The sequence below is a fragment of the Hydra viridissima genome, unplaced genomic scaffold (assembly GCF_058129835.1).
Source record: "Hydra viridissima isolate aposymbiotic clone 2 unplaced genomic scaffold, HvirCarnegie_v1 scaffold_1, whole genome shotgun sequence".
Lineage (NCBI taxonomy): Eukaryota > Metazoa > Cnidaria > Hydrozoa > Anthoathecata > Hydridae > Hydra > Hydra viridissima.
Window position 1 is genome coordinate 2,958,547 of NW_028324300.1, and position 142,836 is coordinate 3,101,382.

The 142,836-nt window shown below is 27.9% G+C and overlaps 13 protein-coding genes, 2 long non-coding RNA genes, 1 other non-coding gene and 1 pseudogene across 38 annotated transcripts in view; 5 read left to right on the forward strand and 12 right to left on the reverse strand.

Annotated features, from left to right (window-relative positions):
• The first annotated feature begins 8,175 nt into the window (after positions 1–8,175).
• Positions 8,176–29,274, forward strand: LOC145187530 (IQ domain-containing protein H-like). Of its 2 annotated transcripts, none has more exons than XM_090098892.1 (29): positions 8,176–8,707; positions 8,954–9,070; positions 9,149–9,249; positions 9,642–9,741; positions 10,346–10,429; positions 10,846–10,996; positions 12,065–12,123; positions 12,463–12,653; positions 15,900–15,951; positions 16,074–16,130; positions 16,481–16,534; positions 16,693–16,759; positions 17,357–17,463; positions 17,578–17,644; positions 17,762–17,845; positions 20,071–20,237; positions 22,477–22,532; positions 22,608–22,693; positions 23,033–23,163; positions 23,453–23,546; positions 25,064–25,176; positions 25,291–25,390; positions 25,676–25,782; positions 25,875–26,045; positions 26,238–26,426; positions 27,563–27,688; positions 27,778–27,839; positions 28,790–28,898; positions 29,051–29,274. In XM_090098892.1, exons 1-29 carry the CDS (start codon positions 8,570–8,572, stop codon positions 29,162–29,164), a joined length of 3,054 nt encoding a protein of 1,017 aa, XP_089955018.1. In that variant the 5' UTR covers positions 8,176–8,569; the 3' UTR covers positions 29,165–29,274. The 2 variants fall into 2 exon arrangements, with proteins under 2 accessions (XP_089955018.1, XP_089955027.1); XM_090098901.1 differs by having other exon boundaries at positions 8,183–8,707; positions 16,481–16,565.
• LOC149892905 (uncharacterized) lies at positions 14,357–15,884 on the reverse strand (annotated as a pseudogene).
• Positions 29,275–30,511: 1,237 nt separating the features above from the next.
• Positions 30,512–35,405, reverse strand: LOC145187949 (uncharacterized). Of its 3 annotated transcripts, XM_090089342.1 has the most exons (12): positions 35,267–35,403; positions 34,433–34,541; positions 33,991–34,153; positions 33,794–33,908; positions 33,362–33,546; positions 33,108–33,263; positions 32,690–32,767; positions 32,428–32,511; positions 32,193–32,351; positions 32,010–32,040; positions 30,998–31,134; positions 30,512–30,900 (listed from the first exon to the last, which is right to left on the reverse strand). In XM_090089342.1, the coding sequence occupies exons 1-12, from the start codon at positions 35,310–35,312 to the stop codon at positions 30,661–30,663; spliced, it is 1,503 nt and encodes a 500-aa protein (XP_089945468.1). In that variant the 5' UTR covers positions 35,313–35,403; the 3' UTR covers positions 30,512–30,660. The 3 variants fall into 3 exon arrangements, 2 of the variants coding, with proteins under 2 accessions (XP_089945468.1, XP_089945472.1); XR_016453054.1 differs by lacking the exons at positions 30,512–30,900; positions 30,998–31,134; positions 32,010–32,040; positions 35,267–35,403 and having other exon boundaries at positions 32,690–32,861; positions 34,433–34,739; XM_090089346.1 differs by lacking the exons at positions 30,512–30,900; positions 30,998–31,134; positions 32,010–32,040; positions 32,193–32,351; positions 32,428–32,511 and having other exon boundaries at positions 32,719–32,861; positions 35,267–35,405.
• On the forward strand, positions 35,007–44,804 carry LOC145187360 (U3 small nucleolar ribonucleoprotein MPP10-like). Of its 3 annotated transcripts, none has more exons than XM_090089329.1 (9): positions 35,007–35,153; positions 37,389–37,527; positions 37,895–38,718; positions 41,929–42,178; positions 42,434–42,575; positions 43,290–43,357; positions 43,701–43,838; positions 44,084–44,194; positions 44,271–44,804. In XM_090089329.1, the coding sequence occupies exons 3-9, from the start codon at positions 38,045–38,047 to the stop codon at positions 44,739–44,741; spliced, it is 1,854 nt and encodes a 617-aa protein (XP_089945455.1). In that variant the 5' UTR covers positions 35,007–35,153; positions 37,389–37,527; positions 37,895–38,044; the 3' UTR covers positions 44,742–44,804. The 3 variants fall into 3 exon arrangements, with proteins under 3 accessions (XP_089945455.1, XP_089945459.1, XP_089945450.1); XM_090089333.1 differs by having other exon boundaries at positions 35,046–35,153; positions 37,899–38,718; XM_090089324.1 differs by lacking the exon at positions 35,007–35,153 and having other exon boundaries at positions 36,880–37,527.
• Trnav-cac (transfer RNA valine (anticodon CAC)) lies at positions 35,558–35,630 on the reverse strand. Its single transcript has one exon. It is a non-coding gene; the product is annotated as a tRNA-Val (tRNA).
• A 9,297-nt stretch (positions 44,805–54,101) lies between the features above and the next one.
• On the reverse strand, positions 54,102–68,439 carry LOC145187325 (death-associated protein kinase 2-like). 8 transcript variants are annotated; one of them, XM_090076032.1, is made up of 13 exons: positions 67,512–68,439; positions 66,217–66,386; positions 64,345–64,450; positions 64,025–64,246; positions 63,603–63,741; positions 63,143–63,315; positions 62,228–62,254; positions 61,916–62,068; positions 61,631–61,682; positions 61,227–61,307; positions 60,984–61,058; positions 54,994–55,759; positions 54,102–54,742 (listed from the first exon to the last, which is right to left on the reverse strand). In XM_090076032.1, the coding sequence occupies exons 3-13, from the start codon at positions 64,413–64,415 to the stop codon at positions 54,540–54,542; spliced, it is 1,962 nt and encodes a 653-aa protein (XP_089932158.1). In that variant the 5' UTR covers positions 64,416–64,450; positions 66,217–66,386; positions 67,512–68,439; the 3' UTR covers positions 54,102–54,539. The 8 variants fall into 8 exon arrangements, with proteins under 8 accessions (XP_089932158.1, XP_089932154.1, XP_089932189.1 ...); XM_090076028.1 differs by lacking the exon at positions 67,512–68,439 and adding an exon at positions 67,139–67,318; XM_090076063.1 differs by lacking the exon at positions 66,217–66,386 and having other exon boundaries at positions 64,345–64,423; positions 67,454–67,554.
• Positions 68,440–69,830: 1,391 nt separating this feature from the next.
• LOC145188209 (death-associated protein kinase 2-like) lies at positions 69,831–78,335 on the reverse strand. Of its 4 annotated transcripts, none has more exons than XM_090076121.1 (11): positions 78,274–78,335; positions 75,469–75,575; positions 75,122–75,343; positions 72,150–72,288; positions 71,638–71,810; positions 71,248–71,274; positions 70,951–71,103; positions 70,674–70,725; positions 70,465–70,542; positions 70,245–70,295; positions 69,831–69,974 (listed from the first exon to the last, which is right to left on the reverse strand). In XM_090076121.1, the coding sequence occupies exons 2-11, from the start codon at positions 75,558–75,560 to the stop codon at positions 69,906–69,908; spliced, it is 1,056 nt and encodes a 351-aa protein (XP_089932247.1). In that variant the 5' UTR covers positions 75,561–75,575; positions 78,274–78,335; the 3' UTR covers positions 69,831–69,905. The 4 variants fall into 4 exon arrangements, with proteins under 4 accessions (XP_089932247.1, XP_089932254.1, XP_089932237.1 ...); XM_090076128.1 differs by lacking the exon at positions 78,274–78,335 and adding an exon at positions 76,427–76,450; XM_090076111.1 differs by lacking the exon at positions 78,274–78,335 and adding an exon at positions 76,048–76,166.
• A 1,101-nt stretch (positions 78,336–79,436) lies between these two features.
• On the reverse strand, positions 79,437–94,968 carry LOC145188208 (COP9 signalosome complex subunit 2-like). 2 transcript variants are annotated; one of them, XR_016448990.1, is made up of 20 exons: positions 94,865–94,968; positions 94,678–94,791; positions 94,435–94,512; positions 93,426–93,479; positions 93,121–93,282; positions 92,898–92,975; positions 92,723–92,806; positions 92,308–92,328; positions 92,115–92,184; positions 91,918–91,982; positions 91,734–91,785; positions 91,515–91,593; positions 91,355–91,407; positions 90,960–91,013; positions 81,031–81,074; positions 80,872–80,917; positions 80,386–80,422; positions 80,196–80,254; positions 79,950–80,021; positions 79,437–79,840 (listed from the first exon to the last, which is right to left on the reverse strand). XR_016448990.1 is itself a non-coding variant. In XM_090076084.1 (20 exons), exons 1-20 carry the CDS (start codon positions 94,907–94,909, stop codon positions 79,768–79,770), a joined length of 1,323 nt encoding a protein of 440 aa, XP_089932210.1. In that variant the 5' UTR covers positions 94,910–94,968; the 3' UTR covers positions 79,437–79,767. The 2 variants fall into 2 exon arrangements, 1 of the variants encoding a protein (XP_089932210.1); XM_090076084.1 differs by having other exon boundaries at positions 91,734–91,768.
• Positions 94,969–95,687: 719 nt separating this feature from the next.
• Positions 95,688–102,196, reverse strand: LOC149892906 (snRNA-activating protein complex subunit 3-like). Of its 4 annotated transcripts, none has more exons than XR_016448999.1 (10): positions 101,861–102,196; positions 100,754–100,842; positions 100,364–100,424; positions 99,697–99,792; positions 99,465–99,503; positions 99,239–99,340; positions 98,897–98,948; positions 98,602–98,767; positions 96,098–96,205; positions 95,688–95,919 (listed from the first exon to the last, which is right to left on the reverse strand). XR_016448999.1 is itself a non-coding variant. In XM_090076097.1 (10 exons), exons 1-10 carry the CDS (start codon positions 102,089–102,091, stop codon positions 95,778–95,780), a joined length of 1,128 nt encoding a protein of 375 aa, XP_089932223.1. In that variant the 5' UTR covers positions 102,092–102,194; the 3' UTR covers positions 95,688–95,777. The 4 variants fall into 4 exon arrangements, 1 of the variants encoding a protein (XP_089932223.1); XR_016448995.1 differs by having other exon boundaries at positions 98,602–98,778; XR_016448994.1 differs by having other exon boundaries at positions 98,897–98,979; positions 101,861–102,195.
• Positions 102,197–104,000: 1,804 nt separating this feature from the next.
• LOC145187485 (BTB/POZ domain-containing protein 2-like) lies at positions 104,001–106,138 on the reverse strand. Its single transcript, XM_080063889.2, has 2 exons — positions 104,874–106,138; positions 104,001–104,784 (listed from the first exon to the last, which is right to left on the reverse strand). The coding sequence occupies exons 1-2, from the start codon at positions 105,701–105,703 to the stop codon at positions 104,130–104,132; spliced, it is 1,485 nt and encodes a 494-aa protein (XP_079920015.2). The 5' UTR covers positions 105,704–106,138; the 3' UTR covers positions 104,001–104,129.
• A 116-nt stretch (positions 106,139–106,254) lies between these two features.
• On the forward strand, positions 106,255–112,821 carry LOC149892907 (uncharacterized). 2 transcript variants are annotated; one of them, XM_090072890.1, is made up of 3 exons: positions 106,255–106,362; positions 107,021–107,069; positions 110,571–112,821. In XM_090072890.1, exon 3 carries the CDS (start codon positions 111,938–111,940, stop codon positions 112,274–112,276), a length of 339 nt encoding a protein of 112 aa, XP_089929016.1. In that variant the 5' UTR covers positions 106,255–106,362; positions 107,021–107,069; positions 110,571–111,937; the 3' UTR covers positions 112,277–112,821. The 2 variants fall into 2 exon arrangements, with proteins under 2 accessions (XP_089929016.1, XP_089929006.1); XM_090072880.1 differs by lacking the exon at positions 106,255–106,362 and having other exon boundaries at positions 106,886–107,069.
• Positions 107,754–110,358, reverse strand: LOC149892908 (uncharacterized). The gene has a single exon (XM_090076925.1). The coding sequence runs from the start codon at positions 109,555–109,557 to the stop codon at positions 107,881–107,883; it is 1,677 nt and encodes a 558-aa protein (XP_089933051.1). The 5' UTR covers positions 109,558–110,358; the 3' UTR covers positions 107,754–107,880.
• Positions 112,822–122,249: 9,428 nt separating the features above from the next.
• Positions 122,250–134,081, forward strand: LOC149892909 (galactose-3-O-sulfotransferase 3-like). Of its 3 annotated transcripts, XM_090080860.1 has the most exons (4): positions 122,250–122,484; positions 130,013–131,855; positions 131,929–132,173; positions 132,331–134,081. In XM_090080860.1, the coding sequence occupies exon 4, from the start codon at positions 132,413–132,415 to the stop codon at positions 133,355–133,357; it is 945 nt and encodes a 314-aa protein (XP_089936986.1). In that variant the 5' UTR covers positions 122,250–122,484; positions 130,013–131,855; positions 131,929–132,173; positions 132,331–132,412; the 3' UTR covers positions 133,358–134,081. The 3 variants fall into 3 exon arrangements, with proteins under 3 accessions (XP_089936986.1, XP_089936977.1, XP_089936990.1); XM_090080851.1 differs by having other exon boundaries at positions 130,013–132,173; XM_090080864.1 differs by lacking the exon at positions 122,250–122,484 and having other exon boundaries at positions 131,662–131,707; positions 132,087–132,173.
• Positions 123,346–126,165, reverse strand: LOC145185523 (uncharacterized). The gene has a single exon (XM_090099692.1). It carries the CDS (start codon positions 126,013–126,015, stop codon positions 123,496–123,498), a length of 2,520 nt encoding a protein of 839 aa, XP_089955818.1. The 5' UTR covers positions 126,016–126,165; the 3' UTR covers positions 123,346–123,495.
• Positions 133,518–136,808, reverse strand: LOC149892910 (uncharacterized). The gene is made up of 2 exons (XR_016450444.1): positions 136,492–136,808; positions 133,518–134,170 (listed from the first exon to the last, which is right to left on the reverse strand). It is a non-coding gene; the product is annotated as an uncharacterized LOC149892910 (long non-coding RNA).
• Positions 136,809–138,941: 2,133 nt separating this feature from the next.
• LOC145187536 (galactose-3-O-sulfotransferase 3-like) lies at positions 138,942–142,197 on the forward strand. Its single transcript, XM_090080884.1, has 3 exons — positions 138,942–139,734; positions 140,126–140,212; positions 140,452–142,197. Exons 1-3 carry the CDS (start codon positions 139,640–139,642, stop codon positions 141,476–141,478), a joined length of 1,209 nt encoding a protein of 402 aa, XP_089937010.1. The 5' UTR covers positions 138,942–139,639; the 3' UTR covers positions 141,479–142,197.
• Positions 141,572–142,836, reverse strand: part of LOC149892911 (uncharacterized) — a 3,060-nt gene continuing 1,795 nt past the window's right edge. The window contains exons 2-3 of the long non-coding RNA XR_016450446.1: positions 141,815–141,917; positions 141,572–141,682 (exon numbers count right to left, since the gene is read on the reverse strand). This is a non-coding gene — a long non-coding RNA (uncharacterized LOC149892911). The remainder of the gene's footprint in view (positions 141,683–141,814; positions 141,918–142,836) is intronic.

Here is a 142,836-nt window from a genome sequence, read left to right on the forward strand (position 1 = left end):
ATTTGTCTTTGTTCTAGACTAGTGTCAAGATCCATTTTTTTGCAAAGAATCATTTTGAGTTGGATTAAGTTTCTACTTGGTTTATTTCTAGCCTAATTCTTTCAGCTGTCGAGTGATAATATTCGCTTTATATAAATTTGACATTTCTAATTGGATTCAGAATCTGCTTGGTTTATTTCTAGCCTAGTGTCAATACTCGTTTTTTAAGAATTGACATTTCTAATTGGAAAAAGATTATACTCGGTATGATTCTGAACATGATTTTCATTTCACAATAAGAAAAATCATGTTCTAGAAATCTCGTTCACAATCGGAGGTTTGTATAAACCTCCAATATTATATTATTTATCCACATCACAATTGTGATGTGGATAAATAATGTTTCTTAAAGTGGGCGATATTCAGGATTTGCAGAAACACGTAAAATTTATTTTAAAAATATGAGTTATATATTGAATACGTGGTATTTTAAGGTATTTGAAATCAAGGAATTCAAATTTTTTACTTAAATTATCATTTGCGCGCATAACTGGCACTGAAACGCGTACGCGCGAGTAACACGCGTCTTAGCTACGCGTAAAAAATTTTTCTTATAACAAATTTAAATTTTCAACCAAAAAATACTAGTATTGATGTATCTAATGTTTATAATTGATGGTTTTATAATTATTGTCGTTTTTTTACCTTTTAGACTCATGTGAGCACGCCTGCCCTGAGAGCCTTAAAACATAAAAGTCATGCTCAAAAAATAAAACCAATTGCGTCTGGTAGCCCATACATCCATGTTTCAAAAACCAAAAAAATTGAAATCATCTGCCGACGTCCAAGGAAAAAAAATGACTTTGATTTTTTGGATTTTTTTGTTCCTTGCTTTATCGCCCGGAGAGCCTCAAACCACAAAAGACACACTCAAAAATAAGAAATAGATAATAAAACTGACATTACTATTATTGATATGCATAGTCTATACATAGAGGCTTTAAAAATAAAAAAATTAAGCCATCAGTCAATGTGCAGGAAATCATTTTTACTTTGAAGTTGTCAATCATTTTGACCTTACTTTTAAAGGAAAAGATTTCTTTAATCACCATTTTTACTTTGAACTTGTCAGTCATTTTGACCTTACTTTTAACGGAAAGATTTCTTTAATCACCATTTTTTCTTTGAACTTGAATCATTTCTAAACTTGAAACACTGTCGCAAAATAAAAAAACTATTAAAATAGTGTCTATAATTAAACTTTAGCAAAGGCTATTTCAAAATTCTAAATATTATAGGTTTTATTTACTGTGGGTTTTTTTTTTTTTTACAAATAATTACATACAGGTTAAACAAATAAATATTTAAAAAGATTTAATCTCATAAATAAATTTTTGAATCAGTTTAAATAAATCCGTAGGTATTTTCTCAGTTTATTTTTTTTGTCACAAACACTCTAAAGTAGCAAGGTTTCAATGTTCAAAGATGCAACAGACATATTTCACTAAATGTGCTTGCTATTGTATTCAACGACACATTTTTCAAGCCAATTTCTATATTGTGGATGTAGATTTGAATGTTTGTATCTTTGCCACTGAACAGAAAAATCGTGATGAAAAGCTTTTAAAAATTGTTCACTGAAAGGACCAAGGGATTTTTTTTTCATTCTGATAAAATCATCAATGTGAAAAAAAACGATGTGCACTTTAGGGGTCACACTTACAAATCCTAGACTTAAAAAAGATGTCAGAAATTCTTCGATTTTTTTTTCGTATTCCTTGTCAAGGACGTTTCCAAAGCAAGCTCTAACAACGCACTGAATTTTTTGAATGCATCAATGATGGCCAAAACTGATGAATCTAGCTTCTCAAAGAGCTGATCTATCACTTCAATATTTTTCAGGAGTTTTTGGCAATCATTGACAGCATATTTTCCGCCATGATATGGTTGGATTTTGATGTTGAGTCTTTTCGGCCCCTCATCTGCTTCTGGCAATGCTTCTTTTAGTACTTTGAAAAAGTGATTTACCATCCCAATAACCAGATGAAGTTCCATAGGGGGAATTAGTTCGAAAATGAATTTGTTTGGATCAGCTTTTAAAGCGGTTTATGGACAACGTTGTTGAAAAACTTTGCCCTACTAATGTCACCACCTTATGAAAGAAAGTCTGTGTAACAATTTTGAAGATCAGACAGCGTCCTGAGCGCACCTTTTTCAGCTAAGTTCTTTGCTTTACTATCACAGTATAGGTATGGATGTGAGCTAGAGTGACATTGCAAACCACATAAAATGTTAGCAACTTTCAAGTCGCAAGAAACCACAAAGTCTACGATTTCAGGTTAAACAATAAAGTTTTTGATGTAGCCGTAATTCTCATGTAGATCCTCTGCAACTGCAATTAGAAATTGTTTTTTAACTCCACTGTCTTTTAGAGATTTTTGCAGTGAACAACTGTGTACTCTTTGTGTGGGATTTTTTGCCTGATGATGCATTTGTAGTTTTTGTAAAAAAATTTGCAAGTTGCAACCCTGCTTCATGAATATTTGCTCGACAGTTTGGCTTAAAAAGAGGCAATTTGGAAACCAACTTTAGTGTTGTTGCAAGTTTTTTGACTCCAATATTAGACATGCCTGTAGCTTGCTGAATTTGCACCAGGTCTTGGGCACTTAACTTTTCTGCAGTTGTTGATTTTGAACATGATGCTTCTAAAGACAAATTTTAAAAAACCTTGTTATGAAATGTAATCTTAGAACAGACAAAATGGGACCATTAAAAACAGGAAAGATACAAAATTTAAGTTACCGAGGGTAACAGGTAATGGACAACCTCCCTCAGTCACTGACATCCTGATTGTCCCACCTGGTGATGATTCTTGACCTTTGATAGTTGCAGAGGCTATCTGCTCAAAAACTTTTTTGTTTTCTGTTGAAATTTCTCTAAGGTTTAAATTCAAAGAAGCAGAGTTGCATTTATGAGGTAAGCCCTTCCAAAATGATGACAAACAATCTGAACATCTTTTTAGGGGATTTGTGTGATTTGAAACTGTAGAATTATCCAAAGGATGTTTTTCAGTCAGCTTCAGCTTACCAATTTGACAAATCAGGCAGTTACAATTGGAACCTCTTGTCACAGTCTTGACATTGATAGTTTGAAAATTGTAAAGAGTAGGCAGCTTGACAGATACTCCTCTTTCAACCCTTCTAAGTTAATTTCTACACGCTCCACACATTCCAGTTGGAACTCTAGAGTCCAAAAAGTCAATGTCTGCTGAAAAAATGTTTTTGAATCTCTCGAAGGCTACACCAGAAATTGGTGAACTGCACTTTTTCATACATACAACACACACTATTTTTCTACACTCTTCGTGAGACTTGGCTCTAATGGGCATTTTGAAAGAGTCCAAGTAAAGTTAAAATTACAAAAAGTACTAGTTTGTGTTTTCATTTGATAAAGCACTTATTTTATTGTCAGCAACTAATAAAAAAATTTATACTTTTACAGCTTCCTTATTTCACTATTAAATGGCATAAATATGTAGCACTATTAAGCTATTCAAAAAGTATGGGCTAAAAAAAACGATAAAACACTTCACTTTGAAAAGAAAGCGAATTAGCAGGTAAAGATACCCCTAGGGTTATGCAATTTAAAACGGATTAGCAATGAAAGCAATCTAGTTTCATTTTGTTTATTTTATATAGTTATTTTTTATCAAGCTTCATTTTTTCTAGTGATTATATATCAAATTTTATAGTTATTCATAAATAAGTATCATCTTATCTTCCTTATGCCTTTAGGAAAGGAGCCAATAATATGAGAAAATTCAAAGTCATTTTTTTTCCTTGGACGTAAGCAGATAATTTCAATTTTTTTATTTTTTGAAACATGGATATATGGGCTACCAAACGTAATTAGTTTTATTTTTTGAGCATGACTTTTATGTTTTGAGGCTCTTCGGACAGGTGTGTAAGCCGTATTAACAAACGGGACCTTCAGTGTGAGAGATTTCTTTGATGAATCATCGTGTGTACGTCTTCTCCAGTCTTTGTTTTTAACTTTTCTTTTTTTTCCCTTTATCATTTATTTAAATGTCTTTTCTAAGTTGTTGTTTTTACTTAATTCTTTTTGCTTTGCCATTTATCATTTATTTATATGTTGACTAGTCATCTTGTCTGCGTCTTTTCTGATCGTTGTTGTTTTTTCTTCATTCCCCCACCACATATATATATATAAATATATATAAACATATATATATATATATATATATATATATATATATATATATATATATATATATATATATATATATATATATATATATATATATATATATATATAATTGTATATATATATTTATATATATTCATAGCCACCGAGAGAAATTTCGGGCCCTGGTGAAGTTTTCTTAAGGGGCCCTCATTATGATCAATTATATACCCAGGACCAATAGAAGCGTGCTCTAGTCATTGAAAATCAAAAATGAAAGTTAACTAAATCTTTTAAAGTTAAAACTATTTAAATTTTTTAAAAATAATTTTTAAAAAATTGTTTGTAGATACACGGGGCTCCGGGAATCTTCCCCGTCCACCCTCCCCTCTCGGCGTTTTATTCTTAATGAAATTGTGTGGCTATTTTCAAAGCCACGCAATTTCATTAAGAAAATTTTTTGCAATAAAGATTAAAGAATTCCATTTTTATTACTTAATGAAAGTTCATCTTTACTATTACTTTTTAATTAATAATAAAGCAAATATATATTTAACAAATAGTCTTAAATTCTTTCATAAAAATAAAGTTTTCAAGAAAGAATCACATGTTTCACAAGAGCAAGATGTTTTATATTCGTTTGTATATCTAATTACACTCGAGAGAACTTTCGCGCCTACAATAATCCAAAAAAACATTTTTTTATAATAAAAACCAGGCTGGCAATGTTTTTCTCAGGGCAATGGAGTCGGTAAGCTGCTGTTCCGACTCCGACTCCTTGATTTTATCATGGACCGACTCCGACTCCGACTCCGACTCCCGACGTCGACTCCGACTCCGACTCCGACTCCTTCATAAGTAAACAATTTGTAACAACAAATAGTTGTTTGTTTTACTTCAGTTATTTTTTTGTAACAACAAATAACTGTGGTAAATTATTAACATTGGCTATTTCATCACTATGATACAAATAATCCAACCACTTAGTGCTTTAAACAATATTTATAAGAAAACAATTCTGAACAAACAACTTTTCTGAACTCTTGTTATGCAATAAACTCTTATGCAGTCGCTAATAACATTATGAATTTGTCAAAATCATGTTTGAAATATTGTCAGTTGGACAATATTTCAAATATAAAAGAACTTGTTCTTCTTTAAGTTCATATTCTTTAAGAATCTTTTCTACTAAGACCTGGAGAAATTCGCTGGTGTGATTAGTTTTGGCGTCTTTTACTGCCAATGTCTTGGTAACTGCTTCATTTTTTTCAAAAAAGAATTAAACATTGATTGCAAAATAGTTCACTCTGTTAAGAAACACAAAGCGTCCCTTGAGACATTCATTAAGTTCTTCTTTTTGTTTAACAGCTTCTTCAATCACTAATTTTCTAATATTCTCTCTCTCTAGAGAAACAAAGTTAATTGAATACTTACAGTCTTTCTGTTTGTGGAGCAACTCTTTGGTGCTTGGTGGTGGCACGCCTAGCTTTCTACTAAGAATATGTAGCACAGTGCCAGACAATTTAAGTCGGGAGTTAGGGGATCATGAAGTTACATAGTTTAAGGGAAGGTAGAGGAGAGCGCAAGAGAGGTGATATATGATTCTCAGTGATAAGTAGCAAAATACCCTATTGCTTGTCACTGTTTTAAAGGCCTAAAAATACCGTCAAACTCCTTGTCCTCCAGTCGTTGCAAACTTCAGTTCCCATTGTGTCTGGATATCCTACAGCTTTCAGACCATCCTGGGACTTGTAGTTTTGTAACATCTATAAAATCTTTATGAAAATTATGAAACTTTGAAAGATTTTTTTTAAACCGGAGTCGGAGTCGGTACAATTTTTCCGACTCCGACTCCGACTCCGACTCCAGCCAAAATGAGCTCCGACTCCGACTCCGACTCCGACTCCACGACTCCGACTCCGACTCCACAGCCCTGGTTTTTCTTTTGAGAACAAAATCAACCGTAACATAAGTTTATTCAAGATGGCAACTATCAGGGATTTGTCGTATAATTTGGTACTTTCAACTTCAGATAAGAGCACTTTCCATTGATTTTGAGACCCATGTTTTTATACGATTCTTGATCAGCATAAAATTCTCTATCAGAATCAATCATAAAAATAGGGGGGGGGGGAGAAAGTTGAGTAGCACCCAGGTTTTAACTCGTGTTTCCCATATTTTAAATACTTTTCTTCAAAATGATCCATGCAAATTGCTGAATGTTTGCTTGGTTTTCAATCTTTCCTGTTTACAAATTTAATCCATTTTTCTTCTAAATCAGTATCTTTGGGAAAACTAAAAACAGCTTTACTTGCAAAAAGAGAACTAGATTCACTTTTTTTAAATTTATAGCCAGTTCGACAATTAACCACAGCTAATTTGGAAACTTGATCGACACAACGTTCTTGGCGAAAAAAACTCTGAAAAACTGGCCTTCTAATTTTCGGCCTATTTATGCAACATATCCGGCCGTGTATAAAGTAGGCCATGAAGATTAACATATTTCCATAACAAAAAATTAATAAGCGCGTTTAAACTTTATTGCACTTTCTCCTCATCAATTTTTTGATTTTTTGTGCTTGATATTACGTTTCAGAGAAGATTTTGTGTTTTTTTCTTTCAAAGTTGTGTTTTTTTCTTAATTAATAATTGGTTAAGAAAAAAAAAACAAAAAACGAAGACCCTGCATCAGATTTTCTCTTTGCACCAGTCCAAACTTACCATAACTTACAAAAAAACAAGTGCGTTTAAACTTTCTGTACAAGGTGTATAATCAAAGTTCAATTTTTCAAAATCTCAATATTTTGCTAACTAATGTGAGGGTAGCACTTTTTTTAACAATTTATTTATTTCAATATTAATTTAATGTTTGTTATTTAGTTTAGTGAATGAAAGTAAGGGTAAGGAAAAGGAATGTTTGGGTTTAGTTTTTGAAGTTAGAGATACGCCACGGGAATATAAAGTATACTAAAAAGTGATAAAGTTTAATTCTTACGCAAATGACTGGTATGACTCTTTTTTAAATGAGCTGGATTGTGGCTCCATCTTTGAATCAGAAAATGGGAAACGCTTTTCGAGTACCGGCATCAAATACTCTGCTGATACAACTGAGTAAAATGAAAACTTTAGAGCTTCTGCTCTATCACACTGACTTGGGCGCGGTAAAACGTCTGCCATTTTTCTCTCTTTATAAACGTAATTTTTGGTATTTTTGTAAAATATCATTAAGATTTCTTTAATGAATAACTAGAATCTTAGAACGATTACAAGGTGTGTTAGCCATTATTGCACAGCAAAATGCATTCACCAGATTTTTCTAAGTGATTAGGTAACCTTTTTTACATTCCTACATGCACGCCCCTTTACCCATCCACCATCCCTTTCTCTTCTCAGAGTTCACGCAGAAACTAACGTAGCTCAATTTTTTCAAACTGCTTTTAGGATAACAGTAATATTGAACTCTGTTTACGAGATGTGAACTTCGTCTTGCAAATGAAACGGAATTCCCAAAAATTAGGAAACCACGTTTTTTTTTCTTCCCGTATGCACGTTAGTATTCGAGTTTGAACGATCAACTTGATGATCACGCTATTTTTTTTTCATCTTTTTATTTACTGCTCTTCTAGGACTAATAATGATTGGCAACATCAGTATCATCTATGATCTGATTGGCAACATTAGCAGAACAATTGCTTATGTGTGTCCCAAAAAAAATGAAAAGAAACTTACGTAACATTTCTTTGGCGATTTAACTCTCCATAAAATCGCAAAGGTTACTTTATTCCCCTGATTTACTGGAGAAAATTTTTTTTTTTAACATAAGGTTATTATACATGACGAAAGCTTCTAGAATAATAGAAAATTAGCATCAAGTAACATTCTGCGAATTATTTTCGTGGTAAAAATTCTTTTTCAAGAAAGTTTTCCATAAGTAGAAAATTAACGCTAAGTAAAAAAAACCGCAAATTCTTGCCCTAATGTGAAAGCGCCTGTGATTACTATATGTTAATCAACAGGATGAAGGAAAGTTTTTTAGAACAGTCAACATAATAATTTTGTTGATTTACTAGTTTTAATAGGTGATAAATTAAACTTTAGAAATGGAAAATTCTAGACAAAAGAAATGGTCAACACTGCCGTTAAGAAAATAAAATTCTAGTCAAGATTTGTTCGAAAACGAACGTTCGAAATAAAACTTTTAAAGTAAATCACCCTGTGCTGTTTTGAGTTTTATTTGAGGCTTAGGCGAAGTAAAGCGATAGAAGAAAAATTCCAATAACAACATTCAGAGTATTTGTTTCTATATATAAGTTTAAGACGTATTATTATAATAATACATCGTTGATTAAGTAACTTTCTTGACGGTTTGAATTAATTTAAAATTGAAATGAGCCGTTTAAATCTGGTAAAGTGGTTAGAGCAGCAAGATTTTTTTCCAAAAAAAGCAACAAAAGGTTTTCTTACACCATCACCAGAAAACGAGAGAAAAATGCGTGAAAACATCATCTTAAAAGTGCTCGAAGAGGTAAATAAATGATTAGTTTAAAATACGTTTTTTATGAAACAATAGTATACTTTAATGACTTAATTAAATGAAGGGTATCACACAAAAATTTTGAAATTAAGTATTTATAAAAAGATGTATGATATAAATTTTTCTTTACTCAGATATTTTTACATCGTTCTGAGAGAAATGCAAAATAGTTATTGCTTTGAGCTTGTAAAGTTGAATATTTAAAAATAATTTGAGACCTATTCTTTTGTCTGTCAGGTCCAAAATGACATTAAAGAACTTAAGGAGAAAGTTTTGTTAATTCTTGAAAAAAATACATCAGTAAGTAATGAAAAGATAAAATCTGTTTTTGAAGATACCGAAAAAATCTGGCAGGTAAGAATTTTTACTTTTATTTTACTATTGTTAAATTCATAAAAACCATTTAACTGATTCAGTATTTTGTTACTACAGAAGAAAAAACAAGACACTATTGCTCAATTAAATGCTCTGTATATCTCACCGTCTACATTTCTCAAGGCTAACTTAGTGAGTGATTCGCAGAATCAAAAGAGGTGAATAATTCAATTTAAAAAGTGTTAAATTTATTTTAAAATATGTTCAAATTTCATATTTGAAATTTATTTCAGAAAATGTCTAAAATTGTCTTTTAAAACTATAAAAGTTTTAAACAGTCAATTTTTCATAATTACTATTACTAATATCATTTTTATTATTCTTATTGTTTTCTCTAATTTAAAGACAACTTTGTCATTTAAACAATTCAAAATTGTTTCTTTTTAATCAAATTTTTTTTATTTAAGAGGTAAATAATTTTGATTTCATTTTTCTAAGATTTTTTTTTTATTAACAAAAACATATTGAATGCATGTTATTTTTTTTATGAGTGTTGTTCTTAATTTAATTGCTTTCAATTAAGTAGATTAGTTTAACATTTAAAACTTAGAGAAGGAAATAGTGAAAAGTTGTATCATTTGGATGATCATCTAACTCCAGAGCTTCTTTCCAAAAAGCATAAGTTTCAAAATTCAACAACCAACAAAAAAGTAAGTATCACTATAGTGTTACTTTAGACAGTTTACTATCTTTACATTACGGTTACTTATACTATGTATACTATATATATACTATATATAGTATATATAGTATAAGTAACTTATACTATACGGTTAACTATAAGTAACTTATACTATACGGTTACTTACTAATACTATGGTGTCACAAATTAAATCTAATTTAGATTTAAATTACATCTCATTAAATTTATGTGATCCATAATATGATCCATTAAGTTTCACATCTGCTGTAAAAGGCATGCAGATGGATAATACTGCAGTGCTACCCGTACTACTGACAACAGAAAAATTAAAGATTCATAAAAAAATGTAAAACATCTTTGTAAAACCATGATATTTTTATTTATTAAGTAAACTTTAACATTATGAATAATGTCTTATATTTAACAGTATTTAAAATGACAGGACACCACTTAAGCTACAAACATTTAATTTTGTTCTTGGTAATTTTGAAGTATTTTTTTCTAAAATTTTTAAAAGTTTTTGTATTAAAATTAAAATTAAAAGTAATTTTATAAATATTTTTTAAATAAAAATTTTATTTTCTAGATTTTTTACTTTGGTATAATTATAGATGAATGAAGTATCTTCAGAGTGCTTTATTTGGTCAAAAAATTGTTCCAGTTTTAAATCAAAAAAATTGAAATTAAATCAGAAGGTATTATTATTTTTTTTATGTAACAGACTTTTTAAGTAACAAGGGTTTTCAAGTAACAAAGTTTTCAAGTGACAAGGGTTTTCCAGAACTTTAAACTTATTTTCCACAAACCATTGTTATGTTTTTACTCATGAGCAAGTGTGCTATCTTTTCATATTTTATCTATTTTTTTACTTCGTATGAAGATTTCACTTTTATTTCTTAATTTTCTTATAATTTGTTCTTTATTTTCAAGTTCTACAGAAAGATCTTCAACTTTAGACTTTGTTTTAGAACAGTGAGCTGGAGTCTTTAAAAAGATAGCATAGCTGTTTCTCACAGAATTGAAAAGTCTTAGTGAAGTTAAAAAATGTTATTGTGATTGACTTCCTCAAATCATAAAGTTTTGTATAATTTTTTTATATTTCTTTTTTAAGAACAAAACTGATCTTTATACATCTCCTTCATCTAAAATATGTATACAATCTGTGTTATTTGATCATCCAGATGTGCCACTGATCATGTTTAATGATCAGTCTTTAAGCCGCATATTGAAATTACCTTACAAGCATTCAAGAACTATATGTGGTATTTAATTTTTGATCAATTTTTTTTCTTTAATTTCTTTTTTCAAAACATTTTTCTATCTTTATTTTACAATTTTCTTACATTAATTAGTTTAGAGGGGAGGGAGGAGGGTGGCTGTGCAAGGATTAAAATAGAACTAATAAAGTAATTAATTATTTTTATTCTTAGATTAGTTTATGTAGATAAAAACTCTTTATAATTGTATAGGTGTTTTATCTGTATGTTGTTGAAATGCAAGATAGGTATAAGTCTTTAGTAGAAAAAGAACAACAATGATTCTAATGGAGGAAGAATAAATGTTTAAGATGGAAAATAAGACAAATAAGTTAAACATGCATTTTGTATTTTTATAAATATAGTTTTTTATGAATAAGCCTCAACATGCTAAATTTACTAAATGGTGATGAAGTTTTCCAATACTTTGGTGAGCTCTGCATGTGAGCATCAAACCAAAAACCAAATAATCAGTTTTCCAATACTTTGGTGAGCTCTGCATGTGAGCATCAAACCAAAAACCAAATACTACCTGCTGTACCAGTAGAACAACAGTGAATTATCACCATTGTCAAGAATTCTTCATGATGTCAATCATGGAGAGTTTGGCTGAAAGGTACCATCTATTCAAAGCTGTTACAGAACAATGCATGTTGACAGAACTGCAGAATACTATGGCCATTCGTTATCCACTTTAATATACAGTTCAAAACAGTTGGTTGTTTTTAAATAAATTGAATTTCTGATATGGTAAACCATTTGAAATCTCTTTAAAAAGTGGAACTAGTTTTCTTTGCAATACTTGGAATTGAGAATTTACAATAAAACTTACAAGTTAAAGTATTTCAAGTGAAAAGTTCTATAGTTTAACAATTTCAATTATTTTTTGTGTTATATTTTTATTAAAAAAAGTTGTTTGCACAATATTCAAACAAAAACTTTTGGTTTCATTTCAGTGTTTGCAAGCCTTAATTTTTGTAGATTTAATCAGTTCATATTCAATGTTGGTTTTGGTTTTAGTTAAAATGAAAAAAACATTTTCAGTGTCATTTCTAGATTCTATATTTTATTTAGATAATCGAAGGACAGAACTGGTTAGCAGCCACCATTATTTAAAGGAAAAACATACTGAGGTATACTCAAATTGTGTCATTAATGTAAAAATATCTTGTTAGTTTGCTCAATTTTTTTGTTATGGACTTTCAGAAAGATTTATTGTTTTCTTATTTCCATGATTTCGAGTTTAGAACACACATTGTTCTATATAGAAATATTGATTCAGTTAGAATCTGAATTAAAATTTAGTGTTAAATACAGGTTGGTAAACTTGGTGTTTTTACTTCTAACTTTTTTTATTTACTTACTAAAAAATCAAAAAAAATTTGACTTTCAGATCTATTATTATTATTATTATTATTATTATTATTATTATTATTATTATTATTATTATTTTTATTTTATTATTTACAAAGGATACTGCAATTCAACAAACCACAAAAACAATTGTTATTCAAGATGGTAAAGTTTGCACATCTTCACAGGAATTCAGTAGTTTCAAACAGTTTTATTGTTCATCATGGGAAAATATAATGTCAGTGCTACCAAAAGTTGAAAAGCTTTTGCAGGATTACTCGATACCTTTAGCAATTATTGATGGGAATAGGTAAAAAAAACTTAACTTGAACTATTGGGATTTAAAAAGTATTTTGTGTTTTAAATATTTACGTAATTATATTACGTAAATATTTAAAACACAAAATGCTTATTCAATCTAACATTTTAAAAAGTTAAAACAGTCAAACATGAATACATTTCACTGTTTCTAAATACATTGCACTGTTTATTTTACTGTAAGCAATATAAAAAGGAAACAGTATGATAAATTGTCATTATAATTGTGCTTATGGATTTTCAGAGTAGAAAAGATTGTGCAATAGGCAGATAGAATCAGGCAGATCTAAAGGTTTAATAATTACGTTTAAGTTTAAAACAAAACACTGTCTAAAACTGATTCGCTTCTTTTGGCATGAACATTTACTCGCTTTAGGATTTAACACTCCAATGTTCATCAGTTTCACTGGAAAAGAGTTTCTTTAGACTGGGACAAAACTATATCCTTGAAGGGGAATAAGTGGCGCTAAAAAATATTCTAAAATACATTTTCTTTTAGATATGCTAATATAGAGAATGAAAAAAGAATTAGGGTAATTCTTGTCAAAAAGTAGGGTCATTTCCACACCTATTGTGAGTTTAACAAAAGTTATTATAGTATATTAGATTACAAGAAAAGTAGAAAAGCATTAGAAATGAAATTTTGCAACCAAAAAATATTTTTAGAGTTTCTTTAAAATTGTTCTCAATCTAAAGCTTAAATCGTTTATGTGTTAATTTTGATCAAACTTTTGAGCAACAGTTTTCTAGTCTTATTTTATGTTTTTCACACTTATCATATATACTGTTGACACTTATTATATATCTTAAAATCTGCTTTGTTGTGCATGATTTATAATGTATTTATGGTTTCATATGAAAGATTAATGCATTTGTAATATTTTATTAAATGATTTTAGGTATATAAATTGAAAAAGAAGGATGTTAAATAAATAATTGAATATTAATATGAATATTATTATGAACTAAAATTAAAGAATAATGTATTTCTATCATTTTAGTAATTATGTTTTACAATCTTAAACTGAAAAGGAAAGGATATTCATCATGATTATATGAGTCTTAGTCCGTGAGTTATTGTCAACATTTGTGACTCAATTTCACAATTATTTCATGAACAATTTTTTTTAATTTTTTTTTCAAAATCTTGTCTGTTCTTTCCTTTTTAGCTTTTTCATTTAATAACCTTTTTTATTGAATCCAATATTGTCTTCCTTAATTTATTTTTTCTCAATTTTTAATTTTTCTTGCTCTTCAGCCTTTTAAATTTTTGCTGGCACATTTCAGATATCATAACTGAAGGTAAACATTCTCTTGTGTGTTTTGACATTAGACTGGTTGTTTTGACATTTGGACTGGTTGTTTTGGTCATATAAAATGTTTTCGATTGGGTTTACAGTTTCTGTTCTGTCACTGCTGTAATATTACAATCAACCATTTCCACAACAGTACATTTTATAGATTACAGTTTAGTGATAGATTTTTATTATTTTATTGTATGTCATTAGATTAAATTACTTGTCTTAGATAAGGCATTTTTCTAAAAATGATATGGCTGCAGATATTCAAGATCACCTTTCCAACCTAAGGATTTGTCTGCTCTTTTGAACTATTTTAAAATACTTGGATCAATTCATGATTAAGTAAAGATTATGTGAGAATAAGCTGATAAAGTTTTATTTGAATGGTTCTGCTCTAGATAAGTAGTTGTAGTGTTAATAGCACTGACAATCTTTTTGTAGTCAATGCTATTAGCATCAAATGGAAAAATTTCAGTCTTTTTAAAATCACATTAGATACTATTTGCCAAAGAAAGATTAATTATGAATGAATTTAATGCTACTGCTATATTTTTTTTTTGTTGATTTCATGTCCTTCATGGTTGATGCACCATTGTCAGCAAAATGATTACCACTTTGCTTTTATTGGTCCAAAAACAGCTAATTCAAGAGCTTACAAGAAACCTGTAGCATTTGGGAACAAATCAGCAAGAGTTATTCCATTTTTAGAGCAAAACTTCCTAAGTTCAATAGAACATTACCAGTATTTGTTTTTATTGATGGTCATGTGACAATGACCATCAATAAAAACAATAACTGGTAATGGGATCTTCTTCTTTTAACTAATATTAATAAAAAAAGCTTGTAATATACTCAAAAAAACACTGCGGTCATCCAACCACTTTTGATTTCCCAATGCCCCATCCTGATAGATTAGCATTTATTTAAAGCTTTTGGAAGCAGAACATATTTAAAAATTATTACTGAGAGAGCAAAGGTTCCACTAGCATTTGCTGCTAATACAGTGCTAATGCTTTTTTTATTACTTCCAGCACATTCTTCATTTGTATTTTTCTCTTATTTACCAATTAATTAGTCTTTGGTGATGACAAACTACTCTTATCCAAATTGAAAATGCACATTGAATCATTCAAATATTAAGCATTTTCTCCCAAAACCATAGTAATTTTAGCGAACCAATTTCATATTGATTTTTTAATTACTCCTCTAGCTTGTTGTAAATATTTACTATGTTTTTGAGATAACTGTTCATGAGAAATGCATAAAGTCAACCTTTTCCAGGATAATTGTTAGTAAATTTTGATCTTTTCAAATTTGCCAAGCTTGCTTGAAATTCTTCTAACTGCTGTTTTCATAAATGTAAAGATGTTTTTGTGATTTCTTTATACTCAAATAGTATTCAAATAGAAGTACAGGGCCATGTTTTTCATACCTAAAATATGAATATAAAAGATAAATAACTATTTGTTGCAAAATTACTGTTGATTTTTGAAAACCTGCAATTAGTGATGGTTCATAGTAGGTGTGGAAACCTAAATTGTCAATAAATATAAAATGCCACTAACTCTAATATTTTTTGTTTTTTTATTTTTTTCATAAGGTTTGAAGAAGTTTCTCAAATATTTGTTTTTCCTAGTACCTGTTAACCTTATGGATTCATACACATTTTGTAAAACTACTTAAAAATATAATAAAATTTATTACAAAGTATGTGTAAAGTTTAATACAAAGTATGTGTACTTTATCACTTTGTTAGAATTGTCTTATTATTTATTAGAGGTTGTTAACTGTTTCTGATTTTTTTGACTGTAGTGTACCTTATGAGGTGTGATAAATTTTTATTTTTTATCAATTTACCTTATATTCTTTATGTTAAGATTATAGTTTTTATGGTCTTGAATTTTATGTCTGATTTTATACATTTTACTATTTTTTAGGCTTGTTGATGTTGGATTGACTTTTAAGATGGGATCAAAGCCCACTACTAAGGTCAATGGTTTACAAATAAATTTTATGTAATATTTTTGACTATTTTTTGAGTAAAAATAAATCAGCATAAAATTATTTTAATTTGTTAATAATTTTTCATCCTGTTTTTTTTTTTTTAACAGGATCTTCTATTATGCATAGTAAATAGAGAAGATGTTGAAAAAACTATAAAAATGCCAGTAAGATCATTGATTGCATTTAGTTCACCAGAATGAGTCACACTTGTTTTAATCTAGCCTTCACATATACTATTTTTAGAAGAAAAAAATAGTTTGGCAGAATGTTATAATATTCTTATTTTTAAAACAAAAGCTAATAGTTTTTACAGTAAATCTCAATGTAATAAATTTTGTAAATGGTTTTAAAAAAAAATTTACTAAGTTTTACTTTTAAAAGTTATGTAAAGGCTTTCTTTTGCAAAAGATTTTTTTGTAAGATAAATATTCCAATCCTTGGAATTACTTTCAATAGTATTGAACTATTTAAAGTTATTATTTTATATACTTGTTTGATTCATACTTCATTTTAGGGCCGTCGGTATTTGGCAAAGGATGGTCTTGTGAATGCTGCTGTAAAAATACAAGTAGGGAAGGTGTTTTCATGTCCACTATAAAGTAATTGTAATGTTTTATAATTACATCATTTGTTACTTATTTGGTTTTTGTTGCTTCATTAACTATTATTAGGAAAAGGATAAATGGGGAAAAAAAAACCTAGCATATAAAATTTTGTATTTTATAGTCAACTTGGCGCTGTTATACAGCAAGAGCATCATATTTGAATTTTCGAAGAAGAAAATGGGCAGCTAGTATTTTACTTATAGATTGATATGTGTGTGTGTTTGCAAATAATTATCTTTTTTACAGCTGTTTGTTTAACTAAAGCCAAAAAACTTTAAATGAGTAAATTGGGGAACACTGAGGTTAAAAAGACTGAAAATCAGTGGGCTTTAGCAGTGAAAACTGCTTCATAAAATTTAGTCTTTCTTGAAAATTATGTATAAGTAGTATATTCTATGTTTCTATTATAGTGTTTAGTGCAATTGTGATTGAATCATATTGCTAGCTTTGAAAAAACATTTCAAGTGCTTATAATTCTCTTCAGAGTGAAAAATGATTTTAAGTAGATATAGACATAGATAGTATATTGGAAATTTCCAATGTTAACCACAGGCTGTTTGAAAAGTTTTGAAATAAACACCTAAAGCAGTAGAACAAACATAATTTCCACATTACATTATAAGTGGTCTTCTATATTACAAGTAATCTTTATAATTTATGGAAATGCGATTCTAGATTGGTAAAACAGTTTTTAAAATTTTTAGTTCAAGAATGAAAAGAATTAACAATTTTTACTGTATTAGGAAAAAAGCAAAATGTAATTAATGTCATCATTTTTCTTTTAGCCATCATTGCACTTTCATGGCTAATGAAATGCAAGTTGACAATGGTTCGTCAACTACTTAAAAATAACCAAATGCAGTATCTTTCTAATTTTAGAAAGAGAGCTAAGGTATCCCTTTTAAGATCATTTATGTTCTTCTAGTGTTTAATGATTAACAATATTATATCAATAGCTTTGATTATGCATTTTAAAACCTAAACATAAAACTTGTTTTTTATACAGGATTTTCAAAGTTTATGGCCAAAAATTAAGCAAACCAGGCACACTGTCATTCATATTCCATCATTAGGTTTAAACTTTTTGTTGTAAAAGTTTATTTAAGATGAAAAAAGCAAATAAAAATTAAAAAAACAATTTTGATACTATGTTGAAGTGCTCATTAGTAATTATACAAGTTATGATGTAGGCTACAGTGTGAATTTGCGCCGCTCAATTGATAATATAGCAACAATACAAAATCATCATATTGGAAGGTTTTGTGACATTAAAGGTAAGATTTAAACTACATCTTTTTATTGTATAAGTTATTCTCATGTTATTTTGCAGCGCAAAGCACCTGTACAATATTATTTTAATAGAACCTCATTTTAACATGTAACTAAGTTTGGAGCATTTTAAAAAAATGTTCTTTTAATACAGCTATTCACGAAAGTTTAAACGATTGCAGAATTTTTATCAAGTATGTTTGGTTATTGTTTAACAAAAAAAAACTGTAAAATAATATAGAATCAATTTTTTTTATTTAATAAAGAAGAAGTAATTAGCTTTAAAATAAATTTGAACATATTATAAAAACTTTAATATTTAGTTAGAAAAAAACAATTACAAAAAATCATATAGGAAAAATAAGTAGCACAAAAGTTTAAACGAATTGCAACATTCGAACAAAAAATGAAAAAAAAAAGCAGAATTAATATTTAAAGTGTCCTCCTTGTTTTTATAGCAAAGATAAACTCGTTTATGTATTGATTCAACTAATTTCATGCACATCACGCGAGGTGCTTTTAGCCAGTACTCATTCAAAAGTTGCTTCAAATGCTGAGTTGATTGAATTTCATGGTATGTCAGTTGATTGTCGATCCAAGACCAAATATTTTCGATTGGGTTGAGATCTGGTGATCTAGGGCACCAGGGCATCACATTGAACTTTTTTTTCAAAAAACATTTTTTGAATGAGTGAGCTGTGTCAGCTGAAGCCCCGTCTTGTTGAAAGATAAATTGCTTGCTTCTGCCATTCAAGTGTCTGATTGATGGAACTAAATACGTTTCCAATGTGTTCTTGTAAGTGTATTGATAAATTCAGCCTTCGTACAGCTCACAGAAGCCTATACCTTTGTGAGAAAAACATCACCAGATGCCAACCAAACCTCCACCGCCTTGTCGACGATGTTACAAAAACCTGTCTGAATATTTCTCAGTTGCAAATCTTTTGACATAGATTCTTCCGTTGCGGTTTACTACTTGAAAATTAGCTATATCACTCCAAATAACTTTTGCCCACTGTTCTACAGACCAGTTCAGCCTTTCTTTGGACCACACTTGTCATTAACGTTTATCTGTGATTGAAAGAATAGGTTTTCTAGCAGCTATGTACGTTCCAATACCTTTGTCCAACTATGTTCGTCTCACGAGCTCTCTGCTAACTTTTTGATTATTTTTTGAGTCATTGAAGATTTGTGCAAGCTTTTTGTAGCTGAGTCTGGGGTTTTCTCTGCTCATTCTGAACATAACACTTTTGTCACGGTTGCTGAGTTTGGATGGTCTCCCAGTATGCAGCATATCAGAGACGTCCTTGGTAAGTTCCCTGGTTTTATTGCTTTTTCGAACGCAAGATTCAGAAACATGAAGTGTTTTGCCTATTTAAATGTTTGTGTGATTTTTTGTCCTCGCCATACCAATAACTTGCCACTTGATCCCACTAGAAACTGTTATTTGACCCATTTGCATGCAATTGAAATTAATTTGAAATTTACAATATTTCAAGTTGATTTTTAATGAATTAAAAGCTGCCTGATGATGTTGTGATGAATTTTTTGATTGTAAACCACTTATTTTAACTTTATTTGAAAATAAAAAAAATTTTCGCACCGGATTAATCAATTAATTAAAAAATAATTGATCCTAAATAAAATCGTTTAAACTTTTGTGACACCTCTTAATTTGTATCACCTACCTTTTAATGAAATTTCTGAGTAAACAGTGATGAGTCGAAACCTACTTTTTTTTGTTTTATTAACAAATAACCTATTTGCCAAATTGGAAAAAAAAATTATTTTGATATCTATTTCCGTTAGATTTTTATTCAAGAAAAACCGAAGATTAGATCTTAAAATTCTGTTATCGTTTAAACTTTCGTGAATAGCTGTACTGAAATTATAAAAATGAAAAATTAAAATTGCTTTATTTTTATTTTACTCATCTGCTGTAAATTCCCATATTAGATTTTTATTTAGTTTTGTTGAAAAGATACTTTGTATAAAGATGCATCTTTTTAAAAAAAATTTTTCTACTACAAGAGATTTTTTAAATATATCTTATTCAGGATAAAACTTCTTTATCCTGTTAGATATTTGGTGAGCTTTACATAAGTTTAAATAAAAATTACTTTAGTGTAAGTGGTTGTGATTCTATGAGCTCGTTCAATTTACTCATTTTAAGTTGTAAAATTAACTTCTGCTTAAAATTGTTTTTGTAATATTTTTTTCATTTACATAGATCCTAATGTTGAGGTGATTTATATTAGCCCAGTTGAAATATCCATTGAATCTAGTGAGTATTATAACACATTAACTTATGCAATGTGTAAGACTACAGAACAGGATTATGAGGAAGTCAGGCAAAGGTTGCAGTTCATAACACCTGATCAACACAATAGGTTCCTGGTAATTATTCTTAGCACTGCTTAAAATTAAACTTAAAGTTTAAAGTTGACAATTTTGTTGGACATAATAAAAAATTTTAATAATTCATACCTTTTTAACTTTGGTAACTTATCTAAGGCTATTTGGGCCTGCTGATTTTAAAAATGACATCAATTTTTGCCTATCATGTAAAGTTTTTATTCTATAGCTGGGTCCATCTGGACATGATTTTGTAAAATAAAAAAAACATTCTGTGCAATCCCACATTTAAAATAATACCCATATCTGTTTTCACACAGCTTCCTTCACTAGAAAAAGTATAAGAGCAGATTATGTAGACTTTTTGACAAACATAATCAGACAATTGAATCTCTTAGTGAGAAATTCAGACTTTTCAAAAGAAACTCAGAATTGTTAGTTTCAAGGAATAAAAATAAAAGTTTGCTGCAAAAAGGTACAAAAGTAACATTTTTTTGCAATAAGAAAAAAAGTTGTTAACCTCCTTTGCAACTGACAATGGTTTTGTCTACTGTTATATGATAGAACCTATGAAAAACACTATAATCTAAATAAGTAGCAGCTGTTTATAGATAATCCAAAGAAAATCCTCTTGTGTATGTTACTCCGTAATGAAAATTATTTAGGTGCAATTCCCAGGCCCGGATATAACCTATTTGGGGCTCTAGGCAGATTCAAATTTTTGGGCCCCTAAAATGATATATTAATCTTTTATTCAAGAATCAAAAATGTACTTTTAAAAGCAACTTCAAGTATTGACACTCAACCAAATTTTAAAAAAGGACTTTGGTATGTGAAAAAATGTTTTATTTTCAAAATTTACATTAACTTTTTCTACACTTTTCCTTAGCAAATTCTTCAATCAATTCGTCGAAATCAATTTTTTTCATCAAATCTACATTACTTAATAGCAATAAAAAACTATTTAATATATTTTGTATCATAGCTGATCTTAAACAATTTTTCGTAAGTCTTAACTTTGAAAAAATTTGTTCTCCAGAACAGTTAGTGAGCATCAAACATAAATAGATTCTTAAAAGTGTTTTGGAATTTGGAAACACAGTTTCCTTTTTTTTTTCTTTAATAATTTTATATAATGATGATGCTCATCTTTTTCAGCTTTTTTCTTATGTTTTTGAGCTCCGCTTTCATTTTTCTCTTCATTTTTTAGTTTTTTCTAAAATAAAGGAAAAAGTCAAATATTCTTATATTTCTTTTCTGAAATGAATGAAATAATACTCTAATTAAATTCTTACATTAATTTTTAAATTGTACTTATACTCAAAAAATCATTTTTAGTCTAAGTTTCTAGTTTATTCTGTAAAAATAGAATTCAAATTTCAACTTATTAAGTTGAAATTTGATTTCTATTTCAAAATTTGATTATACCCTACATTATATTTTCACAAATTATGAATAAACAAGGAAGGGGTTTTTTTTTTCACTAAAAAATTACTAAAGTAATTTTTAAGAGATGGCGCCCGTAGAAAAAACATGTTTTTCAAATTAATAATTTGAAATAATGAATGTTTATGTGCAAACTCAAAATAAATAAAGTTCACTTTGTTTTCAATACAATTGTTGATTTTTTATCAAAAGTTTTCACTTCAAATTTTTATTTGTTTTGGAATTGGATCTCTTGATGCTTGGGGGCCCCCTAAATCTTGGGGCCCTAGGCTGTGCCTAGTCTGCCTATAGGTAAATCCGGGCCTGGCAACTCCTTTTAGTCATTTTGCATCTCAAAGAGGAGTAGTGCATTAAAAGAGTGCTAAATTTAATGAACAGAAATGGGAATCTTTTTTGTGGATCTTAAATTGTTAACTGTTTACTTGGTTAAAGTGAATATTCAAAATGTCCATGTTTCCCCTTTGGATAGCCAAGATATTTTGGGATAGACAAATGTTGGGAGCAGAAAATATCCTGTTAATCTCAGTGATGGGAATGATGAACAAGGTGGTTTAGAGCAATATGATTTAACAAACTTGATTATAGAATGTACCATAAAGTAGGAGTATGCTGTAGAACAAAGACTTTTATAATAGGTAAAAACAAGTATTTTTGAAATTTCTAAAAGTTAGGACATCAAAACTCTCAAACTTAGGATTGCAAAATTGGTTTTGACCTGTGTAATTTATGTGTAATGCATATTTTCTTAAATAAAGGTTATAAATTGTACTTCTATATGTTTTCTATGGTCAGCTGCAATTAGGAAAACTTTTATACATTTTTCTAATTTGTTTAGGCTCACAATTTATGTTTGTCTTCAGTGTTAAAATACAGTTTTAAAACAATCAAAAGGTAAACTTTTTTAAAAATGTGCTTTGTCAATTTTTTAAAAAATGGCTTGTAGCAGTAACTGGAATGTTTTTTCAGGTTGCGATTGCTAATAAAAGCAAAACAAGCATATATTGTACCTGGGTTGATGCACATTGACGATCTGTATATTGCTAACTACTTGGGTATATTTGCTAAAAATAATGTGTTATTTATTTTTGTAATCTTTTTGTAAAATATATTTTTGTAATCTTCTCGATCTTTTGGAAAATATATTACTAATGTTGACATGAATAACTTTCCCTATTTATTATTAGAGATCATTAAATGAAAGTTCATTGAGTAAGAAATTCGCTGTTCTTTATAAATTGGAAAGCAAATTTATTGCAAAAAAAAAAAAAACATTTGATGGTAAACCAAAAAATTTGGAAGTTAACAATAATTAGGAAAAAATATTCTAATGCAATTTTTATAAATATTAATATACGTATTATTAAATGTTAATGTAAGCTTCTCAAATGTAGATATTCCAGTACTTGGTAGTGAACCAGATGTTGTACAAATGTATTCTATGAAATCTGGAATCAGAAGAATTTTTGAAAGCTCTAATGTCAGTGTTCCACCTGGTGCTTATGATATTTGTTCATTAGATCAGGTGTGTGGAGTTGTTAATCTAATGTTGAATGGTATCTTGAAATGTTTTTTGTTTCAGACTTTTAGAAAAATATAATTTTAAAATGGTTTGATTAAAATTAAAAAGTTTTAAAGTTAAAATTGTTATAACTATTTCTGATTATTTTTTTGTTGGTATTTTGTATTGTTGGTACTGGTTTTGATTATGTTTACATTGATCTCTTTTTAAAAGTTGTGTTTTTTTTATATTTTGACAAATTGTGTTCATATTATTTGTAATTGTTTGCTATCTTTATTATCATTTGTTTTAGTTACATGCATCTTTAGCAATGTTAGTGACTAAGTACTTACATATCTCTCGTTGGTTATTTAAAATGAATGATCATTTTGATGGCAGAGGAACTGGTAGGTGTTAAGCTAGATGGATTTTTATAACTGTTTAACTGATGAATGAGCATTAATTTGAAAATCTTGAAAATAAGATTGAAACTAGATTAACAATTTTTAAAAGTATACCCTCATGTAAAACTTATGAGTTTATATAAGTATAATGAGCTCATATAAGTAGGATTAAAGAGGGAAACCCTTAAGGAAAACTGAAAAATAAGGAAAATTTTTAAATTAAATAGAGTCTGAGTAAAATAGATCAGAGCATAAAATGCAATGTGAAAATAAATAGATATGAAATTTACAATTACATAAATCAATATTACAAGGTTAATTTGTCTATAGACATGCTTTTCCATTTTTGATGTAAAGCTGCAAATAAATCTTTTTTATATATATCCTGCTCAATAATGACCCTAATCATTGATGCATGTTTGTTTTAGTATGTGGTAGCATATGATTTTTCATCAAATTGGTATAGTATTTTGCATCCATGATGCCATCAGTAAGAACTAATGACCCCACACAATCACTGGAAAAACATCTTAATATCATGACACTACTACCTCTATGTTTTACAATTTGTATGGTGTATCGGGGGTCTTCTATTTTATTATTTTTTGAACATCTAACATACTTAATACCACCAGAAATTATATTTCATCCTTCTATAACACTTTAATCCAAACTAGTTTAGCCCAGTGTGGATGTTCTATGTAAAATTTTACTCGAACCATCCAGTTCTTTTTTGGAATCAATAGTTTCCAACAAGGACATCTTCCAAATTGATTATTGTCAAACAAATGTCTTTTCACAGTTGAATTTGATATTTATTGTATGCAGAAGTAATATGCAATACAAAAAGATAAGTGTCTCCCTTTGACATTTGACATTTTACAGTAATCCCTTTAAGTAGTTTTTTTGGTCAACCAAATTTGGGTTTGAATTACGAAGATCAGTAAAAGTACTTCTGACCTCACCTTTTGTAAAAAAATTTACAACAGGTGGTTGTAATTATTTGATAAAGCAAAAGAATTTCTACCAATTAAAGCTATATTTGTATGAGTGTGTGTGTATATTTGTATGGGTGTGTGTGTACATTCTACAAACAAAAAAATTGTTAAAAAAATTTTCATTAAGAAATGATTACACAAAAAATATTAAAAGTAATTTTGACCAAAACTGTAAGTATATAAATAATTTTTACTATTACCATATGCACCTTTGGTGCAAATATTATAATTTTTAGTTTCTATTATTACTAAAATGAAGCTAAAAATACAGCTTTGGCTGATTTTCTTAAATCTCTTTTTCTCAGATTTTGTCAAGGTTGTCTATATCATACACTAGAAATCTTTATCAGAATTTCTGGGTTATCATTCAATGAAACTAAAATTTTTTTATTTTCATACTGTGAAAGCTGTTAAGTGGTTTTCATTTGTTTAAAAAAATCTTGACATGTTTTTTTTCTATTTTTACATAATTTAAATTTTTTTTAACCTTTAACCTATGTGATGATATCTTTGATTATCTAGCTTATTGCGACGTCTTGCCTCAATTAACCTGTTATCAGCAAGTTTTAAAGGAGCAAGAGAAGTATGGTGAAAATTGGAGTAACAAATGGGCATATGAACAGTCTTATAATAAGGTTCCAAAATTTGTTTCTTAGGTTTTTCATACTTATACTTTCTACAAATTAAATTATTGACATTTTGGCAAACTTTGCATGTGTCTAGTAAATATTGTTTTTTTTTTATAACAGATTCTTCAAGAAATACCGTCTATTTTAAAATCAGCTGTACCTGTTGACAAAAACATTTATGCAACATGGAAAGAGTTTATTGAATCATTTTTAGCACAAGGTTATTGACTAGTTCAAACTTAATTTAATTTTTTACACCAATAACAACTTTTGTTCAGTAACAAGTTTACATTTATCTTTTTTTGAACACAGTTTTTTAAATTTTTATCATTCCAAGGTGGGTAATTTAATACTTTCAAATTATAGTATTGAGTTCAATTCATTAAATTCTGCTTACAGCTTAAAAGTTTAAATAGTATATTGAGGATATAAAAAGAGCATTCAATATGTATCTTGCAGCAATGTGACTACCCTGTCAATGAGTTCCTATTGGTTTTTCTATTAGGTGGAGTAATTGAGGCATATCCCCCTTCTAAAAGTGTAACAGGAATTACAGCAAATGTATTGATTGAACCAGATGGTGCAGTACAGATATTATCAGTTGCTGACCAGGTACATAGTGTGTGTTTGTTTTCAATCAATAGTATTAAATTTTTATCTTAAAGTTATCTGAGTAATTATTTTGTAAATTATCATTCTTTTAGTTTCACTCTTGTTCACCCTTAAAATGTTGGGGTTACACATTACCACAATCTTCAATTGATTATGCTGTTGTTAAGGAAGCAACATTCAAAATTAGTGAAGAGTGCAAGTTAAGAGGAATTATTGGATACATTTCAATAGATTATGTTACATTTATTAACCTCAGGATTGCAGTAAGATAATCCACTTTAAAGTAAATGAAGGTTGTTAAGTTATTGTTGATGTTTATGTTTCATAAAATTAAATATATGATTATAATAAAACTGTTATACTTTAAATTGTAAAATCTTAAAGGTGTTTAAAATGCTCCTTATCTTTACTTCCTAAAACAAGATTTAAATGCTCTAACTGTTTGCATTCTTTAGAATTATCAAGTATTATGGCCAGTAGGATTAAAAATTGCTTACACTTCCAGTCATGCAATGGTAAATTTGATAGAATACTTTTCTGGTGGTCAGCTTGAAAATAATAATTTTGAGGTAACTGTTAGAAAAAGTGCGCCTACAAGTGTTTACACATCCTTAAGAAAAAAATCCAACGCTCAACCAGAAAAGGTTTTTAAATTTCTTTTAATGTTAGTTGACAATATGTTGTACACTTTTTTGCTCAAAGTGATCCAGCCTCTTATATGTTATTTCAAAATTAAAAATGCGAAACATACCAGGTTATTATTTTCAGTTAATTATCACTATCATTATATGCATGACAATTGAAGTTATAACAGGTCATGCTTCATAACAGTTATTAAAACATTAGCAACATACTTTTTAATGAATCTTTTGAAAGTTATAAAAAACTGTGGTATTCTTTTATTTCATTTTCCTTTTGGTGTAATATTTTGAAGAAGGTATTAGTAGTCTCAGGTGTATACATTTAATTTATATTTTGATTTTTCTAATTAAAATCATGAGATATTGAGAAGAAAAGATATCACCTTTACAGTATAAAGTGAATCACAAAGAAATATTGCACAGAAATTGAAAGTCTTTAAGGGAGCTGTGCAGTGTTCTCTGAATATATATAAAGAAATTACCAAATACAAAAGTTGAACTTTTAGAATACTGCAAAATTGGAAGTGGATCAGTCATGAATTGGGGCTATTTTGGGAACCACCAGGTTGGTGGTTTAACTAAAATTGAGAGAATTCTGAAAAAAAGATTTAGAGTTGAATCAACTGTCATCACCAAAACATTTAATAGGACAAGAATTTATATTTCAGGAAGATAGCAACCTTTTAAATATTGATAAAGAATATTTGTGCAAAAAAGAAAAAAGAAAAACACTCAATCATATGAAATGGATGTCGCTTGCTTGAGTTAAACTCCTTTAAGTTGTTATCAGATAATATGAATTGAACAATCCATGCGAAGGGTCAGAATTCTGATCTTTGGAAAATGATTTGAGTTTCATGGAGTTAGGTTGAGATCATTGTCTTTGAAAAATTGATGTGAAGATTCCTATGTTAATGTAAAGCAATCATAAAGTAGAAAGGAGAATTTTTTTTTTTTTTAATTTATTATTATTTATTTAAGAACAGAGAATAAAAATGTGTTTATTTTCAAACTATTTACATGAATTGTTTTTTACATTATCATTTAATTTTTTTAATTTTAATTAAACTATCATTAAATTTTAATTTAAATTATCATTTAATTTCTTATTATTTAATTTTATATTTGGTTTTTTTTAGACAGCTCAAAAGCATTTTCGATACTTTGTGTTCAGTTCAAATATGTTCCATTCTAATTTGAATCTTCTGCGGTACGAAGTATTTTTTCAAATATGTAAAGCTAGAACTATTGTATACAATGAAAAGGTATAAATTTTACCCTTTTGAGTTATATAGAATTTAACTTTGTGGTAGACAAAAATGACGAATTACTGTAGTTTATTTTTTAATTTAAGACCAAGATGGGCACTGTATTTGCATTATTTGATCAGGTTCATAGAGATTGTATAGGAATGGTGTAAGTTATTTTATAAAATTATCTTTTTTTTTAAGCTATTTTATTGCATATATTTGTTTGTGATGACTCTATAGTTATCTTCTTTCCAACATATCACAATTGTTATCAATGTGATTCTATTGCGTTACATTTACATTTACAGAGCTGCGTTTTTATAAAAGCTTTGTATCGAAACCCTGAAAAGATCACCTGATTTCATAAGTGACAAAGAAACTGTAAAATAGATTGTAAATGAAGCTGTTTTTGACATTCTTTAAGGTAATTGTTATCTGGAAAAAAACTGGGGCCACTAAGAAAAAAAGAATGTTCACCAACAAGTAAAATTGGTAACAAGCGATGATTTCCTTTGGACTTGATTAACACAATTTCACTTAGAACGTGAAGACAAAAAAAAGTTGTTAACACTAAAAGAGAGACATTGGTTTGTGTGTGGATGATGATGATAAACACATTACAATAAATGGGATATTCTTAGAATTTGTTCCAGTAGAAAAAATGTCCGAAATGATTATTTACCAGTGTATATCTCTCATTTATGATAAATATAAAACAAATGTGCAAAATCACCACATACCATGAACTGACTTTACAGTTTTAAAATGGTTTTAAAAAACGTCATTTAAAATTACCACTTTTTTTAAGTAGATTATCTCCATGACACGATAAGGTATGTGCCAATTTCGAATGTATGTTGATCACTCAATGCTTAAATATTCAATAAAAAAAAAGGAAAAACTGTTAAGTCACCCCAACCACGGTACTTGTAGAACAATAAAAACGCTTCACCAAGCATCTCTAAGTTTTTAATTATAGTTTAAGTAAGAAGCGCAAAACACAATTTTTAAAATTTCAGTCTTATGAATCGGTGAATAGGAAAGGGTATAGGAGATTAGTCTCATCTATTCTTGTTCCGGCTTTGATCTCTGAACTTGTTAAATCTTTTATTTTAGGACATCGGGAGAGACACTGCAGCAAAGTATCATTTATTTTTTATCGAACCTTTCATCCATCCATCAAGATATTTCTTCAACCAGCATGCAAGGGTTAACCAATTTCCAAGTAATGCACACAAAAAGTCCTTCGATTTTATCGCTACAAAATTTCTAAGTCATTTATAGTAAACAGTTTATTTATTAGAAAGTCGTGTTTCAAATAAGGTTATGATGTAATCTTTAAAAATTCTATGGTGTTTTCTTTGTTTATTTTTTTAGGGAGCTATCGATGATCTGCGTTTAATTGTTAAGGAAATAGAGTTAAATAGAGAAATGATTCAAGCTGATAATTCTTTACTTCCAACCATAGAAACAAGCCAATTGTGCCGGTAAAAAGTTAATGGTGCCGGTACTAACAGAGGGTAGTATTTAAATTTGTTCCGAAAGAAATGTATTATTTTAGTTTATTTTACTTGTAAAATAAACGAAAAGAGTAATTAGAGTATAAATGGTTATTCCATGTTTTACAGCTTTTTGCAAAATGAAATTTTACATGAAAACTAAAAAAATAAGAAAAATATTTGAAAGACCTCTTTCTAACTTAAACGGATTGGAGCGAATGGCTATGACTTTAATTTTAAAAAAGAAATCTAAAAGTGATACATCAGAAATTATTTATTACCGTATATGTTGACTTCTTCTTTTTAACTGAAAAGAGTTGTTTAATATTTTACAGCCGATCCATAAATCAGAGTGCATTTCCAAAAGATTTTCATTTTTGTCTAACGTTTCTAAGGAACGATTTTGACCCATTCTAAACGGTTTAAAGTCCCGACAGGTACTGCAGGGTATTTTACTGCAAAAGAGCTTTTTCTTGTTGCTTTGTTGGTCAGTGTCTTATTCATCAAGTTCTGAGTCAGCTCTCCAGTTCAGTCCAATGTTGTGTTTCTCAAACCAAAGTTTGCCTAACTTGCATATTTTTGAACGTCAGATCCATTTATATGGTCAAAGGTTTGCTTTAACAAATCCAGAATACTTTGCATTCTAAAAGCTCTTTATGGAATTAAATAATTGCGCATTGCCCCCTAGAAATCGGCCATTAGGCCAATTTCTTGTAGAACGTTAAATTGTAAAACGCAGCCTTTTTGAACGTTATATAAAAATGCTAAAATTGAGTATTCTTTAAATGGTCTACCAAAGGCAAACTAGTTATTTAATTTTGTGGGATTACAGTTGTGGAAAGCCTGTCAGCAAAAAGTGAATATTTGTCTATTCCAGATTATTTTTATTAAAACAGATTGCAGTTATTCCGGTTCGTAAAATTTTCAAATGCGTCTGAACTTCTAATGGTTTCATCAGAATATTCAGTAAAAAAAGAAAATGGTCGCGATCTTGAACAGCGCATTGGGCATAGTACATTTTCAAAATTTTGAAAATAAACAGGACACGTGTCCTATTTGTGAAGAATTGCTTGACTAAAAAAATAATTGTAGTAAACCTAAAAAGAAATATTGTAGTCGATACTTGATCGAATACTAAGTTCATTGATTTAATACTATATTATAGTTTATTTCATTTTATTTAATTAGTTTCAATGGTGAAACGAGGTTTCATAATGAACTCAAGAAACTCGTTTTTTCATTCGTTTGTCTCTCGTAAATTTCTTACACAATATCTAGCTAAACTAGCTAAGTATTGTGTAACAAATTTACGCTCATTTATTAGATAAAAACTCCATTATTCGTTTATGATAATTAATAAGGATATAATTGTGCACGAGCATTTTCTACTTAAATTAAAAATAAGGTGAGATAAATTAAACCAGAATAATAAAAGAAATTATTTTTACATAAAACTATAATAGAAAAAAAAATTTAATAAAAAAATCATTAGGTGGAACCATCCTCTAATGAAGTATCTCTGGCATTTTGAAAAGCGGTGTTCGGGCGAATGGGTGATATTGTCCGTGAAAATTGCTTCATCTGGTCTGCGATATTTTCAAGCTCATCCCAACGAATATTATCCAGACTACTTTGAAGACGTAATTTCGAACGCAAAGATGCCAACTGATTTTCAAGGTTGCGATATTTTAGCAGGAATTTATCTAAATCTTCCGTCTTCGATTCGAGCTAAATTTTTTATTATTGCTCGATATCAAAATAATGATTAATTAGATTGAACAAGATTACACAAGAAGACAAACGCACGCTTATAGATTGACATTACCTTTGATCGGAGTTCGCTCACGTGATCTGTTAGCAATACATTATCTCTTCTTAATTCTATATTTTCTTTCTTCTGCTTGGACTCTAATACTTTATTTTCTTCAAGTTGTGATTGATAAAGTATAAACTGCTGTCGCACTTAAAGTGTAATTTACCAAATCAGTAAAAAAAAAATCAAAAACCGAAGTAAAATTCCTAGTTTTAAAATTCAAATTTTACATTGTACTTTTATGAAGGTACTCTTTGGTGCCTAATAGAAGGGGGGGTTGGAATAAGCGGGGAGGGGGGGGGGTTGGAAATATCACTAAAACTTAATAAGCAGGGGGGCTAGAATAAGCAGGGGAGGGGAGGGGGTTGGAAAATTTCGAGTTTTTTTAAATACTTAAAGCAATAACTAAGTAATGTTTTTGTTAATTATTAACATATATATTAGTGTCTGAAAACAAGTAAATATATAATAAAAAATTGTCTTGTCTTGGATGGAATTTTTTCTAAAATTTAATAGCCGGGGGGGTTGGAATAAGAATGTCCTGGGTGGAAAATTTTTGAAAAATTAATTAGCGGACGTCTATTAGGCACCAAAGAGTTATATGAAGCTAGCATATGGAAAAGTTGATTAAAAATGTTGTGAAATTTAATTACAAGTTTTGCTTTACTATTTATAAAAAAAATCACTTACTTTGAACCTTCTAAACGATAGTACTTTTTTTTGAAAAAAGCAAAAAATTTAAATAGAATTTTATTTTAACTATAAGAAACAATTTTGTAAACGCATTTGACATTTTTGACAGCAATAATAGTATGATCAAGGTTTTTCATTTAAACTCTCTTAAGCAGTTAATGTGTAGACATTCTTTAATATGACAAGTGAGGATAGCAATTGAGATGCAACACCTTCATTCAAATTGGTTATCTTAACCTTGAAAGAGGCTTAGTACGAATATTGGCACAACGTAATAATTAGGATTATGTTGTTGCAATAATCATTTTGTAAAAATATGATTGTGACTTACATTTTTTATGACTTTCCTCCTCATTTATTAACTAAAGATGTAAAATAGAAGTTAACTAAATCTCTTAAATGAATAATTTAGATTGGGTTTTACTCTTTTATTAACATTTTATTAGTTGAGTGGAGAAGAATTCAAAGTAATTTTTTAAATCAAATATTTTTACAATATAGGAAACAGACTTACATTTTGCATTGCATTTGTCAGTTTATCTTGTTGATTACTTAACTGCTCTCTTAACCTTTCTAGTTCACGATCTTTTTGCTTTGCTTCTTCTTTAAGAGTAACCAACTCTTGAATAGTGGCTTGCTTTCTATAGTGAACGTCCTCTTTAAACTCACGTTCCTTAACAAGAATCAGCCAAAAAGAATAGAAAAATATTGTTGCAACATTATCTTAAACATACAAAAAACAAAATTACCATTTCCAGCTGTTTCTTTAATTCAATTACTTGTGATGATAAAGCTGCATTCTCTTTGATAAGATTTCCACAGTCTTCTGATATCTATATATCAATGTATATGAAATAATATTATATGTGTAATAGTAGGTCATCAATTACTGATTACGATCAGATGAAAAACATTTTAAAAAATGATTACAAGAATGATAAAAATACAAAATATTTAAGTCTTTAATATACAGCATATGCGAGTGAAACAAAAGCATGTTTTATTATTTACCTTAATCCTTAAAGTTCTATCTTGGTCAGCTTGTATTTCTTTTTCACGAAAACTGAACCTAAGCTCTTTTAACTCTTTCTAGCAAGAGGTAAAGACACAAATTACAGCAACTGTAGTCATGATTTTATAACAATGTATTTTTGTAAAAATTTATGTTTCTTGAAATTATTCTCTAAAAAAAAGTGATTTTTCAACAATTTTCTTGTCAAATTAAATTAAAAATTATGTGGCAACAAAAATACTTAAAAAATAAGAGATAACAAATTATTTGCAAAACTCTTATTATATTAAAATGTTAAGGTTACTATTTCAAAAAACTTTTCTATTTTTAAAAAAAAAAAAAAAAAAATATTAAAAAGAAAAATCTTCATATTGATAACAGAAAGGCATTTGGAACGCCAGCATATTTAAGAATTACCTTTAAAACAGAATCCACTTGGTCTCTGGATCTTTCTCTTGAATAAAAATATTTATCCTCAAGTTGTTTTAGTTCTGTTTGTACTTTTAAGGATTCAGCTAACTTCTCTTCAAATGTAATTCGCAATGCATTTAAGTCATTTGTTTTTTCTTCAAGCTATATACAAAATGAAGCAATAAAATAATGTAAATGCCTTTAGTATTTAAAGCAAAAAGTAAGATTTCATTTTCACAAGTATTCAAAGAAGGATTTACTTTGTTTTGAAGATTTTGAATTTGACTTTTTGATCCACTTAATGCTAGCAAACAAGAATCCAAATCAAACTTTGTTCTCTCAGCTTGTGATTTTTGTCGTGCCTGATCTAGCTCATATTGTTCAACTTGTTTTTTCAAACTTACAATTTCATTAACTAATTCTTTCTTTTCCACATTGAAAGATTCTGAAAAATTTTTTAACAATAAGAACACAGATATTAAGTATCTGTAACTATATAAGTATATATTCCTAATCACAACCTTAAAGTGAACTTTTTTTTCTTTTTATAAACATTTACATAAAACATTTAAAAAGTATGACCTGTTTTATTAACTATTATTTAGCAACTTGACAACTATTTAACAAATAAGTTTAAAACTTGTACATTCATTTTTATATCAATTTAAACTCAGTAACATCTGTTTTTATACCACTAATTACTTCAAGTTTTGTTTTAAACTCTTGCTGCTCTTGATGAAGGAGCGCTATTGTATTCTCTTTTGCATTTATTTCTTGTTCACGGGCACCAAGTTCATACTCAGATGCCTAAAAAATTTATAATTACATTTATTACAAGCATAAGTTTATTTTTATTGTATTTACAGTATTGTCAAGCAGTAATACTTACTTTAACCCTTTCTGCAAGCTTTTCACTTTCCAATACCAAATTAAGTGGTATTTCTCTTTTATGGTACTTTTCCTTCAAGTAAGCAACCTCAAGTTCAAGTAAATGAACTTGTTGCAAAAGATTGTGAATGTATTCAGATTCTACATTTACATAACCATCAGCACTAAAACACAAAAAATTATTTAGATGTTCAAATTTAGGATTTTTTTCTTTGGGAAAATTAGGATCTTTTATTTTTGAGAAGATCTTTACATATAGTATCTTTTATGAATTTTGATTATTTGTTTAAAAAATCTTAAAAGAAATATTTTTGTACAAAGATGTATTAAATTTACAAAGATAATAAAGTTCTTTTAAGTTATCAGATTTAATTTTAAAAGAAAAAGATTGATAACAAATTGTGCAGCAATTTAACAAAAAAAAAGCTTAAACAGCCAATCACCTTTTTCTGATTGCAATTGAATTAAGTAGTGCATTTCTATCTCGTGAAACATACGGTAATGCTTTTGAAGTATATATCAAAGGAAGATTGCTTGATGGGACAGATGATGCTATAACAACAGGCTTGCGATATTTAGTTCGACTGTTCAACATTTGGAAAAATATGTATATATATATAACAAAATCTTATACACTATTTTGATGTGTTATTACCATCATAACTTTAAATCTCATGCTTAAATCTATAAGCTGAGCAAATTTTCTAAAGAACATAAGTTAAAATAGTATGATTTGATTTGATTTAAATTAATGGATTTAATAAAATCATATTTTTATAATACTTTTAAATAATTAATCAATCAAAAATAAATAAACTAGAACTTTATTTAAATAATAATACATCTGAATATTTACTATAAAGAATTCACAAGCTTCCTATAAATAATAGATAAATCTAATGTCCAAAATAAATGAATAAATTAAATGATGAGTCATTTGATGTGAAAATTTTTATTGTATGAATTAATTTGTAACTAAACTAAGATCTATACAGTATTCTAAGTAAATGTATATGTAAGTTGAATACTTTTTCAAGATTATTATTCTGTAATTTCATTATCTTTTTGGATTACGTTTAGTTATTAGCTGTATTATACAGATATAAATAATCTTACAAAAGTTGCTTTAAATTTTATGACAGATGAAAAGCCTTAATACATTATGTATGTATTCTTTTTTGTAGTTAACTACATACTTACAACCTGCTTTAGTAAAGTATTTCAAGTAAAAGAAAAAAATTTAAGATGATAATAATCTAGTTATTTTTATTGTTCACCTGGTGCGGCTTTCGAGAATTTTTTAAGTTTGTTTACGCCGACCATTATGGATACCAAGGGATGGATGCAGTTTTTACGATCATCAGCTTTAAAAAATAAGCTAAGTTAATATAGACCTCAAAAGCAAGCTCAACGGCAATCCACTCTAAAATTTAATGTTATCCAAGATATCAAAATTATTATTGAATAAATTAAACTTTTTTTTATTTGTTTATATAATTTTTTAAAAGAGAAAATTAGGACCATTTCATCAAAATCATCCGAGGCATTTTATTGAAAAATTAATAAATTAGTTCTGCCCGGGCTCGAACCGGGGACCTTTCGCGTGTGAGGCGAACGTGATAACCACTACACTACAGAACTTCTGAGACAATATACATGTTTTATATATAATAAATAAGTTAAAATGTTTAAGAAGTTTTTAAGACGAAAAATAAAAAGAATTTTTTTACATCGTTGCATTTTTAATGTTCGTTGAATATCACTCGTCAATTTGTTTGTTAGTCATGCAATTATACAGATGAATTTAGCCATGGTTGTTTGGGATAAGTTAAGTCCATTTTGTAGTACCAAATATTCTATAAAGACTTTTTGCTTTGATTGTGAGTGCATTCCGCAATAGCAATCTTCATAATCAGAATTATTAACAAGGCTGCTATTGCGGATTTATATCAAAAGTTGTTTATTGCTTTTACTTAGTTTTGATAACGACACACAGTTAAGCGAAATGGTCAAAAAGCGGCCAAAACTCAAAATTTTGTAAAGTAATAAACGTTTTTATTTAATTATTGTTCCAATTCTCTGACTAAGATAGTAGACATGAGAGAACCAAAATATATATTTTTCTTATCATTTGATATTTTTTCTAATAAATTGTAAAAAAAAATTAATGAAAATGGTGTGTTAAAAAAATTCCACTTTTGGCCACTTTTTGAGCTTTTCGCTTCATACTGCGACAAGTATAAACCAAATCGGCGAAACCTGAAAGCATCAGATTTTGTGCTAGATGTGTTAAAATCTAATTTGGTAAAAAGGTCCCCTCTTTAAGTTTTTTTTTTTTTTGGGGGGGGGGGGGCGGAATTCTGATGTTTTCAGGTTTGAAAGGATGAAATCTGATCCTTTCACCAATTTGATTTTTACTTGTCGACAATTTGATTTTTATTTGCAAAAAAATCATTATAAATTTAAATTACAATGCTACAAATTTAAAGAGGAAAAAATAAAACTAAAAACCTCAAAGTATTTAAATGGTCAGTGGCCCCCTCAAGTTTACTACCTTGCCGTGTTTTTTTACCCCCAAGCAGCAGATTTCAGGAACTCTACTTTCTCTAACTACAGGACTAAAATTTTTATATAAAAAAAACTATCATCCATTGAATTGGATCCAGTCTGGGTTTAAAACCAGTTTTTTTTTCCACTGATAATCTAAAATTGTTGAACGCAAATCTGCAAGTGAATCAAATTTTAATTACCAAAACAATTAGTATGAAGAGAAAATTATTAACTCATATACCAGAAATTTCGATGGAAATTACTAAAGTAATGTTTGATATAGACAGTCTCTGTTAAAATCTGAGATTTTAATTAGGTTTCTTTTTTTAATTAGGTATATCTACTCTGTTAAATATCTGCTCTGTTAAATATTCATAAAGTTGAAAAAGCCTGTATGTCTCTCAGAATGCTTTACATGAGCAGGAAGTTTTTCCTGTTCGCACCACTTTTTCCCTAGCAATGTTATGATGTGAGTAAGGTTGCTTGCTTTCAGATGACCATTGATGAGTTTTGTTCTATCCAGTATTGTATAACGTTTATTTCTTTAATGAATGAGACATTTTTGTAGAGTGATATCTAATAATCAAGTTTGTGAATGTTTGCAAAAGGCTCTTGCAGATTATCTTGCCAATAATCTTGCAGATAATTTTGTTTTTAACAAAAAATGCAAACAAAACAAAGCAAAGCTAAAACAATTACCTGAAGAAATACCTAAATGGAACTCTAATATATTGCCAACAGAATAATATACTAATGAAAAATGTTTTTGAATATATTTTTTTTTTAATACCTTCTTCTCAAAAAGAACTACCTATTAGGTTATGGTCAATATTGCTTGTATCATGTCAGGTAGTGCATTCCCCATCAAAAGACCTCGTATGTTGTTGTAGTAAATAGAACAGTTTTTTATCAAGAAATCTGACGAGAAAATTCTAGCAGTTTCGACACCAAAAGAATAAAGCAACTCATAACAACTTAAGCATTTTATGTAAGGAATTATGATTTATCTTCAGTTTTACATCTTTAATATCTCTCTTTTCATGCGGGATACAGCTTCATTTTTGCACTTTGTTGTTTATAGTTATGCTGAAAAAAGACAACATTATGCATGAGAACATTTTAATGTCGTGTTAATATACAAAAAACAAATTGCAAATGTCAAAACAAAATATTAGTTTTTTCATTCATTTTCTCCTTGCCATAATTTATACATTAAAAGATTCAAAAACCATTTACGAAATAACTTTCATAAGGTTATCCAATTAGGTCTTATATAGTGTTTATACTGATAAGCTTTTTAATTTGATATTAATTTTTGATGCTGTTGTTTTAGAATTAAGAACTTTTGTATCTAGATAGTTTCTTCAGAAATTTGATGGAGAAGTCATATCCTTTTCGTGAATCAATCCAGCGAAATCCAAAAAATCCTATCAGCGAATGTCTTAAAAACATTTTAAAAAGTCGCGATATTTTCCAAGATGGTAGCCGTTTTGTAAAACTTGAAGATGGTGACTGAAGCACGTTGTGAACAATTGGAATTATCATTCCAAATGTTTGATAAATTGAATTCTGAACCAGATATTTTTCTTTCTACTGAATCAAATCTATGCAGAAATTTTTTAAATGTCTCGAAAGAACTATACGACTTTATAAGTGATATCAATAAAAATGATCAAAATCAAAATTATTTAAAAGAACTCCTGATAGATGGCTTTGATAACGAACAAGTTTGGCAACAAATTCAACTTTGTAATAATTATAATATAAAGCAGTATCATAAAGCAATTAATCAACTAAATGATAAATCAAAATATAACTTAAAACCTAGCGTGGCTAAAAAAAAGTCTGAGACAATAGAGAAAACTAAAAGCAAAACAACAGATCCGGAAAAAGATGGCTTTTTGACAGTAGAAGAAGAAAGTAATGTAGATTTACAGCAAGAAAATGAAGATGAAAATAGTGATAACTATGATGATGATAACGCTGAATTAGTTAAATCAAAGGTTTATAAGTCAACAATTCTTGATGATGGTTTTTTTAAGTTGGGTGAAATGCAGGAGTTTCTAGATAAACAAGATCAAATTGAAGAGCAGCTAGAGGTTGGAAAAACCGAAAGTGATCCTGAAGATGATATAGATTTTTTTAATGATGAACTTAGTGAGGAAGAAGATTCCAGGAGGTATATTTTTAAAGTGGCATCTTAAATAATTAAAATATGTTTCACACCTCTTTTTTATGTGTAAGAGAAAAAAACGAAATATATTTTACTAAATAAAAGTTGCAAAATCTATATAAACAAAAAGGGAAGTCTTTTTTAGGTTTACAAAAACAAAAGAAAGTTATATAAGATTTTGTACAAAGATGTAGGATTGAGATAAATAAGTAGAATATGATAACGAACTTAAAATTTTTAGTAAGTAATTGCAGAGTTTGTATGGGGTCTGGAAAACCTGAAAACCTATTTTGCAATATTTTCACCGATCATTTAGGGAAAATCTATTTTACAAAATTTTTATATCTAAAGAGATCATAATATTTTTCAATCAGGCATAAATAAATTCAGTGTAAAGGTGTAACATTTTTGCTTTAAGTCAGTGAAATGTCAGAAGTGTTATTTAAAGTATTCTGTATAAATCCTGAACTAATAAAGCATGATAACTGTCGACAATATTAAGGTGATTTTGGATATTGAGGTAAATTTAGACAAAACCTCAATAAAATTGCAAATATCCTGGTGACTTCTATATGTATTGTATCAGACTAAATAGTTCAATGCTGAAAATTAGTATTGACTATCAGTTACTTATTTATACTTTTTACATGAAAAGGTAAATTTAGAAAAACTTTTATTGGAAGTACTAGTTGCAGATTTATCAAAATTTTGGTATAACACTTCTGATAACTATCATATGCCTATTTTGTTGGACTGTAAAAGATTTGATTTGGTTTGGAAAAATAGTAAAAAAATTTTTAAAAAGGTCATAACTTTATTGAAAAATGGGATAAATTCAGACAAGAATAAATGCACAAGCTATGAAGTTGGAATGTTTGTGCTAGTATAAATGTCAAATAAAAGTCAGAAAATTTTAATATTGCTAATATTATAAAAGTCTTCAAAAAAACACACAAATTGTTGTATCATTCTTGAAACAATAGCACAGAGTGACAGACAAATTTATCACATCTGACATTATTGAAACATTTTGGTGCTCTGTCTGATATTGTTGGTCTACAGTCGTGAATAGTATGCTTAAGTGTAAATGTGGATTACAAATTTTTTTGTAACAGTATAGGCACCATATTTATTATGGCTCCATGTAAACCCTGATCTTGTGCAACATGAAAAAATTGTCTGAATTCACTTATCCTGTGGGGTGAATTCAGATAATTTTTAACCAAAAAGAAGTAACAGTTGAGCAAGTATACACTTTTTGTATATATGATAGTTCTACTAAAATATGTCTTATAATAACATTACATGTCCTGATTACACAGTTTATCAATTTTTTAATTGTCAAAATCCCCAAAATTGTCAAAAACCCCAAAATCACCCTATTTGAGATTTGACCAGGATTATTTTTCATTATTTTGACATATTTTAGTGACTATTTCTGTCCATTACATAATTTTATTTCATATACAATATGGTAAGTTTCTATGCAGCAAATATTTTCTATGCTTCAAACATCTTAGTTAAGAACTGGTAGATTTCAACGAGACATTTTAAAAGCTAAGTCACAAATCAACACAAACCAAATCAGTTAAAGTAATAGAGCACTCTTAAGATAACTCGGAGTGTTTTGAGTGGTAGAGCTTAGCTTCTCCATAATACACACTGAAACATCAAACTTTATATGGCTCTAAAGCTATAAAGCTTTAAAGCCATACAATAATTCCTTTATAGCCATATAAATTTTGATGTGTAAGTCTCAGGGTTACAATGTTTTTAGTACAGGGGCGTGTCTAGGGGATGTCTGCTACGTCGCTGGACATACCCAAAATATGTGTGTGTATATATATATATATATATATATATATATATATATATATATATATATATATATATATATATATATATATATTCACAACTTCAATATTTTGCTGAATAAATATGATGCGTCGGTAAATAGAAGCAAATAGAGCGAGTGATTATAGCAAACTAAAGCAATAATTAAACAAAGTATACAAGGTTAATTGTTCGAACGGATGGTAAGAAGTTATTAATCCGGGCTAACTAGATTTACAGTTTAGTATTTTATTATAGTGCTTGTCAAATCGAGAACGGTCTAAAGTTTATTAAAAAAAAAAAGATTTATATACTTAAACGGAGGTTGTTTTAATTTTTGACTTAAATAAATTAATAAGAAACTTGAATGGACATACCTTTTTTTATTAAGTTATAGAGTACTTCATTTTTTAAATATTTTCTTTTATTAATTTAAAAAAAATAAAAGTAATTATTTCTTAGAGAACAAATTCCGGATTTCCCTTTCTAATTACACCCTGAGTAAAGTTTTAGTCAAATTCTATTGATATTTATCATCAGGAGGAGAAGACTATAATTAACAACAAGTATATATTAAAATATATCAATGGACATCCCCAATTATTTTATACAAAGCTGTGTATCTTTTTAATTACTTGCATTTTGAACAATATAAAAAGAAAGAAAGGGTTTTAAAAATTAAATTCGGACTTCCCTCAGTACATACACCCTGTTTGGTATGTATTTATTAAACACTTCTTAAACATAAATTTTAGACAGTTTAATTATTCGCTTAAAATGTCGACCAACTCTCAAGTTCAAATAACTCTCCAAACAAAATGTTAATTGGAGTTAGTCCATTGGAAAGAAAGATTGGAAAAAAATATTACTTGTTTTAAAATCAAACATCCAAATATAGTATTTGGATGTTTGTCTATAAAACAAGTAATATTTTTTTGGTATAAGAATAGGTCGTGTGTAATTGTTAAGCGTTGGTGCTGACTATGGTTATCATCATTTTCTTCTAAAATAGATAGCGTGCAAAGCGATGATGCTTGATAATGGTTAGCATCATGTGCGATAAAATAATGGGCGATTGCTAAGCCGTCTTACCTCATATATGTGTTTGTCAATGAGGAAGGGGGGATGCTAAAACTTAACATTTTTGGAGAGGGGTTAAAATTGCAACTTACCCAAGAAAATTCCTGTACACGCCCCTGTAGTAAGAGAATGGTGAGCTGTTACTAAAGATTTCTTAATACTAACATGAGCAAGAAGCACCATATTCTCTTACCAGTACCAGTGCTCATTACTTAAACAATTAATTTATTTTTCATTTTAGTATTTAAAATACTTTTAAAAGTAGTTTTTAATGTTTATATTTTTAAGTTTATCTTTTTATAGAGATAAGGAAGCAAAGTACAAAGATTTTTTCGATGGTCCATCTAAAAGAAAGGAAGGTAAAACTGCAAATAAAAAAAAAGTTTTAGAAGAATCTTTTGGCATTGATGATGAAGAGATGGAGGTGGAGGAGGACGAGGACGAGGACGAGGAACAACAGTCTGAAAGTTATAATGATGAATCTTTTGCTGAGGATAAAAGTAATGTAAATGATAAAGAGCCTAAATCTTCATTTGAGAAGAGTCAAAATGTTGTAAGTGATTTTGAAAGCAATAAAAAAAAATAAAGAGTATAAGTATTATCAAAAAGTTTACAAATTTAATATAGAATCACCAATTGATTGACTAAATCTAGTTAAAGCTTTTTGGATCTTTTGAATGTTTTAGACATTAAAATCTAAACCAATTTATAATGCATTACATTTTTGTATTATTTTTTATTTAAGTACAATTACTTATGTTAATTGCAATAGTTGCAAACTTTTTTTTAAAAAAGATTTTTTTAACAGATGGCTGAAAAAATAAAGCGTTTAGAAGAATCAAATTTAAAAAAGAAAGAATGGCAGCTACAGGGTGAAGCTTCAGCAAAGCAACGTCCTTTAAACAGTTTGTTGGAGGAACATGTTACATTTGATCACACATCAGTTGGGGGTAATTTCTTTTTTTGTTTGTTTGCAAAGATTTGTTCAGAAAAAAAGTTCAGAATTCAGCAAATGATTTAATTATCATAAGCAAACAATTTGCTTCTTGCTTTTTTTTCTTTTTATATATATATTTTATTTTTTATATATATATATATATATATATATATATATATATATATATATATATATATATATATATATATATTTCTATTTTAGTAAAAGTTATCTTTACATTAACATTAGTTCACTTTCTAAATCAATAAACATTTTCATTCATTTTAAATATTTACTTGCATAAATTTCATTATTTGATTTATTTGATCATTATCAAATTATTTAATCATCATTAATGATCAGATCTTTACAATAAATTAGTTATCAATAATGATCTAATTTTTTAAAGAACTTCAGAAGATCTTTTAAAAAATTTTACAATATGCTTCTTTTATAAAGATCTTCAAAAATCTTTATAAAAGAAGATTCCTTTGATAAGGATGTTATTTAAAAACAATCAGGACTTTATCAAGATCCTTATAAAATCTTCTATGAACAACATGCTCTTTATGTATTTTAACATGATTTGAATTTTTATCTAAATTTCATCAAATGCTTATGTTGGTTTTTTAAATGAGAATTTCTTTATATCTTTTTTTTTTTTTTATATGTTGTTGATGTAATTATTTGATATTGCATTTTTAAAATGTAAAGACCTTTCATTTAGCTCCTGTTATAACTGAAGAAACAACACAAACTTTAGAAGATATCATAAAGCAGCGGGTTAAAGATGAGGTTTTTATTTTTTAGTTTTGTTTTTTATTACCAAAGTGAATGGCGACAGTAAAACTTAAAACAATAAGTTTTTATTAGTTATCCTAGTTTTTGAATACTTTGCGGCTTCCCAAACGCTATATGAATTTATTTTATGTTTAATAATGTTTTTCAAGATTAAACATTAATTTACTTAAAAATTAAAACTTAATTTTATGATTATATCTTCTAGTAAATTGATAATAAATCTGGTAAAATGGCTTTACTCAAAACTTAATTTAGGATATTATTTTTAAAAGATTTTGAATAAATAATATTTTTATAATAATATTGATATATGTTTACAATTTGTAATTTTTCTTAGGCATGGGATGATGTTAAAAGGAAGCAAAAACCTGTAACTCAACCTTTTGAATATAAAAAAGCACCCGAACTTAATCAGGAGAAAAGTAAAGTGAGCCTCGCAGAGGTTTATGAGAAGGAATACCTCAAACAGACCGAGGTAATAAAATTTAACCAGCGTGACATAAAGACTTAAAAAATTTTCAGCAATATGTAGGATATTTAATAGCTTGACATATATAAATAATATTCCTCTTTTTTTAAAAAATTTTTATGATAATATATGAAATCAGAATGAAAATAAACCGCCATAAAATCAGACTTTACAAATGGTTCTAAATTTTCAGGTAAATGTATTTAACCTAAAGGTTGTTTTTTAGTTTTAAGTTTTATTTACTTTTAAAGGAAAACCAAGAAGAGAAAGAAAATGAGGACCACGTTGCTATAAATAACATGATGACCAAGTTATTTGCTCAATTAGATGCACTTTCCAATTTTCACTTTACCCCAAAACCGGTAAATTATAGAATTTTTTTTTTTTTTTTTTTTTTTCTCAAAAGTGGTTGTCAACGCATCTGATTTTGTTTTTTAGCCGAGACCAGAAATCAAGATAATAGCAAACGTTCCTTCTCTACATATGGAAGAAATTACACCTATAACTATGAGCGAGGCATCTCAATTAGCTCCCGAGGAAATTTTCGACAAAAAAAGCCGTGATATAAAAGGTGACGGTGAAAAAACGGATACCGATCGTAAGCATGAACGACGTCAAAAGAAGATTAAGAAGAAATTTGCAGCAAAAGATAAAGAACGAAAAGATAAGTTAAAAGTTCAATCCGGAAAAGTTGATAAGTCTTCTAAAAAAGAGGCCATTGCACAACTGAAGAAAGGCTTAAGAAATACCATCGTAAACGAAAAGAACTCTACTAAGAGCGTCAAGTCCAGTAGTGAGTTCTTTAACAGACTTCAAACAGAAATAAAGGATGGTATTTCTAAGCTCAAAAACAAGTCAAAAACAAAAGAAAGCAAGACGAAGAAAACAGTTCAGTTTTTAAAACTCTAAACTTTTTATTGGAAAGTTTTTTTGGCTCCAAGCAACAAAATAAAACCCAAATTCTTTCAAAAAGTTTAAGCACAATAAAGTCTGTCATTGAGTCAATGCACAGCTTACCATGCATTGACTCAATGACAGACTGTATACCATGTAAGAGGTAAAGACAGCTCTTTTTGTCTCCTACTGGGGAGTTACATCTGTCATTAGCCATTATTTAGTCACAGTTTTTGGTGTGGCCTATACTATTGATTTGTTCTGAAATATTCTTGGTGTTGTATCTACTTGAAACAATTTACAAATAAAAAATTATTTTTCAAAATATGCGCATGTGTAATGTAGATTTAGATTGGACATGTGACCGTAAGTGACGGGCTTCTAAAGAGAAAACTCTTCATTACTCAGGTGATTTAAGGCCAGTCCAAATTTTTTATGGTAGTTCGTCCTACCTTCTATAACTTCTTTTTTAAAAAAACTGTTTTTGAAAATTTGTTGTCTAAGCTGAATAATACTTAGCAAAAGTTGGGCTAAGATGAAAAAAATGTTATTAACAAAAATATGGTGGATGACGCATATTGTCCCTTAAACTTAAAGATGAATGTTTCAAAAAAGAAGGGTTTAAATTGTTAAGCACAACTTTTCTAGTTATCTACAAGCTAAAAGACATCGATATTGAATTATATTGTTTTTTAATACTTTGATTCAGAAGGTAGGTAGAAAATTTGACGTTTAATTATTTCTTTCAACGACGTACGATGAAGTGTCGAGAACTCGGTAATACTTAGCGATTTTGTTTTAAAAGGTTTTTTGTTGACCGCATAAACAGAATGGTTTCTGTCGGTGGAAGTTATTCGTAATAAACAAAATAAAGCGTGTTGTCATTATATATAAATATAAATATATGTGTGTGTGTCTATATATATATATATATATATATATAGGTTGAATCGTATTTTATGTACGTAAACTAAGACAGTAAAAAGCGCAACTTTTTCATTACGTAATAAAAAGTAATTAAAAAGTTGTTTTGTTTTCGGATTATTTTTAAACAAAAGAGCTTGCATAATTAACATTTCACAAAATTTTAAATTTTATTTTAAAGAAAAGTTTTAAATTGAAAATATTTGTACAATGGAAATAAGTGTCTTTAAAAAAATGTAAAATGCGAAGACCTCAAGCATCTCGTATTATTGGTCCAGATAATGAGTTAGGTTCATTATCTTTTTAATATACAATCTTACCACATTAGATCGTCTTTTATCAGACCTAATTCGTAAGGTCAAATGAGGCTGGCCTAAACCGGTGTGCTTGTATTAAACTAATGCTTTTCTTTTTTTTTCTCACCCGCTCTTCAAAAGGGAGGCAAACTCAGGGTCGACGTTCTTCTGGGTTTTCCCTGGAGAGGAGTGAGCAGTTTGCAAGGCAGTTGCTGGAGGACTTAAAACACTACAATACCCCGTCTTTTATCAGATAAAAGTTCGGTCGCAAACAAGACTTTAATTTTAAATGAATATCTTAAACTAGTCATATTAACTTACCTAATTTGAATAAATTTAAAAAAAAAGGTTAAAATTTAAGAAAATGATAATGAAGAACTTTTATCGTAGAAGTACTCAAAGAACGTGATTTAAAAACATATTTTAGGTCTTTAGAATTGTTGCTTAATTATTGCATAATTATGCGCTTTTCCATTAAATACGCAAAGTTGCGCTTTTTAGTTTACGTACTTAAAATACGATTTAACCATATATATTTATAAATTTATTATTTTAAATTGGTGTTTAGAATTAAATAAATTTAGTTAATAAGTTTGCTCATTTGTTTTTTAAAAGGTATTTATTTTCATGTCTGCATTTAGAAATAAGTTCAACTTTTTTTATTTACTAAATTTTCTTGATCTAAATAAGTAATAATTTCAAACTTTTTTGTTAACAAAACATACATTTTTGAGATATGTTATTATAGGTAGGCGCAGTTTTTAGAATAGACCAATTTAATTTAAAGTTAATATTTTTTTCTTTTAGTTGCCAAATATATTTTGACAGTATAGTCTCTTTTGAGTACTTTTCATGATTTTTTTTTATTTTTTAATGTAGTTGATGGAACTTCCTGGTCAAAGAAATCAATCACTATTTTACAATGCTTACTACATAACTAAAAAAAAATTATTTACAAGTATATTTTATGATTATATGGAAATGTGATTTATTTTACTATAGGAGGATGGATCCTGCTTAAATAAAACACATTGAAATTTGACTGATAGCATGTTCAATTTGTATAGTATAGATAAATAAAACTGGAGAAAATGAAGAAAAAGAAAAGGTTTATTTAACAAGAATGAAAATATTGCGAGAAAGAAAAAGATTTAGATTGAAAATAAATAAATTAACAAAATCAGCAGTAGTCTTTAGTAGACTGTTGACAAAAAGAATTTAGCCGATTTGTTTGGAAGAAATAGAAATCGATTTATTAAATTCTTTTTTAGTAAAATTATCATTATTCGAAATACATTATAAATCAATGACAACAAATGCATGGACATTAGTTGAATTAACAAGTAATTTTTATTAAAAGCAGCTAAATAAGTTTAAAGATTATGGTAATTGTCGAATGTTTATATACATCAAAATGAATTGGAAAAACCTTTGTGATTGGTTTTGAAAACATCCTTTGTGATATTATTGGAGTAATAGTTTAAATTCTAGTAATTAATTTTTGTTAAATAGGATTTGATTTGTATTAACTATCATTATTTAATTTATCATAATTTTTTATTCATTTTGTTTTAACGATAATCATCCAGTTAATTGATTAATTGATTTTTTGTTTGTTTAGATTTTATCTAGATTATCTAGATATTGTTTAAATATTATATATATATATATATATATATATATATATATATATATATATATATATACTTGCTGCCAGTTTCTCTTTTTTCAGAATCGTCAAGAAGTCTTTCTATTTTATTGTTCATTAAGAACATTGAGCACTTTCTATTTTCTATGTTCTGTTCTGAACATTGAGCACTAATTTAGTAAAATACACTAACACAATTTACATCCAATTTAAAAAATCTATTGCAAATAATAAGTATTCAAGATTTTAATAATAAATAATGTGGTTTGTTAAAAATCATTGTATTATATACTAGTTCATAACATATTATGAACTCATAATATATACTCAAAAAATTAGAAAGCTTTCTTGTCGGACTTTTTTTAGTCACCGCTTTATTATAAACGTTTAGAAAAATCCCGTTGGATCTGAACGGCACAATTTTACGTCACCCTCAGATAAACGAAACAAACCCGAAATTTACGGAGACTGGCCTTAAACTACATGAGTATGATCTTTTTAAACAATTAGGAGTTAAGTTGTAGAACTCTTTGAAACAATTTTAACATAACTTTCATCCGAATCTGTTGAAGTATTTCAAAAGTTATCAGTCGTCAAGAAGGCTTCACAGTCCCAAAAAAGTGAATTGGTAATCTGACCTATAGTCTGAGTATCATAACTTAATCATTTCTCGATCATATTCAATGAATCAAACACCAATCGATTGGTGAAATACCGTATTAACATTGTTTTTAACAATAATGTAATGATTTTTTAGTTAATTTTCTATTGAAATTTTGTAGAAAATGCCTTTGAAATCTTTCGCTTACACTCTAAAATCTGAACTGAATAAAAAGTTTTAGAAACTTCAATGACATAAAACAAACTTAATTCACAATGCATTATCAGATAAAATGCGAAACTTTTTTTTTTCATCCCCCCTGATTACAACACGAATATAAGCGCTTTCTTTTTTGTGCACATACTCTTATTTTTCAAATGTGTAAATCGCTCAGGAGGTTAGTCTCGAGATGATATTTCTTCCGTCGTGAGACTTGTCTACAATAGAAGAAATGATAGATATATTTAAAAAGAAGTACAAAAGCTGCTGTTATTGTATGAATAACAACAACTCTTGTACATCTTTTTAAAGATAATCTTATTATCTTACATTTATTAAGCCTGGGGGCTTTCAAGTTGCAGTGTGCTGCTGTCATGAGCCATGATTTAGGTCCTTGGTCATGCTTGGTCATCCTTTCATGAATCTCACAGAATTCTAATCCTAGATCAAGATTCTATATCTAATCCTAAACTTGATCTTAGAAATTTTTTGTTCTAATTGTCATTTCTTTCACTTTATAACCTTTAGTGCTTAACCATAAGCTTGACTTCGTTTTGTATGTTATTTTTTTGATACTTAACACTTCTACGATCCCTGAAAAAGGTTCTGGTCTTAAAGAAGATTACAGATCTTACGCCACTGAGGGCAAGGGGAGGGAGGTCAGGCCACCCTAGCCCCCATTTTTTACATGTAACTTTTTTTTTTATCTGAAAAAAATCAAAGTGTATCAAAAAAACGTGACCCCATTTACTTTTTAAAGTAAATGGGGCCACGTTATTTTGACACACTTTAAAAAGTGTTGCGTGAGCCCTGGATCACAGATCTCTTTTGCAACTTAATTCATTTTGATTTTTTCACAAAATCGTATCAATAACTTTCAAATACAATAAATAATGATGAGATTTTCAGCTGATTCGTGAATGCTTTTAGAGATAAATAAAAAAAACAATTGTTCTGATATTCCGCTAATGAGTGACGCCCTTAATATTCCGACCATCATAACAATCTGTTGCTTGTTTGCTTCATATGTTGTTTATCAACCCAAATCTTCGTAATTTAGTTTTCTTTTTTTTTTTGTTGAAACCTCTGAATTTGTTTGTTTTACGTTGTCCGGATTTCTAATCTTAATTTTTTAAAAACTTTTTGAAATATACTTTAAAGACTCCAGAAACTTAATTGCAAGTGATGGGGTTAAAGTCTATTTTTACGAAGGTTTTTTAATTTTAAAAGTTAGCGGTATTTAGAATTAGGTGTAAAGAAATGAAGTTGTCAAAAAGTTTGAAGATCAAATCAAGTTAATGTTTAAGGAGATTATTGTGACCAGTGCCGTACCTAAAACCCCTCAAACCCATGGCGGTGGGTTTGAGGGGTTTTAGGGACGAGCTCCGTTAAAAAGTGTTTTGCGTTTAGTGATTTAACAAATTAAGTGATTTTTACAAATTTGTTAAATTAATCATTTATTTATTTTTGCGAAATTTTTGTTTTGATAAATTTTATTACAAAAGCATTTGAACACCGCTCAATTATTCTTCATCAAATAATCCTTTGATGATAAGTTAATAATTTTGTTTTATATTTTTAGCATACAAATATGAAAACTTTAAAATACATAATACACCAAAGCGTTTCCAAAAAATGATTTTCAAATTTTGTGGAAAAACTTCCATGCTTGATAGTGTGTGGTCCAAAGTAAAGTATTTGGGAAGGGAGGCGGAGGTAGTGAGGGATAAGAACTGAAAGCTGCCAGCAGTGATCCTTAACCCAAACAAAGAGCATTACGTTCTAAAACATCTTTTAGTAGTTTTTAGTTCGGTCTTTTGATTTTATTGTTCGGTCTTTTGATTTTTTTGTTCGGTTTTTTGACTTGTTTGTCGAACAAAGTGAAACCTAAAAAAAATATCTTTAAGGAAAAATTATCTTACAACGAGTATTTCTTTTTTTCAATGCTTTTAATTCTGTAAAAAAATTTTTGCTTCGTTTTTAACCAACGATTTAATTAAAGGTTCCTTTTTTATTTTCGCTTCTTACGACAGTTAAAACTTTTTCAATTACTTTTTCTTTATTTTTGTGTTAAAACCAATTAAATAAATGCGTTTTGAAAATAATCCAAACATTTAAGCTTCGTGTTTCATCATTTATTCACTATTCAATTATCATAATGTAGATTTTCTAATTTCGTATGCGGCGATGTTGAAAAATCGGCTCCGGATGCGGGCTTCGTGTTATACTTACTTAATTTTTTTTTTATTTATTTGCATTTATTTACTTACGTGCCAGATGATAAGAAGATTATCTAAATATCCGTATAATCAACGGGTATCAGCAAATAGGGCGCATGGTCAAACCACCAGGATTGTTTATGAAGAAGGTAATCTAAGATATGTTTTCATTTTAAGTTTATTGATAAGGCCACAAAACATATATCGGTTGTTATCCTAGAAAGAGATGAAAACGATATCTACTGACAGCAGTCAAAGCTCGAGTATTGAAAATAAACCACCTTTACTTTTACGTCCAGAAACTGTTGAATAAAGCGGATGTAACACTCAGAAATGATGTGTAGTTTGAATCTTTTGGTTTTCAGGTTGGGAATGAGGCAAACGATCCACTCACTAACAGATTTTTCGCCTGAGTCTTAAGAATATTTGAAAATAAAGTTTGCAATAAAAAGAGTTTAAACAAAATTTGTTACTAAATTGTTAATCAAATGATTTATTGAATTTCTCAAAATAATTCAATCATAGAAATAAACACCATTTATTACATGGTTAAATCGTTTAATGATGCTTTTTGTGTAAGAGACCTTTATAAAGATTCGCTACTCAATTACTTCTATTGCTACCGAGAAGGAGCAAATGGAACTTATAGTATTCCATAATAATATAGATGGTAAAATTTAGAATAGTAATATGGCGCGTTTTCCACGTGCTCGCATCTCATTCTGACATGATTTTTTATCATCACCAAATAAACTACAAAATACACATCGTTTGTTAATTGAACTTAGTATTTTATTGGCTGTCATTTAAGCGGTAACCATATCGTTGGCAGTTATTCTGTGGAAGTCAGTTGTCGGTATAATTTCTTCACGAAGGTACAACATTTTTAATAAGGTACATGACATCATCAAAAATGAATTAGATTGAATATATTTTTACTGTTGCAATATCTAAAACATTTTTTGATGAAGCGTGGGTTTGCTTGACGCCTTAAACATTTATCATTAAAATATCAACTTTGATCCAAGATCTGTATGCTAGGTAAAATTGGGGTTATTACCTTTTGTCTGTAAAAATTATTCATCAAAACTTGATCATTAAGTTTAACATTCATAGAGAAATATATTTTTTTAAGTTCATATCAAGAGATTTGCTGAGAAGCTTTTTAGCCAGTTGAACCAGCTGAACCAGTTTTAACCATCATTAATAGTTATGAATCCAGAAATAAGTTGTAAATGAAAAAATGTAAAAAAAAAATTAAACTAAAGATAACAAAAGTATTTTAAAGTTTATTGGTCTTGATAACTTAATAAAGCACATTTTATGGGGTCATCCAACTTTCTTTTATGCTTTATTGTTTATTATGACAAAAGACTTCATATTGCTATAGGGATGACAGAACTTTTACAATAGAACACATTAAAACAATTTTGAAATATTTACAGTTTTCTCTTTTTTTTTTTGTTGAGAGGAATGCTTAATAAACGGTTGCGTGCAAATCTTATGAAGTTTGTTTAAGAAATAAATTTTTCAGATTTAAGATACAAAGTTCGTATCTTTTCCAATAGTTTACTTGCTAAAAAAATGTTATCATTAAAAGCTTGGAAGCAAAGTTGTCTCAAAGGGTAAATTTATCCAAATATTAACACTGTTGTGTCATGTGTGGTTTTGTATGTTTAACTTTTTGATTAGTTTCTATTGTGTAGCTTTTGAACTTGATGTTCATTGAGATTTGCTTACCTGTTTTTACCCATCAAAGAATTTAAGTCACGTTTTAAACCATACATGTTACTTTAACCTTAAAACAATCAAGTAAAAAAGTCTCCTGTGAGCTTTATTTGAAGTTTATCGTCTGAAAAAAATACATCTATTAAGTGGGTGGTTTGTCAAATGGTCGCCTTTAATATGTTGATGAAGTGAACTGAAGCTAAATGTATTTTCATATTTTAAGAGCTTTTATGCTTCGTCGTCTTTGAATTCATCGTTAATTATGTAAATATTTCATTTAAAGTCTAAATTTTGGTATTGAGAAGGTTATCTTACGGGTCTCAAACAAATGTTGACCAGTTTCATATCAACAAGATTTAAAATATTCCCCATTGTTTTGGTTCTCGCAACTTTAATCAGAATAAAAAGAACATTGAAGTAACCTTCCATATGCGTGGTTTGTCTTTTATTGTCATTGGAGTTCAAATACCTGATAGTAATAATTAAAACCTCGTATTTGAATACACCTAAACATATTTAAATATATTTGCTTCTCTTCCACTTTAAATTCGTTCGGAAACGTGGTAGTGGCATCTTTCATCGATATTTTAAACACGTATTTACTAATTAGAGGGTGTTTACATAAATGTAAAAAACAAATTATAACTATTTATGCCGTTCGTCTTTTACCACCTTCATATTTCATCTTTATGACAGTTTTATTTTGATCTTGTAGTTTTTCGTGTTTTTTTCCGATCCACAGTGACAATGGTTTTTTACCCTTAGTCAAATAGCTTTTCTTGATTGGTTAATTTTCTCCTGAAGGTCCGCTAACTCCTAATAATCATTCTTGAAACACACAACCACTATTCTTTCTTGCTATAGCAAAAGGAAGTCCAACTTGACTTCGGCGAATATTTTGCTCATCAATTCGAATTTCATGAGCAATTGAATTATTTTGTTGATTTGTACGATGTCAGTCATCTCATCAGTCGATGTCAGTATGATAACCAAACCAAACACCATGAATGTTTATTCATGAATAACGAATGTAAATAGATATGCAAAATATTACAACATTTTAGAGACGCGTATTTTTTCATCCTTGTCGGACTGCTCAACACGTCTGCAGCAGCTTCGCAAGCGATTAAGTCAAACAGAAAGCCTAACCCTATCACCACACCTTTCGCAAAAAAACTTCCTGTCAGAAAACCTTATTTTGCTTCTAACATTTATAAAGTGAAATAATTTAGCTAAAAGCCATTAAAAACCAACGGTCTGTAGCTGAATTATTTTAAATCCTTTTTTTGCTTATTTAAAGAATTAAAAATGCCAAAGTATTAAAGTTCGTATGTTGAGTGGGCGTTAGGTTGCTTCAATTTTAAGTAATAAATGTGATCCTTTGCGATCTTTGATGTGATCATCTGATCTGCGATCTGCTGAGTGCACACCTTGTATCATAAAGATTTAATTAAAAGGAACGAAAAGGTGTAATGCAGTGTTTCTAACTATATTTACAGTTTGTTAATAGTTTAAAAGCATTACTTTTTTTTCAAATCAAGCGATGATAATTGGTATAGGATTTTACAGTTTTATGTTAAGTTTTGATATTATGTTATTGTATATTTTTATAAATAAATTTTATATTAATTTTGTCGTAATTACTAGGTTTTTAATATATTTATTATATATTAATATATTTAATATATATTTTTTAATATATTGGTCAGATGTAAATTGTTTTGAGATATGAGCAGAAAATAAGATAAATTAGTTTATTAATACTGCTCGTATTAAAAAAATATACACATTTAAATGTAAAGTATAATTATTTTACAAGTTTTTAACAACAGCTCAAGAAGCAGAAATGTTTCGGTTGGTGAAGCGATCCAGTTGCACACTTTTTGAAGAAAACTTACAGATAGTAGTGTATAAACATTTGATCATAGTTTATAAAAAAATAATTTTCAACGTTCTTTGGTTTTCATGCTCTCATGCTTGTATGTTTTTTTAACATTTGTTCACACAAAAGTGGATACAAGTGAAAATGTTACCTTTTCTAAAATCCACATTTTCTAAAATTATGGTACCAACGGGCTGCAAGCAAGCGTTTATAAAAGTTGCTGAAATATTTTCAAAGAATAACTTGTCAGCAAAATTCAACTCTTGTTAAGAATGCCACATGCATCAGCTTTAAACTTAAACAGAAGTTTCTTTGTAAAACGTAATACCTGTAAAACCGTTTGGTATAGACGTAAGTATTGGAACTATCGGTGGTTGTTGTAAAACTGGGGTCTCTTTTGGATCATCCATTAGTATAATATCAATCAAATGTTCCATACCAATAGTTTTTGCACAAATAACATGTTTTCGAGTTTTCTTTTCGTTCTGCTTGATTTCATCTAAATATGCCAGAGAAGATGTAAGTTTAAAATTATGTAATATAACGGTTAAAGACGCCAAAGTGTGACATCGGCGTTCTATTGTAAAATCATGGCGTAGGTGTAGCTGTTTAATAATCCAGTTTAATCTTTTGAATTACAAGTAAAAATAAAATCTAAAAGGATTTTTTTTTTTTTTTAATTCTTATCATTCCGACGTAAAATTTTAACATTCCGACGTAAAATTTTAACATTTTTAAACATTCTCTTACCTTTCCTTTCATTAACACAATTTTCTTTGTTTCCGTTCGCTTCTTCAACCTCACAATCGTGTATAATGTCCATCCGTTTACTTTCGGTGAAAGAAACCGACCGATCTTTTCGTTCACTTAATTGATTGTTGACTAAATTTTTATGATCTATAAGAATGGCTTTTTTACGGAAACTGCTTCGACGGGGTGTTTCGAAATTATCGGCTTTTTCTTCGAATGAGGTTTGATCCTGGGAGTCTTCATTTTGCGGGTCAGTATTTTGATTACAGTCTTCCATTGCGTTCGCGTCGCTTTTTTGACAGAGCTGAATTTCTGTTAATTTATTAGGTGTATCCTGGTCAGATTTTTCTTCTGTGATTTCTTCTGATGCTATCAACACGAAATTTTCTTCCTTTCTTTGCTGGAGCTCAGTGTATCGTACTTGAACTTCTCTGCTATACTTTCGTTTTGCTACGCTGATCTTTCTGTTGTTATTTTCAAAATCATCATAGATTGGTAATGTAGGGCTCGTTACTAGTTGAATCCTCGGAGCACTTGATTTTTCAGTATTTGTTTCGTCTAAATTCCTCATATCATTAGGAATACAAATATTGTTTAAGATTTCACTTGTATCCTCTTCAAAAGGAAGAGAGAGCAGATTGGTCGAAGGGGCAGCCCCATTGAATAAATTTCCATTCAGATTACAAATACTTTGAACTTCCATGTTTTTGGACAACGAAAGGTTTTCTTGAGAATGATTTTTCAATGAAACTTCGTCGGAAATCTTCTAAATCATAAGTAAACTATATGAAGTTTTATTTGCAATATTTTTTGAAAAACACTTAGGTAAAACTTTTTCAAATATCGGAATCATGCTAAAGAATTTACAAGAAATAATAATTCAATTCCCAATCTCCTTCTATTAGCCACCTTAGCGTTTCGTCGCTGATACATACAACAACTACAGTGAGTTTGGCCACTGATAAATAAAATAGTTACAGCGAGCTTGGTCACAGCCGATACGCACAAAATATTTTTACAAACAGAAGAAAAGAATTGTCAAAAATATTACAAAACAAATTTATGTAAATTACTTTTAGATAAAAAAGTAAACCTGGGTGACAGAAAAATCTGACTGTAAAAATGACTTCAACAAATCTGGTTGACAAAAAAAATTAGAAATCAGTTAGACTCCCTCTGAAACAGAAAAAATCTGAAACTGAAAAAGAAGTATTGTGCATCTCTGTTTCGTTGCGAGAATGTTATTGATCGTCACGTTTTTGTGACGTTTCAAAATCCTTTGTTTGCGCTAACATCGTGATTTTTCACCAGGCATTGCTACTAGCACAAATATATAAATCCATAGAAAACATCTAATTTAAATAGAGGATGGAATTTATCGTTGGTCGACAAATTTTCTTTTATCTCAGGAAAACTCTGGATTAACTTATCTTCGACATTTCTTAAAACGCAATCTTGTACTACATGAGTTTTTTCCTCTTAATAAATTAATGTTTTCTATTTTGTATCTTTGAGAATTATATTGTTTTTTAAGTATCGTGCATACCATTATTTATTGCATTAGCCTATGAACTACAGCCAATATCGCTTTAAAAATGTTAGTTTATACATCCCTTCGCTTATCCATACTTTTGTTCTCATTCATTTGTTCATTCCGAAACGAGAACTCATCGAAATGAGACACAAGCTGATATGAACTTTTAACAACTTTTCATTTTAAAAGTTTGGTGAAGAAGTTTTTTCACTGTCAAGTTAAGAACTACAAAAAAAAATTTCTTTTTTTGCTCGTGAAACTGACCACGCCTGTTTCTTTTGTTGCTCGTGACTTGACCACGCTTATTCTATACAACATTTGCTGCGTTGGAAGCAAAGTAGGTTTTAAAGGCTGAAAGCTTGCTAATTGTGACATTTATACATTCATGGTGCTTTTCACTTAAAAAGTGTTTATATTTACTATAAGTTTACGAAATTTTTTATTGTTTAAATTAAAACATTTGTAATAATTCTTTTAGGCCTACAAAATAAAAGGTAAAATATTTATAATGCATTTACAATTTCTAAAATGTTTCTTGGTTTGCACCGTATTCGAAGGAAAATTTTTAACGGAGATGATTGTAATCTTTTAAAAGAGCTGGAACATAAAACGGAAAGTTCGAGAAACTGTTAAACAAATTTAGAAGTAGGTATAAACGCTTTCGTAGTAGTGTATGTGTGCTTAAGTAGTGTATGTGCCAAATAACTTATATAAATAAGTGAGCGTTAAAAAATAAAGTTTGTTGTTTACTGTTTGTGCAAAAAAAAACAACATGTAATTAGTTAAAAGGTTTCTCTTTTCAATATTTTTTCGTTTTTAATCAATAAACTTTTATTCAATCACTTAAAACGGTCACACTATGAATCGCAACGGTCACACTATGAATCGCAATTGTTATGACAAAAACTTTCTAGACGCAAAAAAATCTCCTGATTTACAACTAAGTTAAAAATAATTTCAATAAAATGTTGCATCCTCTGCCGACAGTCAACTCAAGATGTTCTTTTTCGGAAAGTCACGATTTAAACAAACCAAAACTACAACTTCGATTCTTATTAAAATACACCTTTTTTTTCTGCGCATACTTTTTCTAAAATTAGCTTTTTTTTTTTGCTACGCTGCATGTTTTATGCCAATTATGCATTAATTATACACGTTTTTTTTTTCTTTTATAAGAAACGCGTGTATAAAAAACTAGTACTAAAAGCCCTAAAATCTAAAGAAACTATTCGTACTAATGTACTTTTCGATAAGAAACTTATTTTATCAAGAGTTCGAGGAATATTTCCAAATTTGTGTTCTGTTCAGGGGACAAATCTGAGGATTATATGACACTGAATGATGTTTGATGGAATTCAAATCATTATAGTTGACCAACAGTAAAATATTTTATCTTACTTGTTAACATACTTTTAAATTGCATTTTCTTTTTCTCTCTTTTGATAATCTGAAACTTAAAATAACTCTTTTACAACGCTTAGTACAAAAAAAAAACACTTAGAGTTGTAAAAAGTAACCTTAAAAGAAGGACTTTTCCAGTACTAGCCCAATTGCTTGGTTTCTTATTTAAAAAAAAAAACGTGTAGTTGTGTATAATTATGTATAATTATATATAATTGTATGTTAGTTATATATTGTTGTGTATAATTAGGTAAAATTACATATAATTGTGTGGAGTGTGTAAAACTATGTATAGCTATGTGTATTTAAGAATTTTACAAATTTGGTCAATCCAGGTATATGAAGAAAAAATCATGCTCAAAATAATTTCAACATTACTACAACGATAAATTTTAAAATAATATTCAAGACACAAAAAAAGTTTTTGCATTTTTTTTGTTTTGTATTGTATCAAAAGTGTATTGTAAGAAAAGGTCCGAAAAAACTATAATATTATTATTTCGTACCTTTTCTTTCAGTTTTCGGGTACGATTCTAGTATAGAATTTAAATTTATGCCTCTCAACCAGTTTTTTGTTCGAGTCAACCAAAATATATAACAACCAAAAAAACAGAAGATAAATGTGCTATATCCTATTAAATGAAAAAAAAAACGTGTCGAAAATTTAGGTTTAAGGAAAACAAAAACTCAAAAGTTGAACGTTTTTTTCTGAGTTTTGAATTATCATTTATAACTAGTAAAGTTGGTATGTAAATTGTACAATTTTCTGAATGTTCTAAAAGCTTTCTGAAATGTTTGTAAACTGTTCTGTTAAAAATTTGAATATGTAACCTATAATATGTAACCTGTAATGTATTGTTGCAGTGCTAGAATACAAGATGTTTTCAGTTCAAATCACTTGATGAAATACTTAAAGATTAACGAGTGTTATCAAGATGGCGAGTAGAAACTTCACTGATTTGCTACTAGCAAACACATTATAAAAAAATACCCCTAAACCTTCCTCTGCAATATTAAAAGACACGTGTTAAAATTGTCAGGAAAACTGACAACTTCAGCACGTGTATATTGGTTTTGTTATTTTTTTCAGCGAACTTGAATCAGCACTTCGGATTTGTAAGTTTCCTTTTTATCAGAATGTTCATCGATTATCAAATAATCGCTTAATAATGCTTCTATATCGGATGTATTTTTGCTTTCTAAACCATTTAATGTTTTATTTGTTACCATGCTTTCCGAAGTAAAAAATATTTGATTCGTTCCTTTGCTATGAGGAGATTGAAACATTGAGTTTCTGTAAGTGATTTGTTGTTTTCCTGGTTTTTCCGCGATCTTGGGTGTCGGACTGCCAGCATCACATTGTGGTAATAAAATTGTTTCATAGTCAGAGTCTCCATGCTCATTGTCCAATGTTAAAGTTGAACAATTTACTACGTGGGAGTTCGGGATAACGTTCCAATTTAATTTATTTTGTCTGTTATTGTAACAAGCTTTTTGACTTTCTTTTTTTGAATTCATTTTGCGGTAATCTTTTTTGCTTTCTGGAATACTTTTTTTGTAACTTTTTTCTGATTCAAAACTTAATGTGAACTCCGGTTTTATGTCATTTGAATTAGAGTCGATAAGTTCCTCGCCTTTAATGTATATATTTTCTTGCTCATTAGTTATATTTAAAATGTCTTCATATTCTGTTAAAACTGCACCCGTTTCTTCAACGGACTGTATTTCTGTTGTCTCACATCTTTCAAAAATTTCATAAATCTCACTGGAATGGTATCCGGGTGTTTTTTCCGTTGCGTACTCGTATAGTATACAAGGCGCATTTGCAAAATAACCGTTTGTCCAACCCTTGAAATTTATCTCCACGTTTTTTCCTTCCTTGATTAAAGTTTCATCGAAGTTTAAATGTGGAAAGCCATTCTTTTTAACTTTTTCAACAGTCTTTTGATTGGGAACCATTAAATCAGTAAAATTTAAATGTGCCTCCTTTTCTTTTAGGCTTTCTCCTTGTTCATCACTAACTAACTTTTGATTTAAAAATAAGTTATCGCTCTGAAGTGATTCTTGTTCTGACATAGTTACAGACACAAAAATAATTTGTTTTTTTAAGTTGTTTATTCAACAAATGTAGCGGGTTTAGCAATACGACACGAATTTTTTTTTCCTAAAGAAACTTTTAATCCCTGACCATTCACTAAAGATTAATGAAATTTTATGCTAAGCCCATAAAAGGATTTTTTTTTTGTCTAGAGTACAAAAGGCCAGCTTTGTTCGACAAATTTAAGTAAAATAAGTAAAAACTGGTTGAAATGGGATTTCATTTCACAGCTCGATAATTGTTACATTTTAAAAGTTTTTAAAGAAATTTTCAGTTATTAAAATTGCAAATCAAAATTTTTAGATGGAAGAAAAAAAATTTTGTGGGATTACTTTTCTTAATTTTAGATTAAAATTTTTTTTCTTCCAGCGCTCAAAATTGTTGATAGGAGACAAAAATTTAAATTATACAATTTTAATTGTTAAATATTTTTAACTTTACAAAGAAAAACAACCCGAGTTTTTAAATTTGTTCTTTTTGTCTAAATCAAGCAAGAAACTAAAAAATGGTGGTATTGAAATTTAAGCTGTTAATTAAAAAATGGTGATTGTTAAGATTTCACCTGTTGATTATCGCTTAAAAAGGATTTTATCATTTTTTGAAGTTGTTTATCAAAATTAGAAGTATCAAAAGGAATAACTACCTGACAAATATTTATTTGTTTATTTTAAACAAGTTTAGATGAAATAAATATAGTTTTGTTTATTTGCTCTTGCATAACTGTGTAAATAATTTTTTTTGATATTTCTAAAAATCTGGTAAATCAAGTTAACAAACGTAAAGAAGGTAAAAGCGAGCCTTATTTCGCTCTCCGTGATTATAAATCTCAAAATATTAAAAGCAATAATGATATAACAAAAATAATGAGAGTAACAACGGCAATATAAAATGTCAAATGCAGTTAAGAAAGCTAAAAAGTAAATAAATTAAAAAAAAAAAAAGGCACTTGTAACTAACCTCTTCATCTAGAGTTGTTCCTTTCTTCATAAACTTTGAGAATCTGTTAATAGCGTTTAACTTCTGGAATGATTGCTACAAATGTAAATATCTACGTTCATGTAACAGTATTCATCGGAATAAAATTACAAAAGTAAAATCAATTTTTTCTCATAAAGATTACCGCTCTTTTGAATTTTAAAATTTTCGCAATTTGAGTTTTAAATCTTTCAAAAAAAACAACTACGAGCAAACTTAGAATACCTGCCATCTTCTTTTAGCCAAATATCGCTTTAATTTTGCAGTTGTTATAAACACAGATTCCGTTCGAGCACGAGGTGCCGACTATGAATATAAGATAAAGAACTATGCTCGTTGCTGTCATCAGGATTATGATGATGATAACTATTTTTATGATCATGATGATGCTTATAATTATAATCACAATCATAGTCATGATCAGTATCATGATCACTATTCTAATCACTATCGTGATCATTACCATGATCATTATCATGATTGGAATCATGATTATAATCATAACCATTATCATAATCATGATTATAATCTTTATCATGATTATGATCATGATCATAATCATCATCATAATTATATAGATGATCATGATCATGATTATCTTCAATATTTTTATCATAGAAAGTTTTTACCATGAAAACAAGCCAATCGTGTTTTAGACATTCTTCTGCTGTTAATCTTTTCCTGGAAATGAAACGTGATCTTCAATTATGATGTAAAATCATATTATATGAGTTTCAATCATGGTGCAAATGACATTAAAAAAAAAAAAGCCTGAAAACTTGCTTTAAAAAAAAACAAAAAGTAGATTTAGTTTGTTTAAAGCTGGAAAGAATAATAAAATGGCCATTATAACAATATGTTAGATTCTAAAGTTGAAACTTTTTTTTTTTTTTTTTTATGATTTGTTTACTCACGAAGGTTGTTTGACGAGTAAGCTGGAAATAAAATCTTTTGCATGGCTTGAGATTTGCTCGAAAGATTCGTCATCAAATTCGTAATCAACTTGAACTATAGCTTCGTATGTTTCTTGGTTATTCTCACCAAGGAAAGGGGAGCAACCACTAAGTCTAAAAAAAAATGTCAAATAAAAATAGTTTTTTCCAATTATAAAGCAGCTCGGCAGGAAACACTCTCAATGCGATAATTTCATAAATCGATGTTAAGAGCTTCTCAAAGTTGCAATAAAAAAAACAAAGCTATACAGGCTGTTTAAAAGAAAAACTTACAGAATAAATGCTAAAACACCAACTGCCCTAAATAAAAAGATGTATTTAAGTGAAATAAGATTAATGGATTGTATAGATAATTTACTATACAGTAGTATAGATAATTTACTATACAACCATTAGTTTTTGTAAATATATTCCCGACTTACGATTGCAAGACACAACTCGAAAAATCTTAAAATATCGAGAAAAATATGATTTCTTTTATTTATTTAATTTCCAAAAATTTCAAAATGATAATTAGTAAAATTTACTTTGTCATAAAACATGGGAAAAAACATTTCGAGGTAAAAAATCCACTTAAGGTAGTACGCTGTACTTTAATGGAATTTTATCGCATTCGCTACAAGTGGTTTGTTTCATTCTCGTTTTGTCGCTTTCTCATTTTGTCGTCTATTTTGTGGTCTCGTTTTACAGTTTACCATTACGCGTTTCGCCGTAAAACTTTATAACTTTTAAGTTGAGCTTTTTACACATAACAATCCACATAATTATTAGTATACGAATATATATTTGCTAAAATGCGTTAGCTATATAATAATTCTTAATATCGTAGGATTTGTCTAACTGCCAGTTAAATACAGGGTAAAACGAGAATCTGCAAAACGCAAACATCTCAATTGCATCCAAATTTGTATGCCTCCAAACATTTTTAGTAATTTTATTTTATTTTCAACGTTATAATTTTTATAGCATTTTTAGTAATTTTGTTGGACGCATCAAAATTAGTGTGCGTCCAATAATACTAAAAATGTTTAGATAAAAAATTCTGTTGCTTTAACTTCAAAGGCATTTTAATTTTTGTAAAAAAAAAAACTCTATTGAAGCTCTTAAAATTCGTAAAACACCCACAAACTTGTCAAACTTGTCAAATTTGTCAAACTTTATCAACTTTTAAAAATGTTAAGCGCATACCACATATCTGTGTAACATCCAATCGCTTCATAATTTACAATTTCTGGAGCAACAAACTCAGGAGTACCCATCATTTCTTTCAACTCTTCCCCTGGAATCAATTTTTGGGCAAGTCCAAAATCAACCAACTTTATTTCAGAGCGTTGTTTGGATTGCAGTACAATGTTTTCAGGCTAAGAAAATCAAACGAGCTGTTAGAAAGGAGTTTTTGAAGAGACGAAAAAACACTCTCTTTCACAAAATCTCAGTTTGCAGATATATTCCTTTAGCAAACAGAAAACGGTATAACAAAATACAAAACTTCAAACGCATGCAAATATGCTTTATGAAAGAGAGTCCTTGAGTTTGGGGTTTGTTAGCGTTTTTGCGAAGCCGAATCCAGTAAATTTGTAAGGTATATTTTGGAATATTTTAACACTATTTTAAAAAATTGCGTAAATGAAATGGGATCAGCACATACCTTTATATCTAAATGAACTATGTTTAAACTGTGGATGTGGTGAACAGCTTCTAAAACCTGCTTCATGTAAAAGCAAGCGTCAACTTCTTTCAAAAATTCGCATTCACATATTTTATCGAACAACTCTCCACCTGATAGCCTAATTGAAAAAATTTAATAAATATCAAGCAATTGCTACCTTTACATTCTTCAAACATAGATATGGAAATAAACTTTTTACTAATAATTGGCCTGATCTTAAACCTACTTTTTTGGCGAGGCCTTTTTTTTTAAGTTGATAACTAAATCAAACTAAAACTGAACAAACAAAACACGTCTGTAAGGTAATGGCGTACTGTTAAGATTTATACTTACAGCGTTAAAATAGGCATTTAAAAGGAAAATCTTTTTAAATAACGAAAAGAAAAAAAAGAAAAACATACAGTTCTAAAACAAGCACCATCTCGGCTCCAATGTCAAAGAAATCATAAAGTTTTATTATCTTAGAATGGTTGACAGAGAACAGTATTCTTGCCTCTCTTTCAACCAGCTCTTTACTCAAACCAGTTTTGCTGGCTTTAGATCGTTTTAGTTTTATGAATTTAGCTGCAACCTCCATATTATTTTCCTTTGAAATGCATTTCTTTACCACCGCGAACTGTCCCCTAAATATAAAAAAAATCAAGTTTACATAACAGCATTCATTTAACATTAGTAAATGTTCAGAAAAACAGTGTGCTGTATTAAAAGGAAAATGGTTTACCTTCCGAGTTCCTGCTTAATTTCATAAACATCTTCAAACCTTTCTTTGCGGCATGAAACAGTTGTTGACATAACTTTTTCTTGTAATAAATGAAAATGTTTTTTTTCTAGTATATTAAAATATGTCATATAAATATGTCATATAAATATCTATGAAGTAATATAAATAACCATGTAATAAAATTACATTTTTTAAAGTTATATAAATTATCTTTTAGTAAGATATTTTTTATTTAACTAAAAATATATAAAGTCATCTCAAAAACATCAAAACACATCAGTCAATCATCACACCTGATCATAAAACACAAATCCACAGTAAATCTAAACTTTCCTTATCCTGAATTTTAAAAGATGATTTCATGTATAAGATGATTTCATATAACAGATGATTTCTTTTTTTAAAAAAAAAATTTAAAAACATAACTTCAAAACAGACTCAATAAACTCATGATCATTATTGATTACTTTTCTATTTTTACACTCTTTTGGACAATCGACCATTTTTACAATTTTATATTATTCCTTCGTTAATGCTGTCTTATTAATATTTTCTTCCAACCTTTACGAGCTATGGGAATAATTTATATAATTTTTTCTCTCTTTTTCATTTTTTATATTAATAATTGATATAACTATTTTGCTAACAGTATAAAACGTCCGTAACATACCCAGCCAAAAAAAAATCGTCGCAAAGAAAGAAGCGCAGATGCTTCTGCCAATCCGTTGTGTCTAATTTAAAGAGCCGTGAATTAACTAAATCCAATCAGACGATTGTTTTAGAATTTTTCCAATCAGACGATTATTGTATTATTTATCTAATTGGAAACATTTTAAATACTTCACAATAAATTCACTATAAATCTTTTAAAGTTAAAAGATTTATACAAAAAATAGTTTTCTTTTTCGTTAAACTCTAACTGAAGAAAAAATAGATAAATATAATAAAGTAAATGTAATAAAATAGGCTGTAGAATAAAAAAAGAATATTTTGTGATTATCAGAAATCACAAAACATTTGGGGCAATTTATTGAAGTCCGATAAATAGAAGATTAACAAATTTACAGCTCGTTTTTATATATAGTTAAATTTTAATGTCATCAAAATAATAATGTTAAATTAGCAAATATTAAATTTTTTTTATTGGTGGTTGCCCTCGTCGATTTTTTTAATAATTCATAAAACCGTCGACGGTAATTTGGAACAACGGAAACGTGAACGAATTATTTTATACGAACACGAAAAGAGAATGAGATAAAAAAATTTCCTTTTATTGAAAAAAAATTAATTTTATCTTTAAATAGAAGTGAAATGAAAATTGAATTGTGACTTATGTTTAATAAGGTTTCTCGCTTCTTTGTTTTCCTCTTTTTTTTTTTTTTTCTTTATTTTTTACATTAACTTTTTTATAATATGAGTTACATTTAGTTTATAAAACAAACCGGCTTTAATGTGTTTTTTTTATAACATTTATAACCTATTTTTATAAAGTTTTATTTTCATTACATTTAAAATCTATTTTTGTTATCTTTATAAGTTTTATTTGGGGTTTCATCTTAAAGTTAAAGCTACTGCATTTTGCACGAAACGGGTAAAAAGGGAGGAAGCAAGGATGTGGAATTGGGGATAAAATTCAACAAGTACAAATAAAACTTTTCACAATTTGTACATTTTATTCCAAATTACACGGTAGCAAAACCCGGAAAATACCACACTATTTTTCCGCACTTTACGCATGATAAATTTCCTTGCCGTTTTTCCACATTTTACCCGTGCGCATAATTTAATTGCGAAGACTGGCTTAAGTATTTTAATAATTTATTGTGCCCGGTTTGATAATAGATAAATATAAAGGTAGTTTTTTCAACTTACTATTTTTACGGGGGACGGCAGAAATGTGTTTGCTTTCACTTTAAATACACGAGCATAACACACGATACGCATATCATGATGAGGTATACTCTTAAACAATTGTATGCAATAAATTATTCGAAAAGATTAACATTGAAGAATTCGTCCATTTTGCTACACGTTAACTTTCCCTAAACAGAATTTCAAGTTTTAATATTTTAAGACAGGCGAGCGAGAGAGAGAGAGAAAAGATTCCACCTGTCATGCTTGTGTATCTATTTACAATGTAATGCCATAATATTTGTTAACTAAGTAAAGACTGAGCGTCGGTCTTTGTATCGACGAGTTTTCTAAATGTTAACCCGCAACTTGATAGATATATAAAAAAAATTAATAAATACAATTTTACGGAGTACGAGCGTTCATTTAATTGTTTTCATATAAAGATGTAAAAAATAAAAAAAACCGAAATAGTGATTATAGGATTCGTTTAAACTTTCGACGCTCACGTGCATCCGCTTCTCTTAATGGCTTGGTAATTAGTCATCTATTGGTGCTTCTAACATAAAGAAATTTGTGCTGCACCATGAAAGTTCTTTATTTACCTAAAATTAATCTCAAGATTGTTTTTTATCTTTGACGATTAACATTTTTGATACTAAAAATATCAGTTAAGTAGCCCAGAGGGTAGATTTCAGATATCTTGATTAACAAAAACTATCCGGCTATTATGTGCCGATTTTACAACTAACATATAATATCCCTGTATTACGATCAAAAAATGTTATGTTGCTTAAACTAACTACAAACAAATAATTAATTTTAAAAGTAACTATTGGTCAAACTGAATAAATTAGAAGTTCATTAAAACAAAATTTTAACAATAAAAGTAAGTTTATCATGGCTTCGTGTAATTTTCATTCCGTAAAAAAAAATTATTTACCATTTAATTGATGTTAATAACCTCTCAGTTAAAATAACGCTGTTGTAATGGATACATCAATCAGCTTTTTAATATATCAATAACTTTGTTGGGTTTTTCGTATAAAACATTTATATATACAATTATAATTGGTTCTTTGTTTTGTATCGATTTATTATCGATATAATCTTCAAACAAAGTGGATTTTCTTAACAATTGAGTCTCGAGTATTCTGCTTGCGAATGCTTAACCCTCCATCGGTAAGTTTTATTATTTTTAAGATTCTATAAAACCACACAATAAAAAGTTTTGAAAAAAATATTAGCAGACACTTACTATGATCTAAAGTTGAGAAAAAACATCAAGAAAAACGATGGGTAAAGCTTTCCCTTACTATTTTGTAATCTGCATCTGAACCAAAAAGGAGGAGTGTACGTATCGAAAAAATATCGAAGCGGTGCAAGGATTTGTAAGTCGGTATTCACAAAAGTCGATTATGTCAATATAACAATAACTGAAGCTACAAAACGCAAGTTTAAATAATCAAATTCAAATATTTAAACAAATATCATTAAATCTAAAAAAGATCGTAAACAAAAAGTTTTTGTGGCTGTTTGAAGTTGCCGATTCATTTGTGCCGTAAGAATTTATGAAAAATTTCTATTCAGAAGAAATTATCGCTCGTAGCTGCAGCGGCGGTTTTCTTTTTATCACAATAGAGAGCATTCAAGACGTCAACTTTGCAACACGTTGGACCAAGATGGACACCAGGTCCTCTGGCAGTTTTCAATTTTAAGCGCAAAATGCTTGCTATTTATTTACTGTTTATTTTTTTAATTTAATGATAATTGTTAAGAAACATCTGATTGAAAGTTCTGTTTGTTACAAGTATTTTCATACATATATATTTTTATTATAATGATTCACATGCATATAAATATTTATATACTTACAGGAAAGCAATAAGCATTCAACTTAGCCAGAGTAAGAGAATGTTTCCAAATAAAATTTTTACAAGATCACATGTAAAAAGCATTGGGAACTATTATTTTATGATCTTTTTAAAAAGTTATTAAAAAACATTAGTGAATTAAGAGTCCAAGAAAAGGTACGTGTAAGAAATAAATTACGAAAACATTTTAGGAAACTTGTAAAGAAACTTGTAAAAACCTTTGAAGTAATTATTTCCCTCTTGTTTTTGTTTGCTCTGGCAGTGTTTCTGAGTGTGGAATTTCAAACTTGTTTCTTGCGACAATGAAACCACCTAAAATGCAACTTTTTTGAGAAAAATTTCTTGTTCAGTGAAAAAACTTCGACAAATTGGATAAAAGTAGGTCAAAAAATTTCTTAGTTTTTTAAGGCGATATTTTTTAAGACGATTTTAAAAAATTCAATTAAAAGATTGATTTTTTAAATAAAAGTTATTTGATCCTAAAATGTGGTTTTTTGATGTTGTTTGTGCTTGTCAATTTTTTAAAAGTAAAAACAGGATTCAGTTTTTGTAATTTATCCAACTGCGCTTTAAACGATTTAAAAAGAATTAAAGACCATGAGGTAGTTGCAATCTTACTTAAAAAGCTTACTAATCATTGTAATATTACTTCGTTTACGAAACGTATGTACATTTTGAATTATAATTCATAATGTACATACTTTAATACGTTGTATGTAACATTTTTTGTATCAGAATTTTTTTAATATTACTAAATTCATTGCAACACACATCAGCTGAATTGGCTCATCGAGAATAAAATTGAAGTTTGAAGTTGTTTTTTGACATAACAAATGCTCTTCAGAAAAAGGAATCATAATATCCTTCAGGTGCATTTAACGTATTAACGTATATATATTAACGTATCGTTGTATTATGACATTTTGATTTGTAATTTGAGATGTATATACTTTTTTTTATAAATACATCAAAAAATGTGTTTAGTATTTTAGGGAAGTTTCTGAAATTCATTCGTTTAAGTTAATAATTATAAAATAACCTTTTGATTAAACACTTCGGGTGAAAAAGGTTTAAGAACTTGTCGAAACCAAATTAACAATAAATCAAATCATGTTTTTGTTTTCAAGATAATCTGCTTTATTTTTTAAGTTTGATTTGAAGTCATGAAGAGAACATTCTATTGTTTCAATTGTTTGATAATGTTTAATTGTTTCTAACAAACGATCAACAAAGTTTATTGTTTTTTTTTATTCGCTTCTTAATAACGCACATGCACGCTCACAGACGCGTGCCCATACTTCGCAACGTATCCGATGAGGAATTTTTTTTTATGCTAAATATTTCTGTTAAGAGTTGAAGAAAGTCTTTGCAGAACTTTTAAATGAATAAAAAAAATTTAAAAAGTCAGTTTAAATACACTAAAACTGAAATCACAATCTTCTATTTTTTAAAGGTGTTTTGTAGAAATTTCAAAAGATTTCGATTCGATTTCATAAAACTTTAATTCTTTTTATATTTTATTGCTCTGAATCTGGTTTTCTACAACCAGATGGCTGAGCAACTGCAAACTTGATTTTAAATCTAAGATTGTGCTCATGCAAAACTGTATATACTTTTATAAGCCATGCGTAATATTTATAAGTTACAATTTTATATTTATGAAATAGTATTGTATATTAAATTGTATATATCATATTAAATAATATTTAAATACAGTTATAGGTTTTTTAGATTTCGTTAATATTTTTGAATAAAAGATGGTTTTAAGAATATTATTATTAATTTTTTTCTGACTAATTTCTACATCTTGTTTTGCAATTTATTTATTTTGACAGTTTATCCAAGCCCTTCTTCAGCATCTTCAGTTTCGTCAACTGATAGTGCAGTATCATTTTTGACAAATTGCTAAAAAATGGAGAAAAGACGTTAGCGAAAGCGTAATTGATCTGATTTCAACAGAACAACATTTTTTATTTATTTAAAAATTTTAAGTGCTCTTTAATTCCAAGCTTGTTCCCGTTTTGACAAACAATGCTCATATACATAGCTAAATCCATTATAAAATCTGAATATATAAAATGAAAAATCCTTTTCCGAGAAACATTTTTAAAAATCAATAAAGGAAATATATCGAACAAATTGATGATAAATTGATTTTATCTGGTCTTTAATTACCTCTGTAATCTTTGTAAATTTGCTCAGTGCACTTAATTTGTGAAAAGATTGCTAAAGAAAAATCTTTGTTATATACTTAATATAGATATAAAAACTCTTAGCCAAATATCATCACAACATGGAAACAGTTCATGAGATATGTAGGCAAAAACAAAAAACAAAACAAACAAAAAAAACGAAGAGATTTTGTGATGTATTTACGTTCACATAAAAAACTTACCATCCACCTTCTTTTGGCCAAATATTCTTTCAGTTTAAAGGTGGCTATAACTGCCGAACTTGATTGATCCTGCGGAGTCTATTAATTAAATACAATCCTTACTACCGTGACCGCTATTATCATGATAATTTTAATCAAGTTTATGATTATCCTGATCAGTTTTTTTCTTTTTTTTCTTTTTTTTATCAATTAAGTGATAAAATATTTACCATCTTGATAAGCCAGTTGTGTTTTAGACAACTTTCTGCAGTCATTCTTTTTCTGAAAATGAAAATTCGAATAAAGTTTCTGAAAAAAGTTTCCGATAAAAAAATCTGAAAGAATAAAAATTCATCCACGATCAAATTTATGCACAATTGAAATTTTTTAAATTTTTTTAAAATTTTTATACACGAACAAAATATATATTATTTTAAAAAATTTATTATTTTTGATTCAATGACTAAAATAATAAAAATGAACAAAAATCTGGTTCGTTTTACTCACTCTGGTTGTTTTACTAGTAAGCTAGAAATAAAATCAACGGCGTAATTTGACACTTGCTCAAAGGATTCATCGTCGAATTCGTAGTCAACTTTAATAATGGCTTCGAATGTTTCTTGATTTGTATCGCCAAGAAAAGGTGAACAACCACTAAGCCTTGAAAGATAAATGAATAAAATAGTAAATTAAAGACAACGACATTATACTTTTCAATGTTAATTACTAAAATTAAATTCATTCCATGTAAAAAAACATAATTTGTGATACTGTTTCTAATAATAAGAAAAATGAAATTCTTACAAGATAAAAGCTAAGACACCAATTGCCCTAAAAAAGACATTAAAAGTTCAAACTTCAAATATCAGTTTTTAATTTGATTTTTGTTTTTCACACACCATAATTCTCTTTAAGCAACAATTTTTAAGTAAGTAAGAACATTTTGCTCATAATTACGTAGAGAACGGATCTTTGTTGTATCATCGTGACACGTCAAGAGAAAAATTTAAAGTTTCGTGTGCGCGACATTAAATACTGTTTGAATTAAGAAATGGAAGAGGAATATATATTTCTTTTAAATGATATAATTCAGAAAATCAAAAGAGATTCATTAATATTCAAGTTCTGTAGTTAGTTACAAAGAAAATAAATAATTAATTTCTTATATCCTTATTTTGAATATGTAAAACTTACCACATATCTGTGTAACATCCAATTGCCTCATAATTCAAAATTTCTGGAGCTACAAATTCGGCAGTTCCCATCATTTCCTTTATTTCTTTCCCAGGAGTCAATCTTTTGGCAAGTCCAAAATCAATCAGCTTGATTTCAGAACGTTGCTTGGACTGCAGTACAATGTTTTCAGGCTAAGAAATTCAAACGAGCTGTCAGAAAAAATATTTTTGAAGATTTTAGAAGATACTCTTCTTCACAGGAGCATAGTTTGCAAATATATTCGTTTGGTAAACAAATAACTGTAAAACATTGTATGAAAATATGCACTATGAAGAAGAGCGTCTGAGAGTTGGAGTTAATTATTTTGTTTTGTGAAGTTAGTTCCGACTTTTTTTTAAGTAAAATTTCTTAAACTTTTATAAAAAAAATATTCAAAAATTTTATGAGTAGTAGCAGCTAAGTGTATAAACATTTCTTGTATATATATATAAATATAGTAGTGTATGAGTAGATATTGTGGATCAGCGTACCTTTATATCTAAATGAACAATGTTTAAACTGTGAATGTAGTTAACCGCTTCTAAAACTTGTTTCATGTAAGAGCAAGCATCAACTTCTTTTAAGAATTCACATTCGCATATTTTATCAAACAATTCTCCACCTGATAATCTATATGTATAAAAATTGCAGAGGAATATATATACATATCAGGGTTACGACTTTTTGTGACCTCATATTCCTGGGATGTAGATCAATGAATATTTGTTCAAAACCTGTTAAAAAGACAATTTGATTTCTTTGTTAAAGAAGTTCACGCACAAACCAAAAATTCTATTTTACCATATACGTGTATGGATCGAAATTTTTTAATTATAATTTTTGTAAATGGAGAGTACTTGTATGCATAGCAGCCGAGGGAAATTTCGGGCCCCGAAATATACGCAGGACCAAAAGAAGTGTGCTCTGGTCATTGAAAATTAAAAATAAATCTTAATTAAATCTTTTAAAAGTCAAAACTATTTAAATCTTTTAAAAATTGTTTTAAAAAATTATTTGTACCTACAAAGCGCCCCGGGAATCTTCCCCATCCCCCCCCCCCCCCTCTCGGCGGCCATGCTTGTATGTTTTATACGTTTAACAGTTTGTTGTTACAGTGTAACACACGAAATTACAAACAAGTATAAGATTACAAGCTTAAATATCAGTTCTATGAGAACGAAAAGCCACTGCATAAAACAAAAAAGAATGAGAAGTATTTAGTCCAATTAAAGCATAGAATACAATTCTTATTTTTTTGTTATGCAAAATAAATCTAAGTTTAAGTTTCTCTTTCTTTTTACAGACATCGAAAAGTTCTTGAAGACAATTGATTGCCCATTCTGCGCACTGATTTGTTCTGGTTATTTCCAGACTCGATGGTTCCTGACTCTACAACTTTTTCACAAAGCTTAACGCTTTCTCGTGAGCCTGCAAACTGCTACATGGCTTCTGATAATCATCTGCATTGTACATTTGGTCAGAAAACCAATGATCTAACCATTCATAAGAGGTGAACTTACAAATATCAAGTAGTGAGCCTATTCTCTCTGGTAGAAGTGTGAATGCCAAAAGACCTTGTAGTGCTCGGGAATTCCTTCTTGCATTACTAAAGTATGGTATTTTTTGAAAATTCACTACTCTGGAAATACTCCAAATTTTTCAAAAAACCGGAAAACCCGAGTTAAATGAAATAGAAGTTTCATGTCGTTACTCCATCCTGCTGTTTCAATAATCACTTCTTTACTATTCTTAAAATTCATCCTGAGCTGTTTGTAGTTCTTTACAAGTTCCGGAATAAAAGGATAGTCGATGTTTGGTGACGTGTTGCTTCTTCCAAGTTCTTCATCCATTACTACACGAAGAACTCGGTTCATAGTATCCTCTGCAATCATCTTTATACTCTTCCATAAATTGTATTCATTGAGAAAGGGTATTCGACAACAATATCTGCTTTCTGTCTGATAGATCTAGTGTTTGTAACTTCTCTTTGTTCATTTTTCACACTAACACTCGATATTCTTGGTGGTTAATACGTTTACCATAAAAATGCAGTGACCAGTTTTCAAAATGTAATGTTCTCTTCATTTCTTCTTTAAATACAACAGCTTTTTAACTAGTGGTTCTGAATATGCCAGTTGTGAAGGTGTCTGAACGTCGATCCCATCTTGTGATTACTGTCGAAAAAATGGTTATTGCTTTTTTGGTTGACAACTTTGAAGATGTTACTAATTTGGTTGCAATTTTGGTTTTGTTGTACTTTTTGGTGGTACCTATGGACTGGTTTTCAGAATCTTCAGACTCTAGATATTCTATTTCAGTCTCTGATTCGGAAGCTAACGTTGTTGCTGTTGCTGCTGGTGTCGTTACAGTAGGCTCCAAGGACATTTTTCTTCTTAATGATGGGTTGATAATTTTTGAACTCGCATACCCGACCTGCCCTTTTGCTTTCTATCTGAAGATTTACCTTTTTTTAAAAAAATCTCAAAAACTTCTTTCAATGAATCATATTTTCCTTGTTTTACACATTTGTTTTCGGTCTTCAGCACTTGATCCAGTTTTGCATGTGCAATTTGCATTGATAAGTTTGAAAATTTTAATTTCTTTTGCGATAAGTTTTTTTTCTTTATACGTTTGCGTCCACATATGATGGATTCCCCAAGAAACAGATAGCGACCAACAACTTGGACTTTGAGTGGTATCCTGCTGTTATTTTCCAAAAATTTTTCTTATAGTGGAACAGTTCTTTTTTTCCTTTGTGATTCATGAAAACGTACGAGTGTTTTTAGTCCATACCATCTTATTTCTTTCAGTAGTGGAAGCATTTCTTTTATATGATATTATGAATGAAAGTAATACTAAGATATACTTCTGAAAAACAATAATGATTATTAGTAGCGTTACTCTATCAGACAGCTTACATACTATAAATCTTGTTAATTTCCATAAACTTCAAGAAGACTCCAAAATGTGCTAAATGTTCCAGAAATTTTTAAAAACGTCCAGAGCATTCCAGAAAATTTCCTAAAGTTGCAGGAAGTTCAAGAAAGTTTTAGAAGGCTGCAAAAAACCATAATTATGCCGCTCGCAACAATTATTTATATAGTTTTAGAAATACAGTGTTGTGCGTTACTTTTTTAAAAGCAAAAGCAAAGTAAAACCTGCTTTCATTGCCTTTGAGCAAAAGTTCATCGGCTTATGACACAGGAAAATAATCATTTCCCAAAAAGTTAAAAAGTCATAACCATAATATCTATCTATCTATCTATCTATCTATCTATCTATCTATCTATCTATCTATCTATCTATCTATCTATCTATCTATCTATCTATCTATCTATCTATCTATCTATATATATATATATATATATATATATATATATATATATATATATATATATATATATATATATATATATATATATATATATATATTCCAAAAATATATAAGTTATTAAATACATACAGCTCTAGAACAAGCACCATTTCGGTTCCAATATCAAAAATATCGTAAAGTTTAATAATTTTAGTATGGTTGATTGAGAACAATATACTGGCCTCTCGTTCTACGAGCTCTTTAGTCAAGCCATTTCTACTAGCTTTAGATCGCTTCAGTTTTATGAATTTAGCTGCAGCCTCCATATTATTTTCCTTCGAGATGCATTTTTTCACAACTGCAAATTGTCCTCTAATAATAAAGATGAGAGAAAGCATTCAAAGCGAATGAAACGCATCATAACTAATTATAGGGCATAACAAACATGTCGCAACTATGTAGCAATTATTACCTATAAATCTAAAGAGAAAGTTTACCTCCCCAGTTCTTCTAGAATATCATAACAATCTTCAAGCCTTTTTTGATTATTAAATGCCATCACAAATCCATCATTACTTGATGCCATCATTAAACATCACAGTTACTGTAATCATATAAACATCGCATTTACTGCACAATGAAAAGAAAAACAGGTTCGTAAAAAATAAACTCGTAATTTTATTTAAACTAATTTATTAAAAACTAATCGTGAAATCGTAAAAAAACTCTGTTTTTTTATTGGAGCAGTTAAACGAATCAGAAAAATGTTTTAAATTTATGTTTACAGCTTTTCTTATTTCTATAAAAAAATGTTTTTAGTAAATTAAACCCGACACGACATCATACAAGACGGATTAAGAGGCATAGCAAATAATTTTTTTTACAAGTAAATTAGGTAAAATATATAACTATGCTTTTTTCTATAAAAACGTCTGGTTCAGTACTTCCAAACCTTTTTCGTAGTATGCCCCACTTGAGCCTTTCTAAAATTCTTATTCCCCCCACAAAACTTTTGATGTTCAAAAATTGAATGCAGAAAGTTGAGCTGCCCATTGTCAACCTAAACTTTTGCCCACCTCTGGGGTCCCTTCTTTGGATAACACTGGTCTGGATGATTATAATTCAATCTGTTTCTTATTGCCAGTTAAGTATCCAGTGAAGGTGGATACGTTCAGTTGCTTAAAGTGAAAGTGACTGAATTATGAATAAAATATGGTTTTAAAAGTCGGACAAAAATATTATAAAACCTTAATTTAACTCTGGTAAACAAAAAAATTTACTCGGCAGCATGCGACATTATGTGACATGCGATAAAATTAAACTAATGGATTTTAACTTTAGTGGGAAAAACGATTTTAAAAAAATTAACTAAAAAGATTACAAAATAAATAAATAGTAAAAATTAAAACCCTATGCAATAATATTCCAATAAGTAGTATAATCAAACATATGTACCATAACAATATGCTCAAATGTAAAACATGAAAACAGGTTTAAGCTTTTTTTTCTTAAACCCTTTTTTAAGTTGTAACTCTCAAAGGTTATTGCTAGAAACCTCAGCAATAGAAATGTAAACACACGAGTACTTAAATTTACAAACATGGTTGGCATTGGTGAATTTTCAGTTGAAATTTTTTTTTTTATAAACAAGATTAAAGCCCCTAACAGTCGCTATTTTTTTTTTTACATTGAAACTCAGCAGCTGTTGATAATACACTCTTTAAATAAAACGCTGCTTGAATTATAGTTTTTTTCATAAGTATTTTTTCTGAAATATTTTTTGTAAGTACTTTTCATGAATATTTTTTTATAAGTAGAAAAGTGTTTATAAAGATTAAAGTAATTATTTTCTTTTACTTTCCATAATTATTTTTACTTTAAGTGTAAAACGATAATATCAGTAAAAATAAAGTCGATTGCAGAAACGTTTTTTTAAGAAAAAACCTTCTCGACACGTAAAAGCACATTGTGAAAACATGTGAAATGAAATCCTATATTTACCAGCGACTAACAAAGTGTTTTAATGAAGGGTTATTTTGATTATAAATACCTATCTTCTAGAGAACCAGCATTGATGAAATAACTTCAGATTAAAGCATTGGAATTTACAGAAAACATAACAAAATAATCTCCTTTTAAAGCAGGTGGAGAACTCTTTCCCGGTTCAATCACATAAAACCAAAACTGTGCACATTATTCTCAGCCAATCTGTCGTAAAATTAGTACTTGACTCTGGGTGATTTCCAATAAAAATTTCCAATAAAAATTTTACTGAGAAATTTTCCGTGCAAAGTTAAAGTTTTCAAAAATAATCTTCTACTTAAAACAATTTTTATAAAACACGTTTATTTTATGTACAATTATTTATGTGCAATTATTTAGGTCTAATAAAAAAATCCTCAAATAATAGATAAGAGTAGTAGTAAAATGATAATAATAATGATAACATTTATGATAATAATAATGATGATAATAGCAATAAATAGTGATAATAATAATAATAATAATAATAATAATAATAATAATAATAATAATAATAATAATAATAATAATAATAATAATAATAATAATAGTAATAATAATAATAATAATAATAATAATAATAATAATAATAATAACAATAATAATAATAATAATAATAATAATAAAAATAACAATAATAATAATAACAATAAAAATGATAATAATAACAACAACAATAATAATAACAATAAAAATGATAATAATAACAACAACAACAACAATAATAATAATAATAATAATAATAATAATAATAATAATAATAATAATAATAATAATAATAATAATAATGATAATAATGATAATAATAATAGTAATAATAATAATAATAATAACAACAACTACAATAATAATAATAATAACAATAAAAATAATGATAATAATAACAATAATAATAATAATAATAATAATAACAACAACAATAATAATAATAATAACAATAAAAATAATGATAATAATAACAATAATAATAATAATAATAATAACAACAACAATAATAATAATGATAATAATAATAATAATAATAACAACAAATAAATTAATTGATTGATTAATTTGGATCACATATACTCGTATTTAACAAAGTGAGAAAAGAATGATAGTGCTTTTACGACTTTTAAAAAGAGATTTCTTGTAAACCGTATAAAACCTGTTTTTCGTTTCTGTTTTATTGAATTTCTTTTCATTTTAAGTTTTATGACAAACTTATATTCGTCTCACGAACCAAATTAACAAACACCAGAAAACGATACTATCTGATTAGAATGAAGTACTTTTCTTACCTACAAGCTTTTTTCTGTGATTGAAGCCAGTCAACTTAGATGTTTCCAATCTATTTAAAATTTTAAGCAAACAATCTTTTTCATCTAATAAATGGTAACAAAAATGCAGCTGTGATCTTTTATTGTGATCTGTGTTTCTTAATTATTTTAAAAAGTTCAAAGAAAGTAATAAAAACGTGACAAACTTGATTAATTTTTAACGTATCTCTCGAGATTTGCAACAACGCGGTACATAAAATTTACATAAATAGATCAATTTCATCAATTTTTTTCTTTTAGGGAGAAACTTACATAGAGCATTAAAATGACGTATAATAAAGATAGAGATGAAAATGCGAAATATAATCAAAAAGGACAGGAAACAAGAATTTGCGTGCAAGATAACTCTAAAATGAAGAAAATTCCTACAGGAAATAAGTTTTGATCATATGGGATGAAATATTTTCTTTGAACTGAAATGAACCAAGTTAAAAACCAAACCAAAACGAGTTAACTCCATTTTAAATTAAGAGCGTATTGAGTGTTGTAGCAAAAAAGTGACTTTAATTATTGAAAAAGTGGATTTGTAATCAGAAGAGCTTTTTTTTCTTAGCTGAAGTAATTTTCCTTTTTTATTTCTTATCTTTTTGTTGTCCTGTCTTAAATTTGGATTGACTTTTTTCCTTTTTAATAGCCTTTTCTTCAAAAGCATTCAAAGTTAGTGACTAATTCACGATATGACAATCAAGTTATAACTTGACAATAAAGTAAAGACACCACTCAAGAAGGGAAAACTCAAAAAAGAGATGTTTCAATTAAACTAAACTCTGTACCATTTCTAAAATGTGCGCCCTATTTTCCCATTGAAAATGACACTTGTGTACAGAAAAACTGTAAATTTATTTAGTTAAAATTAAACTAAGCATACTTTTAAAAATACTTTTTATAAATTGGGCTTATTTTTTTAATGTTTCTTAACTTAGTATAAAATTATCAACTCTTACGTATTTTATAATCTTTTAAGTGCCAGGCGTTCAACATTTTTAAATACTGGAAGCTTTCTAATGGTTTGAAAATCCTAAAGAAGAAAGTGGAATGGCTGTTCGGCCTGTATTTTAAGGTAGAACTTGTAAGAAGTATTAAATATTAAATTTTTTTTTTAAACCAAACAAATTTAAAATTACTTTGTTTTTTAACCGGGAGCCGCAATACAATTACTTGTTGTTTAACTGTTTTTTAACTGTTAACAAGATTATTTGTATACGCCGCAGACAAAATGAATCCGTTTGACAAGTCTTGTTAAATAAATTTTTTTTCACTAACGGTTTATTTTCTTTCAGCAAATGAAAATTTTTAAAATAACTATCAGCTAATCACATCCGGGTTTAAAAAAAAAAATCTCTAGAGTTTACGAAATTAATATTAACACTGTTCCAATTCAATCACTGAAATGCGTTCGTTATAGATTTAGGTTGAACTCTACAAAACATTAGCTTATCATCCAGGACAGTTAATTCAGTTGATTTTATTGCAGACTGCAGTGTGAAGAGCATCTAGTTGAGATGTCCATTTATCAAGAGCGCAAAATCTGCATTTAAAAAAAAAAAAAAAAAAGATCATCGTGTAGACTTTCGTTTGAACTTGTGGTATTTCAAAATGAAGATAAAAAAATCAATAACTAAAGAAAAAGAGCCCACCTTGCAATGCCAGTTGTCGCTTTCTCAAGCTCTAAAAGTTGATTAACTTGATCGATGCGTCCTTGAATTGTTCTAATAAAATTAGGAGAAGACATAAAGATAAAAAAAAAAATTTGACTAATTCTAAAAAAGTATTTGTAAAGTCAACGAATTCTTAACTTAAAAATTACATATCTAGAAATTACATACTTATCTAGAGATTACATACTTATCTAGAAATTACATACTTATCTAGAAATTACATACTTATCTAGAATACATTGGACAATTAAGAACTCAACTTCTGTAGAATCCACGTTCAATTCCTAGAAAGATATTTATAACAAATAGTAGAATTTAAAGTAAGCAGAGTTAAACAATACAGGTTCTTGCTTTTTTGATTTGAAACCTATCAATAACCATCTTAAAACCATTAAAAAACAAAACAACAACGAACCTTTGAGATGAAAGGGATATGTATTCTTTTATATGGCCTAAAAATTACAGCAAAAATTTAATAGGCTGCGTTAAAATCGCGCAGTGGGAGCAGTTCAAAGTTAAGCATTCTGACTTCCGAAACAAACATTCTCAGACCAAACAAAAAATAGAAGTTGTGCCATTAGTAAATTTAAAAGGGAATGCCAAAATTATTTTTTAAAAGTATATATTCTCAGTGTAAATTTTTCCTAAACAAATTCTAATTCCAAAACACTATGATGACGCTGCAATTGATACATTTTGGTGAACTTTTTTTCTCATAGCGCTATAATGATTTTCAAACAGCCAACATAGACTAGGCTGGATACACCCATGCATTGCGTAGTTGCTCAATGTGCGCAGGTCTGACATGTTTGTTCCGCCAATACTTACATAGTAATCGAAGCAGAAATAAGTTTAAATAGCGAGTATGAACTTGGTTACTTCAACATAGTAAAAAGTGTACCTGATTAATTTGACGAGAACTTGTGTGCGTATATTTCTCAAAAGATCTAAAAAAAATTATAGAAAAATTCTACAAATATCTCATAATCGTCAAATTAATTGAAAGTATACTATAATGACACATTAATGTATATTAATCTCATAACAGTTTTAAAATAACCTTCAATATGCTCTCGGATAAAGGGATCGTCCATAATATTAGCCCTGCAAAAAGCAATTCGTTTAAACCATGAACGACTGTACAAACAGGCCTCTTAAACATGTAAAATGAGACCTGGGGGGCTGGGAACTTACACAATAGTCTTAAATTATTTTATATGAATAATTGCTTCTTAGTTTTTAAATTAAAGTTTTATAATTATCCTGTTTACAGACAAAAAAAAAAAAAAAAAAAAAAAAAAAAAAAAAAAAAAAAAAATGCCTAAAAATTGCTGTGTGAATTGTAACCGTAATTGCAATAAGCAAAAAAAAAATATTTCTGGCCACTTTCTGAAAAAGAAGAATATTATCGTTAGGTGAATATTATTCCACAAGACAGTCTAACAATCCAGATACAATCTATATTCTAGTTTTGTGTTTTTAGTATATATATATATATATATATATATATATATATATATAAATATGCTTTGGTATATATATATAAATAAAAAAAATAAAAAAAATTTTTTTATTACATATATATATATAAATATGCTTTGGTATATATATATAAATAAAAAAAATAATAAAAAAAATTTTATTATATATATATAAATATGTTTTGGTATATATATATAAATAAAAAAAATAAAAAAATTTTTTTTATTATATATATATATATATAAATATGCTTTGGTATATATATATAAATAAAAAAAATAATAAAAAAAATTTTATTATATATATATAAATATGTTTTGGTATATATATATAAATAAAAAAAAATAAAAAATTTTTTTTTATTATATATATATATAAATATGCTTTGGTATATATATATAAATAAAAAAAATAAAAAAAGTTTTTTTATTATATATATATATATATATATATATATATATATATATAAATATGCTTTGGTATATATATATAAATAAAAAAAATTAAAAAAAATATTTTATTATATATATATAAATGTTTTAGTATATACAGCGGAGAAAATAGAATTAGCCTCACCTTTATTTTTTGTTCTAATTTAACAAAAATCGCAGTGAAGCAATTAATAAACCTACTTTATTTTTTATCATCTTCTTCTACACTAAAAAATTTGTAAATTGGTATGTTTAATTAATTACAAATGGAAAAAAAATTAAAAGTATTTGATTTGTGGAGAAAATTGAATTAGCCTCATTAACGTTATATACAAAGAAATAAAGAAAATATTTTGTTTTTACGCTCATTTAATATTTAGTATTGCTTCCTGAATTTTTAATGACTTCAAATATGCAACTTGACATACTAGTCACAAGATTTTGGATAGTTTCTACAGATATTTCATTCCAAGCTTCTCTGATACGAGTTTTCAGGTCCAAGGTGTATTCAAATTGCTTACCATTTTCATAAACCTTTCTAGAAAGTATTCCCTATAAATTTTCAATTGGGTTAGTATCTGGACTACATGTGGGCCATTCCATTATGTAAATATTTTTTTCCCTAAACCAAGCTTTTGTAAGCTTTGAATTATGGATAGTAGCATTATCTTGTTGGAAAGTGAAATTTTCACCCATCAATTCCTCACCATGTTCAAGCAAACTTATTTCTAATAAGTCAATGTAGTCCTGTTAATTCATTTTTGTTGAAATCCATGCCAGTGGAAGTTTTCCAGCAAAGGAAAAAACCCCCCAAACCATAACATTTCCACCACCAATGTTATGACTCATCCGAGTTTCTTTCTCTTTTTGAAGATTGTCCAAGTAATATTAATAGCCATTAGGACCATCTAGATTGAACTTTTTTTCATCACTAAAGAGAACTTGATCCCACTCTTCTTACTAAGACGTGTTCTTTTGCAAATTGTAATCTAACTTCTTTATGACGAGCAGTAAGTTTTGGTTTTGGTTTACACTTTTCCAAATTGTGTTTGGATCTTCATGTAAGATTTATCTCACACGTTGAACAGATACAGGTAATTGTAAATCAGCATGAATTTGAAATGCAGTCATGTGCTGAGCACCAGCAAGACGTACAATAATTCGTTTAGTATGATTATCAATTTTACATTTGCCACCACTTCCCTTGTAAGCTCCATAAACAACCCCAATCTTGAAGTAATTATTAACCACTCTTGGCAATCTTTTAATTTTCTTTGCAATTTCCTGATTAGATAAGCCTGTATCTTTTTATGCTTTGATTACTGCTGATTCTTCATTTGTTAAACGCTTACCACATCCCATTTCAAATTAAGGTATCAAAAACTAAATGTAAAGAACTTTATGAGCACTGATTTCACAGTCTTTGTTTAACTTACAAATAATAATAAAAAGCTAAGTCACAAATGCACATCACCAGATCAAAATATACAAGTAAACTGAAAATAATTATTGATGAAGCTAATTCTATTTGTTACCGCAATTATCAAGTATTATAAATTTTATGGTTTTATCAAATGTACCACAATTTAATTATTCTATATTATAATCTAAAAAGTTGTTGTTTGTAACAATAATTTTATGTGTGTGGATACAAAAGATGCACCGCATAAACTTGCTTATAGATTTACAAAATATTGGATCAGTTCATGGTGAGGCTCATTCTATTTTCTCCACTGTATATATAAATAAAAAAAATAAACAAAAATTTATTATTATATATATATATATATAAATATGTTTTAGTATATATATATAAATAAAAAAAATGAAAAAAAATTTTTTAATTATATATATATATATATATATAAATAAAAAAAATAAAAAAAAATTTTTTATTATATATATATACTATATATAAATATATATAAAATATATATAATATATATATTTTATTATATATACATATATAGTAGTAGTAGTATATATTTGTTACAACAAAAGTAAAAATAATTGACAAATATAAATAATAGATTGTCAGATTATAGTTAGTTTTTGTGAAGCTCATATTGCAACTCTCACAAAGGAAAGCTGCGAGCTGTAGTAACATTAGAACTTATCGAGGTTCGCTTTAAAACTGTTGACAGTTGGAGAACTGATTACTTTATCTGGTAACATGTTCCATGCCTTGGCAATGCGATTGTTAAAAAAGTGGAAACGAGCTAAATTGTTGTTGTACTTCTCACGATTTATATATATATATAATAATATATTATATATATATATATAATATATTATTATATATATATATAAATATGTTTTGGTATATATATATATAAAAAAAATTAAAAAATTTTTTTTATTATATATATATAAATATATTTTGGTATATATATATATAAATAAAAAAAATAAAAAACATTTTTTTATTATATATATATACTATATATAAATATATATAAAATATATATAATATATATATTTTATTATATATATATATATATATATATATATATATATAATATATTATTATATATGTATATAAATATGTTTTGGTATATATATATAAATAAAAAAAGTAAAAAAAAAATTTTTACTATATATATATACTATATATAAATATATATAAAATATATATAATATATATATTTTATTACATATACATATATATATATATAATATATTATTATATATATATATATAAATATGTTTTGGTATATATATATATAAAAAAAATTAAAAAATTTTTTTTATTATATATATATAAATATATTTTGGTATATATATATATAAATAAAAAAAATAAAAAACATTTTTTTATTATATATATATACTATATATAAATATATATAAAATATATATAATATATATATTTTATTATATATATATATATATATATATATATATATATATATATATATATATATATATATATATATATATATATATATATATATATAATATATTATTATATATGTATATAAATATGTTTTGGTATATATATATAAATAAAAAAAGTAAAAAAAAAATTTTTACTATATATATATACTATATATAAATATATATAAAATATATATAATATATATATTTTATTACATATACATATATATATATATAATATATTATTATATATATATATATAAATATGTTTTGGTATATATATATATAAAAAAAATTAAAAAATTTTTTTTATTATATATATATAAATATGTTTTGGTATATATATATATATAAATAAAAAAAATAAAAAAAATTTTTTTATTATATATATATATATAAATATGCTTTGGTATATATATATAAATAAAAAAAATAAAAAATATTTTTTTATTATATATATATAAATATGTTTTGGTATATATATATATAAATAAAAAAAATAAAAAATATTTTTTTATTATATATATATACTATATATAAATATATATAAAATATATATAATATATATATTTTATTATATATATATATATATATATATATATATATATATATATAATATATTATTATATATGTATATAAATATGTTTTGGTATATATATATAAATAAAAAAAGTAAAAAAAAAATTTTTACTATATATATATACTATATATAAATATATATAAAATATATATAATATATATATTTTATTACATATACATATATATATATAATATATTATTATATATATATATATAAATATGTTTTGGTATATATATATATGAAAAAAATTAAAAAATTTTTTTTATTATATATATATAAATATATTTTGGTATATATATATATAAATAAAAAAAATAAAAAACATTTTTTTATTATATATATATACTATATATAAATATATATAAAATATATATAATATATATATTTTATTATATATATATATATATATATATATATATATATATATATATATATATATATAATATATTATTATATATGTATATAAATATGTTTTGGTATATATATATAAATAAAAAAAGTAAAAAAAAAATTTTTACTATATATATATACTATATATAAATATATATAAAATATATATAATATATATATTTTATTACATATACATATATATATATATAATATATTATTATATATATATATATAAATATGTTTTGGTATATATATATATAAAAAAAATTAAAAAATTTTTTTTATTATATATATATAAATATGTTTTGGTATATATATATATATAAATAAAAAAAATAAAAAAAAATTTTTTATTATATATATATATATAAATATGCTTTGGTATATATATATAAATAAAAAAAATAAAAAATATTTTTTTATTATATATATATATATATATATATATATATATATATATATATATATATATATATATATATATATATATATATATATATATATATATACATATATATATATATAAATATGTTTTGGTATATATATATAAATAAAAAAAATAAAAAAATTTTTTTTATTATATATATATAAATATGTTTTGGTATATATATATATAAATAAAAAAAATAAAAAATATTTTTTTATTATATATATATACTATATATAAATATATATAAAATATATATAATATATATATTTTATTATATATATATATAATATATTATTATATATGTATATAAATATGTTTTGGTATATATATATAAATAAAAAAAATAAAAAAAAAATTTTTACTATATATATATACTATATATAAATATATATAAAATATATATAATATATATATTTTATTATATATACATATATATATATATATATAATATATTATTATATATATATATAAAAATATGTTTTGGTATATATATATATAAAAAAAATTAAAAAATTTTTTTTATTATATATATATAAATATGTTTTGGTATATATATAATTTACATCTAAAAATTAAAAGATCCTCTACATTAAACTTGGGTATACAAAATGTCCAATCTGCTATTAAAAAATCTGCTATCATTCACGATATAGTGCATAATCATTCTCTAGATATTTTTATACTCACTGAAACTTGGATAAAGTCAGACGACCCTACTGCAATTCAAGAAGATATGGCCCCAACAGGCTTTAAAACAATTCAGTACTGTCGATCAGATCATCGTGGAGGAGGCATTGCAATAATATACCGAGACAACTTAAATATCAAACCACTCTCACTATTGTCTACCTGCCTGTCTTATGAGCGTACATCTGCCAAACTAAATCTGGCAAATAATATCTACAATATTATTGCTATTTATCGATCAAATCCAATCATTCCAACAAATATTTTCTTTTTCGAATTATCTGACCTCCTAGAAGAACTTCAAACATTATCTGGAGAAATACTTCTGTGTGGTGACTTTAACTGCCCAGGTAATACTCCAACAACCTGCAATTCAAGACTTGCTGAGATTCTAGAGACCTACAACATGAAACAAAGAGTTCAATCTCCAACTCGCATATCACCTACTACCGGTATAGCCAACTTGCTTGATCTAGTAATAAGTCGACATGATGATATTTCACTCAACAATATTCAAGTAACTGATGAGGGTATTTCAGATCACTATATGATTCAGGTTACACTTTATCATCAACCATCAAAGAGTAAAACTGTTTGGTTTTCAAAACGAAACTTTAGAAAGCTAAACTTGTCATGCTTTATAAAAGAATTGCAAGTAATGCCATGTTGCTTATCACCTGAAACCAATGTGGATGATTATGCTGAACAAATAAAATCAAATATAACAACTGTTCTCGATCATTTAGCACCCGTTCGGAAATATTCAATGCGAATTGGTAAACATGAGGATAAATGGTTGTCTTCAGATGCCAAGAATAAAAAAATCAGACGTCGTAAACTGGAGCGTTGTTATAAAAAAACTGGAAACTTATCAGATAAAAAACTATATCGAATTGCATGCCGTGAGGCATCAGCAGCAATACATAAATCAAGATGTGATCATTATAAGGCAAAGCTAAATTCAGCATATGGTAATCAGAAAGAAACATGGAATATTATTAAGAAATTACTACATTTAAATAGCTCTAAAATTAAAAACGCAATACCAGAAGCAAAATGCAATATAATAAGTCAATATTTCATACACAAACTTGAAAGTATAAAAAATACTATCCAGGAAAGGCTTGCGAATAGCCCAAAATCTAAATTCATTTCTGAGTTATATCCCCCGGTAAGCTTTTTAACAACATTTGGTACAGTCACACCTGCAGATGTATCAAAAATAATCAAAGCTCTCAAACCTAAGACATCGCCACTTGATATTATTCCAACAAACATCCTTAAATCTTGTTCAGAACTTTTCAGTCCAATTATAGCTCGCCTTGCTGACCTCTCATTCAAATCTGGAATTTTCCCAGCCTCATATAAAGTTGCTCAAATAACACCAATTCCCAAAAAATCAGGACTAGCAGAATTTGACTTATCAAATCTACGCCCAATATCAAATCTCAATACAATTTCCAAAATTCTTGAAAAGCTTGCATTATCTCGTCTCCTTCCACACGTAACTTCATCTATTAACTTCAATCCTTTACAATCTGGTTTTAGATCGAATCACTCAACTGAAACAGCACTATTAAAGATATGCAATGACATCCTGCTAAATATTGATGATGCTTTGAACACTATTCTCCTATCTCTGGACATATCTTCAGCATTTGATACAATTGATCACAGCCTGCTGATTTCCCGTGTTAAAAATGAATTTGGTGTCACAGATATTGCACTAAAATGGCTGACATCATACTTGCACTCTCGAAAATCTTTTGTTTCTATTGGATCAACAAAATCTAGACTAATGGCAAATTCAACAGGAGTACCACAGGGTAGTGTATTAGGCCCATTTCTATTTTCCATGTTTGTTTCACCTGTATATCGTATTATAGCTAAGCTTGGTACCAATCATCATCAATATGCTGATGATACCCAACTTTATACTGCCATCAACCCAGGCATAGATAGTATTAATAAAATCAATGTGTGTGCTAATGCATTAACAAAGTGGTTTCTAGAAAATGGACTTCTGCTCAACCCAAATAAAACAGAAGCTGTTTTATTTGGATCTAGAAAACAAATTAGCAAGCATAAAAATGATTCAAAAATTGTTTTTTCTGGAACAACACTAAATATGATAAATTCAGTAAAAATCCTTGGTGTCACCCTAGATTCATCGCTCTCTATGGACAAACACATAAACAACACTATTAAATCCTGCAATTACCATATTCGAGCACTACGCCACATTCGGCCGTGTCTGACTAAAGAAGCTGCAAATACAATTGCATGTGGCATTGTTAACTCTCAGCTTGACTATTGTAACAGTCTTTTATCTGGTACTAATCAAAAAAATATTAAAAAACTCCAACGAATTCAAAATAGCTTATCTCGAATCATTTTCAATTCTGCTATTCATTTAAATTCAGAAATATTGCTGAAATCTCTTCACTGGTTGCCAATAAATCAAAGAATAATCTATAAGATATCAGTTATCACATATAAAATTTTATTATCTAAATCTCCAGCATATCTTTTTGAACTCCTAGAAATCCGAACTTCAAAACATAATACTAGGTCATTAGACAGTTGTCAACTTACACATCGTCAGCAAAAAACTTCTCTGGGCTCAAATTCTTTTTGTATGGCTGCACCTCGAATTTGGAATGGTTTATCTATGAACACGCGAAACTCAACCTCTTTAGAAACATTTAAAAAAAGACTAAAATATGAACTTTTTATAAACGCTTTTTCAAACTCATAGCTAACTTGTTTTAGTGCTTCTGAATTACTTCATCACTATTGTGATTGTTGTAAATAATGGCACTTTAATCTCTAATTATTATTATTATTATTATTATTATATATATATAAATAAAAAAAATTAAAAAAAATTTTTTATTATATATATATATATATATATATATATATATATATATATATATATATATATATATATATATATATATATATATATATATATATATATATATATATATACATATATATAAATATGTTTTGGTATATATATATAAATAAAAAAAATAAATTTTTTTTTTTTATTATATATATATAAATATGTTTTGGTATATATATATATAAATAAAAAAAATAAAAAATATCTTTTTATTATATATATATACTATATATAAATATATATAAAATATATATAATATATATATTTTATTATATATATATATATAATATATTATTATATATGTATATAAATATGTTTTGGTATATATATATAAATAAAAAAAATAAAAAAAAAAATTTTACTATATATATATACTATATATAAATATATATAAAATATATATAATATATATATTTTATTACATATACATATATATATATATAATATATTATTATATATATATATATAAATATGTTTTGGTATATATATATATAAAAAAAATTAAAAATATTTTTTTATTATATATATATATACTATATATAAATATATATAAAATATATATAATATATATATTTTATTATATATATATATATATATATTATTATATATGTATATAAATATGTTTTGGTATATATATATATAAATAGAAAAAATTAAAAAAAAAATTTTATTATATAGCTTGGGAGTTTTTAGAAATTTTGTTACAACCTTGCTATGTTATATTTATTGTTTGGTATAAACTTTAAAGTAAAGCTAGGAAAAGATTTTTTTATACTCTATCTTTGCATTTTCCCTGCGTATGTTTATTTCTACTTTACATTTTCCCTGCATATGTTCATTTCTACTTTGCATTTTCCCTGCAAATGTTCATTTCTACTTTGTAAGCACCTTTTAGCACCTTTTTTTCTTTTAGGAAATTCTTTTGTTTTATTGATAAAGTAGCCAGGGAATGTTTTTTTAATATAATTGTGGCAGCTTTGCTATTTATAGACATTTTTTTTTACGAGCAAGGATTCAGTTATCCTTAAATTTTCTTTAGTTTATGTTTTTTTAATGGCTCCCAGTTCCAGGTCTCCACTTATATGTTTAAGAGGACTGTTAATATAGACAGCCATGACTTAAACAATTTTAACAATTAACCAACTGGCATAATTAACATATACAATCAGTATAACTAACAAGCATAATTAATAATTTACACCTATTGGTTTTCACAATCCTTTCAAATTCATTTATGTCATTGTTTTGATAAGCGCTGAAAAAAATAGCAAGTATGAAATATAAGTGAATTAGTTATGACAGGTTAAAAATTGAAATAAATTATTGTAATTGAAACATAGAATTGAAACATAGTGCATGTGTAATCAGAGTGTGAGTGAAATAGCAAGTGCCATTCTCTAGGGAGCTTTAAGAAAAAAATAAAATGGAAAAAACACAAAGAAAATTGATATGTAATAAAAGTGATCTTAATTTTGAAGAATTTGTTGTCTTTTGCCTAACAGAAACATGTAATTGGAACATGGTACCTATCAATCACCTACAAGTAATGTAATTGAAGTAATTCTAACATGGTACTTATCAATAGTGCTTTGTTACCTTACTAGGTTAGTCATCGCAAGGATATCCACATCATTCTTGTAAGGTTTGGCCTAAAAATACAAATAAATATACAAAAGTGTAAAAAAATACACCTTTAAATATAGTAACTCTATAAAAATATTAAAAAAATATGTGTTAAAAATTTTTTAAAAGGTACTTCTTGTGAATCAAATGGGTTTATGTCAGACTTCATGAGCATATATGCCAAGACTAGATACTTTAAACATGTTATTCGTCTAAAAAAGGTTTGAAAGACGCTATATATAGAAAATGCAAAACTTATTAATATGGAATATAATGAAGTACTAAAACTAGCATTATAAGTGCTCATAGAAAAACTTGACCACAATTTTGAAAAAAGTAAAGAAAGGCAAACCTTGGACTACCAGATTCATCGTAATTCTTGAATGCCTGAAAGAGAAGAGCTACTATAATAAATATTCAGATAATGTATATTGGGAGAGTAAAAGAATACTATGGTAAAAGGTGTCTATTTCAGCACAGAGTACTTTTTTAAATTTTTTTCAATAAACTCATAAGCATCAAATACTGCATTATACCTCAAAAAAATCAGTTGCTGCATTTTCATATTCTTCTTCGCGAAGGTGCATTTTACCTCCACATTCTATAGGAAAAATCAAGAGTTTAAAATGAAAAATTTAAAAAAGTTAAATTAAAATTTAAAGTAAGTATAAAAAAATTAATAAAAAAAAAAAAATTATCATAAAAATTAAAAGGTAGCAATTAACTTGTTTACCTCGAATCACCCCCATAATTACAGGATGTGGTATTGCAGACTTAACGTGTAATGACTGTTCATATAGTGTCTTGAAAAAAAAAAAAAATCAAAATTTAACATGTTAACTTTGCTGAAATCACAGCTTTTAAAAAAATTTTTAAAAATTTTAAAAAAATTTTAACTTTTTAAAAATTCAGTTTACAAATGTTACCTTTAATTTCTTGTTATTTTTCTAAGAAAAATATTATAAACTCATTAGGAAATCAATCAATCATACATTCATGCATGCATGTATGTATGTATGTATGTATGTATGTATGTATGTATGTATGTATGTATGTATGTATGTATGTATGTATGTATGTATGTATGTATGTATGTATGTACATTTTGTCAATCTTAAATGTGTATGAACAGAACTTTTCACTAAATCTCTAATCTTCTTAACTTTTTATTAAAAAATCAAAGGTAGGAATTTAATATATAATAATAATTATAATGAACATATAATAATGAACAATAATAAGATGAAAAAAGGAAACTAACTTAAATCATTGAATTATTCAGAAAACAGGTAAAAAAACTCATTAGGATAAAAATCATAGTGTGCTTAAAAATGGCCTAACCTGGGCAGTGTACATTTGAATTTCGAGAGCATAAATTTCCAAAAGCTGAGTTCCTTTCTTTAAGTCTTCTTCGCCATCATCAGTCTAAATAATAAAGATACTTATATGAGACAAAAGAAAATGAAGATACTAAGGTGAGTTTAAAAAAACGAAGATATATAAAATAAAAATTTACTTCGCATGCTTTTCTCAGCTCTCTTATAATCCTTGAAAGTTTTGTGTAATCTTCCAAGTCATAGTATAGTTTGCCAAGCTAAAAAGTTTTAACACCAGAAATAAGAAAATGACAAATTATGATTTTGTTGATAATTCCAATTTAGTGTATTTAAAAAAAATCACAAATAAAACACACAAAATCAAAACAGCAGGTTCAAAATATTGAACAGCAAGCTACTTACTTTACAGTTGGTTTTAAACCACAACCTGTCATTCTTTGCATCTTTTAGTGCTTCTAGAGTTGTTTCATAGAAATTTTGCAGCAATGTCATTTGTTTTGATGACGAGATAAAGTCAAGTATAGAGTTTATAGATTTTTCTGAATGATTGCGAGTTACAGAATTCTAAAAACAAAATGTTAAATATTTAAGATTTTAAAACAAAAAAGTTAATGTAAATTTAGCCTTTCTAATTCAATTCTTTTTAAGGAAAAAAAACAAACAAACAAAAAAACACAGGCTTCATCAACAAAATCAGTGAAATTTACCTTGATGTAAGTCAATAGCTCTTTATAACGGGTCATCATTTCATCATATCGTTGCTTTAACAAAAGAAAAGAAGTCATGATTTATTAAAACATGAAAACCAATGACTGTAAATTTGTTTTTCATTTATTACTATTTTAAAAAAAACAACAGAAAAACAAAAAATACAATTGTAACAAAGGATTAGATAAACAGCAGGATAACTTTAGCCTGGGTTTCATGCATCAATGCAACAAATACACCCTTCTTTTCACAGATTTAAATGTTTTTTCATCTTGAGAAATATTCTTTACTGTGATAATTCAAAAACATGACAAAAGTGTAAACTTTTGAGCAACTAGAATTTTCTCCAACTGTGAAGTTTTTATCATGCAAATCTGAACTAAGAATTGCTACTAAAGCAAAAAGTGATTTGTAAAAAAATTCCCTTTCTCTTTTTCTAAATACTTAGACAGTTAATAACCAATATAAGCTAAGCTATAAATACAAATAGTTTTAACACCTACTATCAAAATATATTTTGTATAATGTATACCATTTTGAGTAATCAAGCAATAAAACCATTTTTTCTGACAGATAGTATTTACTTTTTTCTCTTTTAATTCTTTTCAAGCATATTACAAGTTGTTACCCATTTGGCATTGATGAATTGTTACTCATATGATATAGATAAGTTGTTACTCATATGTTACAGATGAGTTATTACTCATACAACAGATGAACAGTTACTCATACTTTCCCATCAACTCAATGCAATCAAAGCACTTCACAAATTCAATGGAACCATTAAATATTTTGAGAATTAAACTTTACATTTTTACTATGCTTTTTTGCTAAATGAATCAATTTAAAATTTTAATTAAATTTACAAATTGATAGCTATTTTTTTGTTAGAGTCAACTTGTTAAATATAAAATATTCATAGTACATGAATATTGTACACCTCACTAAAAAATCATTACAATGACAACAAGAACCATATAGTAATAACTATAACAATAACCAGTATACCAGCCTATAGTTAATCTTCACCATCTGCTTAAGCGCTTTGAAGCCCCACTCACCCTTTTCATGCTCAAGTTCCAACACCTGAAAGAACAACACAATCGAAAACCAATGTAATGCTGTTGATACTTTGTAAAACCTTTTTGTTATTCAATGTTTCATTCTGTTATGCCATGACAATCGAAATTTAAGGTAACAAATACTTTTTTTTGACATGAAAAAAACCAGAACAAGAAAATATAAATTTACATGCTTAAAGCTTTCAATGGCAGAATGAGGGTCATCCTCTTTAAGAGCTTTTGAATTATAAAATTGATTTTCTAAATCTACATCTGGCTCACTGTTGCTATCTGTTGAATATTCCTAAAATAACAGAAGTATTATTTATCAATAACGAAGAAAACTTTTTTTTTTAAATCAGGAAAATGCAACTCACCAAATCATACTCTTCATCATCATCCATAAAATCATCGTCAGACATTTCAAGTTGTTATAACTATTAAATCTGTATAAAATAATATATTCATGTATATTTATATGTATATAAATATACATGAATATATTATTTTATACAGATTTAATAGTAATATAAATTTCAAACTGTTAAATAAATAAAAATTATCAAACGAATAACTACAAATGTTTTAAAAACATAACTTTGTAAATATTTAGGCAAAATGAAAGACATAAAAAGTTTAACTTTAGCAGTGTAACATTAAAAAAAAAATTTTTTTTAAAGATTTTTATAAATTACAAGGTTTTTAAAATTTTATTTAAAAGGTGTGGCACATATATTTGCGCATTCTTTACTTTAAAAAATCAGCATAATTTACATAAATAAACATAAATTAACTTTTTTATTTTTCTATAAACTATTTTTAATGATACACTTTTTAAAAAGTTTAAAAGTTAACAATTAGATGAGAGTTTCTTAATGATTTAAATATTAGAAGTGAACTTTATAATAAATTGCTAATGGGTAAATATATATGCTGAACCATGTAAATACTGTTAAAAACAACAACAACAAGTAAATTTATTACTGTATGCTCAATATGCTCAAACGATTTTTTATTTACAAAATAAAAACTAATTTTCTACCTCGGACTGAAAACAAGGTTTCAAAAGGATTGCTAACTTTAGCTGTATGAGTTTTATACAATATAAGCTATATACAATATTAGCTAGAAAACTACAGGTTCAATTTTAATTTCATGTTAAAGAGTATTTAAAATTGGTACCAAGCAACAAATATCACATTAAAATGGTTGTTTATTTTTTTTTTTTTTTTTTTACATATCAACATATTCTGTTTTTTTTGTTTATATATCAACATATCATTACAACAACTAATGTTCTACTTCAAGATATGGAAAAGCTTTAAAATCACATAATGGTTTTCCATCCTCAGTGTAATGAAGATATTTGAAACATTTTTCACAGAATAAACTAGGATTTTCAAATGCCAATGGATCATTCAAAGTTCTCCATCTAAAAAGTAACAAAATAATAAAGATAATATACTTAAAAAAAAAAGGATACAATTTTTTAAACTTAGGAATTGATAAAATGCTACATAAAATTTGAAAAAAAAAGCTTGGAAACTATTGAATAAACCATTAAAAAACACAAATTAACCAAAAAACAGAAATTGAAAAAAGAAATTTACTTGACATAATGAATATTGCATAGTGAACATTTCCTTCGTTTATTTGTAGCATCAAATAATTTGAAAGGATAACTCTGTATTGTTTGTGGATCATCTTTTGATACCATTCTTCAATAGAAAAAAAAAATTATACACACACACATACACACACACATATATACATACATACATACATACATACATACATACATACATACATACATACATACATACATACATACATACATACATACATACATACATACATACATACATACATACATACATACATATATACATACATACATACAGGAGAACCTGGGGCAGAATGGGGTACTTTCTTTTTCACTGGTTTTAAAAATCTAAGGAAGCTGGCACTTAAACAACTGAATCTCTTTAGTAGCCATTTGCTTATATAAAAACAATAAGAGAAAATAACCAAAATTAAAAATAATTACCAGATGTAAAATTTATTAGATTAATTAATTTCATTACACAAATATTAAACTTTTTGACATTTTTTTCTTTGTGAGTTTTTTGATTTTAATTTAGATGATTGAGGATGAACTACAAAATTTAGATTTCATACAAGAAAACTGAGTCATTATCATTATCAAGATCAAGAATTGTTTGTCCAATTATGGTAATGCATAAAAAAAATCCGGTTTTCTAGCAAATTTGAATAATGTCCATTACAAGAGATATTCTGCATCTCCAACTTCAGCAGATAGAGATTTGCCAAAAGAGAAAAGTTATCAATGTAACTTTAGAAAAGAGCTCCTATAAGCAGGTGTTATTTTCTAAATTTGAACTGATGGTCATTTTATTTTTTTTTTGGCAAACAATATTTCTCAAAAAGCTAGAAAACAAGCCCATTAAGTAATATTGCTATAAAAAATTTATTCAATGAGGTAGCCTCAATAATTAAGTATTATTTTAAAATAGTATTAATGCATTAATGCTGTAATATATTATGATTAAAAAACAAAACATTTTAGAGAAAAATAAGAATAGAATCAGGCCTAGTTCTTAAAATTTAAAACAATTAAACTCTGGTCCAGTTGATCAATTCTAACTTTGATTGATCCATTTCTGCTCCAGATGATATGATTTAGATTAACGAGCTTAACGAGATTAACGAGTTAAAAAAATATCTCATCATTATGAATACAGTGAATAGACTTAATGAACACTAACTAAATACACTTCAAGAACAAATTAAAATACACAAAGATTATACTCACAACAATCAATAGAAAATGTTCAAAAATTGTAATGGATTGAGCTGAAATCATGAAATCAAGCTATCTATTGCATATGATGTTTAAAATTGTCGGAAACTTGTTAACATGACTTTATTTCCTGTGTAAATTTAGTACCAAACAGCAACATAATGATTTTGCAACATACAGTAGAATCCTGTTAACTCGGACTCTGAAGGGGTATATTTTTTTTTTCCAGCTTAGCGAATGTCCAAATTAAGCAAAGCTCTTGTTAAGTTGGACTTTTTGAAAATGTCCGACTTATAGAGATTTCGAGGCTTATCGAATGTTCCTCGATATATAAATATTATGTGCACATATATTGAACAATATAATCTTATGTGAAATATATATTTTTGTATATATAATATCTACTATAAACGAAAAAAGGCCAAAATTGATGTTCGTTCCAGTGACTCGCACAATTCTTTTTCAAACAGCTTTAAAGCATTCAAAGCTATTTGAAATGACGCAAAAGTAATTAATTTCGAACATTATAAATTTTGAATTTTAATTGATATTTTTAAACTTTTAATGTAATAGTTATTAAGAAATAGAACTTATTCGAAGCATAACTAAATCGAAAGCTCTCCGTGAAAATATTTAGCTATGTTTAATTATATTTGACGCAAAAGTATTTTATTTTCGAGCATTTAGAGTTTGGAATTTTGATTGAAGTATTGGAAGTTTTGTTATTATATGCACTTATTTGCAAATTCAAAATAAAAGTCCAAGTTAAGCGAAGTTTTTTGCCGAAGGGACCCCAAAAAACAGTACGAGTTAGAGAATGGTACAACTTAACCAGGGTACGACTTAAGCGGATGATTTTACATTAAGTTGATAAAGAATGTTCAAGGGGAATTGAAATTCCGTCCAACTTAATAAAAGTCCAACTTATCCAGGGTCAGAGTTAACAGGATTCAACTGTAATGATTTAGAAAATAAGATTTCCCATTCTGTCCTGGTGTCCCGTTTTGCCTGGGTTTCCCCAATACATACATACATACATACATACATACATACATACATACATACATACATACATACATACATACATACATACATACATACATACATACATACATACATACATACATACATACATACATACATACATACATACATACATACATACACACACACACACAACCATATATGCACATTGCCTCCATAAAAAAAAAGATCAAAATGCCAAAATATCAATAAAAAAAACTTTAAATGTTTTATGAATAATAGTTATCTATTTATAAAAAATCAATGAACCTCATGTCATTAAAAACAATCAAATGTTCACAATTTCCTTGGTGACAAAAGAGATAAGGATAACCAAGTCGAATCCTCAAATCATTAAATGTTGTATTTTCCATGATAGCAGATGTAAACAACCCAAGTCCAGGAACAGTATAACGTTCTGCATCTTTTGCCCATTCTATAATAATCCTGTCACAAATAAGCACAAACATAATACTCATACGATAAATTTAACTATTCATAGTTAATTCTGACTTCAACCAGTTAAAAAAAAGTTTAAATTAAACATCTAATTCATGGTGCTTACTTGCTATAATCTCTATTCAGTGGATTACGGGTGTCATTGTAAAAGCATTTCTCTATAAAGAAGAATGCTGACTGACATAACTCCTAAAACCCAATATTAAATAAAAAAAAACTTAAAACTCATGAATAAAACTCATGGTCTCTACTATTAAATAATACTTAAAACTCATGAATAAAACTCATGTTATGTTATTAAATAATACTTAAAACTCATGAATAAAACTCATGTTATCTGTTATTTGAGTGTTTGCTTGCTTATGATTAAAGTTTTTAACATTTTGATAACTTAACAAGCACTGAAAATTATTCTAAATCTAAAATATATTTCTTAACTACTTGTTACCTTTGCTGGTTTAGCACAACTGAGATCAGGATTTTTACTAAAGTCTCCATAAATCATGTTGTCTGACGTGCATAAAACAACATCTCTCAAAGCTGTCAACTTCTGATATATGCAAAATAAATATGATACAGAAATTATACAGCCGGTTGAAGTAGCCATCCTACCTTTATACATTTCAAAATAATGTTGACACTTTGATGAGACATCAAGAAAATTTAAAATTTACTTGATTTGAAAGTACATAATATTCTTGGTGGATTTTCCTCTATAAAACAAATTATTTGAGCACTCAAAGTTATCATCATCACTGTTGTTGAACTCATATTAATAATAAAGTTAAGTGCCGAATCAAAAAATAAATAAACTAAGTTAAGTGCCAAATCTTATAAAATTAGTTTAAAAATTATAATAAAGTTAAGTGCCAAATCAAAAAAATAAATAGATAAACATTTAAATACTTTGTGTGCATGATGGATTGAAACTGCCAATAGGACTTCACCCTTTGGAATTACATCTTTATTGTCTTTATTCAAGATATCCTTAGGTAGTTCTGTCTAATTAAAGAACCCAGATTTTTAATGATTTATTCATTAACATAAAACAGAGGAAGCAGGTCAGCTGTTATTTTTATTATTACAAAATCAATATTAGCTGACAAAAAAACTTTTTTTACTAATATAGGTTTTTTACTAATATAATGATGAAATATAATGATGAAATATGTTTTTTTACTAATATATCTGTATGCCTAAAATACAAAACACTGACAGCATCATGAAATAATTGTGCATTCAACCTAAAGTACAACTTAATAAAAAGATTTTTAAAAAAGCAAACTTAAGTGTATGCAATTAAACCTTAAATAAAATATTTACTATTTTTTACAGTAAATATACTTTTTTTGTACAACATTAAAACAGCTGTTATTTCCATTTAAAAAAAAAAATCACTTTTTACAAAAAGATTAAACTTATTCCTGTTGTGTACTCCTGTCTCATACCTGAAGGGGAATTCCCTCAGGGGAATTTTTTTTTTTGTAAAAAATCTTTTTATTAGTTTTTTTTTTCCTAAATATTTTTTTTAAAATGATTAAAAATATTTCAAAATATTCAGAACAAATCATACCTCTATGAAATTTGGGAGGTACAATGCTTCCTCAAACTTGGTTTTAAACTGCTTTGTAAGCCTTAAAAAAAATTTGTCTTAAACTGTCGATGACTAAATAGTTTTACTTAATTAGAGACCAATAATAATCTAGACATAAATCACAAATCTATCACATGGCAGTAATTTTAAAAAAAAAATGTAACAAAAGTTAAAAACAACAACTGAATAAAAGAGAAAATTAATAAAAACAACAACTGAATAAAAGAGATGAATTATAAAAACATCATAAATACTGGACTAGATGATAAGAAAAAAAGAAGGACTCTTTAATTTAATATTACAATTAATAAAAATAACAATAACAAATATTCAGAGAAAAAAACTTTTTGCCTCAAAAATTTAAGATACCTAACAACCTGAAGCTCACTATCATCTGGAAAATCCTCATAAGCTCTAACTTTTTTATAGTCAAAGCACTCCTCTTCTTCAAAGGTGCACTATAAAACAAAATAACAATAAATTAAAGGAAGAACAGAAGTAGTTAAAGTAATAGAGTTAAGACAAAAATCAGTAGTTAGGTAGAAACATGTAAATTTATTAACTAAGTATTTGTAAATTTACATATACAGATATATGTGTATGTGTGTATGTATATATGTATGCATGCATGAATGCATGTATGTATGTATGTATGTATGTATGTATGTATGTATGTATGTATGTATGTATGTATGTATGTATGTATGTATGTATGTATGTATGTATGTATGTATGTATGGATGGATGGATGTATGTATGTATGTATGTATGTATGTATGTATGTATGTACCTGCAAGTATTTATATTTGTAAGGTTTTAAGATATATTGAGTTTATATATACCAAGTATACATGTAAATATACACACACATACATACACACATATGTATATATATATATATATATATATACACACATATGTATATACTTCTGTATATATATATATATATATATATATATATATATTAGTATGTATATACTTCTGTATATATATATATATATATATATATATACAGAAGTATATACATACTAATATATATATATATATATATATATATATATATATATATATATATATATATATATTAGTATGTATATACTTCTGTATATATATATATATATATATATATATATATATATATATATATATATATATATATATATATATATATATATTAGTGTTATATTAGTAGATAAAAGAATGGATAATGATTGTGGACACAACAGATGCTTTTACTGAAGTTTTGTTAAAAACATAATTTTTTTTAAAAGCATTTTGCATACTGGAATGACCCATATGCATTCTAAATATCTTTACAGATAAACAAAAAAAACCTTATTCGATGATCAAACAGAAATTAAGAACTAAATACACTAAATTAACTAAGACCTTTCTTGCAAATGCTAGCAAAAATAATTAAAAAATGACATACAGAAAAAACTAATAAGACAGAGAATTACAAAAAATATGCAGCACCTTTAAATTGTCAATGCTACACACATCTTTAAGTTCTTCTATAGTTTGGTAATCACAGTTTAAAAGTTTTGCTAACTGTTTATCTGATTCTTCATTAGGCAAGTTATTTGTAGGAGACATATCTTCATTTAACAGCCCTTTGAACTGATCTTTGAATTCAGGGATAGATATTAAAGGAGAAGAAAACTGCTCTGCTTCTAATACAGGGTTGCTTCTATAAAATCCTTCCATTATGATTTATTTATTATGATTTATTAAACAGAATTTTGAAAACATGCTCCCCTAAAAATTTTACCTCGAAACATTCAACTCAAAGTTATTAAACATTAAATTCAAAGTTGTTAACTGTAAAAGAAAAACCAAACAATAAAAGGAGAAACAAAAGACAAGAATAAAGAGAGCTTTATAAGAGAATCAATAATTTCCAACACCTTTTTTTACAATTATCTATATATAATATTTATATATAATATACAATTATTTACATATAATAAAAGTTTAAAACTATTCATTAAATAACTTTTTAAAACTAATTTTTGAACTTTTTTAGAACTTATTTATAAATAAATTTAAAACATTTAAATTATGAATATAATTTTCTATTTATAAATGTGTCTCTCATGAACATTTGTTATAATCTTTATATGATATTAATGCCAATAATAATATAAATAACAATAATAATGATGATAATAGTAAATGTTATTACTACAAGAGTTAACAAGGAAAAAAACTTATCAAAAGAAATGGGCTTCTTACATGCAACATGAAAAACTATGAAAAAAAAAAGTCATAAAGAGAGAAAATTTTAAATTAAAGAATGTCACATCATCATCCTCATGTGTTATCTAAATGCATTAATAAAAAAAATTGTGGTCCAATTTAGAGAAAGGTAAAGAAATAAAATTACACTGAAAATAAAAATAGCAAATTAGTCTTATAGATAAAAATGAGATGCATCATGTACAAAAATTGTAAAACAATTTCTGGTATTTAGCCATCTACAGAAATTCCATTTTTGTTTCTAATAGTTTTAGAAAGCTGAAGCACCATATTTTACACCATTTTACAGCTCATGCATAACTTTTTCAAGTATTTTGATTGATAAATCAAGTTCTTGTAAAATACAATATGACGTGAACTAACAAATAGTATTAGTTATGTTTATAAATATCATACACATAAGCCTGTCCCATAATGGATAAACTGTGGTTATTCATGATGGTTCAGACTTAATTGTGTGATATTTATAAATAAAGAAACAGCGCATATTTCTGAATCATATAATAACCTCATTATACTTTAGTTTTTGAGATGACAGGCTTCTCCTTGTGATGACCTTTCATTATTACTCAGAAACTTATTTTTTTTAATCTTAAAAAAAAATTCAATTTTTAAATGAAAAAGTAATCTTCAATCTTTATTTTTCATCAGGTACTTTCAAAAATCTAAAAAAAAGTCTCAAAGTTAATAAGTTAAATTACCACACTACAAGAATGGAATCCATGTATCATGACTATTAAAATGCCATCAATAACAAATGGACTGAAAAATTTTTTCTGAAAGCAGTATTTATTTCTACCTAAAAAATTTATCTATTTTTTCTAATAAAAAAAAAAAAAGAAAATTATCAAAAAAAAAAAAAAGAAAAAAATTTTTTAGCGTGAATTATCTCTTTTCTTATTATTAATGTTACCATTTCAAATTAAAACATTTTATGTATACAAGAAAATAAGGTATATATATAAATATATACAAATGAGGGTAAGTTTAGGAAAATCTAAAAATAATTAATAAATTGAAAAAAAAAACTTTTTTGCATTTCTTACAAATTTAAAGTATGAGTCTTTTAGTTAAAACATCTTTAAGAATAAACATTTGCTTATAATTATAAATGAGCAAGAGGAGATGCATCTTAAACTTATATAAAAGATCTTGCATTACATTTTATTATTTAATAACATTAAAATTCTCACTGAAATGTGTAATTGAGCAGTTACATGAGCTCATTTTAACAAGTAACTAAAATGTATAACTTAAATAAAACATGACTTCATTGAAAAACAGTTTAAAAGAGGCGGAAAAATTTGTCAGTAAAATAAACAAATTTTAAAAGGCAAAAAGAAAGAAAAAAATCATCATTTAACAAAAATACTTTAGAGAAATAATACATAGATATTACATTTACAAAATTATAAAAACTAAAATCTAAACAAATTCTTTTGAATTTGAAACAAACCCATAGGGTGAAAATTCTTTAAATAGGAGATTATGTATAAAAAATTATTTCTGGTATTTGGCCATCTTCTACAGATGTTCCATTGTTGTTTCCAGCAGCATAAGAGAATTTGAACTCTACTTTTTCACGATTTGGCAATTCAATTATCACTTTTTTAAGTCCCTTAGATCCATAATAAGAATCAAGCCCTCGTAAAGTGCCACAAGCTGTATAACTAATGTTTGGCAAAATTTCAATTGGTTCTTTAAACATTACACGATTTAATGAGTCTGTACCATCACAGCTAAACTTAGTGTCACTGTAACCTAGCACAGCACCTGTTTCTGAGTTAATGACCTGTATGTTTACATCATAGTCAGTTGGAACATTGATTGATCCATACAAACCAAGGCCAACAACATAAATTCGATGATTGACAGTAAATTTGATTCTGTCACTAGTACCACTATAACCCCAACGTGCTTCAGTTTTTGAGAACCGAATAACTGATTTCTCCTTGCCTGTCAAACATCTTCGTGGGCGATCTGGGAATTTTACATTAGGCTTCGGATTGACAGTAAAATGAAGAAACAAATCCACAACTTCTTTGTCTGTCAAAATACCAGATTGAGCAACATTATTTGCAAACTCTTCAAGTGTCATCAATGGAAAGCGTATTAAATACAATGCATCACCAAGAACATTTCTTTAAGAAAAATATATATTTTAAGTTGATGAAACAAGAAAAATAAATGATTTTTGATAAACAATTAAAAAAAAAAAACATTTTGAAACCTTTTGTTTTCATTATTTCTTGGAATGTTTCTTCTTCTGCACTCCACATCAGACCACTTGACAACAGCTTCAAATATTTGACTTTCACGAGCACTAAGTGAATCTCTTAGTAAAACAACTTGCAAAGTATCAATATCAATATCTGTAAACCCTTCTGCATTTAAAGATGCCACTGTGTATTTATCAATACAATTTAAGCACATTTCAGCAAGCTGAGGTTCATCAAATAGACGTGCTTGAGAAAGTAATGTCAATGCATTGTCAGGTCCTAAATTACTTTTTAAAAACTCAACACTTTTCTGCTCAAGTATTGGTACAGCATATTTTTTTGCTGCATACAAAGTACTCATAACTGTGTCTGGACAAATAGTTATCTCATCAGTGTACAGAAATTTTAACAATAATAAAAATGAGGCTGGTTCAATATCAGGTATCTCAATTTCATTGCTAGCTTTTGAAGCAAAACCACCATTAAACATAGCATCAAAAACAACACTACTTATTGATAGAATAAACTTATGTGCTGGAATTCTTCGTTGAGATGCAGTCCCTTTCCCCAAAATAAAATAAATGTCACTAAGGGTTTCATTGTTAAATAAAAAAGCAATTCTCTCTCTGATTGAGGGTCTTGAACTTTGCCAGTTATAATTTCCGATTGTGATTGCAGAAGGATCTTCTAGTGAAAGAGCATCTAAGTGAGCCTCAACAATGTTAAGATTTAGAAAAGCTGCTCCAACAGGAGAGGATCGACCGACATAAGCATTAAGGTTCTGTGGTGTATTAACAGGTTGTTGCTTATTTAAATTATGAGGGCCTTCCTCATTATCCATTCCTTAGAAGAGTTTTAAAAATACAATGTTGATCTTCATTTTATAATGCGCATATTTACTTCCGTTCTACAATGACAAGCTTAAGTATTACGTATTTACATTACAATTTTTCACACAATTATTAATAATACCACCAAGCAGAAAGTTGTCAGCCTACTTTCGAGTGATTTTACCGGCACTTTAGCCTCGGCAAAGATATCAAAATGGTTTATAATAAAAAATGCCTTGTTTAGTTAGGTCTATTTCTGTTTAAATAGACAAAAATCAATGAATAAGCAGCCTATAAATAGCTATAAAAACCAAAAGCTGATTAATTAGACGAGCTCTTTCACTCATAAAAATTAAAGCGAGTTCTCTAATACCTCAATTTTATTGTAGCGGCATCTTGCGCTAATAATTTTACAGCAAAAAAGCCGTTAAAATGACCAGTTCAGATTAAAGAAAAAAAAAAAAAATACATCACTATCAAATAACTAAAAAAACTAAACTTTCTAGTCCTATAAAAGAGAAAAAGTTGAATTTAACGAAAACTTTTAAACACGGAGCAGGTGTTGTGCGCTTGTTTTAGTAAATAAATTTAATGTTATTAATATCTTGAAAATTACATGAACGTTAAAAGTCCGAAATGGTTTTTGATTCACTAAACTACATTTTACTATGTAAGTTGATAAACAGCTTGTAATATTTTTATGCAAAAAATTACTTAAAACCTTCTCACAGTTTCTTTAGGTTTTTTACTTTGTTTTTACCAAAAACAAAGATATAAAGAAATATATAAACTTAGCATAATGTAATATGATTAAACTGTTTGATATTATTTTAAAAGCAGCAAAATTCGGACAATAACCTGGACGGCTGACGTGGCTAAAAAACAAGACCTTATGTTTTTCCGAGTTCAGGTCCAAATTTCAGGTCTCAATGTCCATAGGGGTTCGATAAAAAGATTAGGGTGTTGGCTTTACCTGTCCTTCGCACGAGTTTTGAAAAAAACTCAATAAATCTTCTGCCAAACACAATGGACGTGTGGTTAGGAAATAACAGGGAGTGGTTGGAAAACATCACTCATAGCAATATGTCTAAATGATAAATTAACATACAAGTGAACACTATAATATTTAACTAATATTTTAAGAGTTAAAGAATATTTAAGAGTTCGGTTTTCAACGTCCGTTATCCCGTGACATAAAATATTTATATAACTATATTACGTCACGGGACTTGATAAAAGGATGAAAACAAAGCGCAAAGACGTAAACGCAGCAACCGCAAAAAAAGACTGTTGAAGTAGATAATGTATCTTCATTGTTTTTTTGGTAGATAATGTTTCTGCTTCATTCTCAAATGTTGATTTGCAGGGATTTTTGTGGTATGTTTATTTTACTTTCATTGCAACATTTTTCTTCTCGTTCATTTTCAGTTGTTTAAAAAAAATCTCTAACCGTTCAAAATATTCTTAATTGTATTTTAAGATTTTTAGTAAATTACGCTCTATTTTGTATAATTATTTTATATAACTATAACTATTTTATATAATTATTTCAACGAGTTTAATGTAGGGGAGAGCGGGGTTGGTTGTCACACTTTTTACATTTTAGACTGCTCAGCTTTTATTTTTCATCAAATCAATGCCAAACTTTGCACAAAAGTAGTTTAACTATTTCCAGTAACTATTAGAATATTTTTATGACATTGAGTGAAATATTTTTTGCTGTATAATCATTTATCAAAGACCTCTTCCGTGTGACAACCAACCCCACCCACGGGGTTGGTTGTCACATACTATGGGGCTGGTTGTCACATTTCTTGGTATGTTTTCATTATATTTAAAACTGGTACCAATAATTTTTGTTTATATAATACCAAGAATAAATCTGAATAATCTGGGAAAAAAAAGGCTATATACTGAAAAAAAGAAAATACTATAAACCGAAAAATGTTTTTTTTTTTAAACATAACTATAAACATATATATATATATATATATATATATATATATATATATATATATATATATATATATATATATATATAACACAACTCTATAAATAGATGCATAGATAGTCTTCATCTTTAGATGAATTTAATACTGTAGAAGTTTTTTTTTTTGGCAAAATTTGACTTTATCAATTCTTTTTTACTTCCATTCATAAATGATTTACAATTCTTATTAATATGTTTTTAACAAGTTTTCTTCTTTTTATAATTAGCAAGCCTTTCTTTGACAGGTGAGTTAGTAAGAATCATAGATGAACGCTTTTTCCTACCTTTTTTTGATGCTAACCTTGGACCTGCTTTAGGCAGAGGCCTAATACTCTCAGGTAGTATGATTGAATTTTTTAAAACTAATGGAGTGATTGGGTCTTGATTAGAGGTTTTATTTAATACAATTGGATCTTCTTTTGCTATGTCTACCTGATTATCTGGTATCTGAATAGATTCTTTAAACCTTTTATTTGCTGGTTCTGGTTGCATTGAATAAGGTTTACAGTTTTTTTTATTTAAATCAAGCTGTGAACAAGTTGGGTCAGGGCGATCAGTTACATACTTAGGACAATAATCAATTTCAGTAAAAATATCAGGATTTAATGGGTAAATACCTGTTGCAGCAAAACCACTTAAAATATTGTGGGGAGATACAGCCTTTGGAAATGCAATGTTTACTATTTTTGGAATATCATATATTGTAACGGTTTTTCCAGGATTCATTACCAACCATGAAGTCATAGCAGTATTTATATAGTTTTTGAGGGGACCATAAACTGCCCTGTCCAAGGGCTGCAACTTATGCGTGCAGTGCGGTGGAAAGGTAAGCATTACTATTCCATTTTTTTTTGCCACATCTAAACCTTCAATACTAAGATGGGTTTCATGATTGTCAAGCAACAATAAACAAGGTTTTTCTTTAGTGCATTTTGTATTGCCTACAAAATGTTGTAGATATTTTACAAAGTTTTCTTCTTTCATCCAACCACTTGCATTGGCACCTCCTGCACTTCCTGTTGGTGCTCCTATTAGGAAATGATTTTTAAAGTTTTTACGAGGAAAAATAAAAAAAGGTGGAATGCTATTTCCAATAGCATTTATTGTGCATGCTAATGTTACAAGAGTTCCTCTTTCAGCTGATGTGATGGCTCCTACTTGTTTTAATCCTTTTTTGGCAACAACTTTTTTAGGTCTTTGTACAGTAGTTACAGCAGTTTCGTCCATGTTCCAAATGTCATTTGGTGAGAACAAGTAGTTTTGCATACAGTGCTGCAAATTGCTAAAAAATAATGCAACATTCTGCTTATTGAAATTTGTTGCTCGACTTAAACTAGTAGCTTCAGGTTGCCTAATGGAAATATTTGGGTGGCGCTTTATAAATCCTGTAAACCAATCCTTACCAGCTTGTTCTTTTACAACCCAAGAATTGGGAACTTTTATATTATTTTTAACTGCAAGCTGGAAAGCAAGCTTTTTTACTTCAGTAGGAGTTAAACCAAAATAAATTTCTGCTGCTCGCAACAGGTATGTGACAAGTTCTTTTTCTACTTTGTCTGGCAATATCTGTTGACTTTTGTATCCTATAATGTTCATGCAGGTGGAGTTTTGATTTTTGTCAATTAGATCTGTTATAGAACCATGTGATGGGTTAGTAATAATAATTTTTTTACAATAACGTGTTAATGTTCTGTAATTAATGCCATGGTTTTTTGCTGCTGACCTAATAGAAATGTTGTTAAGCTTTACATCTTTAATAGCACACATAATGATATCTCCAGAAGTATAACCTCTATTAGTTTTTCTTTTAAAATTTCGTACCATGTTTTTACTGAGTAAAGAAAAATATTTGCAAATAATGCATGTACAAGACATTATACATATACACACACACACACACACACACACACACACACACACACACACACACACACACACACACACACACTAAATCTAAACAATGCACAAACAAAACAACAGACAATTGCACAAACAAAACAACAAACAGATGTACAAACAAAACAACAAACAGTTGAACTTCTGTATTCCTTTTTCTGTAATTATATTAAACATTGGATCACAATTTAAAGTTATACACATTGAAATAAAAATTATTTAGATTATAGATATTTAGTTAAACAAATATAACCCATTGATTTAAGATTTTAAAATAATATCTTTAACATTAAAATATTCCTCAATAATACTGACAAATAAACAAGGAATATCTAAAAGCGGCGTTTAGTTTGCAGCACACGGAGTCGAGGCAATTGTGACAACCATCCCCATATATTTTGTGACAAGCAACCCCTTCTATGTTAGTTGCAAGACACCTGTAAATTTACCTAAAAGCGTGTGAATTTCATGAGAATTTTTTGTGGATTAAGTTACTCAAATGAATAAAAAACTTTAAAAATGTACATTCAAAGCACAATAAAGTAATTTTCGTTTGGTAAAAGAATATTTCTAAGTGAGCAAAATTTAACTTTTTCATATCAAAAACCTATAAAAACAAATAACTTGTTTTCTACACGCTAAAAGAAGCTGAAAATTACAGTGAAAATCTTTTTTTTAAGTAATATTTTGATTGAATGATTTTAAAGTTCTTAATCTTATCTACATTTCCTGTAATAAACTTTGTGACAACCAACCCCGCGTGACAACCAACCCCGCTCTCCCCTAAGTTTTGTAAAAAAAAGAAGAATTTCTCTCGACTCTCTTTTTAAAATTATGTAATCGGCTTTTTTCAAGTTTCTTGTTGGATTTTACAGGTTTGTAACAGAATACTTTTAAATGACGACCTTTAAAACGATTTTTTTTTGTCATCAATAGTCTAGTACCTTCCATAAAAACTTCTTTTTCTTTACTTTTTTTTTTTTTTTTTTTAGAAAGATTTTTATTAAGACTATTTTATGTCTTTTCTTCTTGCCGAATCCGCATCGTTTATATAAGAAAGATGAAGTTGGTGTGAATTTAACTTAATTTAGAATCATCAGCTCAACTACTTGAATACAATTGATGACAAGTTGCCGAAACTTGCAAAAGAAAACTCTCAATATTCCTAAATGTTTAACAAATTAGAATCTAAGAGTTTGACGTTTTAATCTAATACCCCATTTACACTGACGATAAAGCACAGTTTAATCATTGTGTTTTAAATTTTGTTCTGCCATCTTAACTTTCGGTGCAGCGAGAATAAAGCTGGTTTAAAATTAATCGAGTTGTGAAAAAACTTAAATAAAACGACGTTGTTATTTTTCTCTTTGTTTTTTTTTGTTTTTATTTTTCGAAAATTAAGCTTAAAATGGCGTAAGAAATCCGAGAAATGAAAGCTTTAGCTAATAGAAAGAGTTCAAGACATCGGAACGAAGAAACAAAAAGCTAATGAATAAACGACCTGAAGACATTATTCAATATTGAAGTCATTTTAAATTTGTTCAATCTAACATTAGTTTTAATTAAAACGATACGGTGTGATCGGAGTTTAAGTTAGAAAACAGTTCGCATCGCCGTTTGGTTTTTCGGCATCAGCGAATAATAACAAATTTCTACATAACTTTTTTTTGCTAAAGAACGTTAAAAGAACGTAAGTTTAAAACAACAAGATTTTTTGGTGTGACAAATTTACATTCATACAAAAATTTGTTATGCAAAACTTGTTATAAAAACAGTTTTAATCGAATAGCAATTCTGCGCTATTTTTTTGAAAGATTGAAATAAAATACCGTCAAAGGCTTGTGAGGTATCGCCATTTTTTCTGGAATCTTGTAATTTTTCATGTCAAAATAAACAACTTTTTTAAATTCGAATTTTAACAAATATAGTACAAACTTTGTATTTTTTTGTTATTCGTTAAAACCGAAAAGTCAAACGGCAACATTTAGAAAAAAGTTTAATCGAAAATAAAAAGGAAAGTGAAACAAAAACCAAACTAAAAGCAAGTTGAACAGGTTAAGCAGGTTGAAATGCGGAATTTATAGCAACTGCCCAGTTAATTTTGTCACTGAGAAAGCGAGGATTTTAATTTTAAAGATCATTGAACAGACTTTTTTGCGTGAAATTTAAAATTAAAAGAAAATAAAATAAAAAAAAATGAACTGTTTCAGTAAACAAAAAATCTGGGATCTGGGAATTAAAATTAAAAGTTTCAGATGTTAGATGATGCTGACGAGAGTTAAATACGCCACACCCTGTAAAAATGACAAATAATACCAACTTCATGTCCCCTGTAAACCCCTTTAGGGGTATATAGTATATGGGTGCAAGATTCACCACAAGAAATTTCAAAATCAAAATTGCTGTTCACAAACCAATCATTCCAGGAGATGAATCATCATTGATTCTTGATCTGGTTCCGCCCATGGAACTGCATCTCATGTTAGGAGTTGTAAACCACATGTTCGAGAGCTTGCTTCAAGGATGGATAGGTGCTAAACAGTGGCCTTCGAAGCTGCACATTACCATGCAACCATACCATGGTGGTCAGTTAAATGGAAATGAATGCAAGAAGCATTTGAAAAATTTTGCTCAGTTGGAGTCTCTTGCACCAATAGACAAAGCTCAAGAAGTAGCAAAGTTCACTGTCGCGTTTTAAATACTCCATGCTGTTGCATCAGCCTGTTTTGGAAACCATTTGGAAGCCAACTACAGTCAGAAGATTGAGGCATTCAAATCTTTGTGACATATATATAACTGTGACACCAAAAGTTCATGGTCTTTTTCACCATGTTCCTCAGTTCATTTCTAGAAATAACTTTTCTTTGGGACTCTTTAGTGAACAAACAGCCGAGGCAATGCATTCCAACTTTTTTAATTATTGGCAGCGATTCAAAAGGGACCAAACTCATCCTGATTACAATCTTCAACTTTTGCAATGTGTTGTGGACTTAAACAGTAAACTTATGTGAATTTATGTGGAATGACAGAAATTGTAGCATCAGAATTTATTCTTCATACATGCTGAAATGAATTGACCAGAATAAAATTCCCTTCGTTACCTATAATTGTCTGTTTTATGTTTTGGCTTAAAATACATGATATTGTTAAAACTTACACCCTAGTATATCCACTCTGCCAAGTATATAATTGTGGTGCCAATTTTGAGAATAGCTTCTCAATATAGAAAAAAAAACAAAAAAATAAGTTAAGTTTTGACAACATCTATATAGTAAAAATGAGATTTACGGACCAAAAACTTTGAATGTGAATATCTCGCTCGGACGGCCATTTTTGATTTTGAAATTTCTTGTGGTAAATCTTGTACCCATATACTATATACCCCTAAAGGGGTTTACAGGGGGCATAAAGTTGGTATTATTTGTCATTTTTACAGGGTGTGACGTTCTTTACTACTGACACCCACATTTGAAGATCGTTTCATAAAAAGTATCAGTCTGATAATTATCAATAGCTTTTCTCCAATAAAATTCTGGGTGCCAGTGCTTTTTACAATCATTTAAATCAATAATAATTTTTCATCAGTTAATGAACGTGAAGAATATTACTAACTTTGTAACCGCATAAAAATAACCTGGTTTTTATCAGATCGATAGTTTTTATCAAACAGCTCATAGTGCTGTAAGCGTTTATTAGAGTTTAAAACCCTGTAATTTACATTTAAACTTAGCCTGCACAAAATTCTTTTAAATAAACCATAAGTGTATTTAGTTTCGTTATGACGCCAATACTAATTTCTGACGATATTTGGAACTTCGTGACCCTACGCGGCAATTTTACGGCAGAAATGATAAAAAAACAAGTAAATAAATATTGAACAGAATGACATCATTTTTGGACAAATGAACCATAGATGCCTATGTTTCATATAAATAATATAACTTTGAAATTTAAACCTTGGCTTACAGCAGGACTACAAATTCATTACATTAATGGTTTAATTTTTTTTCGGAAAAATATCTATTTATTTTGTGTTTATTTAATGTTTTTGTTTTTTTGAACGATAATGACCATTATACAATATTGCTTTAATGTACTGTTGACCTTGGGGAATCGTAATTTCTCGTATATTTCGTCATTTGTCATTAACGGTGAGTATTGATTACGTCATACTTTTAGCTTTCACTATGTCTGTACACAACACTGTTTTTAGTTATTTTTAAAATTCTATTGTACATAAGATCATTTTTACATGAATTTTACCAATCTGTAATTGTATATCAGATTTAAATTTGTTTTGTCTGAATGTTATTTTAGCATATATGTTCACAACATCTGAAAGCAACCCTAAATATCCGTACAAAAATTTTGTTTTGTCGAGATGTCTAATGTTTAAATAGTTATTTTATTTGACCGTTTTTAGATTTTAATATATTTGATGAATTTTTCTCATCTATTTATAAAATATTTTGTGATAAATTATTATTTTGAGTAGAAATGAGTTAACTACCATTCAGGTTTTGTTGATTATCCTACATTCCTACATTCACAAATTTTAGTCTGTACGCAACACTATACTTAAATAAATCTGGTGTTTGCAAAATGAATATACATAAATGAAAGTCATTACTAAGTAATTTCTTATTATTTAAATGTGATTAAAGATTAACTGCAGACATAATATGCAAACTTGTTTAGGGTAGCGCTATTTAATGTCTGTTGGCAACATCTGAATGCAATTCTGTAAACATCAGTACAAAATATTCACGCGTGTCGAGAATTGATTAAAACTACTTTGGAGCCCTTCATAAAAACCCTTTGGAGGATTGATAGTGGTATTATTCCTGATTACAAAAATGTAAAATTTAAAATCCTTTGTTTACGTTCGAGAAAGAAAATTTAATTTGAAATTCAGTTTTTTTTGCATTTCTACATCATCCAAAAATTCAAAAGTATATAATAAGCATAAATATTTTGTTACACTGTTAAAAATTTCCGTTAAAAAACGGAAAAATATTCTGTTACTTGCACGGAAAGTATCCGTATATCCATTTATGGGATGTACAGATACATTATGTACGGAAATTTTCCGTATCTGCGGCCAAATTTTCAAATACGGAAGTTTCCGTTGTATTAATAACTGCAGTTATAATCAACATGTTAAACCGCCATAAGTGATGATTTTTCAAACTTATATTTGGGTACACATTTAGCTTCAAAAAGAAATAGAAATATTTATAAAAGTTGACAATTGCATCTTCTTCTTCTTCGATTATTAACTGAAAAATTTGTAATGCTTTTATCAAAAGTTGGATTTCACTCTAGATATAATATTTATAACATAATTTTTTATGAAATATAATAATATTATATATTAATTTATATAAATATTATAATATATATATATATACATATATATATATATATATATATATATATATATATATATATATATATATATATATATATATATATATATATATATATATATATATATATATATATATATACTGATGTATTATCAACTCCAGGGATATTATATTAATTATTTTTAATTATTTTGTGTTTAGCAAAAATATTAGTAGTAAAGAGAGATATAGTGGTTTTGTAACAATTTTTAGCTTAAGCAAGAAAAAGTTAATTTTCAAACATTCTTAGAATAATGAAATGTTATTTCATAAATTTAGTTTTTTTTTTAGCGATGATTTAGGACCAGATGGGTTAAAGTTATTAATTTTCTGTTATAAAATAGTCATTTTTCATTATATTATAATATATAACAATGGTATATAAAATAAGTAAAATAACTTAGTATAAAAAATTTAAAATTTTATTTTTTAAATGGTTTTATAATAAATCAAATTAAATTTTTATTAAAGATTAGAAAAGAACATTTAGATTGTTAAAATGTTTATTAGAATGAATAATTGTTATTAGAGTTAAAATAGAGTTTTAAACTTTTTCTTAATTTATCTGCTGCTCAAAAAATCATCGTATTATTTGGTAGGTAAATTTAGTAATTGATTATTAGAATTTGATTTCAAAGAAGTTCTAAAGATTTTTATTTACTTAATATAAAAAAATCTAATTTTCTAATTTTAATTTAAATCTAATTTAGTACTGGCACCAACAATGGTAAAAAATTGGCCTTCGCTAAATCAGTCATATAGAGTAACAACTTTAAAGTAATCAATCATTGCACACAATGAGTTTTTTTTTAAATTTATTACTTTATTAAATATTAAAATGTTTCCTTACTCAAAAACTTATGCATTTTTATTTTTAGTTGATTCGAAATGGATAAGAAAGGAAATACTATATTTTTTTGCATTTGAGTTGATTTATTTATATTTTACAAAACTAATATATATATATTAGATAAAAATAAATTTTTATGTACTGTGGGGTGCAAAAAAAAGCCACACTGATATTTTTTCTTGATTTCAAGTATAAATTGTATAATCAAGCAAAACAAAAAAAATTGGATGTGGCAGTGAAAAATTCAGGAAAGAAGAGGTATGCATATATATAAACTAATATTTATATAACAAAAATCATTAAAGATACAGAATAATATGGGCACATTTAATATTTTAGAAAACAGCGAACGGATATAGAAATTGGACGAATTATTGAAGCTGCTGACCGAGGAGAGTCTCATAGAAGCTATGTAGAGCGTTTTAAACTCCACTATTAGCAGATTGGTGAAGAAATATAAACAAAATGGTACAACTGAAAGCTCTATTGGATCAGGGAGAAAACCTAAAACTTCAAAAAAGGAAAATCGCTACATTCTTAATGTTGTCAAAAAAGATTGTAAAATCACATGTAGTGAGATAAAACTAGATTTGAACCTTACTAATATCTCAAAGTGGATAATATCTCATCGAATAAAAGTATCAGGTGAATTTTTTTCTGGAAAGCAAATAAAAAAACCATTTGTTAGTGAAATCAATCGCAAAAAAAGATTAAAGTGGTGCATTGAGCACAAAGATTGGACATGTGAACAATAGGCTAAAGTTATTTGGAGCGACGGGTCTCCTTTCATCTTGTTTTATAATGGTCGACCTCACTGTTGGAAATTAATTGGGGAAAATTCAACCCCCAAACATGAAACGCAACCATTAAACATGACAAAAAGGTCAATGTGTGGGGTTGTTTTAGTGCACACAAAGTTGGACAACTTTACCGGGTGAAAGACACCATGGACCAGCATTTGTATCACAAAATCTTAGTTAATCAACTTGGACCAAGTATAAAAGAATTTTTTCCTAATGGTGGCTACATCTTTCAACAGGATAACGATCCCAAACATACAGTACGGTTGAATAAGAGATATCTAGAATCTAAATTGATACCAGTTATGTCTTGGCCAGCACAGTCTCCTGATTTAAATCCAATTGAAAACCTATGGTCTATATTGGATAAAAAGTTGAAAGATCGTAGGGCAACAAATGAAGATGAACTGTTCCAAACTCTTCTTGTTGGTTGGAATGCTTTGCCAAATGACTTATTAAAAAGGCATGTAGATAGTATGCCTTCTAGATGCGCAGAAGTCATAAAAAACAAAGTGTGGCCAATTAAGTACTTATACAACTAAAACTTGAAAAATACTTCACAAATCCTAATTTCTTTTTATTATATGCAATATAGAATAATATCAAAAGCATTTCTATCAAAATTGTCTTATATCACTTTTATTATATGAGTTTAAGACATTTTTTATTGCTTTTTTTTTATTAAAAAATTGAGTGTGGCTTTTTTTTTGCACCCCACTGTAAATTTATATAGGATTATGTAATATAATTATATTATTATGTGCTAATACTTTATTAACTATTTTTTTTTTTTTTTAATTTGAAGTTGTTTATTTACAAATTGATTATTTAATCACGGAAAATTTAATATTTTATTGTAAATCAAAAATGATTTGTTTTAGATAATATTTTCGATAACATTCAATCTATTTTACATTTAAAATGTTCACTTTTTAAATTTTCATATGAACAACATTCCTTTCATTTACGAAAACTATACGGCAGTTGAGTTGCCACAACCTTTCTGTTGTTTAACGGGGGAAACGCATTTATTTTCAACGGAAATTTCAGTTTATATGCGGAAAATTTCCGGCAGCTACGATGACAAAACCTCCCGTTATTTAACGGAAATAAACGGAAAAAACCCATTGTATTTAAACGGAAATATCCGTTTATTTACAGAATTTCCGTTTACATGTGATGGGTTTTTCCGTAAAATAACGGGAAGTTTTGTCATCGTAGCTGCCGGAAATTTTCCGTAGAAAACGCGATATTTTTTTAACAGTGTACTTGTACATTCAATAATTAGAAACATAACGTACAGTGCTTTAAATTTTGTGGCCTTTTTATACAGTGATCTACTCAACATTCTCTAGTACTGAATACTTTCTGAATTCTAAGTAGTAAAGTATCCTGAGGATAGTAAATACTTTCTGAATTCTAAGTAGTAAAGTATCCTGAGGAAAGTAAAGAAACAACAATCGTATTAACAATGTTAATCTTAGTATTATAAAGGAATACTTTTTCAATGAAAATAAATTTAAATCATTTTAAATTATTCCTGGCAACAAGTTAATAAAGTCTTAATTTCAGAAGGAAAAATTAATTTTCTACTTTAGTGTTTCAGTAGCCTGCTTACTAGATTTTTTAAGGGAGTCTTGACTCTTTTACATGAAGTGTTGGATGTGGTAAAACACTGCATGGATTTTTGGAGTATCACTTACTCTGTCAAGTGCCAAATAAGAGGCCTAAAATGCTGAGATTTTTTCAACATAGTCTGGTTCCAGTGACATTTCAAAGCAGGCAGACGGTACGGGATCAAATTTTCTCAATGAATCAACAATCCCAAAAATGTTGAAGGCACAATCTTCTTCTGCAAGTCTCTGAAGGTCATCAACATTTTTGAGAAGATTTCTACATTCTTTTCCAGCGAACTGACCTCCATGGAAAGGTTTAGGCTTGATGTAAAGAGCCTTAGGATACTCATCAGCTTTAGACCACTCTTCTTTCTATGCTTTGAACAGATGGTTGACAACTCTAAAGAGGAGATGAAGTTCCGTTTTTGGAATTAAGCTCAAGACCAGAGCATTGTTAAGCATAGATAAAAGAGGCTCATGAGCCATATTCATAAAATCTTTGGTTCTCTTTAAGTCCTGGCCAATTTTCTGAAATGCTGTGAAGCATATTTTCAATGAAGCAAATATTCGAAGACTTCCACATGCTGATAAGTCTTTTGAGTCAATTTCACATCAAGTACATGGAAGAGAGCTTGACGGGACTGCAAACCAAAGACAATATTTGGCTAGATTCAAATCACATGAGAGAAGGAAATAAACACCCTCGAGACGAATAGGAATCAAAATTTTTTGAACATTATGGTAGTTTTCAGGAATCTCATCTGCTACAGCAACTTCAGCTACTTGTGATGCCAAGATTTTCTTTAAAGTTGGAGACCTAGACTCCAATCCCTCCTCCATTTCATGAATGCCCAGACTGATCTTAAAGAAGCCATCACCACTATCAAGCCCAAGCTTCAAATCTTTCAGAAACTCTCCTAGGGTTTTGCAGTGCACAACTAATTGCTTCCTTTTCTATGATTTGTTATTGCAGACCTCAATATCAGTTTGTATGATATAAGTAAGCAGAAGTTAGGAAATCAATTGGCGTTTAAAGTCCAATTTTGCGTGTCAACCACCGTCTAAATCTAGTTGTTAGTGGTGCTGTCGATGATAAAAGATGTCCGAAGTAGTCAATTCTCAGCCACAAAATAACAAAATTAGTAGATTACTTCAACCAGTCCTCTCAAAAAGCTACGACTTTAGTTAATGCTGCCAAAGCCTTAAATAACTCCAGAATGAAGTTTGTGCAGAGATGCCCCACAAGATGGAACTCTGACTTCCATCAAATGGAGTCTGTGGTGGATCTTCTTCCGGCGATGCATTCTTTAAAGAATCCAAACCCCATCGTCTCTGGAGGTTGTAAGTTGACAGATCTTTTACTAACAGAAGATGAAGTGGAATCTATTCAATCTGTCAACTGGCTTCTGAGAGGCTTCTCAGAATTCTCTGAGAAATGCAGCAGCGAAGAGAATGTTAGCATCTGTTCCGTTGTTAATTGTCTAAATAACGTCAGAGAAAGATTAGCAAGGGAGATGATCAAGCCAAAAAGAGCTTGCTCACTACTTCAATAAAGATCTAAACAAAAGATTCGAAGAGGAGCTGATGAATATTGAGTTCTGTATTGCTCATTTTTTAGATCCTAACAGCAAGGGTATGTGCTTTGTGGATGAGGGGGAAAAATTTGAAGTTGTCAAAACTGCAGTACAGAAAGCTATGGAATAACTGTCAAAAAAAAGAAATTTTAGCTGGCCAAAGCACTCCTTCCCCTTCAATGTTTGATGATGAAGATGATAACTTTGGCTTCACTGAACATCTGAGGAAAAAAATGTTTGGTGCAGATTACATTAGTCCTGGAGGTGAAACAAGCACCAAGAAAGCTATTTCAGCTGAAATTAAGGGGTATTTGAATTCAAAACCAGTTCCAGCAAATACAAATGTACTGGAATTCTGGAAACAAAACCAGTATATTTACCCAATAATGTCAAGACTGGCCAGAAAAAACCTCTGTATACTTGCTGCATCATCAACATCTGAAAGAGTTTTCTTAACAGCAGGGAATATGTACAGCTCTAGAAGAACCAATCTTTCAATCTCAAAGGTTGGTATATATATTGGTATATATGAAAGAAAACACTAAGCAACTCACCAAAATTCAACACATTGTGTGGCCAGGAAATGAATTTGGAAAATGATTAACTTTCAGAGTAATTTTGAATTTTTTTCGTAAAAATAATATCGGTTCGGATTCCAATTCGAAAAAAAATTTTCCAATTGCAATCCGATCCGAAAGTATCAAATCGGATTGCAGTCCGAAAAAATAATCTGGAAAAATTTCAACGAAATATTTTCCGATATATTCTTTTCGGATCAAGTTAATCCGTAAGTAATTTCAACCATTCAGCATAGCAAAGACGTATTAATAGATTCAACGCATTGTTATAGATCAAGGGGCCGCCAATTAGCCAAAAACTATGCGTGTTACCGTCAATTTTCTAAATTCCTGATACTGATATTCCGGCTTATACTAGTCAAATTTGCTTCACTAACCTCAGTAAACCCATTAAAAATATGCATTTACTAAAGCTTATGGTTATAAAAAAGTTGATCAAGAACAGCTCACAAATCTAAAAAAGGTTGATTTGAGCTATGAACTTTGCTTAATAAAAATTTAACTGTTTAAAATTTGACGTCTAAAACTAGGCTTTTGCAAGTGAAGAATATTTGTTGTTACTGATAGTAACACAGAGACCTGTTATGTATGTAACACACTCACAAGAGTTGGAAGAAAAAAAAAAAGTACATGTGATAAAATTTTTACTAGTGTGACTGTAATCTTATTTCACACGTTCAAGTATTCATCAACACTTAAAAGAATTTGCATCAAAACATGGTTTTGACTGTTACAATGAAAATAACAAAAATTATTTTGTAATTGTTAAAATCAATAGTCATCGCCAATCAAATGGCATGTGGAGACAAATTATTCTAAATCGTGAAGTGCCATTATCCATTAATATTAACAAATCTCTTTCAGATCTACTAAATCTTCAATCTGCTAATATCATATTCTACAACATTTTATGCATAAACATCTGTAAAGGTCATAATATCTTTCACTATCTTTTTTTCTAATAAAAAATAAATTTTCTGATTTTAAAAATTTCCGAAGTACATCAAATAAGGATGTTGGAATAATCGAAACAAAAAAAAGCAATACAGTTGAAAACTTTAAAGTTATTAGAAATAAAGATTGTTCATTAAAATTTTTCAGAAGTCTGTTGTGATTTTAGTAACATCTACCATACTAACTTGCATGTAATGGAATCCAGGTTAAAGATCAATGAATTCAGGCAAAAAAATAATCTTCTTGATTAATATCGCTGCTCAGAAAAATATTTTGAAATATTTTTATTGGATAGTAGAGACCATCTATTTCCGACGTCAGATTAGATAAAGATACTCCTAGGTTTTGCAATTATCACCAATTGTTTCTAAACAATTCCGAAACACGCTTATCTTTTTTTGAAACAATGCGTTGAACATCCATCTATTAATAAGTCCTTGAGCATAGATAATTCGGTGTACAATCCGATAATCCGATAAACTGTAACGGATCGGCCGTCTCTATCTTAAACAATGATGCATATTAACTAGATGTCTAACTTCACAAAAATTCCGTAAGAAAAAGTGAAGCAATTTTTTAAAGCTTTTAATGCCGGTAGTCTTTTTATTTAAACAAACAAGACTTCATTTTTGTTTTGCTTTTAATTATAATTGCGTCATTTCAGGCTGGCAAAAAATTTGCTTTATTGCGGAGGTACGAGTTAGATATCTGGTAAATATATATCATTGATCTTAAATAACCAAAAGGAATTTGATGTGACTGGTTAGACGAGGCCAAAAATTTTCGACAAATCAGACAGACTTTAATATAACTTAATTTCTATTGTTTAAACCAAAAGCTTTGTAACAATGCGCGACGAGCATGGTTCGCAAAAAAAGCCGTATCGTTGCACGTCCATCTCTTATACGTGCATGCATTATTTAATAACAGGCATTAAACTTTAGGATGTATTTTCTGTCTAAAACACGTCTTGCGTAAACGAGATGAAAATTAAATTTCAAACGTATTTTTTAAAAAAAAACCTTTTTTCAAGTTTCTAGAGCTTTCTTATACCTGGTTGAATTCAGACGCTCAAAGAAAAAACACAAGAAAACTCTCTGAAAGACGCATAATTAATACGTAATAGGTATTATTGTGTATTTTTTTAAATTTTTATTAAATAGGCTTTATATTTTTTAATTGAACGAAAAAAGTGACGTTTTTTTTTAATTTAATAAATGAAAGTTCTCAAACTTGTAATAATTTTGTGAATCTTAAGTTTAATGTGAATTTAATGTTAGCATGTCAATTATTTGATACAAATTTAATATAAACTTAAAATAAATTTAATGTAAATATAATGTGAATTTCGTGCAAGATATTTTAAAAAGGAATCACGAAGATTAAAAAGTTCTTAAAAAAACACGAGAAAAAAACACGATAATATGATTTATTACTTGTAATACATAAAACACGTGATAGCTGATACATGACATGTGATACCTGATAGCCGAAGGTGAGACCTGAAGCTATTTGTGATAGCTGAAGCGCTCATTGACTACCCCACTTTATTTAGCGCATTTTTTAAAAAGTTTATCAATGCATTTGCTGAAACTGACACTTGTCTATTTGTTCAACATTTAGTTAATGCAATAATAATGGTTTTTTTTGTGTTGGTTTTTATCATAGCGTTCTCTACTACAGGCCTATTCATCGCGCAACCGGATTTTTTTGTGGAGGCCTACTTTTTTACGGCAAAAAAGATAATAATTTCGTAATCTTAAAACTAAAAAGTATTTTTAATTCTCTGTATAGCTTAATAATTTTCTTTCATGAAAAAAGAAAAAGAAAGAAAAAATATTTTTAAGTAATAAACAATGTAAATAAAAGACAAAGAAATTTTTTCTAATTTAAAATTTCACACATTTACATTATTATCACACCTTTAATTTTGGCTTTAACATCGAAATACAAAATTGATATTTTCTTAAATTGAGTAGAAATGTTATTAAACCAAACAAAGAATATTAGATAAATTTTGATTAAAATTGTTAACAAAATCTGAAAAAACAAACAAACTACTATATGAAACTTTTACAAATCTTTTATAAAATAGTATACTATATATATTATAAATAGTAGACAACTAAGTAGACTTCTAAGAGATTTTTAATACTTTTAGAGCAGGTTCTTTGCCAGATCTTGGAGTGACAGTGGTACATAAATTTTTAAAAAAAATGTTGCTCAATATTACACAATGATGTTCTTCCATATCCAATAAATAATGGTCTGATATAATCATAAAAATACTACTTAAAGATTTTCTGCAAACATGATCTTTAATTATTTGAAAAATTACAAAACAAAAAAATGTCCATTGGCACGAATTATCAGTTGGAATTTTTAATCCACCACGATCTAAAAATTTAGAAAACTGACCATATTTCTGATAATAGAACGTTGTTTGATCTAAAAGTTCATAATCAGTTCGTTCTTTATCATTTCGTGTAACATAACCAGCTATGTGAATAAGTGACATTTTGACATCATCAGCAATAGAAGATTCTAGATCTTGCAAGTTATCAAGAATTTCACAGCAGTCTTCAGACAATTTGTAATGGCATAACGCACATTGATGACCAGACTTCACATTAAAATTGTCAACATCTACATTTAATTTCAAAAGTAAAGATACATGTTTGATACGTAATTTCTCAATAACTTGTTGAACACTAAGAAAATATGTACCACCAGAACCTTGACGAAGTATACTATATTCTTTTTCCAGGTGATTTGTTGTAAATTGACCAAGAAGTACATAGTTTTGCGTAGTGTTAAGTAAATATCTACATAAATCTACTAGTCCATAACAAGTTTGATGTATACAAGTTGCAGTATCTTTAGAAAGCTGTTTAATGCGTTTACCTTTGGGACCTGCCATTTTAAGTGCCATATCACCAAATTGTAGTATTAAATTTAAACGGTTGTCATCAGGATTATTGATAACAGCCTGCAAAGGATCATTATGCCTTGTATCAGCACCAATGGCTTTGACATTTAAAATTTTCCACCAACTAATAACTTTATTGATAAATATAGCAGCGTCGTTAACATCACTATGAATCATGTCAGGATGTTGCAAAAGAGCAGCGTAAGTTTTTTCAGAAAATACTCTTAAAACCGTCAATACGCACTGTCGTTCAACAGGTTTAGGAGAAATAGAAATTTCATTCAGGTCAGATAACTTTAGAAAGCTTCTGGATTCTGCATTGTAAAGCTGCTTCAAATGAGTCCATTTTGCAATCCTGGTTACTCCGTTATTGTCAAATATTAATTCCTGAGTTTTTTCAGTTAACCAAAGATTACAAATATTTTTTATGAGGTGTACAAAATCATAAAGTAAATACTTTCCATCTACTGTTAACCATGGTTTTCCCGGAACAAATGTGTACATTTTAAAAAAAGACTGATTGACACAATTCCCATCACATATAATAGCTTTTACATTTGCATTGACTGAATCAATTATTTGATTGGTTAAATTAATCTGTTCAAACAAAAAATCAGATCGCAATTTTGATATTGGTATCATTTTAATTAACACCTTTGGACCTCCATTTAAACAAACAGCCATAATCCCTAACAATGTTTTGGACAATTCTACTGGGTTATCTTCCGATCTACCAAAAATAGTTCCACCATGGTAAAGCAAACTTTTTTTAACATATATTTCATCATGTAGTATGATACATAATTTCTGTTTATCCGGAAGAGAGTTAAAAATTGAGTTAACAAATTTGTTTTCATTAATATTAGAAATTTTTGAAGTAATTCGAGTCAGTGTTGAAATAGATGGAAGTTGATAGTCATTACTTAAGCGATTATATAATGCCCTTGATGTTGAAAAATATACAAAAGAGCGTATAAGTATTTCAGGTGTATAAAGTTTATCTCCAACTGTTTTTGGTCCCATAACTGAAATATGTTGCATTATTACCTCTTTTTTATTGTCCATTTTCAAGGAGCTTAAAAAACAAAGTATCTCATCAAACATAGACCAGGTGTCAACAGTTATGATTCGATTTACTGTTAAGCTAGAAATGTGACACTTAATCCCATAATGAAATGTTTCAAAGGTAAGATTTTCATAAATTTTAAGTACAAAAAAAGGTATTCCATTAAAAAATTGCAAAGATTGTATAACAACATAGCCATCAACCATAAACGATATAACTGGATATTGGTGATCACTGCTATTGATAAACTTGTTTTTGATGTCACAAAAAGTGGCTTTATCTCTTTTAAGAAATGTGTCTAGCTCATCATCTAATGTACTTTTAATGCCACCTAAAGATCTTTTGGTAGTCCTTTCAGTTGGATTAGCAGTTGGAATTTGAGATAAAGGTATTCCCAGCCAAACAGAAGGAGGATTTTTTGGTCGACGTTTTCCTCCACGCACTATAACTGTATCAAAATTTGGGGGCCAGTGTAACTCACAGATAACAGTATACTTGTTAACAACCAAATTAGAGTTTGGAATAACTTTTATCCATTTTTCACGCTCAACGTTATCACTTGGAAACCGATACACTGATATTTTGTTAACTTCACTAGATATTTTGTTTTTTTCACTTTGATAGTTGGTGCGACAAGCATACACACAACATTTATTTGGCATGATAGTTTAATCTAAATTTTATAAATATATTATTAGTTTTGAATTAAATCTGAAACTCCATAATTAAATTATATAAGTTTACTAACATTGTATTATATTCCATTATTTAAATATATATCATAAACGACATGACATTTTATCTGGTCTGAACATGGAGAAATAACTTTTTTTTTGCCGTAAAAAAGTAGGCCTCCACAAAAAAATCCGGTTGCACGATGAATAGGCCTGTAGTAGAGAACGCTATGGTTTTTATGTATAAACTTATTAAACACCAATTACAGTTTGAAACTTCAGTTTTTGGTGGCCAAAAATCAATAAGTTTTGTTAAGTAAAAAGTTTATGGCATTTTTTTTAGTTATGCTATGATAACTTAGTCTCAGTGAAATTTTCGTTCTTCCAGTTGAAATAGTTTGTGAAAAAATTGGGCAAATTTTGAGAAAATCGAAAAAACTCCAAATTTACTTAAAAAGAATTAATTTTATTATAAAACTTTAAAATCATATTTTATATCATCAAGGTAATATAATTGTCTTATTATTAAGTCTATTCTGAGTCAGAATTTTCACCCAAATTTTTGTGATCTTAAGGTGGCAGGCCTATGAAAAACATTTTTCAAGCAAAGTTGTATTTACAATAAAACATAGCAGTTTTTAATGATAATAATTATGAAACTAAATATAAAATTAAAAAAATATATAAAAAAGTGCCTCGAAATTTTATTAAAAAGTGTAAAAAAAACGAAAACTTCAAAATACAATTTCTCCAAAATGACAATAAATCAAAACTCCAAATTTGGTGTGGTAGTTCTACATATTTATAAAATTCATTTGTCATAGGGTTTTTTAATTTGCCTCGCTAGTTCAGATTATATTGACTTTTAAACTTGAATATATATATTTTTTATGAAAAAACTCTGGCAGATAAAACCACATTGTAACACTCCAAAAAAAGAAAACTTAAAAAACTTATGACAAATGAATTCTACGTGTATGAAGAACATATCCTGAAAATTTCAGCTTAATTGCTTAATTAAAACTGGAGATGTTTTAAAATTTTTTAAAAAAAACTAAAAATCTCAACTTTTAAAACAAAATGTTTAGTAATGTCATGGTAATCAGTTAAGGATGCGAAAAAGTTTTATAAACCTGCCACCCCAAAAAATAGTTAGCCGCCCCATTTACCCCCACCTATCTACGCCACTGCTTTTTGTTAATTAAATTTTTTAACAAAATTTTTTGCTTTAATTGTTGTCAAAAGTGTTATAAAATGCCCATCTGTGTTTTTTTCTTCTTTACTTTGTGATTGTAATTTCCATTTTATTTTATTTGTTTATTCGATTTTAATTCATCTAACAGATTAGACGAATTAAAGCTGAACAAAGAAAATGCTCTTGATATAACAACAGCATGTGTTGTTACAACAGTATCACATACCACTTCGTTTTTTTTGTTTACTCTCCTAAAGTTCTATTTGTTTCATAGCATCTAAAAAATAAATTGTCAAGCAACATTAAAGTATATGATTATAATAAATTTTTTATTCAAGAATTTTGACTAAACCGACTTTTAGTCGACTTTAAAAATGTATTAGTCGATTTTGATTGACTTTGAAAAATACATTAATCGATTTAGTCAAATAATTTCAAAGTCGTAACAACACCAGTAAACGTGTCATAGAATCGATTGTGACGTAATCTCAATTCAACAATTCTTAACAAATTTTTAAATGTCCAACAAAAATGAAATTCAAAATATTTCTTTCTAAATTTCAATTTAACCAGGGAATTTGAAAGATTAGCCAAATAGAGTATTTTTCTGAAAATGATTGTTAAAAACTTCATATTACTGTGATTCTAACGGAGGTTCTAAGAGGTCTGGGGAAAAGTTCTTTACCGTACAAATGCTTTTCTAAAAAAGAAAATTGTTATTTCTCTGCGTATAACAAGTAATTTATGATAATTTTCTCTGCGTAATACAAAAAAATTTATGATAACTTTGTGCGGTACTGGGGCCAATGCTATAAACATAAAAAATGAAGTTTTTTCCGTAAAACACGAAGTTTTTACCGTAAAAAGCGAAGAAAAAAAATGTCCATTGCTATAAACATTCAAAAAATTCCGTTTTTAAGATAAAAACTTCGCTACTAAATCCAATGCTATAAACGAACCAGGGAATCGCCTTTTCAGATAAAAAATGCGTTTTTTCGAAAAAAAACTTCAGATAAATTTTTGATCTCAATTTTAGATATTTTCTTCGTGATTTTTAGCGGCCACTCTTGGAACAACGTTAGCACTTCAAAATCATTGAACATTCTTTGTTTGTGTTTTTATGTAGATATTTTATAGATAAAACTGAAAAGGATTTTGGTAACTCCGTAATATACTAATTACTTAAAATCTGCATTTAATCAATTATTCAGTTCCTTGTAGTGTTTCGTTAACAATGCATGCATGAATTTAACATTCCATGCCTATTTATGTAGGTTTTCGATAGTTATTTTGGTTAAACAAATTTTTCATAGTGTTTGACTATATATATATATATATATATGTATATATATATATATATGTATATATATATATATATGTATATATATATATATGTATATATATATATATATATATATATATATATATATATATATATATATATATATATATATATATATATATATATATATATATGTATATATATATATGTATATATATGTATATATATATATATATATATATTTTACAAATGTTATAGTATAAGTATGTAATATATAGTATATATTAACATAATGTAAGTATGTAATCAATCAAACATATATTTCTAAATAAAGATTTTACATTCAAGTTTACACACAAATAGTTATAAACTAATGTGAAGTAAACTACTAATAGTGCTAATGATATATAACAAGGGTAATAATAATGACAATTTAATCATTATATTCAAAAACAGTAGCAACAGCAGAGATATATTACAATATATAAAAGTAAAAATGATAAAATGATGTAACGTATAGTATATATCAATTTCTTCTCCTACGCTGTGTATAATACGATAAATTGTGTTGGTAGAGATTCCATGACAGTCTCTGAGAACATGAAAAAAAACATTTGTGCCAATAAAATGAAGAAATACCATTATCTGGAAACGTACTGAAATGCTTTTATTTCGCTTAGTATAATGTTCCAAATCATCTTTAAGCCTAGTTTCTAAAAATCTAATAAAGCTCTTGGGACTCGATACTGCTCTCGAAAAAAATTGTCAGAAACATCTTCGTTAAAAAAGCGGCCATTAAACTAAAATGAAATTGAAAAACAAAACAAAAATATAATTTCTGCCCCTATTTAGTATGATTTCTGATTTTGTTCGATAAAAAAATCATTAAAAAAACATAAAAGTTTAGTAATCTTAAGTAATGTTTTAAACACCAACCTCTCGAGGCAATCGGTGGCGAAGCTCATTTTCTGAAACTTCGAAATCTAAGTCTTCATCCGAAAAAATTAAATCCACGTTCCTATTTTAACTTTACACAGTTTTTTTAAACACCAAATACCAGAATGTAAAAATATTTATAAAAGTAGAATAGACAGCACAGCCTACTTAATAACTAATAAAGTTTATTAAGTAGGCCTACTAAATAAAAATTAAAATTAAAATTGCTATCAATGACGTATTACGGATAAAAAAAGTCCGTGAATTTTAGTGACGTATACCTTTTATGCTTTATAGCAATGGCCGAAAAAAATACAAACAGCGATAAATTCTTCGAATTTACGCATTTTTTTACGAAAAAATAATTTACTTAAAAAATTGGGTTTTTACGAAAGATTTTTTTTCTCGAAAAAAAATTCGAAATGTTTATAGCATTGGCCCCAGGTAGTGAAAAGAAAAAAATCACCTGGAACGCGTTCATAATTGTTTTATGTGATATTGAAGTACTATCGGATGCTCGATAATTCTTCAAGATTTTTTTTCAAATGATAAGTTATTTCCTGTGTTTTTAGATGGAAAGCATGAACATTAAAGGGACCACCAGAAACTGTGCAACAAAGATACATTTTGAAGACCTGAAATTAAGGGAAGTTTTTTGATGAGATTTTAACTGTATTTTGTTTGCCATTAGGTTATATGATTAACGGAGTTTGTATGAGGTAGTAAATTCCAATTAAATTTGTATTTCATAAAACATCTATTTGAGTCTTTTAAAGAGGATTGTGTAAAAGAGTCTTTCGAAAAAGATTGCATAAGAGAGTCTAAAGCATTTCCGAAAAGGTTTTACACCACATTTTATCCGTTTTTCCAAGTTTGTAGATTTTAAGGCGAGCTTCCACCCGTTTTAGCTACGGGAAAGGGAAAGGGATGGGAAAATTAATCACGTGAGCATGCGCAGTTTGTAATTTAATTTTGAAAACTACTCACTGTGCATGCTCACGTGATTAATTTTGCCATCCCTTTCCCTTTCCCGTGGCTAAAACGGATGAGTGGAAAGTCACCTTTAGACATTATGAAGATGCACCTAAGACACAGTTTAAATTCATCAGCATTTTTTTAACGTCTTTTCTCTTTTTTCCTTTTTTTCTTCCCTAAACTTTATTTGTAAATAAATTAAATGTTAAACAAATTGTCTTTTACTACTTAAAAAGTTTTATTTCTGCTGCTCAAAAAAACCTACTTTAGTTTTGAGAATCATTCTTAGAGGTGAAAGGTTTTACAATATTAGCGTTAGCCATTTTGTTAGATTTTAAAGTTACAAAGTCTGTTGAACTATTGACAAGCATTTTACTGATAATTTGTTAAAATTTCGTTGTTTTCGTAACTTGCAAAATTATTGACATAATTAAGCTCATCGACTTAATTATCATTAATGAGTTATTTTTTGTGTGTTTATCTATGATTTTTATTAAATACTTAAAGAGTTCAACAGACATCCGATAGTATTTATCATTTATTTCAACTGCGTTTCCGAGAAAACACAACCCTTGCACCAAAATACAGAAGGATTGATTAGCAAACCTTGTGAATTACTCATTAATAAAAATATTGCTGGTTGACAACTTTTAGTATTATTATTGCTAATATTAGAAATATAACACCGTTTTTTAAAAATTAAATTTTTTTAAAAAGCAATTTAATCGTTTCACGCGAAAAACGTCACGCGAATTAGTAACTTCCTTATTAGTTTCTATATTCCTCCTTTATCTTCATCACAGGACGTTTTTTTGAGTTTCTTCTTTTAATATATATTGAAATTAGTTTTTTAAAAACTCAATTAAAGTTATGATTATATAGGATAATTGAATCTCAATTAAGTAACAACATTCTTGAAATGGTGGAAAAAAGATGGAGTAGGATTTCTTCTGCAAAGTTTATCAATCCAAATCATTTTCACAAATCAAACTATTATTACTGAATTAATATTTTTTCTGTTATCGAGTTTGAGAAATGGTAAAAAAGTTTATTGACAATCCCAAGGTATATCGTGAACTTGAACATTACACTAGTTATCGACCATGTAGTTACCAGAAGCAAACGTTAAGGTAATTATTATTTTCCTCTACTTATTTAAAAAAAAAAAAAAACAAGAATCATTAAAGCCTGTTTTAAGATTAGTTACCCATTAGTCATCACAACGTATCCATATCAAAAGAAGGTAGCTATGTTAAACTTGAACACGTGTGTTCGATTTAAGAAACCAATCAGTAAGTTATTGTTATCATTTGATGAATCTATGAATCATCTTAAAAAGAAACCCTTGCGCTTAAAAGTTTGTAAGGATACATTTTGGTTGGACATTGGTTCACAAATCTTGATGATACCCAGTAGGCACAAGACGTTCTTAGACGTCCAGTGGACGTCTACGGACGTTTAACACGTCCTTAGACGTACGGTGGACGTCTATGGACATTTAAAACGTCCTTAGACGTCCGGTGGACTTCTAAGGACGTCCACTTCCTAATGGGTATGGGAACAAATTCGAAAAGATGTAAGTCTTCCGGAACTTATTAGACAATATAACATGTAAAAAATCTTTTAAATATCTCAAATTTTTAAATCTTTTCAATTTTTTTTTTTTTATAGGAATTTGCTGATTATTTTGGTAACTTGGAGTATAATTGTGATTATCATAGATTTTGGTAAAGTTCCGAATATCAAAGTAAAGATCAGGTAGGTTACCATTTTAAATATATTTTTAGAATCAACAACAACTTTAAATGCAAAAATATTTTTAAAAGCATTTTCAAAAATTAATACAATTAGCTGCCACTCAAATTTGATATAATGAACCATCCCTATATTAAATTCATTATGAATTAACATTTAGAAAAAAAACTCAATGTACGCCGGTGGAAAATGTCATTTTCCTTAAGACACACAAAACGGGGTCGTCAACAGTCGCAAATGTCATGTACAGATACGCAAAATCACATAATATGAAAGTGGCTTTACCCGAATGTGAGCACAGATTTTGTTTCCCACAAAAATTTCATCAGGACTTTCTTTACCGACACGACAAAAATGACACCTACAACATGTTGTTTAACCATGCTGTTTTTCATAAAGAAAACATGCTAAATATTTTAGACAAAGGTCGTACCAAAATAGTGACTATTTTGAGGGAGCCCTACTCACAGTTCGACTCAGCTGCGCAGTATTTTGACTTTAGGAAGACTTACCGACTAAATGGCTCGTTACCGGTGCTTGATGAGCTTTTCAATATTTCAGATAAAGATTTAGAGAAATTTATAAGATCTCAAAGATATGATGGTTATGGTGCTTATTCATTAACTAAAAATCCAAATGCGTTTGATATGGGATTTGATCCATGGAACGAGACTAACCGTTACGTGGAAACTGTTTTAAAAACCGTTGAAAGAGATTTTAGCCTCGTTATGATTACAGAGTATATGTTAGAGTCGTTGGTTTTGTTAAAAAACGAACTCTGTTGGGATTTGAAGGACGTTGCATTTTTTCATCATAACGCCAGGTTGAAAAAGGATGTCAATACAAACTACATAGCTAATGCAACAAAGAGAGTTTTAAGTTGGAACAAGTTGGATGCAGCTATTTACAACTATTTTAATCGGACCTTTTGGCGCAAGATAGAAAACAGCGACGCCAACTTCAAACAGGAAGTTGAAAAACTGAGAGAAATGAACAAGCTGTTGCTGTTCCAATGTTCGCACTCGAGCAACCATACTTCTGTTTTAAAATCAGATTTTGGTATAACGGAAAGTATACCAAAGTTGTGTTCCGATTTACAATCAGAAGAGCTAAACTATACGATTGCTTTGAAAAAAGCAAAAGATAAAATGTTTTTAGAAAGTACAAAAAAGAAAAATGTTTTTTAATGCCGAATCAAAATGAAAATACATGACAACATTTTGAGAAAAATTACTGGTGGGGAGTATTGCTACGCCGCTTACCTAAGTTTTTATTAACTCGCCGTATTTTATTCATTCACGTGCTAACCACGTTTATGTGTAACAGTTCATAAAGCCACACAAGTAGTTTGAAGTTTTCTGTAAATAGTTTTACTATTGCACATATGGCAGCTATAAATATATATATATATATATATATACATATTTATAAACGCACACAAAAACACACACAATATATGTATTTATATATGCAATATGAGAAATTCTCATTCAATAAGAGCTAAACTAAAAAGTGACGCCGACAAACCGATAGGAGCCGTCAGTTAAACACCACGATTATCGATGCTTCTTGAACAGTTGCTTTACTCCTTCGCAATCTCGTAAGAGTTAAACGTGGTTCCATTGTTTAGCTAAAATTAAAAAAAGCAACCTTGATATTTAATTATATAGTTGAACTCTATAAGCCCCCGATTGAACTTAACTCTTGATGCAAAGAGCTAAGCTCTGTTTCAATTCGTCATCAAGCGACAATTTTCTATTATAGAAGAAAAATCTTTTGATAGCGAGCAGCTTCTCGTTAAACTTCGTGGTTTGTTATTTCGAGTTTCTACTGTAAAAAACTTTTAACAAACTTTAGTTTTATATGTCATTCATTGTATCAAGAAATGCTACGAATAAAAAAGAAACCTCGTATTGTGTCTACTAAATAGGAAGGGAAAATGCCTTCGTATCTAAGCTTTTCTTTATTTTTATCTCTTTCCGAGACACCATCTGCCTGCCCTATAAAAATATTTACAATAAGTACTTATAAGACAAATATTGAAAAACATCCTACTTCGGTGATAAATAAACGTAGAGAAACCTTCTACCTCCTGGTAAAACATCCTACCCCCTGGTAAAAACTGGATAAAATGATCATGTTTAAATATTTAAATCATTGTTAATAAATTGCATTCTTAAAAAAAACTTCTTTAGTACATTTCGTTTTCGGGAAACAAATTATTATTAATTTATTTTTATCTCTTAAAAGAGTTTTAAAAGAATTTTCTGCAGAAACAAGCTTCTTTCTTCTTTTCAGTTTCTTTCTGAAACTTTTTATAAAACAAAACAAATTTTCTTTTAGAAAAATACCTTCAACATTTCGTAAAAAAATTATCTTTAACTATCTAGAAGTCATAAACCCAAAAATAAAAAAATATCGTAGATTTCTTTAAAGAAATTCTGTTAACTCCATGAGGAATTGAAAAGCCATTGAAATTGAGAAACGAAAATCGAAAAATTGCTTACACATTTGCGTTTGAAATAATTTTTTAACTTTGCCTTAAGAAAATTATTTTGTTAATTTTTAGGCTTATAACTACATATTCAACTTGTTGAAACAAAACAAAAACTGATGGTTTAAAGGAGTATGTTTGTATGAGTTATCTATGAGTTATAGTATGAGTTATCTATGAGTTATAGTATGAGTTATCTATGAGTTATAGTATGAGTTATCTTTAAAAGAGGATGTTATGAGAGAAAATTGTATGAAGTAACAGATGACGGGTAAATAATCTAAATGCGAAAATTCAAACTGCTGTTTTGTTTCACCTTTGGTATATTTTTGATAATATATATAAACAAGGACTTATTCAGGAGAAAAGATGAATTGGGTGGTTAGCCAACTTTTCTACAAATAAAAGTTGTTAAAAAATCTTGCTGCACGAGAAACTTTTAATATGATAAGTTTCTCATGCAGCAAGAGAAAGTTATAATTGATATTTTCATGTGAATGATTGACAGATTTGGAAAATCAAAGAAAATAAAAAACATTTCTTAATCCTTGAAGCCTTTTATTAGTAGATCAAGGTGGATTGAAACCAAGAATTTTTCTGTCTCAGACGGGCTCTAAATTTCTGCAATTCCATTAGAAGCACAACCAAGTAAAAAGAAGTTTTCGTAAATTGGAAAAGAACATTGAATCAGCATATAGACAAAGTAGTTGCTATTCTTCCTTTGAAAATACTATTACAAGTCAAAAAAGGTCTAAAACTTTCAAGCTCTAAAACTCCCCATTTGCTCACTTTAAAGTTTAATAAGCGATAAGAAAATAAAAAACAAAGCGTCTGCATCTTTTTTGTTCCTCACACACAGATGCACTTGTTTGCTAATTAGCAAACTAAATTGATAGATATTTTTTAGAATTGAAGAAAAAAAAAAATAAAAAATAAAAAAATAAAAATCATTAATTAGCAACATTTTATTTTATAATTATCAAAAAGTTTTTTTTTGTGTAACATTTTTTGTCATTGATAACAATAAAAGTTGTGATAGCTGATTGGTATGATTAATTTCTCTGTCTTTACAACAGTAGAACCAGATTATACTATAATTACTTTAATGACTTTTTTTATAGTAAATAATTTTTATATATCTAAATAATATAACTATTTAAAATGAGAATTCTTTAACAGAGCTTATAATTTAAAAACTTTAGTTTATCATTTCTGAAAACGAATCTTTAGTTTTTATTTCTTGACACTTAAAATACTCATATTAACTAAAATTACTTTGAAAAAAAAAATTGAATTAAAAGTTTTGAAAAAAAAAATAAAAAAAACTGTTCTCCCAGTTGGAATTTAAAAGCAGATTCTGGTTTCAGCCGCCCCTCCCCTTAAGTTTATTGACCAGTGCTTGATGTAATATATGCATATACAAACTGTGATACATTTTTTAACTTACAAATGTTCATTTAACTTTTTATTTCATAACCATAATTTTCTATCCTGAAGTTACTATCAAACTTTAACAAAACCCTTAAGACTAATACCATTTTTAAAGTTACCATTTTTATATTTTGCTAAAAATCTTTGTGAAACCCATTAATATGTTGTTATGTTCATCAGAAACCCAGTAATGTTACATTTTACTCATCAAATGTCCTAAACTCTTTGCGGAAATTTTTAGCATTTTCTCACAAACTTATGTAAATTTTTTTTGATTCCTTACAGACCGAATGATTTCAAGATGCTTTTTGTAAATAAAAAACATTTTTCGAAAAATTCTCCTCCTAAACATTTCGTGAATATGTTACTTGAGAGCAAGAAAAAAAAAAAAAAAACCTTAGCAATCTTTTCTTTTACTTGTCCCATGCAGTAATCAAATAACTTGTCACGAGATTTCTGGTTTTCTTCTAGTAACTGATATGAGAATGAGTTTTCCCCGAATTTGAAAAAATCAATCTCAAGATTATTTTACCACCTTTGTAGCTCCTTCATCTTTCCGTGGTAGATAAATGATTATAAGTTTTAACCATACATCATATGATTTTCTTGAATCTAATATCAGATATATACAATTTATCCATGAAAATGTGCTGTGTTTTCATATTTAAAAAGTTAACTTAAAAATTAAATCTCTCGAATAAGTGAAAAAATGTGAAAATGAATTTTTGACAGGAGTTAGTAAACATGTCATAGAACCGATTGTGACGTATTCTTAACAAATTTTTAAATGTCTAACAAAGATGAAATTTAAGATGTTTTTATCTAAATTTCGATTTTACGAGGAAATTTGAAAGCCAACCGAGACCGAAGAGACTATTTTTTTGAAAGTGATTGTTAAAAAATTCATTTAACTGTGATTCTAAACGATATATAGAGGTCTGGGGAAAGCTTTATTCTTTACCGTACAAATGCTTTTCTTAAAAAGTCTTTAAAATTTTTTTATTAAATTTGTTTAGCCAAATATAGCCAAATATAGCCAAATATAGGATTTTAAAAGTGACTTTTTTGACCACCTGATTCCACACTGAAAATGTTTAAAAAGAAAGATGTTATTTCTCTGCGTAAAACAAGAAATTTATGAAAATTTTCTCTGCATAAAACGAAAATTTATGATAATTTTGTGCAGCACAGGTAGTGAAAAGAAAAAAAACACCTGGCGTGCTTTCATAATTGTTTTATGTGATCTTGAAGTACTCTCGCGATACTCGATAATTCTTCAAGATTTTTTTTCAAATGATAAGTTATTTCCTGTGTTTTTAGATGGCAATCATGAACACTAAAGGGAGCACCGGAAACTATGCAACAAAGATGATACATTTTGAAGACCTGAAGTTAAGGGAAGTTGTTCGATGAGATTTTATTTGTATTTTCTTTGCCATAAGGTTATATGATTAGCGGAGTTTGTATGAGGTAGTGAATTCCAGTTAAATTTGTATTTCATAAAACATCTATTTGTTTCGTTAGAAATTTGATTATTTGATTTTTTGGGTTGCTTTTTGTAGACAATATATAAGAGCCTTTCGAAAACAATTGTATAAGAGTCTTTCGAAAACGATTGTATAAGAGATTCTAAAGCACTTTCTATAAGGATTTACATCGCATTTTATCCGATTTTCCTAGTGGTATCGTAGATTTATATTTTAGACATCATGAAGATGCACCTAAGATGCAGTTCAAATTCATCAGCATTTTTTTTTCTTTTATTTCCCAAAACTTTATTTGTAAACAAATTAAATGTTAAACTAATTGTCTTTTACTACTTAAAATGTTTGTTAGAATTTCAAGTTATAAAGTCTATTGAACCATTGAGTGGCATTTTACTGATAATTTGTTAAAATCTCGTTGTTTTCGTAAGTTGCAAAATTTAAGAACTGGGTTTATATATCATAAAAACTTCTGAAAATAGTCTTCTAAAGTTTATTCTGAACTTAATCCACGGATAATCGATGAGTCAAAGACTTGGACGAAGAGTCAAAACTGGGACGATTAGTCAAAGGCTGGAAAGAAGAGTCAAAGACTAGGACGAAGAGTAATTAAGAGAACTTAGAGCTCCCTGACAAAAATCGCGTTTGAAAAAAGTGTAGCAAATGTTTTTGGAACAGAAAAACAAAGTACTTTTACTTTCAATGTAACTCTTTCGGTAAATTTTGACTTATACATCAATAGAAAGTTTCTGCATTTTAAAACTATTTATAAAGAAAATTTATATTTTCCTTATACTACCATTACGAAATACAAAACTCTGGTAAATTTACAACAATAGAAGAAATAATCAGCTCATTTACTTCACCTAGTATTTCTTTTTCTCAGAGAACCTGTTCTTCTTATTGTTAATATCATCATAGGACCATTGAAAAAAACCTTTTTTTTAAAATATTTACATTATGCACCCCTCCTATCTTGTTTCATTTGGCAAAATATAAATGCGTACAAAATTTTAGATCATTTGATGATGTTTTAAACCCCGTCCAACCCAAACTACTAATTGTACATATCAGTTTAAAGCAAGTTAGAATTTCTAGATGGTTGAGCTAAATTTTTCAAAGTGAATCGTAGCAGTATTATGTTAAGATACTTGAGTCGAAAATATGAGTTCAGGGTCTTTTGAAGCTATTACAAATTAGAGGGGAGGAAAATAAAACAAAATATTTATAAAGAACAAACATTTTAAAAGGAATTTATCGTATGTTACGACAAATATGTAAGATAAACACTCTTGAATGACACCTTTTTTCCAATTAGGAACTTTTTACTATTTGCGTTCACGGTTGCGCTAAAGTTTTTCGTCTCTCTGTTCCAATATTATCTGAGATCGTTCGCAGCATCGATAATTCTGTCCATTTTAACTATCTGTACCGTTTGCTATTCAGCTGTTATAACGGCTCCAATCAGTCTGTAAAATATTAAAATGGCTTGTGTTTGTTTTTTTGTGTTTTTATATATTTTTGATTTATTTTCTCTTGTATATTTTTGATTTATTTTCATTTATTTCAACTGCAATTCTGAGAAAACACAGCCTTTGCACCAAAATACAGAAGGATTGATTAACAAACCTTGTGAATTACTCATTAATAAAAATATTGCTGATTTACAACTTTATTGTTGATATCAGAAATATAACACCGTTTTTTAATAGCATCTTTTAACATTAAATTTTTTTAAAAAGCAATTTAACCGTTTCACGCGAAAAACGTCACGCGAATCAGTAACTTCCTTATTAGTTTCTATATTTCTCCTTTATCTTCATCACATGACGTTTTTTTGAGTTTCTTCTTTTAATATATATTGAAATTAGTTTTAAAAGAACGCAATTAAAGTTATGATTATATAGGATAATTAAATCTCAATTAAGTAACAACATTCTTGAAATGGTGGAAAAAAGATGGAGTAGGATTTCTTCTGCAAAGCTTATCAATCCAAATTATTTTCACAAACCAAACTGTTAGTACTGAATTAATATTTTTTCTGTTATCGAGTTTGAGAAATGGTAAAAAAGTTTATTGACAATCCCAAGGTATATCGTGAACTCGAACATTACACTAGTTATCGACCATGTAGTTACCAGAAGCAAACATTAAGGTAATTATTATTTTCCTCTACTTATTTAAAAAAAACAAAACAAGAATCATTAAAGCCTGTTTTAAGATTAGTTACCCATTAGTCATCACAACGTATCCATATCAAAAGAAGGTAGCCGTGTTAAACTTGAACATATGTGTTCGATTTAAGAAACCAATCAGTAAGTTATTGTTATCATTTGTTGAATCTATGAACCATCTTAAAAAGAAACACTTTTGCTTGAAAGTTTGTAAGGATACATTTTGGTTAGACATTGGTTCATAAATGTCGATGATAAGGGAACAAATTCGAAAAGATAAAAGTCTTCCGGAATTTATTAAGCAATCAAATATGCGACAAATCAATAAAAATCTCAAATTTTTAAATCTTCTCTTCACTTTTTAATTTTTAGGATGTTGCTGATTGTTTTGGTGACTTGGTGTATAATTGTGATTATCATAGATTTTGGTAAAGTTCCCAACATCAAAGTAAGGCTCAGGTAGGTTACCATCTTGAATATATTTTTAGAATCAACAATAAAGATTAGCAAAAACATTAATTTTTAATGCAAAAATGTTTTAAAAAAGTATTTTCAAAAATTATTATAATTAGCTGCAACTCAAGCTTCTCTTCTATTTTCTAAATAATTTTTTGGATTTAAAAAATTTAAAGTCTTACTTGATTTATTTGAATTTGAAGTTATATGATATATAAAATCCTTTATGAATTAACATTTAGAAAAAAAACTCAATGTACGCCGGTGGAAAATGTCATTTTCCTTAAGACACACAAAACGGGGTCGTCAACAGTCGCGAATGTCATGTACAGATACGCAAAATCACATAATATGAAAGTGGCTTTACCCAAATGCGATCACAGATTTTGTTTCCCACAAAAATTTCACCAGAACTTTCTTTACCGACACGACAAAAATGACACCTACAACATGTTGTTTAACCATGCTGTTTTTCATAAAGAAAACATACTAAATATTTTAGACAAAGGTCGTACCAAAATAATAACTATTTTGAGGGAGCCCTATTCACAGTTCGACTCAGCTGCGCAGTATTTAATCTTTAGGAAGAATTACCGACTAAATGGCTCGTTACCGGTGCTTGATGAGCTTTTCAATATTTCAGATAAAGATTTAGAGAAATTTATAAGATCTCAAAGATATGATGGTTATGGTGCTTATTCATTAACTAAAAATCCAAATGCGTTTGATATGGGATTTGATCCATGGAACGAGACTAACCGTTACGTGGAAACTGTTTTGAAAACCATTGAAAGAGATTTTAGCCTCGTTATGATTACAGAGTATATGTTAGAGTCGTTGGTTTTGTTAAAAAACGAACTCTGTTGGGATTTGAAGGACGTTGCATTTTTTCATCATAACGCCAGGTTGAAAAAGGATGTCAATACAAACTACATAGCTAATGCAACAAAGAGAGTTTTAAGTTGGAACAAGTTGGATGCAGCTATTTACAACTATTTTAATCGGACCTTTTGGCGCAAGATAGAAAACAGCGACGCCAACTTCAAACAGGAAGTTGAAAAACTGAGAGAAATGAACAAGCTGTTGCTATTCCAATGTTCGCAGTCGAGCAACCATACTTCTGTTTTAAAATCAGATTTTGGTATAACGGAAAGTATACCAAAGTTGTGTTCCGATTTAAAATTAGAAGAGCTAAACTATACGATTGCTTTGAAAAAAGCAAAAGATAAAGTGTTTTTAGAAAGTACAAAAAAGAAAAATGTTTTTTAATGCCGAATCAAAATGAAAATACATGACAACATTTTGAGGAAAATAACTCGTGGGGAGTATTGCTACGCCGCTTATCTAAAGTTTTATTAACTCGCTGTATTTTATTCATCCACGTGCTAACCACGTTTACGTGTAACAGTTCATAAAGACGAACAAGTTGTTTGAAGTTTTCTGTAAATAGTTTTACTATTGCACATATGGCAGCTATAAAAATATATATATATATATACATATTTACAAACGCACACAAAAACACACACAATATATGTATTTATATATGCAGTATGAGAAATTATCATTCAATAAGACCTAAACTAAAAAGTGACGCCGACAAACCGATAGGAGCCTTCAGTTAAACATCACGATTATCGATGCTTCTTGAACAGTTGTTTTACTCCTTAGCAATCTCGTAAGAGTTAAACGTGGTTCCATTGTTTAGCTAAAATTAAAAGAAGCAACCTTAATATTAAAACATATAGCTAAACTCTATAAGCCCCCGATTGAACTTAACTCTTGATGCAAAGAGTTAAGCTCTGTTTCAATTCGTCATCAAGCGACAATTTTCTATTATAGAAGAAAAATCTTTTGATAACGAGCAGCTTCTCGTTAAACTTCGTGGTTTGTTATTTCGAGTTTCTACTGTAAAAAACTTTTAACAAACTTTAGTTTTATATGTCATTCATTGTATCAAGAAATGCTACGAATAAAAAAGAAATCTCGTATTGTGTCTACTAAATATGCAAATATGCAGAGGGAAAATGCCTTCGTATCTAAGCTTTTCTTCTTTATTTTTATCTCTTTCCGAGACACCATCTGCCTGCCCTATAAAAATATTTACAATAAGTACTTATAAGACAAATATTGAAAAACCTGCTACTTCGGTGATAAATAAACGTAGAGAAAACCATCTACCTCCTGGTAAAACATCCTACCCCCTGGTAAAAACTGGATAAAATGATTATGTTTAAATATTTAAATCATTGTTAATAAATTGCATTCTTAAAAAAAACTTCTTTAGTACATTTCGTTTTCGGGAAACAAATTATTATTAATTTATTTTTATCTCTTAAAAGAGTTTTAAAAGAATTTTCTGCAGAAACAAGCTTCTTTCTTCTTTTCAGTTTCTTTCTGAAACTTTTTATAAAACAAAACAAATTTTCTTTTAGAAAAATACCTTCAACATTTCGTAAAAAAATTATCTTTAACTATCTAGAAGTCATAAACCCAAAAATAAAAAAATATCGTAGATTTCTTTAAAGAAATTCTGTTAACTCCATGAGGAATTGAAAAGCCATTGAAATTGAGAAACGAAAATTGAAAAATTGCTTACATATTTGCGTTTGAAATAATTTTTTAAA

Coding starts and splice junctions, on each gene's coding strand:
- LOC145188208 (XM_090076084.1), bottom strand. CDS start 94,909: ATGTCTGACGATGATTTTATGGATGATGATGAAGAGTATGATTTG. Junction 92,185..92,307: donor AAAATAACAAGAAATTAAAG/GTAACATTTGTA, acceptor TTTTTTTTCAAG/ACACTATATGAACAGTCATT. Junction 91,594..91,733: donor GATGAATCTGGTAGTCCAAG/GTTTGCCTTTCT, acceptor AACCTTTTTTAG/ACGAATAACATGTTTAAAGT.
- LOC149892908 (XM_090076925.1), bottom strand. CDS start 109,557: ATGTCTTGTACATGCATTATTTGCAAATATTTTTCTTTACTCAGTAAA.
- LOC145185523 (XM_090099692.1), bottom strand. CDS start 126,015: ATGCCAAATAAATGTTGTGTGTATGCTTGTCGCACCAACTATCAAAGT.
- LOC145188209 (XM_090076121.1), bottom strand. CDS start 75,560: ATGATGGCATCAAGTAATGATGGATTTGTGATGGCATTTAATAATCAA. Junction 70,726..70,950: donor TTACTAGTAAAACAACCAGA/GTGAGTAAAACG, acceptor TTTCATTTTCAG/AAAAAGAATGACTGCAGAAA. Junction 69,975..70,244: donor AATTTACAAAGATTACAGAG/GTAATTAAAGAC, acceptor TCCATTTTTTAG/CAATTTGTCAAAAATGATAC.
- LOC145187536 (XM_090080884.1), top strand. CDS start 139,640: ATGGTAAAAAAGTTTATTGACAATCCCAAGGTATATCGTGAACTCGAA. Junction 139,735..140,125: donor TACCAGAAGCAAACATTAAG/GTAATTATTATT, acceptor TTTAATTTTTAG/GATGTTGCTGATTGTTTTGG. Junction 140,213..140,451: donor AACATCAAAGTAAGGCTCAG/GTAGGTTACCAT, acceptor ATTAACATTTAG/AAAAAAAACTCAATGTACGC.
- LOC149892906 (XM_090076097.1), bottom strand. CDS start 102,091: ATGGAAGGATTTTATAGAAGCAACCCTGTATTAGAAGCAGAGCAGTTT. Junction 99,341..99,464: donor ATTATGTACTTTCAAATCAA/GTAAATTTTAAA, acceptor TGCATATATCAG/AAGTTGACAGCTTTGAGAGA. Junction 95,920..96,097: donor TGCAATATTCATTATGTCAA/GTAAATTTCTTT, acceptor GTTACTTTTTAG/ATGGAGAACTTTGAATGATC.
- LOC149892909 (XM_090080851.1), top strand. CDS start 132,413: ATGTACAGATACGCAAAATCACATAATATGAAAGTGGCTTTACCCGAA.
- LOC145187360 (XM_090089329.1), top strand. CDS start 38,045: ATGGTGACTGAAGCACGTTGTGAACAATTGGAATTATCATTCCAAATG. Junction 38,719..41,928: donor GAGGAAGAAGATTCCAGGAG/GTATATTTTTAA, acceptor ATCTTTTTATAG/AGATAAGGAAGCAAAGTACA. Junction 43,358..43,700: donor AGCAGCGGGTTAAAGATGAG/GTTTTTATTTTT, acceptor AATTTTTCTTAG/GCATGGGATGATGTTAAAAG.
- LOC145187530 (XM_090098892.1), top strand. CDS start 8,570: ATGAGCCGTTTAAATCTGGTAAAGTGGTTAGAGCAGCAAGATTTTTTT. Junction 8,708..8,953: donor TCTTAAAAGTGCTCGAAGAG/GTAAATAAATGA, acceptor TTTGTCTGTCAG/GTCCAAAATGACATTAAAGA. Junction 12,124..12,462: donor TAAAGGAAAAACATACTGAG/GTATACTCAAAT, acceptor TTATTTACAAAG/GATACTGCAATTCAACAAAC.
- LOC145187949 (XM_090089342.1), bottom strand. CDS start 35,312: ATGGTCGGCGTAAACAAACTTAAAAAATTCTCGAAAGCCGCACCAG. Junction 34,154..34,432: donor TCAATTGCAATCAGAAAAAG/GTGATTGGCTGT, acceptor TTTGTGTTTTAG/TGCTGATGGTTATGTAAATG. Junction 32,768..33,107: donor AAGTGGATTCTGTTTTAAAG/GTAATTCTTAAA, acceptor ACCTCTTGCTAG/AAAGAGTTAAAAGAGCTTAG.
- LOC149892907 (XM_090072890.1), top strand. CDS start 111,938: ATGGGTGCAAGATTCACCACAAGAAATTTCAAAATCAAAATTGCTGTT.
- LOC145187325 (XM_090076032.1), bottom strand. CDS start 64,415: ATGTCAACAACTGTTTCATGCCGCAAAGAAAGGTTTGAAGATGTTTAT. Junction 62,255..63,142: donor GGATGTTACACAGATATGTG/GTATGCGCTTAA, acceptor CTTTTTATTTAG/GGCAGTTGGTGTTTTAGCAT. Junction 55,760..60,983: donor GAACAACTCTAGATGAAGAG/GTTAGTTACAAG, acceptor CTTATGATTTAG/AAGATTTCCGACGAAGTTTC.
- LOC145187485 (XM_080063889.2), bottom strand. CDS start 105,703: ATGGATAATGAGGAAGGCCCTCATAATTTAAATAAGCAACAACCTGTT. Junction 104,785..104,873: donor AGAAATAATGAAAACAAAAG/GTTTCAAAATGT, acceptor TTTTTCTTAAAG/AAATGTTCTTGGTGATGCAT.